The sequence below is a fragment of the Muntiacus reevesi genome, chromosome 3 (genome assembly GCF_963930625.1).
Source record: "Muntiacus reevesi chromosome 3, mMunRee1.1, whole genome shotgun sequence".
Lineage (NCBI taxonomy): Eukaryota > Metazoa > Chordata > Mammalia > Artiodactyla > Cervidae > Muntiacus > Muntiacus reevesi.
This window is the reverse complement of record NC_089251.1, coordinates 146,037,512-146,168,893: the sequence shown is the minus strand read 5'-3', so window position 1 is coordinate 146,168,893 and position 131,382 is coordinate 146,037,512. Positions and strand designations below refer to the sequence as shown.

At 41.6% G+C, this 131,382-nt stretch overlaps 2 protein-coding genes across 8 annotated transcripts; both read left to right on the top strand.

The window, feature by feature from the left end:
• The first annotated feature begins 21,453 nt into the window (after window positions 1–21,453).
• On the top strand, window positions 21,454–71,817 carry CFLAR (CASP8 and FADD like apoptosis regulator). 7 transcript variants are annotated; one of them, XM_065930835.1, is made up of 10 exons: window positions 21,454–21,536; window positions 40,950–41,553; window positions 43,634–43,739; window positions 45,268–45,403; window positions 46,392–46,477; window positions 50,299–50,356; window positions 53,943–53,992; window positions 54,675–54,756; window positions 68,991–69,507; window positions 71,650–71,817. In XM_065930835.1, exons 2-10 carry the CDS (start codon window positions 41,192–41,194, stop codon window positions 71,789–71,791), a joined length of 1,539 nt encoding a protein of 512 aa, XP_065786907.1. In that variant the 5' UTR covers window positions 21,454–21,536; window positions 40,950–41,191; the 3' UTR covers window positions 71,792–71,817. The 7 variants fall into 7 exon arrangements, with proteins under 7 accessions (XP_065786907.1, XP_065786910.1, XP_065786905.1 ...); XM_065930838.1 differs by lacking the exon at window positions 21,454–21,536 and adding an exon at window positions 21,543–21,781 and having other exon boundaries at window positions 71,653–71,817; XM_065930833.1 differs by lacking the exon at window positions 21,454–21,536 and adding an exon at window positions 21,543–21,781.
• A 16,258-nt stretch (window positions 71,818–88,075) lies between these two features.
• On the top strand, window positions 88,076–112,841 carry LOC136164134 (caspase-10-like). The gene is made up of 5 exons (XM_065928933.1): window positions 88,076–88,569; window positions 107,723–108,076; window positions 109,636–109,729; window positions 111,498–111,629; window positions 112,275–112,841. Exons 1-5 carry the CDS (start codon window positions 88,076–88,078, stop codon window positions 112,284–112,286), a joined length of 1,086 nt encoding a protein of 361 aa, XP_065785005.1. The 3' UTR covers window positions 112,287–112,841.
• The last annotated feature ends 18,541 nt before the right edge of the window (window positions 112,842–131,382 follow it).

Sequence of the window (131,382 nt, the reverse complement as noted above, 5' to 3'; positions counted from 1 at the left end):
CTAAGAGTATATAAATCTGATATATTAACTAATGATGGCATGTAGTCAATCATGATTAGGAAAGCAGTTAAAATTATGCTTTACAAAAATTACTAAAATTTACTGTGGTGATGGTACATATATCTGTGAATATAATAAAAATCACTGAATTAAACACTTAAAAATATGTTTAATTTTTGTATTACTCTTAATTTCTATATTCCTAATGCAAATGATATTTACATACTACATATAAAATGTTAAGACAAAGATGGGGGAATTTACTGTACTTTCTCCTCAGAGTATTCAGCTATCACTAGAAAATAGCATTCAGTGGACTCATCAGATTAAGTTTTTTTTTTTTTAATATATAGCTTATTATATAAAAGTTTGGTAGTTTAGCAACAAAAATTAAACATTATTTCATGATGACCTCTCACTCACTTGGTAACATGAGTTTCAAATTTTGATATAATCCTCATGGGTCCTCAGAATTTCTAGAATTTCAAGATATTTAAATTAAACAGCTGTACTACTGAGATTACAATCCTCCATGTGAATCCTGACTTACCTCAATATCAGTTAGCAAGAAGGAAATGGTTTGTTTGTTTGTTTTGCTTCTGTTTTTATTTTTCTTTTGGTCAGAAAATCAGCTTTAGGAATTTAGAAACTAGATCACACAATGGAAATTGCATTACCTGCCAATAGTTCTATTAGAAAGGATCTACTGTAAAGGGTTTTATTTTAACATGCTATGTTACATATAAAATATGTAATATATTTTATTTTTATATAGTATTACATTTATCATATATTACAAATAAAATTATTCAAAATGCTAACTCATTAAATTATTAGTTGTCACTTACTAGATTGAGTTACCTTTGATAGGTATAAACAATTTAAAACATGGCTTTAGCTATTTAAAAAAACAAGCAAAATCTTGTCTCAGGGTCTGTATATTTTTCTGGTGAATATCACATACAGAATTTTTAAAAAGTAACTCCTTTGAAATGTGGCCCCAAAACTAACTAAAAGGGATTTTGGTTGTTGCTAAAGACTTAGGTTTCTGGAAATCCCATTGTGAAATAAGAACATTAAGTACACTTAAGATGTAAATCAGAAGAAAAAAAAAGATGTAAATCTGAAGATTTTGTGTTATTAGAAGAGTCTTATATTTTCAATTTTTGTTTTAAAACTGAAAGAGTAATTCTTAATCATGTTTCACACAGTGCTCTGCAAAGCAAATTATGGCTTGAAAGAAATATTTTGCATTTGGATTCTTACCAATTATAGTATCTGTAATTTATTATTTAATCTCATTATAAATAAAACATTTAATACCCTCTGCAAATCTTTCACCTACTTTAATTACTCAGTTCCCAAACCGAATTTGGAAATAACAGCATTTAACTTGCATTTTCCTGCTGATTTGATAATTAATCAAATATTTTTGTAAATGTACTTATTTTAAATACGTTGGTCAGACTTTTTTATGTTATTGTAGAAGAGCAAAGAGATTTTAAAAAAATCTTTGCATTATATATTTAGATGATGACAATTAAGTGCATGTTTTGTGATTATAGCTTTTCTGGTGTTAAATGTATGATATATTTTATTTCATTTATTCTCTTGCTACAAAATTTCTGTGGGAAATACTAGCTGTTCAGAGACATAGTACTGAAGGCCAACTCTTCAGTACTATGTTTCACAGTAACCATAGCAATAACTGTCCTAAAAATAAAGAATCCCAATATCAGCACAGATGGAATCATCTTACTGAGGAAGAATCAGGTTCACAGGCAGTGGTATCACTTGGACCCAGGAATCCCATGTGATAGTAACACAATCCAAGAGCATGAGGGTTTAATACAGATATAAAAGCTTAAAATTAGATTTTATATTTAGACCAGGCTTTATAGAGAAACATAATTTAAAACTAAAACTGTATCTGTAGATGCTAAAAAAGTTCCAACAAGAAAACATCACAATTCATATTTTTAGCCACACAAGGATTAAACTCAAGGTATTAATTCCTTCATTCATGGCTTGTAAATGTTTCCTTATATTTGGAACTGATTCTGCAGTTTGAGTCGGTGAGATTGATTTCTGACAGTGATCTTTCACTCCTGAAAATTGCACAGAACTTTGTACCCTCCTAGTAAAAATATATCTTGCCTTATCTTGTAACTCAGGTATTTTTATACTTGCTTTATTCTCTAGCAGGTTATAAATCCTTGAAAAACTTGACTTATTTATTCTTTTTTCTCCTACACAGTGCCTTACACATGATAAAAGTTCAGCAAATGTTTGATTTGGACTTAATTTGAGTTTTTTTTTTTAATTGAAGCATAATTAACATATTACATTAGTTTCAGGTGTGTAACACAATGATTTGATATTTGTATTTAATGTGAAATGATCCACAATCTTTAGTTCATACCCATCACCATACATAGACACAGAATTTTTTTTCTTATGATGAGAAAGAATGTTTAAGACTTACTCTCTGGTAAACTTTCAAATATACAATACAGTATTAGCAGCTATAGTCACCATGCTGTACATTATATCCCTATGACTTATCTGTTTTATAACTGGAAGTTTGTCCTTTTGACTCTCATCACCCATTTCAATCCATCCCCCACCCTATACCTTGGCACCCACAGATCTGTTCTCTGTTATCTATGAGGTTGGCTGTCTTTTTTTTTTTTTGGTCTTTTTGAATTGCACATATAATTGGGATTGCACATATGATATTTTTGTTTCTCTGACTTGTTTCACTTAGCATAAAACTCTCTCTCTCAAGGTCCATTTCTGTTGTCACAAATGACAAGATTTTTCTTTTTTGTAACTGAATAATGTTCCATTTTATATATACATACCACACCTTATTCATTAATCTGTCAATCTTTTCATGTACTTGTTGGCCATTTGTATGTCTTCTTTTAAAAAAAAATGTCCATTCATTAATTCTGTTTTTTAACTTTATCAAAATTCTTATAATGAGTATAAATCCTCATTTAAACTATTTATACACAACTACACATGTTCTTTCACAGTACTTTGTGAAAAGGAAACCCTCAATATTTGCTGAATTGAACTGAACATATTTAAAGTAGTTTTACTTAAATTTTTTTTTAAATCAGTTTTTATGAGGACTATAGATTTCTCTTTTTGCCTAACCACCTAAAATATATCCTTTAAAGGGGGAAGAAATAAAAGTAAGTGAGGGGACTTCCCTCATGGTCCAGTGGCTGACTCCATGTTCCCAATGTAGGGGACCCAGGTTTCACCCCTGGTCAGGGAACTAGATCCTATATGCTGCAACTAAGTGTTCGCATGTCACAAGTACAGATCCTGCATGCTGCAAGTAAGACTTGGCACAGGCAAAAAAAAAAAAAAAAAAAAAAGAGTACATGAGGAAATAAAAACATAGCCATCAGATTTTGAGAGTTTCATAATATGTTAGAAATCTTCATCTTGATCAAACTAGAGAATTTCACCCAATTTATATATTGATCTCTTCTCTTTTTTATCTTCATAAAAACATTTACCATACTTACTTCATATATTACATCATTTCTTCCCCCTTTCTGCTATCCTTCAAAGTCAATCGATTATTCTTGCTAAGGTTAATGAATAGCTTAATAAAATTTATGATTCCACAGAGTTACAAAAGCTAAAATCACCTAGTGGCTTACTTTTGCAGCTATATAGTGGGTCTGTGTGGCAGCCTGGGCTGTGTGAGAGAGCTGTGAATGGTAGAGTGGGACTGACCTGGTCTTACAGATTAACAGGAAGTGTTCTTGTTTGTGCTCAGGGTCCTACGGTCTCCATAGGCCACAGGAGACATTGAGACATGATGTTTGCTCAGGAGACATGATCTGTTTGCTCAGCCATGAACCACGTCCATTTGGCTGCAGTGCCATAAGAGTTTCAAAGCTCAACATCTAGCAACTCCTTGAAGCCCCAGGCTGTTTTCTCTGATGTCCCACACTGCTTTTCACTCCGTCTTACTTACTGAAACCTAACCCCTGCCACAAATATAATAAGCCCCATTTCTTCAAGCCCTCAGCACAATGCTTATACTCAACTTACAATTTACCTCATTCCATTTTTGTTGTTGTTGTTCAGTCACTAAGTCATGTCCAACTCTTTGGACCACATGATTGCAGCACACCAAACTCCCCTATCTTCTGGAGTGTGCTCAAATTCATGTCCGTTGAGTGGGTATGCTATCTAATCATTTCATCCTCTCCTGTCCCCTTCTCCTTTTGCCCTCAATCTTTCCCAGCATCAGGAGCTTTTCCAGTGAGCTGGCTCTTTGCATCAGGTGGCCAAAATATTGGAGCTTCAACTTCAGCATCTGTTCTTCCAATGAATATTCAACATTCATTTAGGATTGACTGGTTTGATCTCCTTGCAGTCCAGGGGGCTCTCAAGAGTCTTCTCCAGCACCACAATTTGAAAGCATCGATTCTTCAGCATTCAGCCTTCCTTATGGTTCAACTCTCATATCCGTACATGACTACTGGAAAAACCATAGCTTTGCCTAGACGAACCTTTGTCAGTAAAGCAATGGCTTTCTAATATGTTGTCTAGGTTTGTCATAGCTTTTCTTCCAAGGAGCAAGCATCTTTTAATTTCATGGTCGCAGTCACCACCCACAGTGATTTTGGAGCTCAGGAAAATAAAACCTGTCACTGTTTCCACTTTCCCCCCATCTATTTGCTATGAAGTGATGGGACTGAATGACATGATCTTATTTTATGTATATGTATTGAGTTTTAAGCAAACTTTTTCACTCTCCTTTTTCATCTTCATCAAAAGACTCTTTAGTTACTCTTCACTTTCTGCCATTAGAATGGTATCATCTGCGTATCTGAAGTTGTTGATATTTCTCCTGGCAAACTTGATTCTAGCTTGCAATTCATCCAGCCTGGCATTTTGCATGATGTATTCTGCATATAAGTTAAATAAAGAAGGTGACAATATACAGCTTTATCACACTCCTTTCCCAATTTTGAACTAGTCTGCTGTTCCATGTCTGGTCTAACTATTGCCTCTTGATCTGCATAAAGATTTCTCAGGAGACAGGTAAGGTGGTCTGGTATTCCCAACTCTTTAAGAATTTTCCACAATTTATTGTGATCCACACAGTCAAGGGCTTTTTAGCATAGTCAGTGAGGCAGAAGTAGATGTTTCTCTTCTGGAATTCGCTTGGTTTTCTATGATCCAACAGATGTTGGCAATTTGATCTCTGGTTCCTCTGCCTGTTCTAAACCCAGCGTGTACATCTGAAAGTTCTTGATTCACATACTGCTGAAGCCTAGCTTGAAGGATTTTGAGCATAACCTTACTAGCATGTGAAATGAGCACAGCTGCATGGTAGTTTGAACATTCTTTGGCATTGCCCTTCTTTGAGACTGGAATGAAAGCTGACTTTTTGGCTCAACAGTATAGAATCTGCCTGCAAGGCAGGAGTCACAGGAGATGCAGGTTCGAACCCTGGGTCAGGAGGATCCTCTGGAGGAGGAAATGACAACCCACTCCAGCCTTCTTGCCTGTAAAATCCCATTGACAGAGGAGCCTGGTAGGCTACAGTCCAAAGAGTCACAGAGTCAGACATGACTGAGCATGAGCAACCTCATTCTACTTTGCTTGACTGTTATCTTGCCTCTAGATTGTTAATTCTTTGAGACTAAGACCAGGTATTTTCATCTTTATCTTCTCACTATTCCCTTGTCATCACATTCTGGGTCCAGATGGTTCCAAAGGTTCACCAAAATAAAAATGAAGTTGTGTTTCAAAACTTTTTTGGTTTTAGCCTCCTTTGGGACCAGTGAAGCTGTACCACCCATTCTGATTTATTTTAGGATTGAACACATAAGCCACATGTGACTACAGGTAAGCGTTGTTTATATAGCAAAAGTATGACCAAGTGTTTTTAACAAAGAGCAACATGATTAGAAATTCACTGTCAGAAGGAGAATTTTTAAGTAACAACTATAAAAGCCATCAATTCCAAAAAGTTAGTTTTTTCAGTAATGTAAAAGCTGCCCAAATACTTTCTTCAACTTTATACTAAAGTGCCCTATTGTGGAGTTAGTATTTGTGCCAATAGCATTTATTGCTCAATTATGATTTCAGCAGCAAGAGTACAGGCATTTCTCTTAAGGCATATTTGATGTGAGGACATATTTCAATTCAGTCTCCAAATTTATATAACAAATGCTATTGAAATTCTCAATTTTCAACCTGATGAAATTTTCACAACACCCAGGTGGATCCCAACATTACTTGCTTAGCATTTGGTCACATGGTTAGAAGGCTTAAATTATTTCTGGAAGTCTTTTTATTGAGATATGATGGATCTATGACTCCGTATTTGTTTTAGGCATACATTATAGTGATTTGGTTGTTGTCATTGTTCAGTCACTCAGTCGTGTCTGACTCTTTGTGACCCCATGGACTGCAGCAGGCCAGGCCTCCCTGTCCATCACCAACTCATTGAGTTTACTCAAACCCATGTCCATTGAGTCGGTGATGTCATCCAGCCATCTCATCTTCTGTCATCCCCTTCTCCTGCCTTCAATCTTTCCCAGCATCAGGGTCTTTTCAAATGAGTCAGCTCTTTGCGTCAAGTGGCCAAAGTATTGGAGCTTCAGCTTCAGAATCAGTCCTTCCAGTGAATAGTCAGGGTTGATTTCCTTTAGGATTGATTGTCTTGATTTCCTTGCAGTCCAAGGGACTCTCAGAGTCTTCTTCAACACCACATTTCAAAAACATCAGTTATTTGAAACTAATCCTTCTTTATGGTCCAACTCTCACACCCATACATGACTACTGGAAAATCATAGCTTTGACTATACGGACCCTGGTTGGCAAAGTAATGTCTCTGCTTTTTAATATGCTGTCTAGGCTTGTCATAGCTTTTCTTCCAAGGAGCAAGCGTCTTTTAACTTCATGGCTGCAGTCACCATCCACAGTGATTTTGGAGCCCTAGAAAATAAAGTTTGTCACTGTTTCCATAGATTCCCCATCTATTTGCCATGGAGTGATGGAGTGATGGAACCAGATGCCATGATCTTAGTTTTTTGAATGTTGAGTTTTAAGCCAGCCTTTTCACTCTCTTCTTTCACCTTCATTAAGAGGCTTTTTAGTTCCTCTTCACTTTCTGCCATAATGCTGGTGTTATCTGCATATCTGAGGTTATTGGTATTTCTCCCGGCAATCTTGATTCCAGCTTGTGCTTCATCCAGCCCAGCGTTTCTCATGACGTACTCTGCATATAAGTTAAATAAGCAGGGTAACAATTTACAGCCTTGACGTATTCCTTTCCCAATTTTGAACCAGTCTGTTGTTCCATGTCTGGTTCTAACTGTTGCTTCTTGACTGGCATACAGGTTTCTCAGGAGGCAGGTCAGGTGGTCTGGTATTCCTATCTCTAAGAATTTTCCACAGTTTGTTGTGATCCACATAGTCAAAGGTTTTAGTGTAGTCAATGAAGCAGAAGTAGATGTTTTTCTGGAATTCCCTTGCTTTTTCTATGATCCAACATATGGATCATATCCAGCATATGGATCCATATGATCCATGATCTATGATTCATGGTGGTGAAAGGTTGTTGCTGAACGATAAGATGCCGGGATTCTTGGCCTCTGGAGGAGACGAATTCAATCCGGGGCCAGAGATGAGGCTGGATCGCTCAGAGCTTTTGTGTAATAAAGTTTTATTAAAGTATAAAGGAGATAGAGAAAGCTTCTGACATAGGCATCAGAAGGGGGCAGAAAGAGTGCCCCCCTCCTAGTCTTTAGCTGTAAGTTATATAGTCACTCACAGTCTGTTAATGAAAAGAAAGGAATGTCTTAGAATTTAGAATGGCACCAGATAATTCATCCCTGGCCATAAAACGACTGCCTTGAATCTTGTAGAAGGGCAGATTACCAAACAAATATTTTCGTTTACATAGATTAGGGAGCAATACCTGAGTAAGTAGGTTGGGCCATTTGGCGGAACTTACAGAGTCTGAGGTAAATTAACATATCTTGAGACAAACATTTCCATAAAAAAATGTATTGGTTAACTCAAGGTTTGAGAATAGTTAGCTTCAGGTGAAACCAGGTGTCATGGCAACACAACATTTTAAGAGAAACCTCCTTTTAAATTTTTATAGAGAAGAAAAAAATTTTGCTGATTTGTTTCCTCCTGCCACTTAAGAGAGATAAAAATGTCTGGCAGTTGCAGCCTATTTCCTCTGTTTGGAGACCCCCTGGCCTTCCTGTCTGTTACCCTCTCAGTGGCAATTTGATCTCTGGTTCCTCTGCCTTTTCCAATTCCAGTTTGAGCATCTGGAAGTTTTGGGTTCACATACTTTTGGAGCCAAGGTTGGAGAATTTTGAGCATTACTCTGCTAGCATATGAAATGAGTGCAATTGTGCAGTAGTTTGAACACTCTTTGGCATTGCTCCTCTTTGAGATTGGAATGAAAACTGACCTTTTCTAGTCCTGTGGCCTCAGCTGAGTTTTCCAAATTTGCTGGCATATTGAGTGCATCACTTTAACAGCATTAACTTATGATTTGGTGTATGTATATATTGCAATAAATTTAGTTAATATCCATCATCTCACAGTTACACTTTTTTTTTTCTTTGCTATAAGAACTTTTAAGACCTATTCTCTTAAAAATTTCCTAGAAACTTTTCATAGGAAAACTGGTAAAAATGGTCATGGCCTTTCTGGTTTAGCTCCTGAGGACTGGGATAGGGTACATTTCCAAGTCAGGTCTAACTGAGTGCTGAGAGCCAGAAATAGGAAATTCTTTCCAAATGGATTGTGCAATTACAAAGAACATGTACATAGATTAAAATTCAAGGGGATTGTCAATCCAGGAAGGCAAAGAAAATAAATAGGACAATTCTGGACAGTAAACAACAGACCATCTGAATGAGAGCTGGGGACAGCTGGTATTGCCTGAGGCTGGATCTCATGTTTTAGGGCTGATCTGATTCATTTAAAGAGTCTGGAATGGAACAGACACTAAACTTAATATTTTGTCGAAGTTCCAGGAATACCATGTCTATTGTTCAGTCAGTTCTGGTCCAAAAAGAAAGTTGTGGGTTAGGTTGATCAGTCAGTCATTTCATAGCACTGGTTTAAAGCAACTTTTCATGTTATTTGGTACCATTTTATTCATGTTTCTTGTATTTGTGTTTCATTGAGTTTCTTCGATCTATGGGTTTATAGTTTTTATCTAATTTGAAGTTTTCATTCACTATTTATTCCAGGGTTTTCTTCTGCCCCTCAAATACTTTTTCAGAGACTCCAATTGCGTATATATTAGGTTGCTTAAAGTTTTATTAAATTTCCCTGATAGTTTTTTTTTTCCTTCATGTGTTTCATTTTGGATAGTTCTGTTGTTTTGCCTTCAGATTCACTAATGTTTTCTTTTTGCATATTTCATCTGCTGCTAACCTCATGCAATATATTTTTTGCCTCAGACATTGTAGTTTGCATCTAGGATTTTAATATGGGTCTTTTAAATCTTTCATATCTTGACTGAACATGCTCAATATTTCCTCTATTTTCTTGAACATATAGAATAGTATCTGTTTTAATATCCCTGTCCTCTACTTCTATAATCTGTGGTTTTCCTGATTTTACTGATTGATTGTTGTCTTCATTATGATTTGTATTTTCCCTTTTCCTTGCATTTTCTTGTAATTTTTTAGTTAAGTGCTAGACATCGTGAACTTTACATTTCTAGGTGCTGGATATTCCTGTATTTTTGAGTTTTGGTCTGGAAATGCAGTTAAATTATTTATAAATAGTTAAATCTTTAAAAATATTTCTTTACTTATTTGGCTGACTCAGGTCTTAGTTGCAGCATGTGGGATCTTTTTTGTGGTGTGCAGACTTTTTAGTTGCAGACATTGCATAGTTGCATAGGCTTATTTCCCTGACCAGGGATTGAACCCACATTCCCTAAATGGCAAAGCAGATTCTTAAGCACTGGAATACCAGGGAAGTCCCAAAGAGATAAATCTTTCTGAGGCTTTCTCTTCAGCTTTGTTATATGGAACTGTTAGTCTAGGACTAATTTTTCTCTACTACTTAATGAAACACAAATTAAAAGATTTTCCATTTTGTCTGATATGAATTTGAACTATTTTTGTCCCTGTATGAGTTTTGAGAATTGTTTCCTTTGCTCCTGTCGGGTAGTTGTTCCCCAGACTTGGATGATTTCCTTCCTCATATGCACTAATTAGTATTCAGCTGAAAACTTGAGGGACACGCTCAGCTCTGGGACTTTGCCCTGTGAACTCTAGCCACTGTGGCTCCCCAGACTCTGTCTCCTCAATCTAAAGAGACTACCAGTAGAGGGATATATGACCATTAAAACAAAAGATCATTAAATTCTAGTTGACAAAAAGAAGAGAGTCAAAGGCAGAACCATTATTTAAGGGACAAGCAAAAGAAAGGAAGTCTGTAAAGAGATTGAGAAGGAAAGATCAGAGAGGGGGGAGATATATCTGGAGAGAGTTGGTTGTCAGAAGCGAAGAAAGAAAGGATCGTTTTGGTTTCTTGCCCTGATGGGTGAGGTTGGTCTAGTGGCTTCTGAAGGCCTTGTGCCTGCATCCCGGTGGGAGGTGAGCTTCTCCCTCTGATGGGCGGGGCCGTGCGAGGTGGGGTGTTTCGGGGTGTCTGTGGGTGGCCCTGTCTGCAGGTGGTTGGGTTTGTGTTCCTGTCTGGCTTGTTGTTTAGGTGAGGTGTCCAGTGCTGCAGTGCTGCAGGCGGTTGAGTGGTGCCACGTCTTGGATTTGGGTAGAGGTATTCGTGGGAGTTCTCTTTGAGTAATACTTCCCCGGGGTCAGAAGTTCTTTGGTGATCTAACATCCTGGACTCAGCACTCCCATCCCAGAGACTCAGGTCCAACTTCCGGTCAGGGAACCAAGAGCCCACAAGCTGTCATGGCAATAAAAGGGATTAAAACAAACACACCAAAAAAAAAAAAAAGCAAAATATAAAACCCAGACAAAGGGTTAAAGAAAAATCAGGCAGATAGAAACAAAAACAAAGGAACACACATACCCACACACACCCACATATACACACACGAAATCAAAACAGACCAAGGAAAACAAAATCCAAGAGAGTCCAACAAAGTCAGGTCAGTTCTTTGAACCTGATGAACAAAAGAAACAAAAACTAGATCAATCAGTTAAAAACAAAACCAACTAAAACAGAAAATAAAACCAAAGCAGAGTGCAAACTGAACAATAAAGCAAAGAAAACAAATCAAACAAAAATGGTGGGGGAAAAAAAGAAAAAATAGAAACGCAAAGTCAAACAGAAGTATGTAACAAAGATCCACATATATTAAAGAAAAACAACAACAAAAAAGAACCCCGAGAAAACAAATAAAACAAGCAGAAAAAGCACAGAACAGGAGAAAGCTAAATAGAAATAGAATATATAAAAGAAAAAGTAAGATTTAAAAGAATCTCAAAAACCTAAGTAGAAATAATAATAGTAATAAAAATAACAACCACAACAGAGAAAAAAGAAGAGAGAAAAAACAAAAACAACAAAAAAGGAAAATAATCCCACAACAGAAGGAATCAAAACATAAGAATAATAGCAAATATTTTCTCAGGTCTCAGCCTTCTCCTCACTGAGCCACAGCCCATCTCCACTTCCCTAGGAGGCCCTCCAGGGCTGGGGAAAGCTGGCCTGTGGACCAATGTCTCCAATGTCTGCAGCTGCCAGAGCTAGAGGGTTTTCTTTTTGGCAAACGTTCTTTGTCTTCATATATTCTACAGACACAGAGTCTGCCTAGTTGATTGTATGGATTTAATCTGCCCCTTCCGCGGCTGATGAAAAGGTTCTTGATCTTCTTCCTCAGGCACTCTACCCCTGGAGCTTAGTTGTGGTTTTATCCCCACATCTACCTGCTGGCCATCCATCGGCTGCCCTGGAGGACTTGGGTCGGCCCGAGTGATGACCAGCACTGGAGATGGCATGGCTGCTTGGATCGTGGGGACTCCCACATCACCAGGTGCCCAGGGAAGCCGGTGGCCAAGGGCAGAAAGACTCTATTAAGAGTCTTTTCCAGCTTCTGGCAGCTGGTGTTTGAAGGGATGCCCTTTCTGGGGTCCTTCTCTATTGCTCAGGGGCCAGTGCTGGTACTGGGGAGAAAGAGGCTACGTAGATGGCTCCAGCCCCTGCATGTGACTCAGCAGCAGCGCCCTGCTTCCGGAGCCGCCCTGTTTCCCTTAAAAGGCATTCCCTGGTGCAGATTTCCTCCTTTCCTTCAGGTCGTCTCCCGGCAATCAAAAGCAGTCCTCGCCCTGGGTTTGCTCTCCAGTCTACATGCTCCGGCTTCCAGCTGCCGTGCGCGTCGGTGGACTTGCATCCCAGGACAGGTTATGTAGGGCCGCGACTCGGATTGTCTGTGTGGTTTTCACTCTTGCCCGACTGTCGTGGATCAGCTTCTTCACCCGCCGACAGCTTCAGATGCTTCCCTTTCTGTCCCAAATGATTCCTCTGGATGTGGGATCTCTCCCCTGCTTCAGCTCCCCCAGCGCTTACTCTCCTCTTCCTTCTTTCTTTCTTTTGTCCTACCTAGATATGCGAGTATCCATATAATCCTTTCCAGTGGTCAGGGACTCCTGCTAGTATTCAGGCCGTGTTCTGTGAGAACTGTTGCATCTACAGATGTATTCTTGATACATCCGTGGAGAGAGATGTACTCCATGTCCACCCACTCCTCCACCTTCTTCAGCCCCTTCTATTTCTTCCTTTTTTACTGCTGACTACTGTTCCATTTTATGGACTGCAAGGGGATCCAACCAGTCCATCCTAAAGAAGATCAGTCCTGGGTGTTCATTGGAAGGACTGATGCTGAAGCTGAAACTCCAATACTTTGGCCACCTCATGCAAAGAGTTGACTCATTGGAAAAGACCCTGATGCTGGGAGGGATTGGGGGCAGGAGGAGAAGGGGATGGCAGAGGATGAGATGGTTGGATGGCATCACCGACTCAATGGACATGGGTTTGGGTGAACTCCGGGAGTTGGTGATGGACAGGGAAACCTGGCGTGTGGCAATTCATGGGGTCGCAAGGAGTCGGACATGACTTATTGACTGAACTGAACTGAACTGTTGCATTTTATAGATACACTCACATGGTTTATCCATTTGCCTTTTGATGAGTAAGTTATTCCTAGTTTTGGATTATTATTAGAGGAGCTGCTATAAAAATTCATATGCAAGTCTTTGTATATATATTATTTCGCTTGAGTAAGTGCTTAGGAGGGCTTTTGTTTTATTATATGCTAAGTGTACTTTATAAAAAATAGCCAAATGTTTTCCAAGTTTTCTTATACATTTCTGCCAGTAATGTATGTTATAGTTATTTCACATTCTCACTGATTCTTTGTATTGTCAACTGTTTTGATTTTAGCCATTCCTGTAGACTTTTAATTTTCATTTCCCTGATAACTAATGATATTGAATAGTTTCTCATGCACTTATTGGCCATTGTGTATCCTATTTTATGAGGTGTCTGGGCAAAGTTTTTGCCCATTTAAAAAAATGAGTCATTTGTTTTATTATTCAGAGTAAGAATTCTTCGTATATTCAGGCTTTATGTCCTTTGAAGATATATATTGAAGCCCTAATCTATGGTTTGCCCTTTCATTTCTTTAGATAAAACAAAACAAAACGTTCATTTATTTATTTGGCTGCTCCAAGCCTTAGTAGTGGCGCCCAGGATCTTTAGTTGTAGCATGCAAACTTTTAGTTTTGGTGTTTGGGATCTGGTTCCCGATCAGGGATCCAAATCCACGCTCCTCAGTGGAAGTACAGTCTTAACCACTAGGCTGCCAGGGAAGTCCTATTTTTATTTATTTTTTTTAATGAGGATATTTTGAAGGACAGATTAAAAATTTTTGATTTGTAAATGTTTTCTGCAATGATTTGTGCTTTTTTGTGCTCTAAGAAATCTCTGCCTACCCCAAAGTTTCAAAGATTTTTCTATTCTGTGTTCTTCTAAGAATTTTGTAGTATACAGTGATGAAAATCAATTAACTGTACTGACATACAACACAATAAATCTCAATGAACATAATATTGAGCATAAAAAGAAAGGCACAAATGAATATGGTTTGTTTTCATCCATATAGAGTGCAAAAATAGTAAAAACTAAGCTATATTGTTTAGAGATGTATATGTAAATTGTAAAACTTAAAAAGTCAAGAAAACTCTTATCTCCAAATTTGAGATAGTGGTTACCTCTTAGGGGAGAACGTGGTTTATGATAAAAGATGGGCACCCAGGGGCCTCTGAAATGGTCCTATTTTGTGCCTTTGGGTGGCAGTTACATGGATGTTTTTACCATTCTTTATTAATATATGTATTTATGTTTAGTGCACATTTCTGAATTCTTTTGCATTTCACAATCTTCAAACATTCAAGGAGCCTTAACTACATTATTATTTTTAACTCTGGGATTAAAGAAAAAGAAAAGAAAACCTTAATAGAATGGTTGGAAAATAGAAAAAGTATCCCCCAAAATAGAGATGAAAGACAAAGAAAAAAGGAGAAAATAGGACAAAAAGTACAGAGCAAGTTCAGGAGGGGCAATATAAAAAAGAAGGAAAGAATGAAAGGAAGGAAGGAAAATAAAAGAAGTAGAGAAAAATGAATAGGACAGATCACCAGTTAAATACTTAAAGTCTCCTAGAACTTAAGGATGTATTTCCAGATTGAAGACTCTGAGTGTGAAGCACAGTGAAGTCAAATAGTGAATGTACAGCATGTACTGTGAAATTTCAGAGTACCTAAGAATAACGAAAAGACGCTACATACTTCTTATACTAGTCATAGTCCTCCAGAAAAATAGGACCAGTGGTGTATAAAGAGATTTAAAGTGATTTATTTTGAGGGATCACCTCATTGGTTATGGAAACTACATCCTATGATTTGCAAGCTAAAAACCCAGGAAAGCTGGTGGTGTAAGTCCCAGTCCAAGTCTGAAAGTCCAAGAATTGGGAACACTAACATTTGAGGGCAGTAGAGGATGGGAGAAAATACTTGCAAGTGAAAGTGTTAGTCATTCAGTCATGTCCGGCTTTTTTCGACCCCATAGACCAGCCCATCAGGCTCCTCTGTCCATGGAATTTTCCAGGCAAGAATACTGGAGTGGGTTGCCATTCCCTTCTCTGGGGAATCTTCCTGATTCAGGGATCAAGTCAGGGTCTCCCGCATTGCAGGCAAATTCTTTACCGTTTTCAGTAAGGGACTTGTATCCAGAAAATATAAAAAATTCTGACAACTCAATAATAAAGAGACAAATAATTTTTAAATGGGTAAAAGATCTGAATAGACATTTCTCCAAGAAAAATATAAAAATGACCAATAAGCTCATGAAAAAATGTTCAGCATCATTAGTCATCAAGGAAATGCAAACCAAAACCACAATGAGATATCATTTAATACTCACTAGGATGGCTAGAATCAAAAAGTCAGATAATAACAAGTGTTGGTATGGATGTGGAGAAATTGGGAACTTCATATACTGTTAGTGGGGATGAGAAATGGAGTGGTCACTTTAGAAAATAGCCTGGAACTTCCAAAAATGATTAAAATAGAGTTACTGTATAAACCAGCAATTCTACTTCTAGGTATAAACTCAAAAAAAAAGGAACATATGTCCATAAAAATACTTTACACAAATGTTTATAGCAGTATTCTAGCCAAAAACAACCCAAATGTCCATCTACCAATGAATATCTAAACAAAATGTGTTATATTCATACAAAGAAATATTACACAGCCATAAAAAAGAATAGAGTCACTAATACATGACATAATATGGACGAACCTTGAAAAATCCTGCTAATTTTATGTGTGTGTTAAACCTACCTTGCACTCCTGGGATAAATCCCACTTGGTTGTGGTGGAAACCACACTTATTTTTAAAAGTTACTGGATTCAGTTTTCTAGTATTTTGTTGAGGACTTTTGCATACATATACATAAGATATTGCCTGCAGTTTCCTTTGCCTGTGATGTCTTTGTCTGGTTTGGGTATTGTAGCAATAATGGTCTCATATATTGAGTTGGAGAGTATTCCTTTCTTTTTATTGGTTAAGTTATGTCCTACACCCTTGTCCCGACTCCAGTACATATGTTAAAGCCCTAACTCACATTCTGTAGGTTGTCTTTTCATTTTCCTGATTATATCATTTGAAACATGAAAGGTTTTAATTTTGAGGAAGTCACATTTATCTATTTTTTCTTTTGTTGCTGAGTGTTTGGGGTCATATCTAAGAATCCTTTGCGAAATCCAAGATCATTAAGTTTTACCCCTATGTTTTTCCTAAAAATGTATAGTTTTAACTCTAATGCTTAAATCTTTGATTAATTTCACATTGATTTTTATATATGGTATGAAATAGTGGCCCAACTTTATTCTTTGGCACATGGAAATATATTTGTCCCAGCACTATTTGTGGAAAAGACTATTTCTCCCATTGGATAATCTCAGCACTCTTGCCTAAAATCAGTTGACCATACATATATGGGTTTATTTCTGGGCTCTTAATTTTATTTCATTGATCCATATATCTATCCTTCTGCCAGTACCACACTATTTTATAATTCTTTTTTTCAAACTTATTCCTAAGTTTAGATGCCCTTTATAAAGTTGTGGATTCCCTGGTATCCATAGCCCTAATTCCTAGTACCTCAAAATGTTACTGTAGTCACAGATAAGGTCTTTAAAGAGGTTAAGTTAAAATGAGGCTTTTAGGATGGCCCTAATCCAATATGACTGGTGTCCTTATAAGAAAACATGCAGAAAGACCGGCATACAGAGGAAAGAGCTTGTTGGGACACAGCGAGAAGACTGCTATTAAAGTCTAGGACAGAGGCCTCAGAAGTAACCAAACCAACGTTACTGATGTCTTGGCTTCAAACTTCTAACCTCGACAACAGTAATTTTCTGTTGTTTTGAGTTTCCTAGTCTGTGGGGTTTTGTTATGGAAACTTGTTTTGAGGTGCATCCACTCCATAGGTGAGACTTCAAATTGTGGGGGGGCTCCCATGTATAACCTCAGGCTGCAAATTGATATCATAGTCAGTTTGCATGAAAAAAAATGCAGTTCTGACTTTTCTGTAACTTTTACAATGCTGTTTGTTTCACCTTGTGAGCCACAAGATTTTCCAGACCCCAGAGGCTAGACAGGTCCACAGGGCTCAAGAAATTCCAGGACCCACTCCTTTTCTTATCTAAAGTGCCACTTGGCTTGGTGGTAACAGTTGGTATGCTCGCAGGCAGGTATGTAGTCCAGGAAGGGTCAGAAGTCGGTCAGAGGCCTGCTCTAGTTCTGAAGCCTGAACAAGACTATTCCCATTTTAATTTGTCTAACACAACCCCAGCAAACTAATACATTCCTCTTCTGTTTTTTGGATGAGTTTGTAAAGATTATTCTTTCTTAAGAGTTTGGTAGGGAGGGGGGATCGGGATGGGGAGTACGTGTAACTCTATGGCTGATTCATATCAATGTATGACAAAACCCACTGGAAAAAAAAAAAAAAAGAATACAGCCAAATGTGAAATCTAAAAAAAAAAAACGAGTTTGGTAGAATTTTCAAATGAAACTGAACCTGAATTTTTCTTTGTGGGTAGATTTTTTAATTTCTTCACCTTTTAAAAATTAATAATTATTTTTTTATTTTTGGCAGCACTGGGTCTTCATCACTCCACAAGGGCTTTCTCTAGCTGTGGAGAATGAGGGCTACTCTCTAGTTGCGTAGATCTACAAAGTGACAATCTGAGTGATCCTCTATTTCTTCTTGAGTCAGTTTTGATAGTTTGTGTCTTTCTAGGAATTTGTCCATCTAGGTTATCTAATTTGTTGGAGGACAATTATTCATGGTGTTCCTTTATAATCCTTTTGGTTTCTGTTGCATCAGTAGTAATGTACCCTATTTCATTTCTGACTAATTTGAAATTTCTTTTCCTCTTGGTCAATGGAGTCAAAGATTTGAAATTTTTTTGACTTTTTCAAAAAATTATTTTGGGGGACTTCCCTGGTGGTCCACTGGTTAAGAATCCACCTGCAATGCAGTGGTCATGGGTTTGAGCCCTGGTCTGGGAAGACTCCACGTGCTTCAGGGCAACGAAGCCCAAGAGCAGCAACTACTGAAGCCCAGGCCCTGGAGCGTGTGCTCGGCAACCAGAGAAACCACTGCAGTGAGAAGTCCGCACAGCACAGCTAGAGAGTAGCCTCCACTCGCTCGCTGCAACTGGAGAAAGCCTGAGCACAGCAATGAAGACCCAACACAGTTAAAAAATAAATTAATTAAATTATTAAAAATCAGCTTTTTGCTGGTTTAATTGATTTTCTCTATTGTTTTTCTATTCCATTTTCATCTGTATTATTTTCTTGCTTCTGGCTGCTTTAGGTTTTGTTTGCTCTTCTTTTACCCATATCTTAAAGTCGAAGTTTAGGCTATTGATTTGAGAGCTTTCTTTTTGCTTAATACGGACGTTTAAAGTTATAAACGTCTCTCTCAGCACTGCTTTAGCTCTACTTCACAAGTTTTGAAATGTTACGCTTGATTTTCATTCACCTCAAAGTATTTTCAGATTTTCCTTTTGATTTCCTTTTTGACCCACTGGTTACTTAGGAGTGTGTTATTTATTTTCCACAGACTTCTAAGTTTTACCCATTTTCCCTGTTATTGGCTCCTAATTTCATTTCACTGTAGTCAGAAAACATAGTTTATATTATTTCTGTTCCTTTAAATTTATTGAGGTGTGTTTTAGAGCCTAGCAGATGGTATAGCCTGGATAATATTCCATGTGCACTTGAATGTATATTCCTACATAGTGATAATGTATATTCTATTGTTGGATGGAGTGTTCTATGGCTGTCAGTTAGGTCTCATTGGTTTATAGCATTGCTCAAGCCCTCTACTTTTCTTTTTGACTATCTGTCTAGTTGTTCTGTCCATTATTGAAAGTAGAAAGTCAAAGTTTTCAACTGTCATTGTTGATTCTTCTATTTCTTATTTATTGTTGTAAGAACCACTGGACCTATGGAAGTCTCCATAGATTTTTTATTTTTTTAAATCCAGTCTAGCAAATTTTCCTTTTGATTGGATCATTTAATCTATTTTAATTTAATATTATTATTGCTGCAGCTGGATTTGCATGGCTCATTTTTCCTTTGGTTTTCTATTTGTCATATGTCTTTCTTGTCCCTCTGTTCCTCTTTTGTTGCTTTCTTTTGCATTAAGGAAATATATTCTAATAAAGCATCTTTATTTCTTTAATGATTTTTCACTATATATATTTTTAATTGTTTCAGAGGTTGCTCTAAGGTTTACCATATAGAGCTTAATGTATCAGAAGCAGCTTTGGATTTACACCAGTTAATTCCAGTTTTATATAGAAACGTTACTTTATATAGCTTACTTATATAACGTTACTTATATAGCTCTACTCCCTTCTTCTTGTGCCACTATCACTTTTTAGTATTTTATATATATATGTATATAAAACATCAATTAATGTTATACAACCAACAATACATTGTTATGATACTACTTTACAGTCTGTAATCATTTCTTTATCCCAATGTAGCTTTTCTCCCACCCACTTCTTTTGTGCTGTTATTAGCAAATACATTACACATATTAATTTTATGTTATAGGCACAATCATCCATTATATTTTTTTTAATAAAAATTCATTTATACTGTCTCTTCTAATTATACAATTGCCTTTTCTGATGTTTTATTTTTCTTTTGGTATAAATTTGAATTACCATCTGGGATTATAGCTTTCAACTTATTACTTGTTTTCATCCTTTAGTATTTCTTGTAAGACACATCTACTAGCAAAAATTCTCTCAGTTTTTGTTTGTTTGGGAAACCATTTCACCTTATTTCACCGACTTACTTTCATAAGATTGTTTCTTGGAGCACTTTGAATAGGTTATGATATTGCCTTCTGGTTTCTCTTGTTTTTCCTTAAAAGTCAGTTATTGATCTTACTGGCATTAACTTGTAAGTCATGAGTCATTTTTCTCTTGCCGATTTCAAGATTTCTTCCTTTGACTTTCAGCATTTTTGCTATGTTGTGTTTGTAGATCTCTTGCATTCATCCCATTTGGAATTTATTGAGTTTCCTAGATATGTGAGATAGTTTTTCAAAAAATTTGAAAGTTTTTAGCCATTATTTCTTTGAATATTTTTTCTGTTCCTTCTTCACTCCCCTCTCCTTCTAGTACTCCTACTATGCACGTGTGCTTAATGATGTCCACATTTCTCTGAGGAGCTTTTTATTTTCCTCTGTTCTTGGGAACATAATCTCTGTCTGTCTTCAAGGTAGCTTATTCTTTCTTCTGCCAGTTTGAGTTTCCTGTTAAGCCTCTAATAAAGTTATTTTAGTTATTGCACTTTCCAAATTCAGAAATTTCTGTTTGGTTCATTTCTATAATTACAGAGTCATATCCCAGATCCAGGGGCTGAATATATCTTTATTGATATTTTTATTTGGTATGACATTATTGTCATACTTTAATCATGCTTTTCTTTAGTTTTGTGAACATGCTTATAATAGTTACTTCGAATTATTTTTCTGATAAATTCGACATCCTGTTGCTCTCAAAGGCAGTTTCTATTGCCTATTTTCCCAATGTTTGGGTCATACTTTCCTGTTTCCTTGCATGCCTCATAATTTTTTGTTAGAAACTGGATATTTTATTTTGTATTTAAAATTTTTTAAGTTTATTTTCTATGGGGATATAGCCAATTAACAGTTTTGTGATAGTTTCAGTTGAACAGCAAAGGGACACAGGCGTACATATATACATGTATCCATTCTCCCCCGAACTCCCCTCCCATCCAGACTGCCACATAACTTTGATCCACGGGCTATACAATAAGTCCTTGCTGGTTATACGTTTTAAATATAGAAAGGTGTACAGAAAATGGGACATTTTAGATAATATAGCAACTCTGGGTACTTGTTTCCTCCTCACTCACCAGCCTCACCAGCCTCTTTTATTGTTGCGTGCATGCTTATTTATTTAGTGGCTAACTGGATCACTTTAGTGAAGTTTATCCCCTCCCACCTCCAACCCCCACCCCTTAAATTTTGCTAAACCTCTTTTGAGGTTTATAGAGGTTTATCTGGTATTATAGAAATTCAAGCAGGGCTCTGGGAAATGGAATATTTCCATTTCCAGTTATTTTTGCAACTTTCCTGTACGTTTAAATATATTTCAAGAAAAAGTTCAGAAACTTAAAAAAATCAGAAGAAAGTAGTTGTGAGGAATAATGCATATAGCGCTTTTACATTTGCTATTTATTCTTTTCCAGTACATCAGTAACAAAACTACTAGTGATTGTTGCTAGAGACAGCTAGAACTGCTTGGTAAGCAACCGCCCAGAGTTCATAGCAAACACGAAGGGAAGTAAAAACAGGAAATAGCCGACAGCGGGGCTGCGGCCTGGCACCGGCTCTACTGGAAGGGCGGGTGAGTGGGGTCTCTGGGTCTAACACAGTGCATGTCGGACCATCGGACTCTATAAAGTGAAACGTTTTTATAGGATGAGAGACGCGTCCAGAGAGGGGAAGGCCAGAGCGCTTGCGGGCTGGATAGGAAAGCCACGTTTGCTTTCAGACTTTTGGTTTCTTTTTCTCCATCTTGCCTGCGGAGTTTCAGGCGTCGGAGTTAAGTCTGGGCTGCCGCCAGAGGAGCGCCTCGCCGCATGCCGGACGGTAGGTGCGCCCCCCACCCCACCCCCGACCCTCCCACGCTGCCTCCCGAGCTCCCTCGGACGGGCGCTTCCTGGCCCTGCGCCTGGGCGGGGGCGTGGGGCCGGGGGCAGGGGCGGGGTGGGACTTATAGCGGTGACTCAGTCCTGTAGAGATACATACATATATATATATTATATTCATGAATTTTTAAGTTTTTAATTGGAGGACAATTGCTTTACAATGCTGTGTTGGGTTCTGCGGAAGAGCCGAGAATCAATAGCGCATCCGCTCCCTCTCGAGCCTCCCCCCACCCTCCAGGCCCCCATCCCAGCCCTCTAGGGCCTGGCAGAGCGTGGGGCCGAGCTCCGGTGCCATGCAGCAGACGGCACATCGCAGGGTACAGACGGCAATGCCCCTCTCTCGGTTCCTCCCGCCCTCTCCTTCCCCGCATAGATCTGTTGTCTTCGCTTTGCCCCCTGGGCCCCAGACCGGCGGGAGCGCCCCGCGCCCCCAGATCTCTGGAGCCCAATTCTCTGAGTCTCCCAGGATCCCAGGTACCGTCTGGGCGCGGGATCGCCCAGACCCAGAGACTCGCCCAGCAATGAAGCCGCAGAACCGCAACTTTGGTGGCAGATCCCCAGGGTCTTGTAAACTTTGCTTAAGGACATCCCGAGGGTTTCTCCTTTCCGGGAGTGACCTGATGAAAAGTTTGGCAGCCTTCCTTGGAAAAAGTTGATGAGAACTGGGACATTCTGTGCGGTAGTATGTGACTCCGCGGAAGCGACTGGTAGGACGGGAATTTTTACTCTTTTGAAATAGCCTGGTGAAGTAGGTTAGGGCTGCTGTTTCCTAAAGCAGTGTGTGATGTGTGTTTTGGCAAACTGGAAGAACAGCTTGCCTTAGAGGGAAGTTCGCAATGATTGCTTGATAAGACTTTTTGCAGAGCCTTGAAATAAACTTGTTTCTACCTCCTCTGCTTTTTCCCTTAAAAGGAACTGGGGAATGTCCGGTCAGGGCATATTTTTTTAAATACTAACAGTGGAAGGCGATAGAACAAAGGCCACTGAAATTCAGAACAAGATTTTAGTTGAAGGTTACAGGAAGTAAGTTCAAGGACGCCAAAGTTCTCCAACAGTTTTCGTTTGTTGACATTTGAAATTTGTTTACACATTGAGACCAGAGCCAATAGGGAGCTTGTTGGACACCAACAAAACATGATTTAAAACTAAGGGCTCTGAGGGTTGACCTGCTTCAGGTAAGAGATTTCAGATAAGATAAACTGAGTTCTGGGTAATTTCCCTTCAGTGGTTCCCCTGAATAATCTTTAAAAAGTTTCTTTGGAAAAAAAAAAAAGAAGTTTCTTTGGGAGAGCCAAAAAAAAGAAACTTGGCCTAACTCCAACACTTAACAAAGAAAAAATACTCGGGTTTGTAAGGGAATTTTTGAATGTTTGCCCTACAGAGGTTGCATTTTTAGTGTTAACACTTGTTCTATTTATAGCTTCTGGATTGGACATCCTGATTAAAATGGCTTCTCCTAAGGACTTCATGTTTTATATTTGAAAGTGACATTTGCACTTCATTTAACACTGCTATTTATCATCTGGAACCCACTCTGGAAGGTGAATCCATCTGCAGGCCTGCAGGGGCCCCTTGCCTCTGTCCCCTGGGAATCTTGCACAACTGCGGTGTTGTGGGGCGATAGTCGTGGGTAGTTTTTCTGAGCTATGGCAGTGGACTTGTTCACAACTGAAAAGGAAGTATAGGTTTGGTCCCTGGGGCGACCTCAAGTCCCATTACCAGCAACGGCCATGCCCACTGTTGTCTTGGCTTGGGACAAGTAATCCCCAGCCCCCCCCCAACGCCCCGCCCAATGCCAGGTGGGTTCTTTGCCCACACACGGGAGAGTCTACTGTCTGGAGAGACAGCATGTGATGTGCACCTGTAGAGTTTTTAAGGTGTGGAGGCAAAGAGTTCTGGAGCAGGAAGTTTGGTTTGGGCTGTGGTCTCTGGCAGGCTGCCAGGCAGGAAGCCCGCAGGAGCTTAATGCTTGTCGTGGAAGCCGCCACAAGCGTCAGATGCTGTCCTCCAGTTTCTGTTCTGTCCCGAGTGTAGTAAGTTCCATTCAGAGAGAATGTCGGTAAGTCCAGTTTGTTCCTAAGTCCAATGAAGTTAGCCTAGGTACCCAACTAACACAGTTGGCTGTACAGTGGTGGTGCTGGTTTAGTCGCTAAGTCCTGTCTGACTCTTGCGAACCCTTGGACTGTAGCCTGCCAGGCTCCTCTGTCCTTGGGAATTCTCCAGGCAAGAATACTGGAGTGGGTTGCTATTTCCTTCTCCATTGCTATACAGTACTGTACTGTATTAGGTGTACAATACTTTTCATACAAATAATGCCTAACAAACACAAAACCAAAGCTTTCTCTTTTGTTGTTCCTCTGGGGTAAATGATAGAGTCATTAATCTTTTTTCTTCTTTGGTTTTTCAAAATCATCCATCCCCCAGTTTCCTCTTCTTTTTTTTTTTTTAATTTGTATTTTTTATGATGGGCCAAGAATTCTCTTACTTTTTGTTTTTCTTTTTAATTTTGACCGCACTGAATGGCATTTGGGATCTCGTTCCTCGACCAGGGATCGGGATGATCTCAGGTGGCCTCAGCCTGCGGTGACTTGTAGGGGTGCTTCTGTTCCCCGGCCAGAGACTGAGGCCGGGTCACAGCAATGAGAGCACCACATCTGAGCCGCCTGACCGGTGGTCAGTGACAAGACCCTGCTCCTTTGGTTTTGGGGAAAAGAATTCCCACAAAGACAGAAAGTAATGAAACAAGTTAAATATTTACTAGGAGGAGAAAGAGGACCATATGTGTGAATAGATGCACGGGCAGACTCAGAGTGAGAGTCCCTGAATCTTGCCCTTGTGGCAATTTTAATCACATTTAGGAGGCATTTCTTCTGGTTTTCCTTTGGCCAATTATTTTGATTTGCCTGGTTCAGAGTCTGTATTTGGTATATCTCAAGATCCTCCTCCCATGCGTGTGCATGCATTCTAAGCTAAAATAGATACTACCACAGAAGTGTTTGGGTGGAGTATCTCTTGGTCTTCTTCCCTTTTGACCTCTAAGGAGCCTGTCTGCGCATGTATAGTCTAAGAGGTCTCCTGACTTTGAGAATGAGAAATGTGTGGCCTGCACAGGGCCCAGCCTCCTCGCTGTCCCTTTTTTTAAGGACTAAGTGATATCATTTATACAGTAAACATTATACTAGTCTATTCAGGAGATTTATGTGGGCTGGAATCATTCAGGGAGCCTCAAGGAATAGAGAAACCTGAATTAGAAGTCTGAGTTAGGCTTTGAGAAAAGTTTGTCTGCGTGCTCAGTCATGTCCAGCTCTTTGCGACCCTTTGGACTGTAACCCGCCAGGCTACTCTGCCCATGGAATTTCCCAAGCAGTAATACTGGAGTGGGTTACCATTTCCTTCTCCAGAGGATATTCCTGACCCAAGGATGGAACCCACGTCTCTTGAATCTCCTGCATTGGCAGGTGGATTCTTTATTACTATGCCACCTGGGAAGCCAGAGAAAAGTTTAGATATTAATTTGTAGAGGTGGAGAGTAGAGAGGACATTCCAGATGGAGGTAAACATTCTTGCAAAGTTATAGAGTTTGGACAGAGATTAAAGTATTAGGGAAGGAGTGGGGAACAGTCCAGCTAAATGTAGGGGTTTACCTGCTATGTAAGCGTCCTGTGGCTGCCCTCAGCCTTCCTTTTTTAATTGTCCTGCTCTTCTTGTCTTAGAGTTTCTGTTCACAGGGAATGAATCTCCTATCACTTTACCCATCTCTCTCCTGCTTCAGAACCCAAGCCTCTTGCATTGAAAGCGCAGAGTCGTAAACAGTGGACCTTCAGTGATGTTCCGGGAAAACATTTTAAATCTTACAGTAGAGTACTTTGAAAGTGTAGTAGTACAGTAAATAGCTGGCCTTCAGGGGCTGGCATCCAGTGAATGTCCTACTATATTCGATATAGTGTGTGTCCTCCGTCACTCAGTCGGTCTGACTCTTTGTGACACCATGGGCTATAGCCCCCAGGCTCCACTATCCATGGGATTTTCCAGGCAAGGATACTGGAGCAGGTTGCCATTTCCTACTCCAGGGAAGCTTCTCAAACCAAACAGTTGAACCCGCATCTCCTGCATTGGTTGCCGGATTCTTTACCACTGAGCCAACAGTGAAGCCCCTATGGGGCCTCACCCAGTTCTTAAACAACAGCATTGTTACCTCATAGAATTGCAAAATCTTCCTTTCACAAGCTCTCTCTCCTGGATCTGACAACCAGGTTCTAAGCGTGTTTCTTATTCTACCAGTATCTCCATCCTGCTTCCTTGTAGGTTATGTAAGGCTGGGTAGGCATGACGCAAGTGCAGGCCTGCTGCGGCCCTGTAATCCTGACCAGTCTGTTCAAGGCCGAGGAGGGTAAACTTGGCCGTCCTGGCCAGGACTCCACTACAACTTAATGTAGATGAATAGGAGCACTCCGCATATGACAGTACTCAAGAAGAAAGTAAGTAAGGGAGGGGAGATAATTTTGGGTGCTTGCACTCTCTAGGGGAAGTCTGCCCTACTGAAAATTTGCTTTGGTTCAAGAGGAGTGGGCCACTGCATTAAGTGGTTTTCCCTAGTGACTCTGCTCATGTTTCAGTACAGTTAGATGGTTCATCATCTCCTTTTCGTCTAGATTCTTTCTCCTTCTGGGATTCTTTCATACCCCCATTTTCTGCAGCCCGGATCCGGCTATTGTGAATCAGAGAAGTGACGTGAAGTTATGTTGAAATTTGTAGGAGTTTCCATGAGAGTCATGGGGCTGAGCTTCGTCAAAGAACTTTATAAGATATACCTTCTAATTTTATGTCATTTTATAATTGAGATCAACTATAGTTTGTGGGCAATTTGCTATAACTGAAATGTATGATTGGGAAGCCAAATATAATAATTTTTTAATGCATCATCTTAGCCACTGATGGGCTTCCCTGGTGACTCAGTTGGTAAAGAATCTGCCTGCAATGTGGGAGACCCGGGTTCAGTCCCTGGGTCGGTAAGATTCCCTGGAGAAGGGCATGGCAGCCCACTCCAGTATACTTGCGGGAAGAATCCCCATGGACAGAGGGGCCTGGCGGGCTACAGTCTGCAGGGGTTGCAAAGGGTTGACACGACTGAGCTACTAAGCACAGCACAGCCACTGATACATTATGTATTTTCATATACATAATGTATCAGTGGTTAAAAGTATGCATTAAATATTAAAGTTAAAAAATGAAACATATGAAAAATTAAAAATGCACAATAAATAATTCCAAATTGGAATGCATTTATGCTTCTGCTTCAGTACATGGTCTTCTAGACCGTTTCTGTAGCATTCCAGAAATCAGGACCCACGTGATGATCTGTTACTAAACATGTCATTTTAAATATTGGGCACAAAATGGCATTTGGTGCACTATCTTAGGGTTAACATGTCTATGGATGGAGAAAAGCTGCTTTTGTTATATTGGCTGCTCAAATTGCCACACATGGAGCCCCCATCCACAGGTTCTGTACACGCATGGAGGAGAAGGAGGGTGGGTCCTGTGCTGTTCAGTGTGGATGCTCTGAACTCCTATAACATGGTCAGGATCATGTAACCTTTTCTTCCTTTATCTCTAGAAGCTTCTGGATGACTCTCTCAGGCACTTCATCTTCACATCTCTGGGGATTCCCAGACACCTCCCAGACACATTCCCAGAAAGTTCCAGGTTTGCATGATGCTTTCTGCACCTGGCAAGGCAGGCTTCTCCACATTGCTGCTCAGATGTGTTGTATTGCTGGGAAACTACATATGCTTGCCTGCTGTGGCTCAGTGAACATGACCTTGCTTTCAGGCCATGCCATGAGCAAAGCGATACAAAGAAGGGAATATTAAGTGTATCTGTCCTGAAATAGGTTTAAGTATTCCAGGAACCAGTCATACTGGCAGTTATGCTACTGGGAACGTTACGTGCTTTTGATACCAGATGGTTTGCGGGCAAGGCTGGCATTCTGTGAGAAACATTGAAAAGCCTGATGAAGTGACACTTCACTGTCACCTACTGGGGCTATGCTGGGTACCACAAAGCTTTGTATACATACTATGGTGATGGAACAAAGGAGCTACTGACCAAGTCTGGGTGAGTTCTTCCCAGAAAGGCTTTACACGTAGGAGACGCTTCAGCTGGCCCTGCAAGCTGAGCATGGTTTTGCCAGGTAATCCAGGCAAAGGTGCAAAGGCGTGGGTAAGAACTCCTTGTTGAGGTTGGTTTGAAGCCGAATGTGCGAGGTGTGTGTTAGTGAGAGGTAAAGGCAGGTGCCAGACCAGGAAGGGTCTTGAATGCAAAGGAGATTGGAACCTGCGATGGGAGATGAAGAGTCATTGAAAGGTCTGAATTTAGGAAAGTGCTTTGGTCCAAGCACGAACTTCAGAAAGTTCCTTCTGATAGATCTCTTTGGAGATGGGGAGGCCACAGGCAGGAGAAACAGACAGGCCAGCGTGAGAGATGGCTGCTAGGGCACCTCCTCCTTTAAGAAGCAGGTACAGAAAGAGTGCTGAGGGGTTGGAGAAGGTTAGAGGGAGACAGTGTGAAATGTAGTGGTGTGAAGTCAGCCAAGGGAGAAGAGTTGCGAGGAAGGGTATCAGAATTCTTGGGTAAAAAAAGACTTCCCTGTGACCATGGATTTGGCCACTAGGAGGCCACCACGGCCTCTGGAAGAGCACCATCAGATGAGGACACTAGGGTGAGGCGAGTGAGGCACTCATTTCAGGCCCATCATTTAAGGGGGTGTAAAAAATCAAGATAAATAATATTTTAATGCAAGATTTTGAAAAAATTGACATGAATGCCAAAAATCCACGATAAAGAAATTATCAGAATTCTCAACAAAGACAGTATCCATATTATTGATGTTTCCTTTGTTTCAAGTTCAGTATGGCACTGAGTGTCACTGTGTGAAGGATGTGGGGTGGAGGGGATGCCAGTGGAGGCATCTTGAGTGAATTGAAACACCGTAGGACCTGGGGCACGCCTTGCAGGCTCTCCCTTTCTGAAATCCCAGCTTCACATGAAAGGAAAAAGAGTGAAAGACTGGTTAAGTCTAGGGGATCTCAGGCTGAAGGGGTTTTTTGTTTTCTTTATTTTTTAAGGTGGAAGAGACTGAACATGTTTACAAGCCGAAGGAGGAGGAGTCCCTGAAGGTAGAGAGAGGTTGATGAAAGGGTGGAGACAAGAGGGCAAATGGGGAATGGATGGCCCAGGAAGGTGTGGGACAGCAGAGGAAGGTGGAAGGTTGCAAGAGCTCACTCGATCAACTGCAGGGTCAGTCGATGAGAAGTGGCTCCAGTGTGTGGTGTTTGGACAGAAGAAAGCTGTGAGGGTGGAAGGAGTGAAGGGGCGTTTGAAAGGAACTGACCGCAGTCCTGAAATAGCATGCCAAGCAGCAGTAAGGGGCCAGCTGATGTTGAAAACCACAAGAGTGTGGGATGATTTTCCCCTCCATTCAGCACGGCTTCTACTCTAATAAATCTGTGAGTGGTGGACGCTCGCCATCTGAGGATGGGATGCTGGCATGACCATCCCGGTTCACCGATGAGGGGTTTCGTGGACAATGGAAATTTTAGTGCTCAAACTGGAAAGTTCTGGCATACCAAGGGACGGCAGAGCTGGCAGGGAGGAGGCAAAAGGGCAAGAGAATTGAGGTGCTAGCCAGAAAAGGGTTTGTAGCCCTCGCTTCTAGGTCCTATTTGGGGAGCTAAGAAAGTGAGGCGGTTGCCTTAAAGTGGATTCTGAAACTGTTCACTCATTCAAATACTAATTGAGTGCTTCCTAGGAGTCAGGCACTGGGGTCTGTGCAGAAGCTCTAACCACAAAGAGGGCAACTGTTCTCATGGATATCCTTCTGTCAGTTGGAGTCAGTTGGCGCTCAGGATCCGGTCTCACTTAGGTCTAGAGAGTGGAAAACCACAAACTGCATTTCCTAGACTCCTCTACAACCAGCATGTGAATTAAGGTACATGTGGGCAGGATCTGTAAACAAGTGGAGGAGGGACCAAGTAGCTGGCTGCTTTTGTTGGTTTCCCTGCTGGCAAGCCTGGCGGTTCGAGCAGCACATTGTTAAGTCCAGTCACCAGCTGAGGGGACAGAGGAGGCAGATGGGGGGCTGATTGACCCTCTGATCTTGGGATCACTGACTGTTTCTTTTTTTTAATTTCCTTATTTTATTTTTGGCTGTGCTGGGTCTTCCTTGCTGGATGTGGGCTTTCTCCAGTTGCGGTGAGTGGGGGTTACTCTTTGTCGTGGTGTGCAGGCTCCTCATTGCAGCGGCTTTTCTTGCTACAGAGCAGGGCTCTAGGGCACATAGGCTTTAGTCGTTACAGCACGTGGGATTAGCTGCTCCTCGGCCTGTGGGATCTTCCCGGACCGGGGATCGAACCCGTATTCTCTGCATTGGCAGGAAGATTCTTAACCACTAGGCCGCCAGGGGAGCCCTGAGCTGTTCTTCAGCTCTGTGCTACCGTTGACAGCCTCTTGCATCCCCACTGCCTTGGCCAAGACGAGGTCTTTCTGGGAGCCCTGGGAGTCTTTCTCAGAAGCTGTTAGGAGACCATTCCTTAAGCCCTTACAGCACTTTTGTAAGCACCTGTATCCACCTATATCAATGTTTTTCTACTCAAAACACCTGGATTGGTTTCTTCTTCTAGAAGCTGACAGCCTTTCCCTTTCCGTTAGCCAGTGGAAAGGAACCCTCATGACTTACATCTGCTTTATTTGGTGTATTCAAGTGATCACTCGCAACAGTTGAGAAGTGAAACTGGAACTGCTCTGACTCTGAAGGTGGGGAACAGTCTGTACCATTGTGGAAATTTTGTGTGGGTGAGGAGACGAAGGAGAGACAGTCATTAAATTAAAATTTGCCAGAGAGGGGGTGACAGAAAGGGGAATTCCATAAAAATTCTAGAAACACACACAGAGCTGCCAGTTTTGCCCTGCTGGGAAAGGTGAATTGACTTTAGACAGTCGGCGTGAAAGAACCCTAACAGAAGTCTCGGTCAGTCTGGAGGGCTGGGTGTTTGAAAGGAGGAAAGAGAAAGAACTGGGCTTGGACAGCTCCTTGTCTCTGAGTGAGGTGAAGCCTTTGACTTCAGAGGTGGTGTGTGGTGCTGAACTAGGAAGCTCAGGCAGGACGGGGCTGGTAAGTAATGAGCACCCTCCTTTCACCAAGAACTCATTCTACCTGCCACTCCCCTCCCCATCCCTTCCACCCTATCTTTAAAAAAAATGTGTTTATTTTTGGCTGTGCTGGGTCTTCATTGCTGACTTTCTCCTGTTCCGGAGAGCAGGGACTATTCTCCGATGGCTGTGCATGGGCCTCTCGTTGAGGTGGCTTTTCCTATCGCAGAGCATGGGCTCTCCGGCACTTGGGCTTCAGTATTTGGACATGTGGACTCCGTGGCTGCAGCTCCCGGGCTCTGGAGCGCAGGCTCAATAGTTGTGGCACAGGGGCTTAGCTGCTTCGTGGTATGTGGGATCTTCCCAGATCAGGGATCAAACCCGAGGCTCCTGCACTGGCAGGCAGATTCCTTACCACTGGGAAGCCAGGGAAGCCCCCCTTCTACCCTATCTCTTGAATCACGTTAAATAAAATCAGACTTGTTCTTTTTGATGGTAACTTTGGGATACTTCTAGGATTTCTTGTTCTGAGGATTGTCTATGTATACACCAAAAAAGCTCTGAAGGCATTTTCAATGCTATGAGATAGTTTCTATATGGCATGCTCTGCTTGTTTTTATGCAGTGCTTGTTAACTGAACTGGTAGGTGCTAAATGCAGTAGAGAGAGAGAACTCCTGTTTTTAGCTCAAGAACGCATAGGGTTTCCTTTTGGCTAATTATTGTCTTCTAATTTTATTGCACTGTGGTCAGAGAATGTGGTCAGAGGTGTATGTATTTTACTGTCTGTATATCTATTGCTGAGCTTTTGTAGTAAAATATTACAAATTTAGTCACTTCCCCTCTGTATTTTTATCTAGTGATGTTCTGTTACTCCCACAACAGAAATCACTTTTCTGTGTTAATTATTTATTATTACCATATGTTTTAATATTTTAAATACACATATCCCTATACAATATATGGTATTGTTACTAACATTTAGGGTCTTAATGTAAGTTGAGAGTGCTCAGCTTGTGTGCATGCTCAGCCACTCAGTCATGTCCAGCTCTTTTGCGACCCCATGGACTGTAGCCTACCAGGCTCCTCTGTTCATAGGGTTTCCCAGGCAAGAATACTGGTGTGGGTTCCCATTTCCTTCTCCAGGGTTTCTTCCCGACCCAGGGATTGAACCTGCGCCTCTTGTGGCTCCTGCATTAACAGGTGGATTCTTTACCGCTACACCACCTGGGAAGCCCCAAATTATTACTGACATTTAAGATCTTCAGTTCAGTTCAGTGCAGTCGCTCAGTCGTGTCTGACTCTGCGACCCATGAACCACAGCATGCCAGGCCTCCCTGTCCATCACCAACTCCCGGAGTTTACCCAAACTCATGTCCATTGACTCGGTGATGCCATCTAACCATCTCATCCTCTGTTGTCCCCTTCTCCTCTTGCCCTCAATCTTTCCCATCATCAGGGTCTTTTCAAACGAGTCAGCTGTTTGCATCAGGTGGCCAAAATTTTGGGGTTTCAGCTTCATCAGTCCTTCCAATGAACACCCAGGACTGATCTCCTTTAGGATGGACTGGTTGGATCTCCTTGCAGTCCAAGAGACTCTCAAGAGTCTTCTCCAACAACACAGTTCAAAAGCATCAATTCTTCGGTACTCAGCTTTCTTCACAGTCCAACTCTCACATCCGTACTTGACTACTGGAAAAACCATAGCCTTGACTAGATGGACCTTTGTTGGCAAAGTAATGTCTCTGCTTTTTAATATGCTATCTAGGTTGGTCATAACTTTCCTTCCAAGGAGTAAGCTTCTTTTAATTTCATGGCTGCAGTCACCATCTGCAGTGATTTTGGAGCCCAAGAAAATAAAGTCTGCCACTATTTCCATTGTTTCCCCATCTATTTCCCATGAAGTGATGGGACCAGATGCCATGATCTTAGTTTTCTGAATGTTGAGCTTTAAGCTCAACTTTTCACTCTCCTCTTTCACTTTCATCAAGAGGCTCTTTAGTTCTTCTTCACTTTCTGCCATAAGGGTGGTATCATCTGCATATCTGAGGTTTTTGATATTTCTCCCAGAAATCCTGATTCCAGCTTGTGCTTCATCCATCCTAGTATTTCTCATGATGTACTCTGCATAGAAGTTAAATAAGCAGGGTGACAATATACAGCCTTGACGTACTCCTTTTCCTATTTGGAACCAGTCTGTTGTTCCATGTCCAGTTCTAACTGTTGCTTCCTGACCTGCATACAGGTTTCTCAAGAGGCAGGTCAGGTGGTCTGGTATTACCATCTCTTTCAGAATTTTCCACAGTTTATTGTGATCCATACAGTCGAAGGCTTTGGCATAGTCAATAAAGCAGAAATAGATGTTTTTCTGAGGCTCTCTTGCTTTTTCAATGATCCAGCGAATGTTGGCAATTTGATCTCTGGTTCCTCTGCCTTTTCTAAAACCAATTTAAACATCTGGAAGTTCATGGTTCACGTATTGCTGAAGCCTGGCTTGGAGATTTTTGAGCATTACTTTACTAGCATGTGAGATGAGTGCAGTTGTGTGGTAGTTTGAGCATTCTTTGGCATTGCCTTTCTTTGGGATTGGAATGAAAACTGACCTTTTCCAGTCCTGTGGTCACTGCTGAGTTTTCCAAATTTGCTGACATTTTGAGTGCAGCACTTTGACAGCATCCTCTTTTAGGATTTGAAATAGCTCAACTGGAATTCCATCACTTCCACTAGCTTTGTTTGTAGTGATACTTCCTAAGGCCCACTTGACTTCACATTCCAGGATTTCTGACTCTGGGTGCGTGATCACACGATATGATATGCATGCTTTAACAACTTTTTGCTTTAGCAAAAATATTTGTTTTATTTTTTGTCTGTTTGTGAGATTCATTCGTAGTTTTTCATTTTTCATGGCTATATTGTATTTTACAAAGGACCGGGACATTTTATTCAGTCTCTTTTAATATACTTTTAGGTGGTTACCATTATTTTGCAGTAAGATTTACTGATGGTTGGAACATGTCTTGGTATATCTAAGAATTTTAAAAGTGTATTCATTTAGGAATAAAATTTTCATGTCATAGAGTAATGTATGCTTTCATCTTTACCAAATATTGCCAACTTGTTCTTTAAAGTGACCAAGTCAACTTATAATTCCTCTAGCGATGTGTAAAGTTTCTAATTTCACTATATTTTCTCTGACATGTAGTAACAGATTTGACCAATGTGAAATAATATCTCACTGTAGTTTAAATTTGCATTTCTCTGAATACTATTTTGACTTCAATATCTTTTCATATGGTTTGTGGCTGTTTGGGGTTTCTTCTTCTGGGAATTGCCTATTGCCTATTTTCCCCTTGGGTTGCTTATCATATGCTTACTGATTTGCAGAAATGCTTTCCATATTCTGGCTATGTCTTACAAAATCACTTTTGTATTTGTAGGTTATAATAATGTTCTTGAAGAATCTTTTCTAGACATTTTATGTCCAGGACTTTAGTACTTGTGAAATGGGCTTGTAAATGGTCTGAGCAAAGGATCCCAGTTTATCCTCTTTGTGTGTATGGAGAACTAGTTGTCTCAGCACCATTTCTGGACATAAATGTCCTTTCCCTCCTGATTTACAGGACCACCTTAGTCATCACTGTGTGGATTTATTTCTGAGTTCTCATCTGTGTATTGGTTGTTCTGTTACCTATTCCTGTGTCATTTTACTATATATTTGTAGTAAATCTTAATATCTGGTAAGGCAGCTTCATTCAGCTGGTTGTTCTTAAAGCTTGTACTGGTTATTCTTGGCCCTTCTTCTCCATATAAGCTTAAAAATCAGCTTGCCATGGCCCATGGCAAAATTTTTTCGGTGTTTGATTGGACTTAAATTTATATGAATTCATTTGGGAATTGATATCCTGATGATATTGAATCTTACTGTCCATGATTATGATACATTTCTTTAGTTATCTTTGTCTTAACTGAAGTCTTCCTTAAAGTTTTATAATTTCTTCTTTAATGTCTTGTGTATCTTTTGAAAGATTTTTTCTGTATACCATATAACTTTTGCTGCTTTTGTAGATGGTATCTTTTTTTAAAAATTTACATTTTCTTCCTATTTTTTGCTAATGGATAGAGATATAATTGACTTTCCTTTATTAACCATGTATCTCCAAGCCTTAACCTCTTATGAATTATAGCATTTTGTCTGTTGGTATACTTGGGTTTCCTAAGTAGAAACTCTTATTGCCTGTGAAGATTGATAGTTGGTTCTTTGGTTCCTATGCTTATGCTCTAATTAAAGTTTTTTCTTATTTCAGTGCTAAGTTCTGTCCTTTAGTACAGTGTTGAATAGAAGGGGTGATCATGCTTGTCTTGAGCCTCATTTTTAAGGGAATGTTGCTAACATGTCACCACTAAGTATAATATTTGCTGCTGACTTTTCTTTTTCTCATATTAATAATTACTGTTAAACTATTTATAAATTGCTGCCTCATAAGTCCCTTGCTTTAGATCCATAGATCATTGATTTTAGAGAACTCACATATTTATTATATTCAATCTCCATACTCACAAGCAAGGTAAAACTGTCCCTTTATCTAGGTCTTTATTAATGTCTTTCCAATAATGTTTTTTAATTTTTTTTCTGTTAATGTTTTGCGTATCTTTGTTAGACTCACTCCTACATGTTCTCTGTTTTTATACTGTTGTATATGGCACATCTTAAACAGCTTATCACTGTGGTTTTTGGCTGTTTTTTCCTTTTGCCTTCCTACAAGTGTGCTTTCTTACATGCTCAACTGTATATTTGAGCAAACATTTTTTATGTTTTCTTTAGGATTTCGGTGTGTATTATATTCATTTTTTTCAGATTATCTAGTGCACAGTTTCCCAGTTTTGGCACTGTTTCACTTAGGGCTGAATAATTCTTCATTGAGGGGAATATGCATTGTGTAATATTTAGCAGCATCCCTAGCCTCTGTCTTGTAGATGCCAGTAGCCCCACCTGGTTATGATAATCAAAAATGTCTCAAATTGACCGAAAATTGTCAAATGTCCCTGAAGAGCAAAACTTCCCCTGATTAAGAACCATTGAGTTGGCCTGTCAAATTTCAAAAATTGCCCTTATCTTTGTGAATACTTTGAAGATACTTATTTTTTTGTTTGTTTTTATTTTTTAAATTAATTAATTTATTTTAATTGGAGGCTAATTATTTTACAGTATTGTGGTGGGTTTTGCCATGCATTAACATGAATCAGCCATGGGTGTACATGTGGCCCCCATCCTGAATCCCCCTCCCGCCTCTCTCCCCATCACATCCCTCAGGGTTGTCCCAGTGCACCGGCTTTGAGTGCCTTGTTTCATGCATTGAACTTGGACTGGTCATCTATTTCACATATGATAATATACATGTTTCAATGCTCTTCTCCCAAATCATCCCACCTTCGCCTTCTCCCACAGAGTCCAAAAGTCTGTTCTTTATATCTGTGTCTCTTAGTGTCTCACATATAGGGTCATTGTTACCATCTTTATAAATTCCATCAGTCAATTCAGTTCAGTTTAGTCGCTCAGTCTTGTCTGACTCTTTGCGACCCCATGAATCGCAGCAGCCAGGCCTCCCTGTCCATCACCAACTCCCGGAGTTTACTCAAACCCATGTCCATTGAGTCGTTGATGCCATCCAACCATCTCATCCTCTGTTGTCCCCTTCTCCTCCTGACCCCAACCCCTCCCAGCATCAGGGTCTTTTCCAATGAGGCAACTCTTCACATGAGGTGGCCAAAGTACTGGAGTTTCAGCTTTAGCATCAGTCCTTCCAATGAACACCCAGGACTGGTCTCCTTTAGGATGGACTGGTTGGATCTCCTTGCAGTCCAAGGGACTCTCAAGAGTCTTCTCCAACACTATAGTTTAAAAGAATCAATTTTTCGGTGCTCAGCTTTCTTCACAGTCCAACACTCACATCCATACATGACCACTGGAAAAACCATAGCCTTGACCAGACGGACGTTTGTTGGCAAAGTAATGTCTCTGCTTTTTAATACGCTATCTAGGTTGGTCATAACTTTCCTTCCAAGGAGTAAGCATTTTTTAATTTCATGGCTGCAGTCAGCATCTGCAGTGACTTTGGAGCCCCCCAAAATAAAGTCTGACAGTGTTTCCACTGTTTCCCCATCTATTTGCCATGAAGTGATGGGACCAGATGCCATGATCCTAGTTTTCTGAATGTTGAGCTTTAAGCCAACTTTTTCACTCTCCTCTCACTTTCATCAAGAGGCTTTTTAGTTCCTCTTCACTTTCTGCCATAAGGGTGGTGTCATCTGCATATCTGAGGTTATTGATATTTCTCCCAGCAATCTTGATTCCAGCTTGTGCTTCATCCAGCCCAGCGTTTCTCATGGTGTACTCTGCATATAAATTAAATAAGCAGGGTGACAATATACGACCTTGACGTACTTCTTTTCCTATTGGAACCAGTCTCTTGTTCCATGTCCAGTTCTAACTGTTGCTTCCTGACCTGCATACAGGTTTCTCAAGAGGCAGGTCAGGCGGTCTGGTATTCCCATATATATGTGTTAATATACTGTATTAATGTTTTTCTTTCTGACTTACTTTACTCTGTATAATAGGCTCCAGTTTCATCCACCTCATTAGAACTGATTCAAATGTGTTCTTTTTCTTAGTTGAGTAATATTCCATTGTGTATATGTACCACAACTTTCTTATCCATTCATCTGCCAGTGGACATCTAGGTTGCTTCCATGTCCTGGCTATTGTAAGGAGTGCTGTGATGAACATTAGGGTGCACGTGTCTCTTTCAGATCTGGTTTCCTCGGTGTGTATGCCCAGTGGTAGGATTGCTGGGTCATATGGCAGTTCTATTTCCAGATTTTTAAGGAATCTCCACACTGTTCTCCATAATGGCTGTGCTTGTTTGCATCCCCACCAGCAGTGTAAGAGGGTTCCCTTTTCTCCACACCCTCTCCAGCATTTATTGCTTGTAGACTTTAGATAACAGCCATTCTGACTGGCATGTAATGGTACCTCATTGTGGTTTTGATTTGCATTTCTCTGATAATGATGTTGAGCAGAAGATACTTATTTTTAAACTCTTTCAGATACAGATTCCTGGTTTGTGAGTTTCACTTTGTCTGCTGTCATAGTGCTTTTTGTGTTTATGCAGATGATTTTTAATCATGAACTCACCTTCAGCAGAATGTATGTCTCATATCCTCTGGGTTGGGAAGGTGACCTTATGGGGTTGGCTTGGGCTTTGCCTCTCAAGACCTTATTGAACTTCCTTAGTCTGAAAGTGGTTTTTATGTTAATTTCTTGGCTTGGGATTAAAAGAAACTAACAAAGCAGTGAGTATTTGGACTGTAGCCCTACTTCTCCCTTCTTTGAAGTGCCAATCACTGCTAGCCTCAGTTCACTGTCCCCAACCCAACCCCAACACTGCCTCAACAGTAAGCACTGGTATTTTGCTGCATCTGGTTGGCCTGGGTCAGCACAGGATCGGTAGTTTTCCTTTTGATATTTTCTTTGACTATGCCAGATGCTGCCACTGAGTAATTTGGATTTTGCTGCCAAACTATACTTCCATTAGTACCGAGGGAAGACAGCACGCCAGCTCTCTTGCTGAGTGTGTGTGACTGGCAGAAGGCAGCCTTGGGTGTAATGGCTAGAGGAAACGAACTGAGCCGATAATATTTTAAGAAGCAGTTATCTAATTTTGTTAACTCTTGATGGCATTATTATATCATTGATGGTTATGAATTATAAAAATTACTGTTTTTAAAAAGAGGGAATTGGACATTTCATTTCTAATAGCTCTGTTTGGTTCTTTTTCAGTATGTCTAGTGAATGTACATAACATCTCGTATCTTTTTTTTTTTTAAATAATTTTATTTACTCTTGGCTGTGCTGACTTTTCTCTAGTTGCAGTGTGAGGGAGCTACTCTCTAGATGCTTCTCATCGCAGCGGCTCCTCTTGCTGTGGAGCCCAGGCTCCAGGGCTCAGGCTCCATAGTTGTGGCTTAGCTGCTCCACAGCATGTGGAACCTTCCTATCAGGGATCAAGCCTGTGTCCTGGATTCTTTACCGCTGAGCTACAAGGGAAGCCCCTCATTTCTTCTTCTGTTTACTTATTTTATACTTTCTAGTGTTGTGTAAATATTTTATAGATTAATTTATAATAATAGCAACTGCAGAACTATGACTTTTAATGAATAGAAAAGGAATGTGCCTTCCTTTTTTGGAAACCAGTAGTTAGGTTTAAAGTCCTCCTGTTAACCTGTGAGTAGAGTAAGGATTTAGCCTCTGAAAAACACATAAAATTAGCATTGCGCTTTCAGATTACAAAAATAATGAAGTACTCTGAGTACCAGTTTTTCTACTTTGAGTAAACAATCATTTTAAATTTCATTTCTCCAGTTATTCAGAATGGCTGTCTTTAGGTGAGGCTTGGATGAATGAGCATGGGATTGGCACAGACACATTAATACTTATTAACAAGCCTACATTAACTAAAGTGTCTATTTTATTAAAAACTAACTCTTTTAGACTATTGAGAGGAAGGTTAGTGTAAAAGGTATGCATGGATGGCTTATTTTAAAATAAGATATTTAAAATTTTTTAAAAATAATTTTAAATAAACATAATTTTGTTAATTTCAGACACTAAAGTACTCATTAATATTTCCATTGGTGGGAACTCTGGAACTCTAGGGAAATTGTGCTTCCTCTAAGAATCTTCCAGTTTTTCTTATTTTTGACAGCAGGGCTATTTAACATCCTATATATCCCTTTTTGCTTTGACTGCCAGGAAACTCGGGACACATTCAGGGTCTGCTAAAATCTGTTTAGGCCTTTCTGGCCTGCATATTTGCATTGTATTCTTTATCTCTCCACCTCATTTTGACTTTCTAATCTAATTATTTTCCTCCTTGTTCTCATATAAATTTTTTTTCTACTTATGTGTTTGTTGTAAGATGCCTCAACTTTTATAACCCAAGATTGCATATCAGTAAATAAAATAGAATCAGTGTTCCTTTTAGTAAATCCTGCTAGTTTAATACATGTGTACACAAATATGCAGCAGTAGTTAGCAACTTATAGTTAAGTTATTTTCCAGTTTTTTTTTTTTTTGCTAAGATTAGTTTTTAATCTGAAATGTTCTCTGCTAGAAACCAATAGGGTATTGTACCAGAACGTAAGCTTATTTAAAATAAAGTATAACTATGAAACTTTAAACAGTGATCCCCATTTAGAACTTAAATTTTGAAAGAAAATAGGTTGAGTTCCAATGGAAGAAGTTAAGAATACACCCATGGCATGAACACCCCACCATTCTCACCCAATTCCTGGATCTTTCCACAGATCTGCTCAGCTTCCTTTTTTCCACTGATGCAATCAGCAACGCTAGTGACAATTGCTGTCCCTCAATGTGTTGTGAGTCTGGACTTCTGACCCTCCTAAGGGGCTCAGGGTCCAAAGAGGTGATCAAAACTTGGCAAGGCTTATGTTCAGCCATGGTGACGGGTCCTGTGAGCATTCATGATGACACTGTGTAAAGTGCCTGGGACTTTGGGTGGATGGCAGCAGGTGTGAATGAGGGATTTCCAAGTAGGAGAACCCCTGGGAAAAAAAGGGTGAGGTAGAGACAGAAACTGGTTTTCTCCCATCATTTTTGGCACCTTGCAGAATCCCCTTTGCTAAGATTTGTGTTTGTTCAAGCCTACCAGGAGCTAACCAAAAAGTGGTTAACCCCCGTGACCTCAGTTTCTGTGGTCCAGAGAGCAGCCTAGTCACTGGGCTTTTCCTCTGCCCCTCACCATTCACCTGCCACTTCATCATTAATTCCTTAGTAGTGATTTTCCCCTTACCACACTTCACACTCTGATAAATTCTGATAAAGCATGTGGGATTTTTTTTTTGGAAATAATTTGTCTCTGGTTTCCTTTCCTTTAAAATGTAGGTTGTCTTCTTTGTCTTGATTTTGTGGTCAGTTGCTTTGTCTCCGGAGAGGATCACTTCTGTAGACTTAACAACATGAGTTTAATCTGCTAAATTAGAGAGACCAGCAAGAAAAGAAGAGCCTATACCTGGACTTTGAGGCATACATTATTTTGCTAGGAGGATTAAAAAAAAAGTTCCCTTTTAACCACAGAACCCCTCCATTGGAAAGGATTCTGAAAGAAATGAAGAAAACCACCAGAAATGAAATCAGTAGCTTCATGGCCTTCTGTTGACTGGGCCAGACTTTTCTTCCTGCCATTCCTTGGAATGACACTGTACAGGATGTCTGCTGACGTCATCCATCAGGTAGAAGAAGCACTTGATGAAGATGAGAAGGATGCGCTGCTTTTTTTGTGCCGAGATGTTGCTGCAGATGTGGTTCCACTGAATGTCAGGGATCTTCTGGATATTTTAAGAGAGAAAGGAAAGCTGTCTTCTGTGAGCTTGGCTGAGCTGCTCTACAGAGTGAGGCGGTTTGACTTGCTCAAGAAGGTCTTGAATATGGATGCCCCGACAGTGGAGGCCCTCCTGCGCAGGCACCCACGTCTGATTTCAGACTATAGGTAACGCATCAGCCACTCCCGGGGCCGCCCCAGTGGGAGGGAGGGAGGTCTAGACTTCAGAACCATAGAAATGAGGACATCAAGAAAAGCAGGTTCATCCCTTTATCACCAACCTTATTTCCCTATTGATGTTCATTCTTCTGAAATGCTTGAATCCTTAGTACATGGTTGCTTAAAGTAACTGGGTAGAAGGTCAGAACGAAACTGGAAAGGACAGATGGTACGTGTTTGCCTGATGGGTAGAATGGGAGAGACAAATGACTAAGAGCTAGGACTCTTGCAGGCTTCTAATTATGAGGTCCGCTGTGTTCTTTGCTAGCCTGTGATGTCAGAGCTGGGCAATTTCCTCTTCTGAGAAAGGAAAATAACAAGCCTGACAGTAATCTTCCTGACCTTTGTAGAGCTTTGTGTTCCTTCCTGAGTCCATTCCGGTCTTTCCCCTCCCAAGGAAGTTAGTGGGGGAGCTAGCTTTCTGTGAGTGTCTGTGAGATCCCTGCTCCCGAAGGCTCTGGGGAGCCCAGATTGACGGTTTCTTCAATTAACCACATCTAGCCTCCCTTAAGTTCAGAGGGGAATGGCCACTGGAGTTTCCTTTAGTTCAGACAGCCTTTGAATTGTTCCTTCCTCCTGGTCACAGAGCATTCTCTTGGAGGCTCAGAGGCGCACAGAAACCACAGGAAAGGCTGCATTTCTGGGGAAAGAAAGACAATTTGTAACCTTAAATTAGTGATTCTTTCTTCTCTGGATCACTGGTCTTTAGTTATATCATTAAGGTATATTTGGAGATGATATACATGATTAAGAACTGTATTAAAGAGGGTTGCAAGCAGTGTGGCCCTTGGAACGTGGATGAGACTTGAGATTAAAGTCTGTTTGAAACCTCAGAACCAATTACCAGCCATGTAGGCTGAGCAAGCCGCTGCCATCGGTTGGGTCTTCATTTTCCTGCTTGTGAAGCTAAGAATAATATCTGATTTCACAAGTGTGTCTGTAAGGATTGATTGTGATAATTTAGTTTGTGAAGTACTTTTAAAAATTATTATATTTTAAATTATGTAAGGCACTTTTTAAAACCAGGTAGCACTCTACCAATATAAGGGTTCATTATCGTTGTTGCTGTTTTTCTTAATCATCTTCCCTTTCTCCAACCATTATATGATGTCAGAAATCTTAAAACTTTTCAGGAAGCACTGACTGGGTTTTTGTGAAAAAGTCAGGGGACTCTCTCCATCTTCTGTTTCCTTGCTATACTGAATGGAGACAGTTTGGAGACCTCTTGAGTAGAGAGGCCAGGGAGTGCTAGTTTCATTTATTCAGCTATTGAGTGGGCTTTATTGTGGGTTGACATATGCGAAGTGTTTGGTAAGCCCTAGAGCAAAACGAAGAATCTTCCGTCCTCAAGAATCTGAGAGTCTAATTGGGAAAATGGACTTCTAAGCAGTGATGACAACGACAAGGTACCAATGACAATCATGAGATGTCCTTGGGAGCCCCGACAAAGCATGCTGGTACTCCAGCTGTAACAGAGATGACTAAGTGAGCAGGGGCTTTCTGCACAGCCCCAGTCCCCAGGGTGTAGATGCCTTTTACCCTCTGAGTTCTGGAGTGAGCCAGGACAGCTCAGGCGGTACTTTGCTTCACAGTCTCGTGATTCAAAGTATTGTCCCTGTATTAGCAGCTTCAGCATCACCCGGGAATTTGTTAAACTGAGAGGATGAGATCATTTTGAATTCTATTTACGTCTTTCATCTTAGTCATTTAGGTTCTTCATTTATTTCACTATAATTTCTGGGAGAGCTGGGGTATTCTTTGGGGAAGTTTTTATTCATTGTTCTTTTCATAGCAGATGGAAAAAGAGTTACCACGTTCTACTGAAAACTCAGAAGGGATAAGTTTCCTTTTTGAATTTCCTTAAGATCTCCTGGGGTGATCTATGCTTTCTGTTTTCTGGGGGACACATTCAAAATAGGGGCAAGAATTTGTCTCTTAACCGATCTTTGGCCTAGAGGAGACCTACAGTCTTGGTATTCTCACTAGGACTTGTGTCTGAATTTACTAAAGAACATTGTCTGGTTTTCAGGGTGCTGATAATGGAGATTGGTGAGGATTTGGATAAATCTGACGTGTCCTCGTTAATGTTCCTCATGAGAGATTATATGGGCCGAAGCAAGATGGCCAAGGATAAGGTGAGTTTTCTTTCTTTTTCTTGATTCATGTTCCCAAGAGTCTTATCAGAAGTTGGAAGTTGTTCTCTATGGTATGAAGAGAGGGAATCAGGCACTTAAGCAAGGAGGCCCAGATTGAGGGTGAAGGTGGGAAGGGAGAAGAGTATGAGGGTTTTTTCATAGTAACACTGATGGGAAGAAAATTGGTTCATGAATTGAGAGGCAATAGAGTGATGTTGGCTGGTGTGACCCTGGGTGTGTATTTTATCCTTTATCTGTGCCTGGCTTATCCTTCAGCTACTCTCCCTGGTTTGACAGGTCATCCGGGAGGGTTAGGAAGTCCCATCTGCTCACGCCGAGTGGAGGCAGATGGGAAGGGCTGGCCCACTGCCACCTTGCTCTCTGCTGTCTCTCTGTCCTCAGCCAGTTCAGGGTCAGCGTGGCGTCATCAGGCTGCGGGGGGAATGGGCAGGGGAAGGTCCTTGAGACGGATGAATCCAGAGAGTAGCAGAGGTAGAGATTTACAGTTGAAAATGAGCTAGGGGTGAAATCTCAGGGATGCTGTGGTCACTGAAAAAGTATTCAAATCCCAGCTGGCCTGACATGTACTTCTGACCTGTGGACAGGCCAGGAAAAGCTCGGGTCTCTAGTTATCAAGGACCTGCTTCTGAAGACTTTGGTAAATCATTGCTTAAGAATCTCCTCATGTTTCTTAATGATTGTTGTTTCATTTCTGAGATCTATGAATATATAGGGCAACTGTATGCCCCCATTATCAAATGCAAAATGGAAAGTAAAATTAAAAAAATAGAACTCATTTTTTGGCGTCCCCTAATCTACTTATTTCTCAATCATTTATGTAGATTTAATTATGATTATTAATTGAAAAATAAAGATAGCACATTGGTAACCAAATGTTAAACAGAAAGAAAATAAAACCAAAATTGATGCCTATTTCTGAAATGTAGTTCTTTGCAATCCCTATGTTCCAGGCTGAACAAGTAGCAAAATACCCTCACCTTATAATTTTACCACCTCATGTCTGTCCACTGTATCAGAATGAACTGGAATTTCCAGCACTGATTAAAACATTTTAGGAACTTCAAGATTATATCATTTAGAATTTTTCTAGTAAAACCATTTCCCCAGCTACCTTCTCACTTCCCTTTTTCAGTAAATCCCTTAGAGTTTTTCAGTATGACACCAGCCTGGCTTTTGGGAAGAGAATTAATGCAGGAGGATTTTATTTTCGGCCTGCTTTCTTAATCCTTCATGCAAAAAATGACTCATGCATCTATTCCCAACCTAGGTGCAGTTGGCACCCCCCAAAGACTTACCTCTTTTCTGGGTAAATTCCAGGAGTGTAATTTGCTCATGGCCTTGGAGAGACAATAAAACAAAGCAGTCTGGTTTAGAATCCTTGAAGGTCACTCAGAGGGCTCCTCTGGTCATATTTTCTTGTTGTCATAACTTATGCAGCCTGATGTTTGCATATGAGGCCTGATGGTCAGCCTTACTGACATTTGTTTCTTGTTGACGGTTCTCTTAGAGTTTCTTGGATCTTGTGGTTGAATTGGAGAAGCTAGATCTGGTTGCTCCAGATCAACTGGATTTGTTAGAAGAATGCCTGAGGAACATCAACAGGATAGACTTGAAGACAAAAATCCAGAAATACAGGCAGTCAGGTGAGCAGCATTTTGGCCCTCTCTGTGGCCTAAGGAAGTGCCTATGTATAGTGGGTTAGGTTGGTAGAGATTCATTGTACAGAACCTGAATGTCCATGGCCCTCACCAGCCTGAGGCTAGCCATCAGAATCCTTTATATCCTCTATACCCCATATCTGCTAACTTCACCACCCAGCACCCCTGACCACAGAGTCTTGGCCCTCTGTAAAATGCCGCCAAGCAGCTGTTAACATTCTGGGCTTCAGGGAGGAGTCTGCACCCCAGCTTCCTGCACTGGCCTGTGGCTTTGTGTGCACTCAGGGCTGCTGAGTCTACGCCACACCCTGCTGCCTTGCCTGACCACCATCCAAGCTCTGGAGACATCCTGTCCCTGGGGTCCTGTAACTGCCTTGCATATAACCTCCTCATGGAAAGGGGCATCTTTTCTGCTGAACCCCTTCCACAAAGGGGACCAGCTCACACTGGCCTTCTCTCTCATGGCACCCCTTCCCATGTCTTTTATTTATTTTTTATTTTATTTTTAAATTGGAGGCTAATTACTTTACAGTATTGTGGTGGTTTTTGCCGTACATTGACATGAATCAGCCATGGGTGTACATGTGTTCCCCATCCTGACCCTCCCTCCCACCTCCCTCCCCATCCCGTCCCTCAGTTCCCATGTCTTTTAGACTCACACTCGGTAATGGGCTCTGCTAGCAGTCTACTGCCGCCATAGAGCCTGAGGGCGTGACTGATACCCAGTGACCTGCACACAGCCCTCCCCCATGCCCATGAATGACTCAAGATCAAGAATAGGAGTAGCACTTTTAGTCTGTTCTTAATGACATTGTGAGAAGAGTCATCTGATCTGACATTTTGAGTTCAGTAAGTGGCTGGAAAGTTTTGGGTATTTTGAAAGATCATGACTGACTCTGAACTGAGCCTCTGTTGAAGATTCATTTGATGACAATTTGTCAATCTTAACTCAGTGCCTCTCTTCTGCTTGTAGCTCAAGGACCGGACAAAAATTATGTAAATGCTCTCCAGGCATCTCTGCCAAACTTGAGTATTAAAGATCCTTCATATACCCTAGGGGTGAGTCTGAGGCAAATGTGTGGAATCCTGGCATGAAACAATTTCATAACTTTAATAGACATGTATATATTCTCCTAGCATGTATTTCAAATTTAACATCTGAAAAAATTATGACAGAAATATGCATTTGTTTATAAAATATGTATAAATTCTTGTAATTTCAAAGCTAATGTGTTTATTGAGATAACTTGGAAAATACAGAGAACTATATATAAAGGAAAGAATGTAAATCACCCCCAGGTTAACATTTGTTCCCCGCTAGTCTTTTTTCCCTGTGTGCTTATGTATCCACATATACAGAAATTTTTTCCATTGTGTGTCCCTTTGAAATTTTACGTTTTTATTTTTTAGTATTTATTTTTTATTTATTTGGCTGCACCAGGTCTTAGTTGTAGCATGTGAACTCTTTGTTGTGGCATATGAGATCTAGGTCCCTGACCGGGGATCAAACTTGTGTCCCCTGCACTGCAAGACAGATTCTTAACCGCTGGATCACCAAGGAAGTCTAGAGAATTTAACTTTTTAGATAAAAATAGGTAGGACATGCCCATGGACAAAAAATTCAAAATGTGCTAAAATGATTTTTAAAGTATGTTTCCTCTTACCCAGTCCCATTCCCCAGAGGCAGCTGTTGTTACCCATTTTCTTCTCTGACCATTTGGAGATAATTTATGCACATATTATATTAATTTTTATTTTTTTTCTTCTCTACAAATGGTAGCACACTGTGCCCACTGTCCTGACCTGAGAATTCTTAGAAATTTTTTCATATGAATCATATGGGACTGCCTCTATTTAATCATTGCTTTTAGTGATTGGACATAGTTTCACTTTCTAGATGTATCACAATATGTTGTATATATATGAATTTAGATTTTTTTCTAATCTTTTGTTATAAGACAGTACTTCAAAATAAATATCCTTGTATTTACCTCTTTGTGCATTTGCTTTTCATTGAGCTTATTTTAGTGATTTCAACAAAAGTGTAAAAGTGTTTTTGTCACTGAGTGATTGATTTGTGATCATAAATAACAGATAGTCACTTCTGGTGGTTGTGTTAGTCAGCAGTGCAAGGTCATCATCAGAATAATTGTTTGGTTAATTTTTTATATTGAGAATTTAATCTTACTGTAATCTCATCCTCATCCACATATAAGGATATAGGGAATATATAGTTAGGACCACAGTTTATCATTTGTGATTAAATCATAAGCACTTTCATAAAAGTATGTGATGAAAATATTGACTGTACCTATAATAAAAATAGTTTTGTGGAGAAGATAAGTTGTAAGAGAGCATTAAGCAATAGAATTTCTGTACTCAGATGGATGATGGTAGGCATTAACTGCCCAACCCTCTCATTAAATAAATAAGGACATTTAGGCCTAAGGACCTAAGGGCCAAAGGACCAGAAGGCCTCCGTTGAGGCTGAGCTGGTAAAGAATCCACCTGCAATGTGGGGGACCTGGGTTCAATCCCTGGGTTGGGAAGATACCCTGGAGAAGGGAAAGGCTACCCACTCCAGTATTCTGGCCTGGAGAATTCCATGGACTGTATAGTCCATGGGGTTGCAAAGAGTCAGGCAGGACTGAGCAACTTTCACTCAGGCCTAAGGAACATTGAGTGCCCACTCTACCTACCGCCAGACCTAGGCCCATCCATACTCCTTCTACACCATGGTGTATTTTTTCCAGAATTAAATATGCTTTTCTTTGTCCTTCTGAACCTCTGTGATACCAAATCATGAGAGAAGACTGATCTAGGATTCAGATCCAGATTTTCTGAACTTTCTTTGCTATGGTGTATCTAACAGAAATTATACTGTCATTCTTAGTTAAAAGCCTGCCGTATTTTCATTATTGCCTTTCTATTTTGTTAATGCAAGTAATTGTATTCACTGTCTATGTGGCTTTTTAGGAACCCACATGATCTGTAAATTTTGCCTTAAATTTGCTATATTAATCTATGGCCTTGGTCATTCATTCATTTAGTTAGCAGGCACTATAGTGTATGAATTCAGTGAATTCCTCACAAGATTTAGGAACCTGGATGTTAACTCATACAAGTTTGCAAAGGTGCTTTTAAAATTACAGTAAGCATTGGCCATCCCAAATTCCAAAGATTCCTGGATGCCCTTAGGGAAGTCTTACCCGCTTACCCCACCCTAAATGTCCTATCTCTTTATTCTAAATGCCCCATCTCTTTGTAAAATTTCGTCCAAATTTAGCCCCTGAGTTCAAATACTTCCCTTTATGTGACAGAATATCTTTGGAAATGTTAAAGTTAATTTCCAGAGATATAAACATTTCCTTGTTATTATTGATTTATAATTTAATTCTGTTTTTGTCAAATAATTGCTCTGTATGATTTCTGTCCTTCAGAATGCACTGAGTTTTTTGTTTGCTTTTTATGGCACATTATACAGTCTATTTTGGTGAATGCTATATGCACTTTGTAAAAAAAAAAAAGAATGTTCGCAACTATTGAGTGAAATGTTGGATACATTGCAGTTAGTTCAAGCTGGCTGAATGGTTTTCAAGTACATTCTTTATTATTAAAAAAATTGCAGTGGCATTGTGAGACACATGATACCAACATATGAATTAACAAATTGTGGGACTTTCCTGGCAATCTAGTGGTTAGGGCTCTGTGCTTCCACTGCAGAGGGCCACAGGTTTGATCCCATGTTGGGGAACTAAGATCCTGCAAGCCACGCGGTGCAGCCAAAAAAAAAAAAAGTTGTAACTCTGTATTATAATTTTTTTTATATTTATCTAGAGTAAATCTAGCTTTGATTTGATGTTGTATCTCTTTAATAGTATGTAAGAGTGAATGCACACCCATGTGGGGTTCCAGATTCTAATATCATTATCCTCTGGCTAAGTCATTGGTTATTACTGATAAAAGCAGTTTATGTGTTTTCTTTGATTTAGCTGCACAGACTTAGCTCTAGACACAGCTTAATGAATAGTGTACTTTCTCTTTTGGCTAGGGTAGCTTCAGAGGAGAGCTGTCATTTGAAAGCTGAGCGTATCAGATGGTTGACAGTATGTGCTATGTGTGCCTTACACAGGACCTGTCATCTGGGAAGAGAAAGGGTCTGTTCAATCTTTCATTCTCTGATTCATCCCATTCTGGCCCTCGGAGAGGGTGGTTAATGTTCAAGAGCCATGCCCACATGTGGCTTATGCATAGCTAGGCATCATAGAAAAATAAAAACTGGACATTTATTAAGTACTTCCATATGCTTAAAAGGCACTGTGCTGAGTGCCTTGTATACATGTAATCCTCAAAAATATTTATAAGGTAGGTACTATTATTGTCCTCATTTTGAAGATAAACAGACATATAGTTAAGGAATTTGCTCAAAGTTACATAGCTAATAAGTGGCAGAATTCCACGCCCACTCTTAATCATACCTCTACCTTGCCTCTGTGTTAAAGATCAGGTCATTCACCTTGATCTTTAACACAGAATGTTGACTGTTCCAAGTTCCAACAGCTTGTTCTAACTTGGAGTTATTGTGGCAACTCTCTTGTACCATGACGTCTGACTTCATTGAGCTGTTTTTGAAACATTCTAATATGCTAGTTGAATATATTGACACATTTATTGTATTATTTTGAATTGCTGCTTTGGTCATAGACTATAGTTTTATGGAATTAATGTCTCTTGCTAGTTTTCTTTAGATAATTTAACAGTGGATGTGATATATTTATTTATTCCTAAGTAAGAATCCTATCAAGATATTTAAAGAGGTGTAATATAATATGCCTCTGAAAAATGAACGGGGAGTGTGACCTTGTTTTTTATGTTTGAAGATCCAGAATGGCAGGAGTAAAGAACAAAGGCTTATGATGGGACCACCTGGCATTCAAAGTAAGACCAGCTTTTCTTTATATTCGCCTTTATAAATGCTTGATAATTCAAGTACAAAATGTTACATGTTTAGAGCTGGCCATTCTTTTATCTACATATTTTAATTAAGCTCTCAAAATGAACAGTTAAACTCTTAAAGTATATTCATTGGCATTTCTAGTTATCCATCAAATTAGCTTATTTGAATGTAAATACCTCTGACTTCATCATTTTGGCTACATATTCTAAAAGATGTGACATTTATACCTCAAACAGAACTATAACCAGGCCATGTTAAGCATTAATCTAGCCGTGGTCATAAGCCATGTTAAACCAAATATCTAGGAGCAGGAAGAAAAAGGTTACTAGGATCTTGTTTTATAACCCATTTAATAAATGTAAATACTGTAAGATGACATTCGCCACCTCTACAAATAAAAGAATTAAAAAAAAAAAAAACCTAGTCATCTGGTCCCATCACTTAATGGGAAACAATGGAAACAATGATAGACTATTTTCTTGGGCTCCAAAATCATTGCTGATGTTGACTACAGCCATGAAGTTAAAAGATGCTTGCTCCTTGGAAGAAAAACTCTGACCAACCAGTACAGCATATTAAAAAGCAGAGACATTACTTTGCCGACAAAGGTGCATCTAGTCAAAGCTATGGTTTTTCCAGTAGTCATGTATGGATGTGAGAGTTGGAGTATAAAGAAAGCTGAGGGCTGAAAAATTGATACTTTTGAACTGTGGTGTTGGAGAAAACTCTTCAGAGTTCCTTGGACTGTAAGGAGATCAAACCAGTCCATCCTAAAGGAAATCAGTCCTGAATATTCATTGGAAGGACTGATGCTGAAGCTGAAACTCCAGTACTTTGGCTACCTGATGCAAAGAACTGACTCATTTGAAAAGACCCTGATGCTGGGAAAGATTGAAGGCAGGAGGAGAAGGGGACGACAGAGGATAAGTTGGTTGGATGGGATTACTGACTTGATGGACATGAGTTTGAGCAAGCTCTGGGAGTTGGTGATGGACTGGGAAGCCTGGAGTGCTTCAGTCCGTGGGGTTGCAAAGAGTCGGGACGTGACTGAGCGACTGAACTGAGTCATTTCAACCAAAAGATTTAAGGGATGTAAGATCTCTGTCATCACTCTTAAAACATCAGCTCTTGATGCTATCATTTTCAGGAAGGGTACTTTTTGCTTGTCTTGAGTCCTCCTTGAAGAGAGGGCTGAGTCTTACTGTAGTGGATGTGATTGTACTTAAGAGTCAGGGCTGCTTAGACAGGTAAGGAGGGCTCAGTCTTACCTGAGGAGCTTGGAATTTGTCCTGTGTGCAGTGGCGATCCTGAGTGTACCAAGCAGGGTGGTGGCTGGATGGAAGCCTCCTTTATGTGGCAGGCCCCTTGCCAACATCCCCTGACTCAGCCAATATACTGTCTGTGTGCACCTCCAAACATTCTGCCCACATCAGCCAGATGGAGCAGGTGGAATGTCCATCATTCCATGCATAAAAGTCGGCCCTCCAGCCAGAGCTGTTGAAGAGTGAGTTAGTTTCTGACAGCATGTTTCTTAAAACACCGGTGAGAGTGGTGAGAGTTAGCTGTTTAAATTGGGAGACCTGGTAGATTTGGATAGGAATTTAAAATAATCAGAGCTCTTTCCACTGGGCTCTGTGATGGCCAATTTATCCTTAATGGTAATTATACAGGTGAGGTAGAGGAGCTCTCCATAGCCCTGCAGATCCTTAGGAGAGCTGGTTGCCAGCTCTTGCCTGAATATGGTTCATTTGCTGGTAAAAGAGAAAAGCATCCTGATAACTTGCCCTCAATCTAATAGAAGTTTAAAATAATCAAACCAAGTGTTCATATTATTTCGGACTTTCAAATAGATTTCAACTGGATGATGATTGCAATAACTATAATTTATTAACACTTTTAGTAAGTGCTAAGTACCCTGAAACGCCAGTACTTTGGCCACCTCATGCGAAGAGTTGACTCATTGGAAAAGACCCTGATGCTGGAAGGGATTGGGGGCCGGACGAGAAGGGGACAACAGAGGATGAGATGGCTGGATGGCATCACTGACTTGATGGGCATGAGTCTGAGTAAACTCCGGGAGCTGGTGATGGACAAGGAGGCCTGGCTTGCTGCGATTCATGGGGTCGCAAAGAGTCGGACACGACTGAGCGACTGAACTGAACTAAACTGAACTGAAGTACCCTGAACTGAGATGGACATGTTACATAGATTATTTTGTGTGTTTTCCTTTCATTCTGTCAAACCATGATTGTTAAAATATAAAAAAGTGAAAATTTCCTCTTAATTCTGAGTTTCAGACATAACCACTATTAATGTTTGATCTGTGTACCTCTAATAAGTATATGTAATATACACACCCAAATACATGATTTTAAGTACATTGGCTCAATATTAAACATATTATTCAGTAATCTGTTTTTCTCTTAATATATCCTACGTATGTTTCCATGTCAAGAACATAAAATCTCTGTTATCTGCTTTAACATTGCGTAGTATTCTATTATATGTACCATTATTTATTTAACCAGTTTCTTGTTAGTAGACTTTCAGGCTCTTTCTAGCTTAGGGCCAGTACAGTCCTTCAGTACCTCTCCATGACATTTTTGCACACTTGTTCTGTTATTTCCTTAGGATAAACTTCTAGAAGCAGAACATTGGTTTAAAGGGTATTGCTAACTGTCCCTTAAAAATTCTATTTCGGCTTATACAGCATTACCATTTGAAAGTGCTCATTTCCCCAAACTTGACCAACACTGGCCTTTTCTTTGCTTGTCTTTAGATATTACTCCTCATTTCTGCAGCAATCTTATAAATTAGGTGCTCATCTCAGAGATTAAAAAACAAAACAAGACAAAACAAAACCCCACCAAACCCTGAGACTTCAGGAAGAAACTTGCCCCAGATCACAGAGCTTATCAGTGATGGTGCTAGGGTTTCAGCCAGCCCTTCATGGCTTCAAAATGGGTGGTTTCTCCACTTCCTTGGGACTAGTAAAGTCATTTTTATCTACTTTGCTTTAGGTTCATCTACATTTGCTAAGCTCACTGTCCGATATCTTGCCATTGACATTTTATTTTACAATCTTCCATTGACACTGGATTAAGAAAACATGGCCATCTCTTCCATTAAATGGCAAACTCGTAAAAGCTTTTCCTTCTCTGAGTCTCTAAGGCTGTTCCCTTGAGGCCTTGTGTGCAATTTCAGTACATGCAGTAAAGCTATTGATTTGTTGGGAAGTAAGTTTATCAAATTCTCCCTATCAGGTTAAAAACTCGCCCGTCACTGGGTTCTTACCTGGAAAAGGGCAAGGGAGAACCTTCTTTCACTTCTATTTAGGTGGGTTTCCTACACAACTCCTGTTTAGCATGGGGACTTGTGTTTGTTATCAGTTGGTTAAGTGTTTCAGTGTGAGGTTAGAAGCTTGGGGCTGAGTATAGCTGGGGAAGAAAGAGATAGTGGGGGGAAGAAAATCGGGAAAGAGAACAGGTGTGACATAAAAACCAGCAGGGACTAGGAACAGTCCTAGCTCTCCTTCAGTTTTGTAAATGATTTTTCTCTCATCCCCAGGAGAACCAGTGAAGAGATCCATTCAGGAATCAGGAGCATTTTTGCCTCAGGTACAGAATAAATGATCTGACTTGGTAGTGTAAGCACAGTATCTGTGGAGATCAGTGGTGGCTTTACAAATATCTGTCTATTAATTCTTTGTGACAGAAGGATGCTGAGGATGCTATTCTGAGAACTCTTCTGTTCTAAAGGGGAACCTTGGATGTAGCAAAGAAAAAGATGTTGAAGTGGATTGCCATTAGTGAACTTTGGAATATAGGCAAATTCCAAAGTGGCATTTCTCTTCTCAGTTGAGTGATTGCTGAGTAAATAAGTAAGCAGTGACCCCGAACCTTGACTTGTTATGACTTTTTCTATGCTGGTACGTCTTTTCTATAACAGAAGGCAATAGAAGGCCTGCTTTTGTGTGGGTTTGGAAAAATATCACTTGTACAAACTCAGGTTGCTCTGGAAACTTATGACCCATCTTTTCTCTGTGTTTTACGTTATCTTTATGTCACAAAGCTAATGTGTAAAGGGACTGCGGGCTTCATTAAAACTAATTAGAAACTAAAATAACTGGCTGATGTTGACGGGAAATGTCAGTCATGGTGACTTCAGCCTGTGCCTATTGAGTAACTCATCTGCCAAAAGGAAAGTTAAGGAAATCCAAAAGAAAAGATAGTATGGGTGGGACCTTGAGCTAAGAGAACAATGTTTAGCTTCTTTGACAATCCTTGCTTTCCTTTCCAGCACATGGTGGAAGAGAGATATAAGATGCAGAGTGAGCCCCTGGGAATCTGCCTGATAATTGACTGCATCGGCAATGACACAGGTAGGTGTGGATGCTCCAGATGAATTGATGCCCCATAGTGATATCGAGACACACACAAGCGGTATTCATCAGAGGCATCAACACTAGCTGCTGTTTAACAAACCACTGCCAGAAATGTGGTTTCACACAGGAAGGGTAATTTCTTACTCACGTCTGGTGGGGATGGGGCTGGGGAGCGTCACTGCAGGTGAACGTCAGTGGGGTCATCGTCTGAGGGCTTGGAGGTTTCTTTGGATCCTTTGTATATGACTGGTGGGTGAAGGAAGTGAGTGGAGGAGCTCAGAAGGACTTCAGGGACAGGCTTGAAAGTGATAACGTATCATTTCTACCCACAATCCTTTTGTTGAACTCATGGCCCCTTCCAACCACAATAGACAAGGAACTGAGTCTAGCCGTGTGTCAGGAGGAAAATGAAAGGGAGCTGGAGGAACCCACAGTGCTGTCTCTGGCACAAAGGCAAGTTTTGTGAAAGATGGGGAGGTTCTGTCTTGTCTTTCCTTACTAGATGCTGCGGCAGGAAGGAGTCCTGAAGTCCAAGGAGGGGTTAAAAATGGAAGGTTTTTCTGGGCTTCAGTATTATCAGATGCCCCATCATTTCACCTAGATAGACCTTTAAAGCGTTTCTGGGGAATATTGAAAATAGGATAAATTTGTGCTCATTTAGAGGCAATTTGTCTGCCACCCTGGCCTTTGGTTATTGGCCTGAGTCTATACTACCTGTTTATCCTTGTTTGGATCTGAATGGGATTCTTTTGCTCAGTCGTTGGATGTCTGACTCGAACTGAATCAATCACTGGTGATGCATCAAAAAATAAGAAGAGCTTATATATGTGCAATAAAATTTGGTTTGATTATTTATCTCTTTCCTGAAAGGATTGATCATTTTATTTCCATAGTTTTCCAGCTTCTCAACATTCTCTTAGAATGAGTCAGAACTGTGTTTTTTAGGCTCACGTAAAATGTTACCATGGTGGAACTTGCCTGGTGGTCCAGTGGCTATGACTCTGCTCCCAGTGCCTGCGGCCTGGGTTCAATCCCCGATCAGGAAACCAGATTTACCTGCCTTAACTAAAGATCCTGCATGCCCCCCAAAGATCAAAGATCCTGTATGCCACAACTAAGACATGGTGTGGCCAAACAAGTAAAAATAAATATATATATATTTAAATGTTACCATGGTGAGTTTTATGGGAAGAGAATCCAAGAAAGGTCCAGTTAGCAACTCTTACACCAAATTTCCTGGGATTTCAGATATGATCTCACTCTCTCCTGTCCTGTATTTGGTTAGATGTGAGAAATGCTGTCTCCTGAGCTATAGATGTGTCCCATATTTATTTATTTTTATTTTTCTTAAACAGAGGTGTATTTGATGTACAAGACTTGTTCTTTCTGTTTTAGCCCTTAGTGTTCTCTTAAGAATGAGGAAATACCTTCTCAGAAAGAGATTGTGTGATCGTCCTCCTGTTTCAGTTGTCACCAGTTTTGTTTCACGCATCAACGAGAAGTTCCCAGCTGAACTTGGTGTAGGATGTAGAGCTGTTGCGTGAGGAGAATCACAAAGATAAAGCCATGACTTGTGATTTCCGTGGCTAAATCCCAGTGTCTACGTCCCTTGTTGAGTTATGACCCTCTTGTGGGCCGGGACGGAGTGTGTGTTTGTATTTTTCTGTGTTACAGAGTTACGATCAGAGTTGAGCCCTGGGATTCCATCACGTAGGTGTGAGTCATGGCTTTGCCATGTCCTAGTTTGTTCCATGGGGCACTTTTTCTAGCCTCTCTCTAGCTCCATTTTGCTTCTGTAAACTGAGTTCGTAACAGGACACACCTCACAGGGAGATCGGGAAGAGTGAGTGAGTCGTACTTGTTAAGAACTTAAGGCAGTGCCTCACACACACACACACACACACACATTTATCAGGCACTAAAATATCCATTTTGTGGACATTAGTTAATGTTATTTGTCCATTTTGTTTGTTTAATTTTAGTTGTAGATCGCTGGGCTAGAACTCGCCATGACTTTGAGCTTAGCACACGGACCCTGACCCCAAACCAGTGAGGGACCAGAGAACTGGGATCCAGAGGCCTGTATCAGTATCTGCAAAATAGCTCAAAGATACTGTCTGTTGATGGGTACGCAGGACTTTGCACCAACACTGTCCTTGCCTTTGTTTCTCCCTGGTCTCGCGTTCCCTCCATTCCTTCCATTCCTGATTAATAGCTGCTGGAATCTGCCCGTTGGAACTCAGGGAGGGTCATGGAAGCTGGGTGAAGGCTGTTTTCTATAATCAAAGAAATACAAGGCCCCACAGGGCCCCTGCACAGTATCACTCTTATCCCCATTTCAAGATGAGCAACCAGAGCACAATAAACTCCCTTTCTATCTTTTCTCATTAAGGAATAGAGCTGGGATTTGAAAGCTTGACTACAAAGCCTCTGTTTTTAGCCACTTTGCTGTAAGTTCCATGAGGGTGATGAGCTTCTGCTCTGTGTCTTCAGAACCTGGAACTGGATGGCACATGAGAGTTCAGTAAATATTTGTTGGGTGAATGAACGAAGGAACAAACTCTATTGGTCTTGGTATGTTTCTAAAACCATTCCTTTGTTCCTGTAGAATTTAGCAGACTCCCTTACACCTATCTGTTCCTGTCCTCAAAAAAAAAGAGACTTCTATCCGAAGAGTATGTGATTTCCCCAAAGCTTTATAGATTTATTCTTCCTTTATTCCATAAATGTTTATTGAGCACCTACTATGTGCAAAACACCACGCTTGGCCCTATGTGAAGCAGGTATAGTGGCTCATTCTTTAAAAAAAAATTTTTTTTAAGTTTTTTTTTTTTTTTTTCATTAGTGGCTCATTCTTGAGAAGATCTTTAGAGAAGTCAGTAACCTCTTCTTGGAGCAGACGTAGAGGCTTAAGGATTTGGGGCTAATTGTCTCAGTTCAGTGGCTTTGTGCCTGGCGTCCTCACTGTTGAGTCACTTGTGTCAGAGTTCGCAAAGCTAGGCTTACACGAGGCCCGGCTTCAGGGTGCCCTGACAGAGCATCTAGTTAAGGAGGGGAGAAGTGAAAGCCCCAGATCACAGACACGTGGACTCTGGACCTTGACCTTGGGGCTGGGGTTTTTAGACTGAATGAAAGATGGTGTTTGCAGATTTTAAGAGGCTGTGTTTATTTGTCTTTTCTCCCTCACTGTTTCTGAAAAGCTTGAAGATTTTTGTGTGCTCTTTTACCTAGGCTAAGATGTAGATTTCTCTAACTGATGCTGCACATGTCTCTGGGAAATTTGCGCAAGTAAACTTTCTCTTCTAACAGAGCAGCAGTGGTTCTGAAGGCCGAAAGTTGATCAGAGAGCTTATTTTGCAAGGGTGTTGACTGGAACTTGGCTGCTCCTTGGGGTTACGCACCCCCTTTCCTCAATTTTGCTTAATGGAATGGGTTGACAACCCAAGTCAGCAGCATTTTCCTATGCTGACAGATATAAACAAATCTCAGCAAGGGAAATCAGAGCAGCCTTGGTGGCCTCTGCTCCTGAGCTTTGAAAACACATGGAAGTCTGACCTGAGATGGTGATGGAGGCTTCACTCCCATAGAGCAGCCACTGTTGCCTGCCAGCTTGAGTGCCAAGGAAGATGAAGCCTCCCTCTCTCAACTCCCATGGCCTTAGCAGACTGTTAAAGATAGCTTCCCTGGGAATTGGGCGGGGGGAGGGTCTGTGGAGCCAGGAAGTCTGTGGTGGATGCTTTTTTTCCTGGGCATTCTTGTTCAGTTTGGCTGTGCTGGGCCTTGGTTCCTGCACAGGTTTTTCTCGAGTTGCAGTGCGTGGCCATCTCGTGGCACTGGCTTCTTTTCGTGAGGAACGTGGGCTCTCGGGCATGTGGGCTTCAGCAGTTGTGGCTCCTAGGTCTAGAGCACAGGCTCAGTACTTGTAGCACATGGGCTTAGTTGCTCTGCGGCATGTAGGGTCTTCCCAGATCAGGGATCGATCCTGTGTCTCCTGCATTGGCAGGCAGGTTTTTTACCACTGAGCCACCAGGGAAGCCCTTTCTGAGCATTCTTATCCTCTGAGACTTAAGCAACCATTCAGTTGGAAACCTAGCATCGCTAATGAAATTTCCCTTTAAATCAGTGTGTGTGTGTGTGTGTGTGTGTGTGTGTGTGCCCTCAGCCATGTCCGACTCTTTGCGAACCCCAGTTCTGGGGTTCTGCAGCCCACCAGGCTTCTTTGTCCATGGAATTCTTCAGGCAAGAATACTGAAGTGGGTTGCCATTCCCTTCTCCAAGGGATCTTCCAGACCCAGAGATCGAACCTGCGTCTCCTGAATTGGTAGGCGGGTTCCTTACCATGAGTTACCTGGGAAACCCTTTAAATCAATGCTACATAGCAAACCCTTTTTTCACAGACAGCATAAATCTAGGATATAAAGAAGAATTTTAGGCCCACAAGCCCTTATTGGAGACCCTTGTATTTCAAAATTTAAAAGTTTAAGAGTTCAGAATGATGATGTGGTACATATACTGTAATTTATAGAACATTCCAGTGGGGTCTAGGGTAGTGCCCCATAATCTGTGGTTATTTCTACAGCAAAAGAAATGGATATTTGCACTAAGTGGAATAAAGACTATAAATAGCTTTTCATTAGTTCAGGAAAGATTTTGCTACAAAACAAGTTAGGGAAAAGAACTTAAGTTTTTCAGATTCTGGAGTTTTGGAATTGTGGAAAAGGCGTGGTGGGTATGTGGAAAAGCAGAGGACTTTAAGGCTGCCTGAGGGACCACAGAAGCTTCTCTTGACATGCACTTGACATGTTTATTATTAATATTGTTTTCTCCTAAGAAAAGCTAGTCCCGAAAGAATTACTAGTCATCATGTGTAGCTTAAAAAAAAAAATGACGTTTGTAAAGTAGCTTATAATTTTGTGTGTCCAGTAAATGGACTGTCCAGTAAAACCCCCTGATCGGTGTATCTGAACAAATGGAAAGTCAGGTTTATACAAACCCCGCCCCCCCACTCCCCGCTTCCCTTCTCACGCTTCTGTCTTTATTCACCATTTTCCTTCCACTTGGAGGCCTTTCCTTTGCCCTGGTGTTTTTTTGGGGGGAACCGCAACTGAATTACACCTTTCCCATAATTTTCTCTTCAGGTGTCTCAGACCTCACTGACTTTCCCTACTCTGATCTCCTATTTTACATAAACTCCTACATGTCAGTTATTGTTTTATATGCATTTGTACACATCTCATTGGAAAATACCCTGATGCTGGGAGGGATTGGGGGCAGGAAGAGAAGGGGACAACAGAGGATGAGATGGTTAGATGGCATCACCGACTTGATAGATATGAGTTTGAGTAAACTCTGGGAGTTGGTGATGGACAGGGAGGCCTGGCGTGCTGCAATTCATGGGGTCGCAAAGAGTCAGACACGACTGAGCGACTGAGCTGAACTGAACTGAACTGATACACATCCAAGTACCCCTAGTCCTGCCTCCCAGCACACGGCTCACCACCACCCCCTCTCCTATGTGATCGTTCTGCTCCATGCCCTGAGACACGTGGAGTGGGCACCAACCACGGCCACGAGCGCCTTTGCCCCACACTGTCACCGAGCCACACTGATGCCCAAGGCCCCAGCAGAGCTGTCGAGGAGACCTGCGGTGATGGCAGCACCCGTCGGCCCACAGCGGCTGCTTTTCCACAGGGGATTCCGCCGTCGACCCATGTTGGTGCACTTCATCGGCCGTCCACTTCACCTCCGAAGAAAATAGTCTGTAAACAGACATGACACCCTTTGGTGATAGAGGAGCCCAAGATTGGGCTAGAAGGAGACTGTGGTGTGCGATTACCCCCGTGGAGAATTCTTAGGGGAAGTTGATGACAGGTTGGGGAGAGGGGATGGAGTGTATCCTGGATAGATAGATAGTTTGGAGGGAATGGTAAATGATTGGGTGTCATAACTAGCTGAGGGGTGTGTGGAACAGGGAGCTGTGTGTGTGTGCGTGCCCGCATGCCCACCTTTGGTTAGGAGTGGGGGAGGGAGGTCTTCTGGGTAAATCTGGCCTCGCTGTCGTAGGACTGAGAGCTGTGGTCAGGCAGGGAATACCGTGTTGGTCGGGTGGTCCGCCCTGGAGGCGTCTCTGCCTGGAGCACAGCTGCAGCCTCCCACCTGGTTGGCAAGGCTTTCCCGGCCGGCCCCACTGGTGCCCGCGTGCCCTGTCACTTCACCGCGCGGTCGTGTAGCTGCCAGCATGGGTCCACACTCATCTTCACACTGATGCCTCCCGGGTGCCTTGGCCTGGCTCTCAGAGCCCACTTAAGACCAGGACCCTCTTGGAGCCACCACTGGTGCACGAGAGTCACAGCCAGCCCAGGACCTGGCACAATGACTAAGCCTCCCACAGCTGTTGCTGGCATGAGGCACGTGGGAAGGGAGGTGTGTTTGTGGCCACTGGCCCCACTCGTAGATGTAGATACCCCTCTCGCACCTTCTGCTGCTCACACCCATGGCGACCGCCCCAGCCCACCCGTAACCCCACCCTGTCCAACCCCACCGCCTTACCACCAACAACGGCAGGAGCCCCAGCACAAGCCCAGGAGCATCACTGCAGCCGCCAGGAGCACCAGCCACAGCCCTTCAGGAGGGAGGAAGGCAGGCATTGGGAGGCCCCAGGTGGGTCCTGGTGGACGCGGTGCTGCTGGAGAGTCCAGGCAGTGGTGGGGGCATCTGAGAAGGAAGAAGCTGGTGGTGAACAGCTTGGAGTGGGCAAGGTTGCTACTACGGCCAAAAGGTTTGTCCTGGGGGACAGTGGAGGTGGCCTGACTGCTTGGGCTAGAGCTGCAGGGTCCCAGGGGGCTGGTGTCACAGCGCTAAGGCTGGCAGAGCAAGCATGAGCTAAAATGGTAGTAGGGTTGCGCCAGGGAGATCAGTAGGTGGCAGGGGGAGAGGAAGAAGAAAGGCTTCCTTGACCGGGAATTGACCCTGGGCCGCGGCGAATCCTAACCACTGTACCACCACGGAGCATCAGGGGTTTGCCCCTGGCCTGCTCCTGCTGAACCCAGCACCTCCACGCCACCCGCTCTGTGCCACCTTGGCACCCACACCTGGCCCAGATGAAGCAGGACAAAGGCTAACAGAGTGTTGCCAAAGAACCCACTGGTCATAGCAAACACCCTCTTCCAACAACACAAGAGAAGATTCTACACATGGACATCACCAGATGGTCAATACCGAAATCAGACTGGTTATATTCTTTGCAGCCAAAGATGGAGAAGTTCTATACAGTCAGCAAAAACAAGACTGGGAGCTGACTGTGGCTCAGGTCATGAACTCCTTATTGCAAAATTCAGACTTAAATTGAAGAAAGTAGGGAAAACCACTAGACCATTCAGGTGTGACCTAAATCAAATCCCTTATGACTGTACAGTGAAAGTGACAAATAGATCTGATGGACAGGGTGCCCAAAGAACTCTGGGCAGAGGTTCATGACAATGTACAGGGGACAGGGATCAAGACCATCCCCAAGAAAAAGAAATGCAAAAAGGCAAAATGTTTGCCTGAGGAGACCTTACAAATAGCTGAGAAAAGAAGAGACACCAAAGGCAAAGAAGAAAAGGAAAGATATACCTATTTGAATGCAGAGTTCCAAAGAATAGCAAGGAGAGATAAGAAAGCCTTCCTCAGTGATCAATGCTAAGAAATAGAGGAAAACAATAGAATGGGAAAGACTAGAGATCTCTTCAAGAAAATGAGAGGTACCAAGGGAACATGTCATGCAACGATGGCCTCAATAAAGGACAGAAATGGTATGGACCTAACAGAAGCAGTTGATGTTAAGAAGAGGTGGCAAGAATACACAGAAGAACTATACAAAAAAGATCTTCATGACCCAGATAACCATGATGGTGTGATCACTCACCTAGAGCCAGATACCCTGGAATGCAAAGTCAAGTGGGCCTTAAGCATCACTATGAACAAAGCTAGTGGAAGTTATGGAATTCCAGTTGAGCTGTTTCAAATCCTAAAAGATGATGCTGTGAAAGTGCTGCACTCAGTATGCCAGCAAATTTGGAAAACTCAGCAGTGGCCACAGGACTGGCAAAGGTCCGTTTTCATTCCAATCCCAGAGAAAGGCAATGCCAAAGAATGTTCAAACTACTGAACAATTGCCCTCATCTCACATGCTAGCAAAGTAATGCTCAAAATTCTCCAAGCCAGGCTTCAACAGTAATGTGAACCAAGAACTTCCAGATGTTCAAGCTGGATTTATGAAAGGCAGAGCAACCAGAGATCAAATTGCTGATATCCTTTGACAGTCATAGAAAAAGCAAGAGAATTCCAGAAAAACATCTATTTCTGCTTTATTGACTACGCCAAAGCTTTTGACTGGGTGGATCACAACAAAGTGTAGAAAATTCTTGAAGAGATGGGAATACCAGACAACCTGACCTGCCTCTTGAGAAACCTGTATGCAGGTCAGGAAGCAACAGTTAGAACTGGACATGGAACAACAGACTGGTTCCAAATTGGGAAAGGAGTACGTCAAGGCTGTATATTGTCCCCCTGCTTACTTAACTTATATGCACAGTACACCATGAGAAATGCTGGACTGGATGAAGCACAAACTGTAATCAAGATTGCCAGGAAAAATATCAATAACCTCAGATACACAGATGACACCACCCTTATGGCAGAAAGTGAAGAGGAACTAAAGAGCCTCTTGATGAAAGTGATAGAGGAGAGTGAAAAAGCTGGCTTAAAACTCAACATTCAGAAAACTAAGATTATGGTATCTGGTCTCATCACTTCATGGCAAATAGATGGGGAAACAATGGAAATAGTGACAGACTTTATTTTGGGGGGCTCCAAAATCACTTCAGATGGTGACTGCAGCCATGAAATTAAAAGACACTTGTTCCTTGGAAGAAAAGCAGTGACCAACCTAGACAGAATATTAAAAAGCAGAGACATTACTTTGTCAACAAAGGTCCGTCTAGTCAAGGCTATGGTTTTTCCAGTAGCCTTGTATGGATGTGAAAGTTGGACTATAAAGAAAGCTGAGCGCTGAAGAATTAATGCTTTTTGAATTATGGTGTTGGAGAAGACTCTTGAGAGTCCCTTGGACTGCAAGGAGATCCAACCAGTCCATCCTAAAGGAAATCAGTGCTGAATGTTCATTGGAAGGGCTGATGCTAAAGCTGAAACTCCAATAATTTGACCACCTGATGCAACCCTTGATGCTGGGAAAGATTGAAAGCAGGAGAAGAAGGGGATGATAGAGGATGAGATGGTTGGATAGCATCACTGACTCGATGGACATGAGTTTGAGCAAGCTCCAGGACTTGGTGATGGACAGGGAAGCCTGATGTGCTGCAGTTCATGGAGCTGCAAAGAGTTGGACACAACTGAGCAACTGAAATGACTGATACACTTTGCTTCTCCAACAAGAATATGGGCTTCTTGAAGAATAGGAACTACATGGTTTATTTCATCTGTATCCTGTCACCACAGTGTTTCTCTAACACAGGAAGGGGAACTTTGTAAAGCATGAGTTTTGAGGTCAAGTGTGTTTTAAGAGAAGAGAATAATGTTCCCCTTTAGGAGCTTTGCGATGCATGTTGGCCTTAAAGCTTCTGAGCAGTCTTTACTTCTGAGTAAAGAAACCTGGTTAAGTCTTGTCACTCTTGCATTTGTCCTTCATGTTTGACCTCAGAACTCCCCCTTCCACTGAGAATATTCTGCACACTTGTGTTGCATTCTTGTGCTTTGCAATAACTTGAGCTGGGCTTATTAAAGTTACTCAATAAGTGATTGTAAATAGTCTGGTGAAGCAGCCACCCTTTCTTTTTTATTCTATACATTTATTTAATGAATCCCATTTTGTAGACAATATTAAGATAAATGTGAACTCATTTCAGTCAAAACACATTCTAACTGAATGGAGTCGTGACATTCTACTGTATTTAATTTTTTGGATTTCATCTCAGTAGTCCGCAAGCTGATGGGCGATGCTGCTTCTTGCTTTCCCTAACAGCCCTGTGCTAACTGTCAGACCAGAAGAAACCCCTCTCAGGAGGTTAATAAAGGAACAGCTGAATTTTACAGAGATAGGGTTGGGTCAGGTGTGGAGTTTCTAAGATGCGTAGAAGAAGAAGTGGGACTTCTGCAGTCAGTTGAAGTTTTATTTTCCAAACTCAACACCCACATTTTTCTTCCCCTATTTGCAAAGAAGGACAGGGAAGTTACTGTTGATACATGGGGCTGCAGGATCTGAATCTGGCTACTCTGAGTCCATTTTAGTTAGCTTTCACTCTAAGGGGCTTCCCAGGTGGCACCAGTGGTAAAGAACCTGCCTGCCAATGCAGGAGACATAAGAAACATGGGTTTGATCCCTGAGTTGGGAAGATCTCCTGGAGAAGGAAATAGCAACCCACTCCAGTATTCTTGCTTGTGCAACCCTGTGGACTGTAGTCTGCCAGGTTCCTCTGTCCATGGAGTTGCACAGAGTTGGACGTGACTGAAGTGACTTAGCACACTGGTTTCTAAGGAAGTAGATTCCATGCAAGAGAGGCATCACAGGCAGGCTCTATAATTGTGATGAAGTGGCTGCCTTTATATTCTTTAAAACTAATACCTTTTAAAAATGTTTTATTTACTTATATTTGTTTTTGACTGTGCTGGCTCTTTGTTGCTGCACACGGGCTTTCTCTGCTTGCGGTGAGCAGGGGCTGCCCTGTTGTGGTATGCTGGCTTCCCACTGCAGTGGCTTCTCTTGTTGCGGAGCGCAGGCTCTAGGCACGCAGGGTTTGGTAGTTGCAGCAAGTGGGCTTAGCTGCCCCATGGCATGTGGGATCTTCCTAGAACAGGGATTGAACCCATGTCCCCTGCATTGGCAAGTAACCACAGGACCACAAGGGAAGTCCCCAAACTAATATCTTATGTTTGAATAACCACTTACAGTTTGCAAAGCATCTTGGCAGAAATGTCAGTGAATCCTTATAGCTACCTTCTAGAGGACATGGTATAGTCACTGATCCATTTTATAGATGAGTAAGTTACAGACGTCATTTCTTCAAAGCCACGCTATCATGATCTTGATCCTGTAGAGACTGGCTTATATCCATGTTCTTGCTGGGTCAAGAAAAAACAACAGCTGGCCTCAGTCCTCATCATCTGATAGAGAAAAGGTGTGTTATTAATGGGAAATGCCAGCTGGGATCCCTTCAGACTGTGTCCATTGAGTGGCTGTTGTCTCAGGAATATTTTAAGAGATCTTCTGTCTTCGTCTGAGGCCCATCCAGGTCTGGTGTTCTGATTGGCCTTATACTGGCCTTGAGGACCTGTATGGCTTAAGGATCCACTTCCAGCTTTATTCTTTTTCCTTCTGTTCTTCTAGACTTCAGATTCCCTTCTCCTTCTTAGCTCTTCTGTTAGTGTAAATTAGCCTTCTTTCAGGACCAGACAAGGTTTAGACCCGGATGTGAGTGGAGGAGTCAGGACTGAAACTCAGACCTTGTGGTTCCAGGACTTCCTTTTTTACCCAGTTTCATGCAGTGGCCTGTTGGCTGCCTTGCAACAGCCCAGCCAGAGCCTGCAGGCAGCCCAGATCAAAACAAGAAATTAAGTAAGGCGCAGAACAGCTTGGGTTCCATTCAGACCCCTGCATACGAGGATGGAAAGGGAGGAAGTGGCTTTCTTTCAAGGGCTTTGATAAGGGAGTCAATCTATCAGTGAAAAGAGGCTTTTGAGGGGACTAAGCCAGTCTGGACTTCCATGGTGGCTCAGACAGTAAAGCGTCTGCCTACAATGCGGGAGACCCGGTTTCAATCCCTGGGTTGGGAAGATCCCCTGGAGAAGGAAATGGCAGTCCACTCCAGTACTTTTGCCTGGAAAATCCCATGGACGGAGGAGCCTGGTAGGCTACAGTCCATGGGGTCACAGAGAGTAGAACAGGACTGAGCAACTTCACTTTCGCTTTCAAGTCAGTCTGAGACAAGTAAACAAAGAGCTTTGAGTCCGGTGTTTCTCTGTTTGCTTCTGCCCCCTAGGGGAGAATATGCTCCATGATTGGAGAGTGACGCCTGAAAGGGAGAGTTTGGAATAAAGCAGAGGGGATGGCCCTGGGGTTCCCGCCCAGGTTCTCTCATGGTACAGCCCCACCTGAACCCAAACTGCGCCCTGAAGCCTTGTCTACACCCTCAGGATCCTTGCCTGCACCCTCGGAATCCTTGCCCACACCCTCAGAATCTTTGCCTATTCCCTCGGAAACCTTGCCTACACCCTCAGGATCCTTGCTTGCACTCTCAGAATCCTCGCCCACACCCTCAGAATCCTTGCCTACACCCTCAGAACCCTTGCCTGCACCCTCAGAATCCTTGCCTGCACCCTCGGAATCCTTGCCTACACCCTCACCCTCGGAATCCTTGCCTACATCCTCAGAATCCTTCCCTACACCCTCAGAACCCTTGCCTACACCCTCGGAATCCTTGCCTGCACCCTCACCCTCGGAATCCTTCCGTACACCCTCAGAACCCTTGCCTACACCCTCGGAATCCTTGCCTGCACCCTCACCCTCGGAATCCTTGCCTAGCGGGAGGTGCTGCTGCACCTTGTCTGCCATTCCGAGACCCTGTGTAGACAAGTGAGGTTGCTTGTCATAGGATTTTAGAGAGATTGACACCTTCTTTATACCTGTTCACTATGGCATTTTATATATATATATATATATATATATATACATATATATATACATATATATATATACTATATACATACTATATACATATAATTCATTGTTTTTTTTGCCCTCGCCTCCTGGTCAGGCAGAAGGACAATAGTGAATAGCTTAACCACATTCTTAGGTGATGGTTATCATTGCTCCCTTTTGCTGACTTACCTGGTGAATTGAAAAGTGAAGTGAAAGTGAAGTCACTCAGTTGTGTCCGACTGTTTGTGACCCCATGGACAGTAGCCCGCCAGGCTCCTCTCTCCATGGAATTCTCCAGGCAAGAATACTGGAGTGGGTTGCCATTCTCTTCTCCAGGGGATCCTCCTGACCCAGGGATTGAACTCAAGTCTTCCGTGTTGCAGGCAGATACTTTACCGTCTAAGCCATCAGGGAGGCCCAGAATATAAGGTGGGAGGAAGTTTCAGAGGGAGGAGACATGTGTATACCTATGGCTGATTCATTTTGATGTGTGGCGGAAACCAACACAATATTGTAAAGTAATTATCCTCCAATTAAATAAATTTTTTAAAAAAGGAGAAAAAAGTGTAGTGGGTAGAGGTGAGGGAACTCATGACCTGGGTCAACCTTTCTGTGGCCGTTGGATCTAGATTTAGATCTGCACTCTGCAAATGCACCCATTCCTATGAACTTGTGGGTTATTTTAAGAAGGAGCCCCTTGAACAAAAGTTTTGGTTGAAAAGAAAAAGTGTTTTTCACTCTCATTTAGATGAGAGGTGGGCTCAGTCCATGCCTGAGACCAGATGTGGTGGTGGCCTCAGTCAGGGAAAGAGATGTAACGGGACAGACCATGACTGTGAACCTGGGACATAAGTCTCATAAGTCATGTTTCAGGCTGATTCTATCCTCCTGCCCCATTCTCAGGACCTTTACTGCTACTGCTGCTAAGTCACTTCAGTCGTGGCCAACTCTGTGCGACCCCATAGACGGCAGCCCACCAGGCTCCGCCGTCCCTGGGATTCTCCAGGCAAGAACACTGGAGTGGGTTGCCATTTCCTTCTCCAGTGCATGAAAGTGAAAAGTGAAAGTGAAGCCACTCAGTCGTGTCCGACTCTTAGCGACCCCATGGACTGCAGCCCACCAGGCTCCTCCGTCCATGGGATTTTCCAGGCGAGAGTACTGGAGTGGGGTGCCACTGCCTTCTCTGCTCAGGACCTTTAAAGCCTCAGAAAAGAAAATGTTGGTTGTTCGGTCATGTCCAACTCTTTGCAACTCCATGGACTGTAGCCCTCCAGGCTCCTTGGCCCCTGAAATTCTGCAGGCAAGAATACTGGAGTGGCTAGCCATTTGCTTCTCCAGGAGATCTTCCCGACCCAGGGATAGAACCTTCACTGCAGACAGATTGTTTACCGTCTGAGCCACCAGGTTAAAGCCTCAAACTATGACAAAAAAGCAGAAAAAGACAAGTAATGGAGATGAGACCATGTTGAGGATTGTGACCCAGTGTCTCTTGAGCTTTCCTTACTCCTATGTTGTTTTTCCTGTTTGTTTTTTCCAGACAGTCTTCGGGACACCTTCACTTCCCTGGGCTATGAAGTCAAGCGTTTCTTATATCTCACTATGCAAGATATAACCGACATTCTGTGCCAAGTTGCCCAGATGCCCCAGCACCACAACTCCGACAGCTTCGTGTGTATCCTGGTGAGCCGAGGGGGCTCCCAGAGCGTGTTTGGCGTGGATCAGACTCACTCTGGAGTCCCTTTGGATCATATCAGAAGGATGTTCATGGCAGACATGTGCCCCTCTCTCTCAGGGAAGCCAAAGCTCTTTTTTATTCAGAGCTATGTGAAATCAGAGGGCCAGCTGGAGGACAGCAGCTTCCTGGAGGTGGACGGGCCATCAGTGAAAAGTGCAGAATCCAAGGCCGGGAAGCCTGGGGCCTACCGAGATTTGATTCACCGAGAAGCTGACTTCTTCTGGAGTCTGTGCAAAGCAGATGTGTCCCTGCTGGAGGGGCCCTCCAGCTCACCCTCACTGTACCTGCAGTGCCTCTCCCAGAAACTGTGGCAAGAAAGGTGAGCCACCCAAGCTGTGGTGGATACTGGCCCCAGTTGTTTATTTTCTGTGGCCAAGACGGAAGGGCCTTCCCAAGTGGTGCTAGTGGTAAAAATCCCACCTGCCAACACAGGAGACATAAGAGATGCGGGTTCAACCCCTGGGTTGGGAAGATCCCCTGGAGGAGGGCATGGCAATCCACTCCAGTGTTCTTGCCTGGAGAATCCCATGGACAGAGGAGCCTGGAGGGCTACAGTCTTTAGGGTCGCAAAGAGATGGACACGACTAAAGCGACTTAGCATACGCACATGCACCAAGATGGAAGTGCCACTGTTTGATGCCCTTCTCTTCAGGGGGATTTTTTCATTCCTTGATGGGGTTGCCTTAAGAGTCTGAGATAGATTCTGCACAGTTTATGAATGCTTTGTGCCTTAGAAGGAATTTAGTAGAGCTTGTGGTTTGGATATTTTTCATCAAAATTAAGAAATGTTTGTTTTTTCTTATTATAAAAGCAATGCATGCTCCTTACTGAAAAAACAACAATGACAACAAAACCATGAGATTTAGATGCTGAAAGCAGAACATAGCAAGCAGTTTTAATCCAACTTACCAGAACCAACCTGTTTAACCAATTCTCAATGTATTGCCTTCCAGATCTTTTTTGAATCCCATACAATTATACATAAACATGTTTTTTAAGCCAAAGTGAAATCATAATTTACTGTTACTTTATAACATGCTTTTAGCTTGTGTAACAGCTTATTTTTACATGCCAGGAATCACATTTCTATAGCATTTTACTATCTGCTGAGTAGTCCCTAATATGGATATAGCATAATTTCCTTAGCCAGTCTTTAGTTGTTGGGCAACATTTTGCATTGGGCAATGTTTTTACGTTTCTTCAGGTCAGTATTTGTGCTTATTCATAATTGTTTTATTGAAGGGAAAATTCCCAGAAGTGGAATTACTGTGTCAAATAACCAGCATTAAAAATATGTTTATTTATTTGCAACCTCACTGGGTCTTCCTGGCTGCTCTCAGGCTTTTCTTTAGCGGCAGAGAGTGGTGGCTGCTCTTCCTTGCAGTCTGTGGACTTCTCGTTGCAGTGACTTCTCTTGTTGCAGAGCACAGGCTGTAGAGTGTGGGCTCAGTAATTGTGGCACACAGACCTAGTTACCCTGTGGCGTGTGAAATCTTCCAAGAACAGGGATCAAACGCTTGTTCCCGGCCTTGGCAGGCAGCCTCTTAACCATTGGACCACCAGGGAATTCCCATAAGCATGTTAAAAACCTTTGATACATCTTATCAGATTGTCTTCTAGGACAGTTAGACCAGCTTTTCAAAAATATTTTGGCCATGCCATGTGGCTTGAGGGACTTTAGTTTCTCAATTAGGGATTGAACCCAGAACCCTGGTAGCGAGAGCATTGAGTCCTAACCACTGGACCACCAGGGAATCCCCATAGGCCTACTTTTATGAGACTGTCTACACCCCTGAGTTCTCACTAATGGTGTGTGCTCTTTTATTTCCCCACGTCTTGACAATTTGATGGGTAAAAAATGGTACCAGAGTGTACATACAGGTTTGCAAGTCTTTGTTACTTGGACATTTTTGATGTTTATTGGCAAGAATACTTTTCTAAGGGAACCATTAGTGATCTGGTGTTCCTTTAGGTGGAAGCAAGCCTCACTGTGCCTCAAATGTAAGATTAGTAGTCCCTTTTCAGTTCCCCACTAATTACAATTTAGAGTATCTCCAAGTCACTTGTGAAAGGCATCTTTTGTCACTTGGGGGACCCCAGGAATAAATCTCAGGGTCTGGGACACCTAGCCTCCTCGGAGATGGCTCAACAGTGAGGGGAGGGCTACAGCAGGGATGACTCAGCCTTCCAAGGTGGAAAGCCATGGGCCAGCCACATCGTTGGCCTGGCCTTTTACATTCATTATGCATTTGCACAGAGTTGCCCCTTGGGGGAGTGGACTGTGGTCATCGCACCAGACTGCAGCAAACCTGTTCAGATCATGTGCTAAGCAGCTTGTAGACTATTTAGAAAGGCACAGTTTTACAGCACTTTCATATCTGTGAGTTGATTTCATTCTGATGATAATCTCTCTCCTCATTGATAATCGCATGGGATTAATTTTTGCCTTTTCCGTTCCCAGCAGGAAGCACTCGCTCCTGGAGCTCCACACCGAACTCAACAGCCTGGTGTATGATTGGAACATCAAAGTGTCTGCTAAGGAGCGGTACTACGTCTGGCTGCAGCACACTTTGAGAAAGAAGCTCTTCCTCTCTCACAAATAAAAAGTCAAAGTCACAGCGTGTAAGAACCTGCTTCCTGTTGTGTCTCCATATGTCAGAAAGCACAGAGAGAACAGGCTGTCTTATGTCTCTTCTTATAAGGGCACTGATTTTGTTCATAAGGACTGCACCACCATGACCTAATCCCCTCCCGAAGGCTACCTAATACTATCATATTGGAGGGTGGACACAGACATTCAATTAAAAATTGTGGCTTTCAGATCTGAGGTTGCCTGTCTGTCTAGGATTCACATAGCTTTCTACATCTAATTAGGTATAGTATACCTTTCCTTGGGCTTCCCCGGTGGCTCAGTGGTAGAGAATTCACCTGCAATGCAAGAGTGAGTCACAGGAGAGCAGGTTCAATCCCTGGGTCAAGAAGATCCCCTTTGAGGACTCATGGCAGCCCACTCCAGTATTCATGCATAGAGAATCCCATGGACAGAGGCCACAGTCCATGGGGTCCCAAGAGTTGGACACAACTTAACTAAACCACCACCATCCAAAAACAGTAGAGCATTTTTTGCAAATGTTCATGAAACATTCACCACAACAGACTATATTCTGGGCCATAAAATAATATATTTAAGAGGATTGAAACCACACAAAATTATATTCTCAGACTATAGAGAAATTAGCCTAAAAATAGCATCTGAAAAATCTACAAATGTTTGGAAATCAGACGGCACACTTATAAATACCCTCTGTTCAAAAAAGTCTAGGGAAATTGGAAAATATCTTTAATTGAATAAAATGAAAATACAAATAGCAAAATTTGTGGCATACAACTAGTAAGATCGATCTCTAGTTCAGCAGGCCTGGAAAGAATCAGACACAACTGAGCCACGGAGCACGCATGCAGTAGCTAGAATGATAAAGGAAAAGACAGACACAAATGAGGAGTGTTAGTAAGAAGAGATGAAGGCAATGGCAACCCACTCCAGTACTCTTGCCTGGAGAATCCCAGGGACAGAGGAGCCTGTTGGGCTGCCGTCTATGGGGTCGCACAGAGTCGGACACAACCGACGTGACTTAGCAGCAGCAGCAGCAGTAAGAAGAGACGCTACTGCAGATCCCATAGGGACATTAAAACAGCAATAATATTTATTGGCAGCTTTATGCTGATAAAAACTTTTATGAAATTGACTATGTCCTTGAGAGACAAACTGCCAAAGCTCACTCAAGGTGCAAAGAATCACATGGACAGAGGAGCCTGGCAGGCTGCATGGGATCTCAAAGAGTTGGACGTGACTGAAGTGACTTGGTACATACACATACCTTTCCTCCTTGGATTGGAGAGCATGGCCTGGAAGAGTATTATTGCTTAAAATTATCCTTAAAGTGGGACCTCCCCGGCGGTTCAGAGGTTAAGACTCTGCACTTCCACTGCAGGGGACTTGAGTCTGATCCTTCGTTGGGAAACTGATCCCACGTAGCACTTGGAGGAAAAAAAAAATACAAAGCAAAAAACAAAACAGCAATAAAAAAGCAGTTATTTATTAAATTATATTAAATTGTATTATGTTGTCTGTTTACTTTTGTTAACACCATTTGTCAGCCCACAGATTTCAGGGAGAAGAGTGTTAAGGGTTTGCTTGTGTGTTTTGCTCACTGGCAAGGGTTATAGGGTGGAGCAGAGGGACTTTGATTCCAAGAGCAGGCCTCCAAGATGGGAGGAATAAGGACTTGCCATCCCTTGCCTACTTCACAGAATTGTTCCCAGGATGAAATGAGAGAGCCTTTATGATCATACCCAATGACTGCACTGGTGATGCCATGCGCACATAGCTTTTATTATTAATAGCACACTGTGGAGGAGTTATTTTGAAAACGTTGAATCAAAGCTTGAAAACTGGTAAGGATTTTGGCAGGTTGAGATGGAGAAGAGAATACATTGCAGAAGAAACAGATCAAATGAAGGAGCAGGGGAAATGCAAGGCATGTTTTAAAAACCGTGAGTGTAACTTTTAGCTGGAGTGTAGAGAATGTGAGTGATGGTGACAAGCTAGGAGGTGCCTGGCATGTGATTGGCCTGTGAAGAGCTGAAAAGATCCCCATCTCTGTCTTTTAGTCAGTTCTCATGTAAGTTATTTTTCCTCACTTAATAGTGGAGTCTGAACTACTTTGACACTTGTGTATATAAGCATTTGATTATTAAATGCCTTATTTCATTGAGTATAGTTTTTAAATGAAGTTTTTTAGGCATTCTAAAAGAGAGCTATATTAGGTATCAATACAATGGATACTCATGTACCCACAACCCAGCTTAAATGAAATGTTCTAAAATCTTCAGAGAAGACTCTGAAGATATTGCTTAAGTAATAGGCCTAAGTATAAAAGAGATAAATGTATTAAAATACTTCAAACTTTATAGTAACCCCCCAACTGAAAATTCATCCAATGTTCAGCAATAGGAGTATGATTATGCTGAGAAGCCCAGTGGTTGGAATTCTATATAACTGTTAAAACTATATATACAAATAATAAAGGTTTACAGAAGTTGTTCTTAGCTCATCACATGAATTGTCTCATTCAATCCTCAGAACAGCTCTACAAGGTAGGTATTTTTGTCCCCTTTATTATTTATTCCCACTTCATAGATGAGAAGGGTGAGCACAGTGATGTTAAGTAGATTATCCGTGGTCACCCCGGCTGAGGATAAAAACTCAAGCCATAATCAGAGCATTCAAAAAATGTATTTATTTATGTATTTGGCTGTGCCAGATCTTAGTTGAAGCACATGGAATCCTCAATCTTCACTGTGGCATGTAGGATCTTAGTTGCAGCATGCGGGAATTTTTAGTTGTGACATGTGGGATCTAGCTCCCTGACCAGGGATTGAATCTGGGCCCCTTGCATTAGGAGTGTGGAGTCCTAGCCACTGGACCAGCAGGGAAATCCCAACAGAGCCTTTATTTTTATAGTAAGTATATTTAAAGCAAAAACAAAGAAATGTCTCGGGAAAACAAAAGCCCAGAAATAAATATTCCGAAAGTGGTATACTGATGACAGGACTGTAGCTGATATTTTTTCTGTTTTCCAAATCCTTATCTTTATATATTTGAGAATACTGCTTTCTAAAGTAGAGACTAGGTAATTCTTTCAACTTTTGACTCATTGGTTCTTCAGTTGTTGTAAAGAAACAACTCTTCTCTACTTCTGTCTTCACTTCTGTCTGGTCTTTAGTCCTTTTCAGGAGCAGGATCCCTGTTCTCGGGGCTGCTGGTCCAGGCCACGGGCTAGGAGGACTGACTTACCACCTCAGTTCCATCCCAGCCCCCAGCCCCTTCCATCCTGTTCAACGAATGAGCCATGGTTGGTGTCACTTGACACCTTCTTCTGTCTGCAGTGTTTGAAATGGGGATCTCTTCGCTAAGATTCTAGGAGCAAGTTTGCAGGATTGAGGTCAGCCTTGTCGGTTTGTGTAGCAGACCCTGCTTACTGTCCCAAATACCATTCTCTTTATCCCTAGTAATAGAAGTCTTAATTTGATACTGAGCACAAAGCCTCACAGAATATAGCCTAGTTGTCCAGCTTGTGCTAGTAGTAAAGAGTTCAGTTCAGTCGCTTAGTTGTGTCCGACTCTGTGATCCTGTGAACCATAGCACGCCAGGCCTTCCTGTCCATCACCAACTCCCAGAGTTTACCCAAACTCATGTCCATTGAGTCGGTGATGCCATCTAACCATCTCATCCTCTGTCGTCCCCTTCTCCCACCTTCAATCTTTGCCAACATCAGGGTCTTTTCAATGAGCCAGCTCTTCGCATCAGGTGACCAAAATATTGGAGTTTCAGCTTCAGCATCAGTCCTTCCAATGAACACCCAGGACTGACTGGATCTCCTTGCAGTCCAAGGGACTCTCAAGAGTCTTCTCCAACACCACAGTTCAAAAGCATCAATTCTTCGGCGCTCAGCTTTCTTTATAGTCCAACTCTCACATCCATACATGACTACTGGAAAAACCATAACTTTGACTAGATGGACCTTTGTTGACGAAGTAATGTCTCTGCTTTTAAATATGCTGTCTAGGTTGGTCATAACTTTCCTTCCAAGGAGTAAGCTTCTTTTAATTTCATGGCTGCAATCACCATCTGAAGTGATTTTGGAGCCCCCCAAAATAAAGTCTAACACTGTTTCCACTGTTTCCCCATCTATTTGCCATGAAGTGATGGAAACAGATGCCATGATCTTAGTTTTCTGAATGTTGAGCTTTAAGCCAACTTTTTCACTCTCACTTTCATCAAGAGGGTCTTTAGTTCCTCTTCACTTTCTGCCATAAGGGTGGTGTCATCTGCATATCTGAGGTTATTGATATTTCTCCCAGCAATCTTGATTCCAGTTTGTGCTTCTTCCAGCCCAGCGTTTCTCATGATGTACTCTGCATATAAGTTAAATAAGCAGGGTGACAATATACAGCCTTGATGTTCTCCTTTTCCTATTTGGAACCAGTCTGTTGTTCCATGTCCAGTTCTAACTGTTGCTTCCTGACCTGCATACAGGTTTCTCAAGAGGCAGGTCAGGTGGTCTGGTATTCCCATCTCTTTCAGAATTTTCCTTAGTTTATTGTGATCCACATAGTCAAAGGCCTTGGCATAGTCAATAAAGTAGAAATAGATGTTTTTCTGGAACTCTCTTGCTTTTTCAAGGATCCAGCGAATGTTGGCAATTTGATCTCTGGTTCCTCTGCCTTTTCTAAAACCACCTTGAACATCTGGAAGTTCACAGTTCACATATTGCTGAAGCCTAACCCTCCTACAAATGCTGTAGACCTGAGTTCAATCCCTGGGTCTGGAAGATCCCCTGGAGGCAGGTATAGTGACCCACTCCAGTATTCTTGCCTGGAGCGTCCCCATGGACAGAAGAGCCTGGTGGACTACAGTCCATAGGGTCACAAATAGTAGGACATGACTGAAGTGACTTAGCACACATTCACACAATCTGGCTTATAGCTTGTTATTTGATGAAAATGTTTATGTCTGTTTTAAGTTTAAAATAAAAATTTGCTTAAATCATTTTAATTTTCTAATTATTGTTTTAAAATGTGTGTATGTATGTATGGTTAAAAATGTAATGTTAAAACCTGAGCTGATCAGCCTGATATTCTGTGATGACTTCAAGGGGTGGGATGGTGGGAGGAGATGGAAGCTTAAGAGGGAGGAGTTATATATATACACTATAACTGATTCATGTTGTATCGCAGAAGTCAACATAACATTGTAAAGCAATTATCCTCTAACTGAAAATAAATAAAAATAAAATTTAAAAACCTGAGCTGACCTAAGTTTTTGATATGTCTGGTGGTGTCATTGATTTTCTTTTATATTTTTGTGGTTTCTGTTGGAGAGATGGAGATGCTTTGCTAAGACATTAGTAGGACTTGGACACTGTCCTCATAAGAGAGGTAATCCACAAGGAAGAGTTCTAACTGAATCATTAAGATAGACCAGCTTTTGGACCTGGTTTACAGTGGGTAAGAGTTTGACAAATACATACACAGAACTGGGTATAAAGAAGAAATAGTAAATCTGCACATATGTTTAGGATTACCAAAGATAATGACTCCAAAGGACCCACTGTTTGTAAATTCACAATTTCTTGTTTCCCAGCCAGACCCTTTCTTGTCTACAGCAGCCCCAGAGGTGGAAATGTAGGACTCAATCAAGGCCATTAAATGAAATGTCTGATTTTTCAAGAATTTATTCTCTCCTCTATTTCAAGAAACACTCTAAGCATCTTCTTGTGCCATACCAAAGCTTCCAGACCCATGCATTCAATTTTTTCCACTTTGGCTCTATCAAACACTTGATAAGCAAACATTCAAGAAACACAAATTCTCTTCAGTAAATCCCTCTGCAATATCAGCTGGTATACACCAAGGACCACGGATTAATTGAACTCCCCACTAGATACGTGGAGGGTCACCGGAAAAGTAGATTACAAGTGAACAAATACTTGTGTGTACATGCTTCTAGCAGTAAATTCACAGCAGTTGGAAGCAACTGGAATGTACTTCAGCAGATGAATGGATTAAGCAAACGTGGTATATCCATAAAATAGCTATTTATCCATAAGAAAAAATTAAGTGCTGATCAATGCTACAACATAGATGGACCTTGAAAACATTATGCTAAGTAAAAGAAGTCACACACAAAAGGTCACATATTGTGTGATAGCATTTACGTGAAATACCCAGAAGAGGTAAATCCATAGAGAAAAATAGCAGATTAGCAGTTGCCAGAGACTGGGGTAAAGGGGGCATTGGGGGAAGATTGCTTAAGCAGGGTCAAGGTCTCCTTTGAAGTTCTTAAAATGATTTGGAATTGATAGAGGTAATGGTCGCATTAACACTGTAAATGTACTAAATGTCACTGAATTGTACACTTTAAAATAGTACATTGTATGCAAATTTCACCTCAAATTTTTTTAAAAAGGGGAAAAAGAGAAGATTAAGATAATTTATTTGTTGTTCCACGAACCTTTCTCCCCAACTTTTTTTCCTTTTTAAGACACCCTGTTTTTTAGAATAATTTTAGGATTACAGAAAATTTTTACAGAAAGTACAAAGTTTCCATATACTCTCCCACTCCCCCCAGTTCTCCTCTATTTACACCTTGCATTTTTGTGGTACAGCTGTTACAATTGAGGAACAATATTGATACATTTGTATTAAACTCAAGTCTACTAGCATTTACATTAGGGTTCATTCAGTGTTGTACAGCTCCTGGTTTTGACAAATACATAGTATCAGGTATGTACCATTAATGTATCTTACAGAGCAGTTTCACTGCCCTAAAATACTTTGTGCTCCACTTACTCATCCTTCTCTCCCCCTAAGCCCTTGACTACCACTGATCTTTTCACTTTCTTTATAATTTTGCCATTTCTAGAATGCCATACAGTATAATAGCCTTTTCAGACTGACTTCTTTCACTCAATAAAATGTGTTTAAAATTCCTCCATGTCTTTTTATAACATGATCGGTTCAGTTCAGTCGCTCAGGCATGTCCGACTCTTTGTGACCCCATGAATTGCAGCACGCCAGGCCTCCCTGTCCATCACAAACTGCCCGAGTTTACTCAAACTCACGCCCATCGAGTCGGTGATGCCATCCAGCCATCTCATCCTCTGTCGTCCCCTTCTCCTCCTGCCCCCAATCCCTCCCAGCATCAGGGTCTTTTCCAATGAGTCAACTCTTTGCATGAGGTGGCCAAAGTATTGGAGTTTCAGCTTCAGCATCAGTCCTTCCAATGAACACCCAGGACTTACCTCCTTCAGAATGGACTGGTTGGATCTCTTTGCAGTCCAAGGGACTCTCAAGAGTCTTCTCCAACACCACAGTGCAAAAGCATCAATTTTTCGGCACTCAGCTTTCTTCACAGTCCAACTCTCACATCCATACATGATTACTGGAAAAACCATAGCCTTGACCAGACGGACCTTTGTTGGCAAAGTAATGTCTCTGCTTTAATATGCTATCTAGGTTGGTCATAACTTTCCTTCCAAGAAGTAAGCGTCTTTTAATGTCATGGCTGCAGTCACCATCTGCAGTGATTTTGGAGCCTGAAAAAATAAAGTCTGACACTGTTTCCACTGTCTCCCCATCTATTTCCCATGAGGTGATGGGACCAGATGCCATGATCTTAGTTTTCTGAATGTTGAGCTTTAAGCCAACTTTTTCACTCTCCTCTTTCACTTTCATCAAGAGGCTCTTTAGTTCATCTTCACTTTCTGCCATAAGGGTGGTGTCATCTGCATATCTGAGGTTATTGATATTTTTCCTGGCAATCTTGATTCCAGTTTGTGCTTCTTCCAGTCCAGCGTTTCTCATGATGTACTCTGCATGTAAGTTAAATAAGCAGGGTGACAATATACAGGCTTGATGTACTCCTTTTCCTATTTGGAACCAGTCTGTTGTTTCATGTCCAGTTCTAACTGTTGCTTCCTGACCTGCATACAGGTTTCTCAAGAGGCAGGTCAGGTCAGTTCTTTTTATTTCTGGATAATACTTCATTGTTTAGATACACCAGAGATTGTTGGTTCACTTATGGAAGGGTATCTTGGTTGCTTCTAAGTTTTGGCATCATGAATAAAGCTGTTAGAATCATTCGTGTGCTGACTTTTGTGTGAATGTAGGTGCTCAACTTACTTGAGTGAATATGTAGGAGAGAAATTGCTGTATTGTTTAGTAACCCTATGTTTAACTTCTGAAAAAATGGAAAGACTGTATTCCTAAGTGGCTGTACTATTTGGCAGAGTTCTTTTGCTCCACATCCTTGCCAGCATTTGGTGGTGTTAGTGGCTTGCATTTCAGCTATTTTAGTAGATCTGTAGTGATATTATGTGTGTATATATATATTTTTTAATTGAAGTATAGTTGATTTACACGTTATATTCATATTGTTCTTTTAATTTGCAATTATTTAACGACAAGATGATGAGTACTTTTTTATCCTTATTTGACATTTGTATATCTTCTTCCAACCAGGAATTGAAACTGGGCACTTGGCCCAGTGAAAGTGTGGGGTCCTAACTACTAGATTAACAGGAAATTCCCCATAGATCTTCTTTGTTGAGATATATATTAAAATCTTTTGCCCATTATTTTTATTTTTAATTGGAAGATAATTGCTTTGTGGTGTTGTGTTGATTTCTGCCATATGACAATGTGAATCAGTCATAAGTATACATATAACCCCTCCTTCTTGAGTCTCCCTCACACCCTCCCATCCCACCCCTCCAGGTGGTCATAGAACACCAGGCTGAGCTCCCTGCGTTATACAGTAACTTCCCACTTGCTAGCTATTTCACACATGGTAATACATATATGTATGTATATAACATATATGCATATAATATGGATTCTTTACAGTCTGAGCCACCAGGGAAGCCTATATATGTGTGTGTATATATATATTCACTCACCTCATCCCACCCTTTCCTTCCCCTCTCAGGTCCACAAGTCTGTTCTCTATGTCTGTCTCCATTGCTGCCCTGCAAATAGGTTCATCAGTACCATCTTTCTAGGTTTCATATATATGTGTTAGCATATGATATTTGTTTTTCTGTTTCTGACTTATTTCGCTCTGTATAACAGCCTCTAAGTTCATTCACCTCAGTTCAACTGACTCATACTTGTTCCTTTTAATGGCTGAGTAATATTCCATTGTATAAATGTACTACAGCTTTATCTATCTGTTGATGAATGTCTAGGTTGATTCCATGTCCAAGCTATTGCAAATAGTGCTGCAATAAACACTGGGGTACATGTGTCTTTTAGAATTATGGTTTTCTCAGAGTATATGCCAAGTAGTGAGATTGCTGGGTCATATGGTAGTTTTATTCCTAGTTTTTAAAGGAATCTCCACACTGTTCTCCATAGTAGCCGTATCAATTTACATTCCCACCAAAAGTGCAAGAATTGTCCCTTTTCTCCATGTCCTCTCCAGCATTTATTGCTTGTAGATTTTTGGTGATGGCCATTCTGATGTGTGAGGTGATACCTCATTGTAGTTTTGATTTGCATTTCTTTAATAAGGAGCCATTTGAGCCTCTTTTCATTTGTTGGCCATCAGTAAGTCTTCTTTGGAGAAATGTCTGTTTAGGTCTTCTGCCTATTTTTTAATTAGGTTGTTTGTATTTCTAATATTGAATTCTTTCTATATTTTGGAGATTAATCCTTTGTCAGTTGCTTCATTTGCAATTATTTTCTCCTATTCTGAGTGCTGTCTTCTCATTGTTTATTGCTTCCTTTGCTGCGAAAAAGCTCTTAAGTTTAATCAGCTCCCACTCCTTTGTTTTTGTTTCTATTTCTAGTACCCTAGGAGGGGAGCCAAAGAGGATCCTGCTGCAATTTATGTTAAAAAGCATTCTGCCTATGTTCTCTTCTAAGCATTTTATAGTTTCTGGCCTTACATTTAGGTCTTTAATCCATTTTGAGTTTATTTTTGTATATGGTGCTAGGAATATGCATCAGTTCAGTTCAGTTCATTTCAGTCAGTTGTGTCTGACTCCTTGTGACTCATGAACTGCAGCACTCCAGGCCTCCCTGTCCATCACCAACTCCTGGAGTTCACCCAAACCCATGTCCATTGAGTCAGTCATGCCATCCAACCATCTCATCCTCTGTCATACCCTTCTCCTCCTGCCCTCAATCTTTCGCAGCATCAGGGTCTTTTCAAATGAGTCAGCTCTTCGCATCAGGTGGCCAAAGTATTGGAGTTTCAGCTTCAACATCAATCCTTCAAATGAACACCCAGGACTGATCTCCTTTAGGATGGACTGGTTGGATCTCCTTGCAGTCCAAGGGACTCTCAAGAGTCTTCTCCAACACCACAGTTCAAAAGCATCAATTCTTCGGAGCTCAGCTTTCTTTATAGTCCAACTGTCACATCCATACATGACTACTGGAAAAACCATAGCCTTGACTAGACGGACCTTTGTTGACAAAGTAATGTCTCTGCTTTTTCATATGCTCTCTAGGTTGATCATAACTTTCCTTCCAAGGAGTAAGCATCTTTTAATTTCATGGCTGCAATCACCATCTGCAGTGATTTTGGAGCCCAGAAAAATAAAGTCCAGTTTTCCCAGCACCACTTATTGAAGAGGCTGTCTTTTCTCCATTATGTATTTTTGTCTCCTTTGTCAAAGATTAAGTGCCCATAGGTGCATGGGTTTATCTCTGGGCTTTCTGTCTTGTTCCATTCATCGATATTTCTGTTTCTGTGCTAGTACCATACTGTCTTGGTTACTGTAGCGTTGTAGTATAGCCTGAAGTCAGGAAGGTTGATTCCTCCAGCTCCATTGTTTCTCAAGATTGCTTTAGCTATTGGGGGTCTTTTGTGTTTCCATAGAAACTGTAAAATTTTTTATTCTAGTTCTGTGAAATATGCCACTGGTAATTTGACAGAGATTGAACTGAATCTGTAGATTGCTTTAGGTAGTATAGTCATTTTCACAATATTGATTCTTCCAATCCAAGGACATGATACATCACGCCATCTGTTTGTGTCATTTTTTATTTCTTTCATCAGTGTCTTATGGTTTACTGCATACAGTTCTTTTATTTCATCAGGTAGGTTTATTCCTAGGTATTTTATTCTTTCTGTTGCAGTGGTGAATGGGATTATTTCCTTAATTTTTCTTTCTGAATTTTCATTGTTAGTGTATAGGAATGCGAGGAGCTTCTGTGCATTAATTTTGTATTCTGGGAATTCACTAAATTCATCTGCAAACACTGAGAGTTTTACTTCTTCTTTTCTAATCTGCATTTTTTTTTCTTCTTCTCTGATTACCATGGCTAGAACTAGTGGCAAGAGTGGGCACCCTAGTCTTCTTCCTGATTTTAGAGGAAATACTTTAAGTTTTTTACCATTGAGGATAATGTTTGCTGTGGGTTTGGCTCACATGGCCTTTTTTATGTTGAGGTCAGTTCCTTCTATACCCATTTTCTTGAGAGTTTTTAATCATAAATGGGTGTTGAAATTTGTCAAAAGATTTTTCTGCATCTATTGAGATTATCATATGGTTTTTATCTTTCAGTTTGTTAATATGGTTGTCACATTGATTGATTTGCATATATTGAAGAATTCTTGCATTCCTGGGATAAACCCCACTTGATCATGGTGTATGATTCTCTTAATGTGTTGCTGGAGTCTGTTTGCTAGTATTTTGTTGAGGATTTTTTGCATCTATGTTCATCAGTGACATTGGTCTCTAAATTTCTTTTTTGTGTGTGATGTCTTTGTCTGGCTTTTGTATCAGGGTGATGGTGGCCTTGTAGAATGAGTTTGGGAGTGTTCCTCTCTCTACAATGTTTTTGGAAGAGTTTGAGAAGGATAGGTGTCAGTTATTCTCTAAACATATGATAGAATTCACTTGTGAAGCCATCTGTCCCTGGGCTCTTGTTTGTTGGAAGATTTTTTTAATCACAGTTTCAATTTCAGTGCTTGTGATTGGTCTATTCATAATTTCTATTTCTTCTTGGCTCAGTCTTGGAAGGTTTTACTTTCCTAATAATTTGTTCATTTCTTCCAAAGTGTCTATTTTACTGGCATATACTGCAAGGAGCTCCAACCAGTCCATCCTAAAGGAAATCAGTCCTGAGTGTTCATTGGAAGGATTGATGTTGAAGCTGAAACTCCAATATTTTGGCCACCTGAGGCAAAGAACTGACTTACTGGAAAAGACCCTGATGCTGGGAAAGGTTGAAGGTGGGAGGAGAAGGGGACGACAGAAGATGAGATAATTGGATGGCATCACTGACTCAATAGACATGAGTCTGAGTAAACTCCGGGAGTTGGTGATGGACAGGGCGTGCTGCAGTTCATGGGGTCGCAAAGAGTCAGACACGACTGAGTGACTGAACTGAACTGAACTGATTTGCTCATAGTAGTCTCTCATGATCCTTTGTTTTGATTGATTTGAGCCTTCTCCCTTTCTTTCTTGATAAGTGTGGCTAATGGTTTGTTAATTAATCTTCTCAAAGAACCAGCTTTTAGTTTTTGATCTTTGCTATTGTTTGCTTCTTTTCTTTTTTTATTTATTTCTGCTCTGATCTTTTATGATTTCCTTTCTTCTACTAACTAGGTGGGAGGTTCTTTTGCTGTTGTTCTTTCTTTAGGTATAAGGTTAAGTTGTTTATTTAATGTTTTTCTCATTTCTTGAAGTAGGATTGTATTGCCATAACTGTCCCTCTCAAAACTGCTTTTGCTGCATTCCATAGACTTTGGGTCATAGTGTTTCCATTGTCATTTGTTTCAAGGCATTTTTTTTTTTAACTTCCTCTTTGATTTCTTCAGTGACTTTGGTTATTTAGAAGCATATGGCTTAACATTCGTATTTTTGTAATTTTTGCAGTTTGGTTTCCTGTAATCAATATCTAATTTCATAGCATTGTGGTCAGAAAAGATGCTTGATATGATTTCAGTTTTTTTTAATGTACCAAGGCTTGATTTGTGACCCAAGATGTGATCTACCCTGGAGAATGTTCCATGTGTATTTGAGGAAAAGTGTATTCTGCTGCCTTTGGATAGAATTTCCTGTGGCTATCAATTAGGTTCATATGTGTTATTTAATGTGTCATTTAAGGTTTGTGTTTCCTTATTAATTTTCTGTCTGGATGATCTGTCCATTAGAATAAATGTGGTCTTAAATTCTACTATTATTGTGTTACTATCACTTTCCCCTTCTATAGTTGTGCGTTTGCCTTTAGTATTGAGATGTTTCTATGTTGGGTGCATACATATTTATAATTGTTAAATCTTTTTGGATTGATCCTTTGATCCTTATGGAGAGTCCTTCCTTATCTTTTGCAACAGCTATTTTAAAGTCTATTTTGCCTGATATAAGTATTGCTACTCCAGCTTTCTTTTGATTTCCATTTACATGGAATAGCTTTTTCCATCCCCTTATTTTCAGTCTCTATGTGTCCCTAGGTCTGAAGTGGGTCTCCTGTAGGCAGCATATACACAGTCTTATTTTGTTATCTACTCATCCAGTCTGTGTCTTTTGGTTGGGGCATTTAACCCATTTACATTTAACATAAATATTGATATGTATGTTTCTATGGCCATGTTCTTAATTGTTTTAGGTTTGTTTTGGTAGGGTTTTTTTCTTCTCTTATGTTTTGTGCTTAAAGAAGTTTCTTTAGCATTTGTTGTGAAGCTGATATTGTGGTTCTGAATTCTCTTAGCCTTTGCTTGTCTGTAAAACTTTTGATTTCTTTATCAATTCTAAATAAGATCCTTGCAGGATAGAGTAATCTTGGTTGTAGGTTTCCCCCCTTTCTTCACTTTAAATATATCCTACCACTCCCTTCTGGACTGTAGAGTTTCTGCTGAAAAATCAGCTGATAGCCTTATGGGAATTCCTTTTATGTTATTTTTTTTACTTTTTTACTTTCCCCTTGATGCTTTTAATATTTTTTCTTTGTATTTAGTTTTGTTAGTCTGATTAATAAGTGTCTAGTGTGTTTCTCCTAGGGCTTATCCTGTATGGGACTCTGTGTTTCCTGTCCTTGGGTGACTATTTCCTTTCCCATGTTAGGGATATTTTTGACTACACTTTCTTCAAACATTTTCTCAGACCATTTCCCTTTCTCTTCTTCTGGGACCCCTATAATTTGAATGTTGGTGTGTTAAATCTTGTCCCAGAGGTCTCTGAGACTATCCTCAATTCTCTTCATTCTTTTTTCTTTATTCTGCCCCTTGAGAGTTATCTCCACCATGCTATCTTCCAGCTCACTTATTCATTCTTCTGCCTCAGTTATTTACTGGTTCCTTCTAGAGTATTTTTAATTTCAGCAATTGTGTTATCACTGTGTTTATTCTTTATTTCTTCTTGGTCCTTGTTAAATACATTTAAATAGAATAAATACATTAAATAGAACACATTTAATACATTATGTGTTAGTAGTTTAGTCATGTCTGACTCTTTGCAACCCCATGGAGTGTAGCCTGCCAAGTTCCTCTGTCCATGGAATTCTCTAGGCAAGAATACTGGGGTGAGTTGCCATTTCCTTCTACAGGGGATCTTCCTGACTCAGGGATCGAATCCAGGCCTCCTGCATTGCAGGCAGATTCTTTACCACCTGAGCTACCAGGGAAGCCCATTAATACATTAAATAGAATAAAATCCATTCTACTTTCAAGATTTTGGAACTTCTTTATTATCATTGCTCTAAATTCTTTTTCAGATGAGTTGCCTATTTCCTCTTCATTTATTTGGCCTTGTAGGTATTTACCTTGCTCTTTCATCTGTAACTTACTTTTTTGTCATCTCATTTTTAATTTTTTTTTTTAATGAGTGGGACTGTATTCCTGTCTTACTAATTGTTGGCTTAAGGTTTCCAGCAGTGGAGTTTGTAGGCAGTTGGGTAGAGCTAGGCCTTGGTGTTGAGATGTGGACCTCTTGGATAACTCACTCCAGTTAACATTCCATGGGGCCTGATGTTCTTTGTTAGTCCAGCAGTTTGAACTTGGTGTTCTTACCACAGGAGCTCAGGACTGATCACTGGACTGTGAACCACAATCCCACAAGCTGCAGTTCAGTTTAACTCAGTTCAGTTGCTCAGTAATGTACACCTCTTTGGAACCTCATGGACTGCAGCGTGCCAGTCCTCCCTGTCCATCACCAACTCCTGAAGTTTACTCAAACTCATGTCCATCAAGCCAGTGATCTTATCCAACCATCTCATCCTCTGTCATCCCCTTCTCCTGCCTTCAATCTTTCCCAGCGTCAGGGTCTTTTCCAATGAGTTAGTTCTTTGCATCAGGTGGCCAGAGTATTGGAGCTTCAGTTTCAGCATCAGTCCTTCCAATGAATATTCAAGACTGATTTCCTTGAGGACTGACTGGTTTGATCTCCTCATAGTCCAAAGGACTCTCAAGAGTCTTCTCCAATACCACAGTTCAAAAGCATCAATTCTTTGGTGTTCAGTTTTCTTCATGGTTCAACCTTTACATCCATACACGACTACTGGAAAAACCACAGGCCAAGGCAAAAAAAAAAAAAAAAAAGGAAAGGAAAGGAGCAGAATGATAACAAAGAATACAAAAATAATAAATTCAGAAAACTAACAGATATATTAGAGAAAATATGAATCTATATGAAACAGGTACTGGAAGGTAAAACCAAACTTCAATGGCAAAGAGAACAAAATAATAACAAAAAATAAAAGGAAATAGAAACAGTAGCAAAGAGTTAAAACTAAAATTGATTTGGAAAACCAGCAGATATATTAAAAAAAAATTGAAAATATATGTATGAAATAATCATTGGAGGGTGAAATCAGAGTCTGATAATAAAGAGAGAAGAAAATAGAGAGTAGAACAAAAAAAGAGACAAAAACAAAAAAAAAAGAGAGAGTAGAGCAATAATAAAGAATAAAAAATGTTTCAAAACCCAACAGAAATATAGACAAATAAGAATATATATGAAATAACCACTGGAGGGTAAACTCCGCTGTGTGTGCGTGCTCAGTACTGTCCGACTCTTTGCGACCCCATGGACTGCAGCCCGCCAGGCTCCTGTGTCCATGGGATTCTCCAGGCGAGAATACTGGAGTGGGTTGCCGTGCCCTCCTCCAGAACATATGTATACTTACGGCGGATTCATGTTGGTGTGTGGTAGAAACCAACACAATATTAGAAAGCAAGTATCCTCCAAATAAAAATAAATAAATAATTTAAAAGGCAGAAAAATATCTTGGTTGTGGGGAGCAGGGCTTAGGTAGGGAAAGGCTAAGCTGCGGGGCTTGGTCGGAGGTGGGGTTTAGGTGGGGCTGGAGTCATGCCGGGAGTTTCCCTGCCAAACCCTGAAGCACTCTCCTCAGCGGGCTTTTCCCGGCCATCCCCAGAGAACGTACCCAGGCAGAGAGGGGCCCTCGGAGTGGGCGCCAGAGGGCAGAGGGGGCCCCCGACGGTGGGGGCTTTTGGAAGGTGGAGGGGGGCCCCTGCGGATGTAGGGGGGCCCGGAGGCTCCCTGGGGCTGAGTGTGTGGGGAATGCTCGGCGCTTCCCCCAGAGGATTCTCAGACCGGGGGTCCCTCCCCTACCCTGCTGACCTGCAGGCAAGCGTGCCTCCCCAGGGGCTAAACCACTCTCCTCCCCTCCCCTTTCCCAAGGTCCCCTCGGCCACCGGCCACCACGTTAACCTCCAGCCTGGGCTGCTCCTCCCTGCCTGGCTCCCCCTGGACTGTACCTGTCATTGTTGGGCAGGGAGGGGGCGTCCTCCTGGTCCCCTGGTTGTTGAATGTTCCCTGCCAGCATCTGGGGAGTATCGCAGGTAGGAGGAGACGCGGAGATCCGTGTCTTCTGCCTCAGCCACCTTGGCTCCACTCCTTTGCCCATTTTTAAATGGTAGTTTCTTGCTGGTGTGTTTTAAGAGTTCTTTATATATTTGGATATAAGTCTTTTACCAGATGTATGTTCTACAAATATTTTCTCCCAATCTGGTTTGTCTATTCATTTTCTTAGTAGTGTCTTTCACAGAGAGAAGTTTTATTGAATTTTTTTTCATGGATTGTGCTTTTGGTGTTGTATGTGAGAAATCACCAAATCTAAGGTCACCTAGGTTCTCTGTTAGTTTTATTCTAGATGTTGTAGAGCTCTGCCTTTTACATATAAGTTTATGATCCAGTTTGAGTTAATTTTTGTGAAAAGTGTAAGATCTGTATCTATATTAATTTTTTGCATGTCCAGTTGTACCAGTACAATAACACGTTTCTCCACTGAATTACCTTTGTTTCTTTGTTGAAGATTGGTTGATTGTATTTCTATGGGTCTGTTTCTGGGCTCTTTATTCTGTTCCACTGATCTATTTATCTATTGTTTCTCTAATATGTCTACTGTAGTCTTTTTTAAAAAAACTTTGTATGGAGTATAGTCAATTAAAAATGTTGTAGTAGTTTCATGGCATGGCAGAGCCTCCCAGCCATAAGTATACATGTAGCCATTCTCCCCCAAACGTCCCTCTCACACAGGCTTCCACATAACATTGAGTAGAGCCCTCCCTGCTATACAGTAGGTCCTCGTGGGTTATACATTTTAAATATAGCAGTGTGTAAAACTGTTTCATACTGTTTACTGACTATGCCAAAGCCTTTGACTGTGTGGATCACAACAAACTGTGGAAAGTTCTTAAAGAGATGGGAATACCAGACCACCTGACCTGTCTCTTGAGAAGCCTGTATGCAGGTCAGGAAGCAAGTTAGAACTGGACATGGAACAACAGACTGGTTCCAAATAGGAAAAGGAGCACGTCAAGGCTGTATATTGTCACCCTGCTTATTTAACTTATATGCAGAGTACATCATGAGAAACGCTGGACTGGAAGAAGCACAAGCTGGAATCAAGATTGTTGGGAGAAATATCAATAACTTCAGATATGCAGATGACACCACCCTTAGGGCAGAAAGTGAAAAAGAACTAAAGACCCTCTTGATGAAAGTGAAAGAAGAGAGTGAAAAAGTTGGCTTAAAGCTCAACATTCAGAAAACTAAGATCATGGCATCCAGTCCCATCACTTCATGGCAATTAGATGGGGAAACAGTGGAAACAGTGGCTGGCTTTATTTTGGGGGGCTCCAAAGTCACTGCAGATAGTGACTACAGCCATGAAATTAAAAGAAGCTTACTCTTTGGAAGGAAAGTTATGACCAACCTAGATAGCATATGAAAAAGCAGAGACATTACTTTGTCAACAAAAGTCCATCTAGTCAAGGTTATGGTTTTTCCAGTAGTCATGTATGGATGTGAGAGTTAGACTATAAAGAAAGCTGAGCACAGAAGAATTGATGCTTTTGAACTGTGGTGTTGGAGAAGACTCTTGAGAGTCCCTTGGACTGCAAGGAGATCCAACCAGTCCATCCTAAAGGAAATCAGTCCTGGGTGTTCATTGGTAGGACTGATGTTGACGCTGAAACTCCAATACTTTGGCCACCTGATGCAAAGAGCTGACTCATTTGAAAAGACCCTGATGCTGGGAGGGATTGGGGGCAGGAGGAGTAGGGGATGACAGAGGATGAGATAGTTAGAGGGCATCACTGGCTCGATGGACATGAGTCTGAGTAAACCCTGGGAGGTGGTGATGAACAGGGAGGCCTGGTGTGCTGCAGTCCACGGGGTTGCAAAGAGTTGGACACGACTGAGCGACTGAACTGAACTGACATGTCCACCCCAAACTCCCTTACTATCCCTTTCCTGCCTCTCATTACCATAAGTTCATTCTTTAAGTCTCTGAGTCTGTTTCTATTTTGTAAATCACTTCCTTTGTATAATTTTTTTTTTTTCAGATTTCCCATATGAGGCTGTCATATTGTATTTCCTTTTCTGTCTGACTTCACTCAGTATGACAGTCTCTAGGTCCATCCATGTTGCCACAGATGACATTTTTTCACTTTTTTCAATGGCTGAGTAATATTTCATTGCATAGGTATACACCACATCTTGCTTATCCATTCCTCTGCTGATGGACATTTAGGTTGCTTCCAGGTCCTGGCTATTGTAAACAGTGCTGCAATGAACTTTAGGATGCATGTATACTTTTGAACCATGCTTTTCTCTGGATATACCTGAGGAGTGGGATTTCAGGGTCACATTGTAGCTCAATTTTTAGTTTTTAAAAGAACTTGTATACTGTTCTCCATAATGACTGTACCAATTTACATTCCCACTAACAGTGCAGGAGGGTTCCCCTTCTCTCCACACCCTCTCCAGCATTTATTTTTTGTGGATCTTTTGATGATAGCCATTTTGACTTGTATGAAGTGACATCTCACGGTAGCTTTGATTTGCATGTCTCTAATAATTAGTGATGTTGCACATCTTTTCATATGCTTCTCTTGGCCATCTGTATGTCTTCTTTGGAGAACTGCTATTTATGTCTTCTGCTCCTTTTTTGATTGGATTTTTTTTTGGACATTGAGCCTCATGAACCGTTTGTAAATTTTGGAGACTAAGCCCTTGTAAATCACATCACTTGCAAGTATTTTCTCCCAGTCTGTAGACTGTCTTTTCATTTTGTTTATGATTTCCTTTTGTTATTCAAAACTTTCTTGAGTTTGGATTTCCCTGGTAGTCCAGTGGTTAAGAATTCACCTGCCAATGCAGGGGACATGGGTTCTGTCCCTGATCCAGGAAAATTCCATGTGCCAAGGGGCAACTAAACCAGCACTCTAGAGCCCTTGCAGTGCAACTGCTGAGCCTGTGTGCCCTAGAGTCCATACTCTGCAACAAGGGAAGCCACCACAAGGAGAAGCCCACACATGCCAGCTGGGGAGTAGCCCTTACTTGCCACAACTAGAGAAAGCCCACACACAGCAATGAAGACTCTACACAGGCAAAAATAAATAAAAAAGTTTTTTAAAAAGCTTGATTTTGACTAGGTCCCATTTGCTTTTGTTTGTTTTATTTCCATCATTCTGGGAGACAGATCTAAAAAGATACTGCTGCAATTTATGTCAGAGACTGTTCTATCTGTATTTTCCTCTAGGAGGAAAATAGTATCTGGCTTACATTTAGGTCTTTAATCCATTTTGAGCTTACTTATGTACATTAGTGTTAAAGAATGATCTAATTTCTTTCTTTCTTTCTTTCTTTTACATGTAGCTGTCCAGTTTTCCCAGCACCGTTTGTTGAAGAGACTGTCTTTCCACCTTTGTGTAGTCATGCCTGTTTGTCAGACTAATTGACCTTATGTGCATGGGTTTACTTCTATGATTTCTATCCTGTTCCATTGATTTCTGTTTTTATTTTTGTGCAAGTACCATGCCATATTTTGTTGACTATAACTTTGTAGTGTTGTCTGACTCTGATCCTGATTCCTCCAACTCTGATTTTCTTTCTAAAGAATGCTTTGGCCTATATTAAGCTTGATGTCCCTGATGGGTAAGTTGGGAATTTTGAATAAACACATCTGTATTTTTTGTCTCATTTTATACAGAGCACATATTATTGTAACGTCAAAATATAAAATAATTGCTTATTGTTAAAAACATCTCTTTTAATATGTATAAACACAATATATTCACTTTAAACATAAATGACATAATATTTTAACACTGTTCACTTTTTATTTATGTAGTCAAGCCTATACCTATATGTCTCACTATGATATTTGAGTCATTTCCAGTTTTTCACTGTTTGTATGAGGATACAAGAAATATCTTTTCCTCCTGAGTTGGTAAGGATTTCCTGCCCCAGACCTAGGATTCTTACTCCCTCTGCTGGCATAGGTAAGTCCTCTTTCAAGACTGAGCATTATTATAAGTCTGTTATATCTTCAATCTCTTACTTTCTTCTTTGATCCTTCAGTCTGAAAACAAACTTTGCTTTCCCCTTGAAATAAACTCCCTTTCTTTCAAGCCACTGCCTTCTATGAAGTTTGGTGGTGGTGGTTTAGTTGCTAAGTCGTGTCTGACTCTTGCAACCCTATGGACTGTAGTCTGCCAGGCTCCTCTGTCCATGGGATTTTCCAGGTAAGAATACCGGAGTGGATTGCCATTTCCTTCTCCATCTATGAAGTTTAGGTTAAACTGTATTCTCCATTTCACCTTTCCCATTTATTCCATACTCCCCTGCAATCAGGATTTCACATTATTCATTTAAACAAACGTACAAGATCCATGAGTCACACTAACCATACTTACGAAACCAGTGGTCCTTAGACTCTATGGAGTACTTAAATGTGTATATCCCCAAAGATCACTCTCTTGTTTTCTCTCTATTTTTCTTTTGACAATGTTGTAGCTTCAATGACTACTCCTTTGCCAATAACAAGATGGATGTTTAAGCCCACTCTTCAAGTTCAAATCTCACCCTTTAACTTCCTGGTAGATTTTTCCGCTTGATTTTCCCTCTGGCACCCCAAACTCAGGCTTCCCAGGTGGCTCAGTAGGTAAAGTATCCACCTGTAATGCAGGAGATGCAGGTAGACGCGAGTTCAGTCCCTGGGTCAGGAAGATCCCCTGGAGGAGGGCATGGCAACCCACTCCAGTATTCTTGCTTGGAGAATCCCATGGACAGAGGAGCCTGGTGGGCTACAGTCCATGGGGTCACAAAGAGTCACACAGGACCGAAGCGGCTGAGCAGGCACGCATGGACCTCAAACTCAGTATACTCCAAACGTAAAAAACCTCCATTCCAAAACTTCTCTTCTAACTGCACCTCCAGTTTTAGGTAACAGCATCACCCCAACATCATTTTCATCCTAGTGTACCCTCTCCTGTGTTTCTATATCTGGCTAGGAACTAAATCAGGTTAGCTTTGCATCTATGATGTCTTTTCCATCTATCCTTATTATTACACTTCCTCTGACTTCACTACTCCACTGAACTAGGACAATAGCTTTCTCACTGATGTTGCCCCCAGTTTCTCAATCCTATGATCACATGCTAGGGAAATTAAAATGGAGATAGTCTTATCCAGGCATCAGAAGTAGAGGAGAAGGCCTCTGACGAACTTCTAAATTGCCTGGAACCTACCGCCCGCATGCAAGCATAATAATTGTTACCGGCAAGTCAAGTGGCACTTTAGATAATAAAGGGAACAGGTCTAAGAATTTCTTCAGCCCTGGGGATCTAGCCAACATCATCCCCCAACACCACCACCACCACCAGGGTCTAAGGAAACTTCTGACTCACAAGGTGAATCAAATAGCACTGTAAAAGTTAAAGGAAAACCAGAGTTGCACTTTTGTGCGCCGACAGATGATCATATCAATTTTCGGACCAGAAATATAAATAAGAACTCCCAAAGCCACGATGCAAACTCTCACCCGTGGGTTGGACGCTCTGTCTGAGACCCTTCTCAGTTCAGACTCCAGATTGCTGTTGCTTCGGACTTTTCCAGCGCTGTTCACGTCTAGATGTAAGTTTCTGCATAATTTGGCAATGTATATGCTGTTACTTCTCTCTATTGTTTCTATTTCTTTTCTTCTAGTGACTGTGTATTGAAATTTAGTTAAGCTTCTACTAAAAATTGAAATTATTTATTTGTTTGTAACTAGAGGTTTCTTTTTATAATGAATTCTTCCAACCTAAAATGAAAGTAAAACTTTTGGCAAAACATCACAGCAATCGCAAAAATCTTTCTCGACATGTCTTTGTCATTTTTCCTCCTTAAAAGCCTTCGAGATTCTCTAGTGCATACACAATAAGACTATGGCCAGAGGTTGGGATGAGGGACAGGATGGGAGAGTAGGGTGCTGCTGGTTTTAAATCTTGGAGTCTAAAGGTCCAGAGAACTCCAGTGTCCAAGAGGAGAAGAGAGAATCCCGGCTCAAGAAGAAAGAGAGAGAATTCACTCTTTCTTCTCCTTTTTTGTTCTGTTTGGACCCACAATGGCTTGGATGATGCCCACCTACTTTGGTGAGGGCACAATTTTTTTTTTTTTTTTTTACTTAGTCTATTGATTCAAATGTCAATCTCTTCTGAAAAACATCCTTATAGACACACTCCAAAATAAGGGTCACTTGATCTCTGGGCATCAAGTGCAATCTAGTTGACACATAAAATCAACCATAACAAGGCTGTCTGTGACTTGGGATTTTGACATATCTTAGATCTTCCTTTTTTTTTTTTTTTTTTTCTATTGAGCTGTAATTCACATTTTATAAACTTCATCTTTTTAAAGCATACAATTCTGTGGGTTTTAGTATATTCACGGCTATGCACTCATCACCAGGACCTAATTTCAGAACACTTTCATCTACCTAAAAAGAACCCGTACCTGTTAGCTACCACTCCTTACTCCTCCCTGCCTCCTAGTCCCTGGATTACCACTTTCTTTTTCTACACATTTTCTTATTCTGAATATTTCATATAAACAGATCATTCAATATGTGGCCATCTGACTTCTTTCAATTAGCATGTTTTCAAGGTTCATTTTTTTGTAGAATATATAAAAGGACTTCATTTACTTTTATGCCTGAATAGTATTTCAATGTATGGATATACCACATTTTGTGTATCTATTCATCAATTGATGAGCATTTAGATAGTTTCCAATTTTTGGCTGTTATGAACAATGCTGCTATGAGTATTCATGTGTAAGTTTTTGTGTTGATATATGTTTGTAATTCTCTTGGGTATAGACATAAAAGTGGAATTGTTGGGCGATAAGGTCAGAGTTGAATTTCTAGTAACTCTTATGTTTACCTTTCTGAGGACTGCCAAACTATTTTTCTTTTTTTTAAGTCAAATTTCTAGTGTTAGTTCTTAGTTTTTATTCTGTTATTTCACACGCTTACAGTACACATAAATGGCAGACTTGTGAGAATAACTAAATGGCTTAACTGTTCAATGGAAGAACAGTATTCATCATACAAAGTAATTCTTTAATTTCTTTCCTATAGTCACACATTTGGTTTGCTCTCAGATTTTTGCTATTGTACATTTATTCTGCATATTGCACATGTATTCTCAATTTTTTACATTTTTGATACTTTATATTGACATAAATATTTAATATAAAATAAATATTTTACAATATACCCTGATATGTCTAAGGATTTAAGTTGAAGTGTAATTGCATTCAGGCCCAACTTTCTACATAACTAGACTATCAATTTCTGTGGGTTGTTTGGGAAATACAGGAACTATACATCTCCAGGAATCCAGCCATATTGCTTCTAGTATCAGAGAGTTACGACAGGGGAAGACCCTATGGATGATCACGTTAAAAATGCCTCTTTTTTTGTTTGTTTTTGTTTTGAACAATAAAAGTAATATATACTCACTGCATAAAATTTGAGAAACTCAATCAAGAACCAAGAAGAACATTTATTTTATCTCTAATTATACTACATTTTGTTATTGATTTTTTTCCCTATGTTCTTCTTTTAGAAAGCCGTTTCTTATTTTGAAATACTGTTGCATAGTGAATATATACCTCAAGTTCTTAAAGAATGAATAAATAAAGAATGGAAAGTTTTGTCAATTCACTATTCCTCTGATTAGAATGACATTTACTGTAGAAAATACAGCTGATGCACTAGCCAGGTGGAAATACTGACTTCCATAATTTGTCATTTCCTCATACATGCATTTCCCATACATAGAAGAGTGCCCAATCCATTAATACGAGATAACTGGTTATCCTTAATACACAGTAAACTTTTAATATTCAGATTACCTGTCCCTTGATGCAAACCTCTGATGAGCCTTGCTCCCTCTCTCCCATCACCCTCCCCTGCTTCCTCGGAAGTTTGCACATGGTCACCTGAGATGCTGTCTTCCAGGCTTGAAATCCTAGTAATTCCCACCAAATAAATCTAACTCTCAACTTTTAGGTCGTGTGTGGTTTTTTTTCAGTTGACAGTTTTTTTTTTGGCTGACTGATGAAGGGACCAGAGCAGATTCCTCTCCTTTGCCTGAACTCTATGAGGGCCTGGAACCTTGGGACCATCAGGAGCCCCTTGTACCCCCAGCCTCCTCAGGAGTCCAGGCAACTCTGAGTCTCTCCTGGTTCTAGGCTCTCCCATCTTTGGTCTCTGATCCTAAGTTGTATTCGTTGGGGGAAGATGTTACCCTGAAACTTGGTTTCAAGAAGAGGTGCCTGGGTCACTCAGGTTTACCATTGAGCAGGAACACCCTCGGTTGGAGGTTTGGGAAGATTTTGCTGGACCAGGGAGCCCTCAGTGCTGAGGCACTGGGAAGGTTCAGCTTGGATGCTGAGTGGTGGATAATCTCAGTTTAGAAACTGGGGAGACAGCTCAGTTAAACACTGAATAAAGTAGGACTGGGATATTGGGAGGAAGACTGGACTGTCATTTTTCCTTGAAATGGCTACCTTACTAGAGTTTGTCAAAATAAAACCAAAGTTTATGAGAGCTTTTGAGCTCCAAAGAAAGGACTCTGTCCTCCTGGCTGGCCTTTCTCAGGCAACTGAGAAACTTGCAGGAGTGGTGGAGGCAAGTTGGCCCTATAGGGAAATGCACTCACATAATTAACAATCTGTCAACCAGCGACTGAATAACCCGAGATCTGAGCACCCATGGAAGTCTTATACTGCACTGGGACACCCGAGGCATGAAAGAGGGGACAGAAAAACTCTGGGGCCAAACCAGAGGAGCAAGCCCCTAAGCAGCACACTGGGCCTACCACACAATTGTCAACAGCAATTTTATGTCAACAAACCGATTTCAGAATGGGTAACGAGGTTTTCAAAACAAAAAAGAATGAACAATCACCAGCCTCCAACTAATAGCCCAGCCAGGTTCCTGTACAATACATATGGAGATTATACTTGCAAGTATAATCTAATTGTCTGGGGAAATTATACTAAAGGAGACATCAACTTAAAATGGCCAAATTAGGGTTCTTTTCACATTCCAAAACTGATTTTTTGCATACGCAGTCAGAAAAAGCCGGCTATAAGATCAAACAGACTGAATGGAATACTTATTTTGATTGGTATTTAGAAGCTTCTAAAAGAGGAAATGATACAGTAACTTCTTTGGAGGAAACCAAAGAAAGATTGTTTGAAAATATATCAGAATTTTTAAAAGTTTCTAGGGTTCATCCTGTCTCTGGCTCTGCTCCTCCTGTGGCTACTGTTGCTCAGTCACTCAATCTTGTCTGACTCTTTGAGACCCCATGAACTGCACCATGCCAGTCTCCCCTGTCCTTCACTATCTCCCAGAGTTTGCTCAAGCTCATGTCCTTTGAGTCGGTGATGCCATCCAACCATCTCATCCACTGTCGTCCCCTTCTCCTCCTGTCCTCAATCTTTCCCAGCATTAGGGTCTTTTCCAGTGAGTTGGTCCTTCTCATCAAGTGGCCAAAGTATTGGAGCTTCAACTTCAGCATCAGACCTTCCCATGAATATTCAGGGTTGATTTCCTTTAGGACTGACTGGTTTGATCTTGCTGTCCAAGCAACTCTAAAGCGTCTTCTCCAGCTCCACAATTCAAAAGCATCAATTCTTTTTGTGCTCTGCCTTCTTTACGGTCCAACTCTCACATCTGTCTATGACTACTGGAAAGTTATAGCTTTGATTATACTGAGTTTTGTGAGAAAAGTGAAATCTCTGCTCTTCCTTTATCTGAACTGCCTAACCCAGAAGTTTTGTCTCTCTCTCTCTTGCCTGTTAACTCCACCTCCTATCATTTCCCCTTCCCCAGTAAAGGAAGGCAGAACATCAGAAGTAATCCTAGCTCCCTGCAGGGAGAAACCTATTACTGGAAGGGGCGAGCCATTCTCAGTGTTTACTTGTACATCCTGGACCCAAACAAAACTTAGAGCTCTAGCTAAAGAATTTTCTAAACCTAGTCAAGATCCAGCAGGACTTGCTAAGGAACTTGAGCTAACCATTCGAATCTATAAGCTGGTGTATTTAGAGCTGTATCAGTGAATATATCTATTGGTTTCTGAAAGTAAAGCAAAGGAATGGATAGAGAGAAGAGGGTGGAAAGACTGTTTAGCAGATTTTGATTTATATACCTCATAGGATTGAGATAACTGCAAAAGGAATTAGTTCATTAAAAATTCAAGCATATTCCAGAGCCAGAGCAGGATTGATCAAAGATTCAACAATGTAAACAAATACCAGATGAATTAATTCCAGATTACTAAGAGAGGTTTGAGAAAACTTTTAAGCAATATTCAGGCATGACACCTGAGTCATTCTCTAACCGCCAAAATGATCCTTTATTCCACTCTGCCTTTCTAGGTTTCACTGAGAAAGTGGTTACTTGAATTGAGACATAATTTAGATTGGTCTGCTTTATAGACAAACACCCTTGCCATGCTGGCAGACAAACTTTTCAAAACCATTAAAAGAAAAAGACACCTTTATAAAAATTATGAAACTTCAATTGTGCCAATTAAGTAAACCAGGACAGTTGGTGGTTAACAAATCTCTGATCCACAACTGACAAAGAAAACTTTTACTGCAACTGGTCTGGTCACCTAAAAAGGGACTGCAGAAAATTTAAAAGAAAATTTGAGGACAGACTAAATTGGGCTACTCTGAGAAGAGGACAAGGGGAGTCTTTCCCCTCCTCCCTTCTAATACCCTTGGGGAAGTGGAAATGAATATTCAAGGTAAATCGACTAAAGCCCCAGTAGATTCCGGAGCCATCTCTTCAGTTTTGTGTGTGCCTAGTTGCTCAGTGGTGTCCAACTCTTTGCAACGCCGAGGATTGTAACCAGCCAGGATCCTCTGTCCATAGGGATTCTCCAGGTAAGAATACCGGAGTGAGTTGCCACGCCTTCCTCCAGGTTAATCTTCCCAACCCAGGGGTCAAACCCAGGTCTCCCGCGTTGCAGGTGGATTCTTTACTGTCTGAGTCACCAGGGTAGCCGTACCCAAATCAAAGGCTCCCTTCCTTGGAGTAATACTTCAGTGCAAGTGGTGGGGGTTTCCAATGCTTCCAGCAAGGCTTTTAAATCACTTCCTTTAGAATTTTACTTAGGAGAACTTAAATAGAAAACATTCTTTTCTTCCCAGTAGAAATTTCCTCTATTTACCTGATAGTTTATTAGAAACTTATGAAGCCCAGATTTTGTTTACTGCTAAGGGAGAAATGTTTTTAGACCTAAAAGATCATCAGATTTCTCTCATCACTTAATGTTCATGGTCCATGACAAAGGTGTTGCAGAAAAAGAAAAATTGCTAGGCTTGGTCCCTCACCAATTATGGGCATGCAGTCAGGATGGCTGCTATCCAAGTCTACAAGCAATAAATGCTGGAGAGTGTGTGGAGAAAAGGGAACCCTCTTACACTGTTGGTGGGAATGCAAACTAGTACAGCCGCTATGGAGAACAGTGTGGAGGTTTCTTAAAAAAACTGGAAATAGAACTGCCATATGACTCAGCAATCCCACTTCTGGGCATACACACCAAGGAAACCAGATCTGAAAGAGACACATGCACTCCAATGTTCAACGCAGCACTGTTTATAATAGCCAGGACATGGAAGCAACCTAGATGCCCATCAGCAGACGAATGGATAAGGAAGCTGTGGTACATATACACCATGGGATATTACTCAGCCATTAAAAATAATTCATTTAAATCAGTTCTAATGAGATGGATGAAACTGGAGCCCATTATACAGAGTGAAGTAAGCCAGAAAGATAAAGAACATTACAGCATACTAACACATATATATGGAATTTAGAAAGATGGTAACGATAACCCTATATGCAAAACAGAAAAAGAGACACAGATGTACAGAACAGACTTTTGGACTCTGTGGGAGAAGGTGAGGGTGGGATGTTCTGAGAGAACAGCATCGAAACATGTATATTATCAATTGTGAAACAGATCACCAGCCCAGGTTGGATGCATGAGACAAGTGCTCGGGCCTGGTGCACTGGGAAGACCCAGAGGGATCGGGTAGAGAAGGAGGTGGGAGGGGGGATCGGGATGGGGAATACATGTAAATCCATGGCTGATTCATGTCAATGTATGACAAAAACCACTACAATATTGTAAAGTAATTAGCCTCCAACTAATAAAAATAAATGGAAAAAAAAAAGAATTATGGGCATGTAATTCCACTAACATAGGGAGAATACATTCTACATCACCTGTTAAAACTATCGTGGACCAAAATAAACCCCTGCCCAATATTCGCTAATATCCATTGAGGCAGAAAGTTACAGAGAGAATGAGACCCTTGATATCAGCTTACATTAATAAAGGACTTATCGTGCCATGCACTTGTCCTTGTAATACTCCCATTCTGCCAGTTAAACCTAAGGGTTGGGGATTTGTACAAGATCCAAGATCTATCAATGCTATTGTTATTCCTTGACACTCTGTGGTTGGTACCTAACCCCCACACCTTACTATCCTGTATCCCTAAAAATAGTGACTTCTTTTCAGTGACAGATCTCTGCGGTGCATTTTTTAGCCCTGTGCATCCTGATGATCAGTATCTTTTTGCCTTCACTTGGAATGAACAGCAACATACGTGGACTGTGATGTCACAGGGCTACACTTACAGTCCCTCTTACTTTTCTCAGATATTAAAAGCAGATTTAGAAGATCTAGTTTTTCCTTATAAATCGGTCTTAATACAATACGTAGGTGGCTCTCTGTTGTGTTTAAATTCCTTAATAGTCAGTAAGACAGCCTGTACTTGCTCTAGAAGGTAGCTTCAAGAGGACATAAAGTGTCTATAGAGAAATTATAGTTTTGTAAAGCTAATGTAAAGTACCGAGGGCATGTGATATCTAAAGATGGGCTTTTAGCTGATCTAGACAGAGTAATGAGCATTTTGGCCTTGCCTGCTCTGAGAACAAAAAGACGACTAAAGAGGATTTTTAGGTTTTGCAGGCTACTGCAGGACTTGGATTCCAAATTTAATAGCTCAACCATTATATGATTTACTTAAACAAGATCAAACTGAACCTGTTTACTGGAACAGGACACTCTAAGGCCATGGAGACCCTTAAGAGCTTCCTGGCAAAGGCCCCAGCCTTAGGTCATCCAAATTATGATTTACCCTTTTTTCCTCTTTGTCCATGAAAACAAGGGAAATTCTCTAGGAGTATTAACCCAACAGCACAGCAGCCACTATCGACCAATAGGATGCACAGCCCACAGCTAAATGCAGCAGCCAAGGGCCTTTCTCCTTCCCTCTGAGCTATCACTGCAGCAGCTCTGATGTGTCGAACCACAGAGGAGATAGTTATGAATCACCCTCTCACTGTCTTTGTTCCACACGCTGTGGAAGCCTGACTAAACTCTCATCACACACAGCATTATTCAGCAAGTCGATTAACCTCTCATGAGATTGTCCTGCTTTCATCAAAGATAACTCTCCACGGGTGTATCAAACAATGCAGCTACCTTGCTCCCAGAAAAATTGGATGATGCAAACAAAGCATGATTGTATTGCCTTAACTGACAATCTTTTATCTCCTGAGACTGACTTTCAAGAGAGTCCAGTGGATAACCCTGATTTTATATTATTCACTGACAGTTTATATTTACAAGGACCTCATGGAAAATACCAGGCTTATGCTGCTGTTTCCCCAATGTCTATCCTTGAAAATGGTCATTTGCCTAATGTCTCTTCCGCTCGACAGGCTGAGTTAATAGCACTAACCAGAGCCTGTCAGTTGGCAAAAGGAAAATCTGTCAATATCTACAAAGGACAGCCACTATGCTTTTGGAGTGGCGTATGATTTTGGTATACTTCGGATACAAAGAGGGTTTCTAACATCCTCAGGACAGCCTATCAAAAATAGGAAACCAGTAGTGGAGTTTGAGATGCAATTCCGCTACCAAGTGTGCTGGATATTACTAAGGTATCAGGCCATTCAAGGACCGACACTGCCGAGGCAAAAAGAAACTTTAGACTAATCACACCGGCAAAGCAGCAGCCTCTCAAATTATTCACAACCAACTAACTACTGCCTTTCCCTTTCAGTCTCCCAGTAACCTCTCTAACATGTTATTAAGATTTCAGAGAACAGCACCAGACAAGGAAAAATACACCTAGATACAGAAAGGAGGAGGATTCAACTCTAAAATAGAGCTGTGGATAGGTCCAAACAGGAAGCCTGTCCTTCTGTTTGGAGCTCAGTATCCTGTTTTACAACATATTCATGAGGTAACTCATTGGAACACAGATAAGATGGTGTTATGGGGCAAACAATATTTTTGGAAACCTTCCTCTACTACAGTTTGGGAAGATCTATTCAGGATGCAGTGCATGTCCAAAATATAATCCAGGAAAGCCATTGCATAAATTCTCAGGGGAGTTTTCCATTACCTACAGGCCCTTTGGAAATGTGGCAGGATAGGTTTTATACAGATGCTTCCCCTGCAAGGTTACCAACCAGTTCTTCTTATGATCTGTGTGTTTTCACACCGAGTTGAGACATTCCCAAGCAGAAGGGCCACGGCACAATCGGGAGAAAAGCTGCTTTTAGAAAGAGTTTTTCCCATCTGGGGAATCCCCTCAGAACTACATAGTGACAGAGGAACTCATTTTACTGGACAAATTGTTAAGGAAGCTTGTAAAATGTGGCCAATTATGCAATACTTCCATTGTACCTATTACCCTCAGTCTTCTGGGTTAATAGAAACGACAAATGGAACAATTAAAACTCAGTTGGCTAAAATTACGGATGCTTATTCTTTATGCTCACCTAAGGCTCTTCCATTGGTCCTCCTCAACCTCAGATCCACTCATTTTGGCAAACACCATTTCTCTCCCTTTGAGATCATTAAGGGAGACAAATGAGATTGGATGAGGATCATATGATCCTACATTACTAAAGGGAGATATATTACATTATTGCAAGTGTTTAATCAAATTATTGGCAAATCCTTCTAAACTTGTTTCCAAAGTTTATCACGGTAATCTATCTTCAAATGAAGATCAGATGTCCTGTGACTTACAACCAGGGGATTATGTATATTGGAAAAGATGTCATTTAAAGGACTCTGTCCAACCTGGATGGAAGGGCCCTTATCAGGTTCTTTTAACAAGCTCATGTGCAGCAAAACTGAAGTAAATTGACTCCTGGATTCATCTTTCTCCCCTAAAAAGGGCTTCTGCACCAGGCTGGACTGTAGAGAGAATTGTTGACCTCAAACTCATCTTAAAGCAGTGCTCTGATAATAATAAAGTACCAATGCCAGAATGATCAGAAGACAATATCAGAAGCAGACAACTGTCCCAAAATACTAGACCTGACCAGTATGATTGTTCATTACGTTTTCTTCTTGATTTCTTGGACTTGCACATGAATCAAATCTTTTTGTATCGTGGGCCCTCTCTTATGCATATTTTAGAAATCAATTAAATTGTTGGGTTTGCGGTCAATTACCTGCATCCAGTACCTCTGGTTTATCTTGGTGGGTTTCTCCCCCAAAGGTTCTGACTAGATGGCTCTTAGAAAGTTTATTTTAGAAAAAAAGAATTATAGTTTGGTCTGGGCTACTACTGATATCACTCAGTGGGACCCACTCACTTGGCGAAACTAACATGCATATTCTGACCCTGGCCATAAATATGAATTTTCCCTTACGGTTCAGTTCAGTTCAGTTCAGTCACTCAGTTGTGTCTGACTCTTTGTGACCCCATGGATCGCAGCACACCAGGCCTCCCTGTCCGTCACCAACTCCTGGTGCTTACCCAAACTCAAGTCCATCGAGTTGGTGATGCCATCCAGCCACCTCATCTTCGGTTGTCCCCTTCTCCTCCTGCCCCCAATCCCTCCCAGCATCAGGGTCTTTTCAAATGAGTCAAGTCTTCACATGAGGTGGCCAAAGTATTGGAGTTTCAGCTTCAACATCAGTCCTTCCAATGAACACCCAGGACTGATCTCCTTTAGGATGGACTGGTTGGATCTCCTTGCAGTCCAAGGGACTCTCAAGAATCTTCTCCAACACCACAGTGCAAAAGCATCAATTCTTCGGCACTCAGCTTTCTTCACAGTCCAACTCTCACATCCATACATGACCACTGGAAAAACCATAGCCTTGACTAGACGGACCTTTGTTGGCAAAGTAATGTCTCTGGTTTTTAATATGCTATCTAGGTTGGTCATAACTTTCCTTCCAAGGAGTAAGCTTCTTTTAATGTCATGGCTGCAGTCACCATCTGCAGTGATTTTGGAGCCTAAAGAAATAAAGTCTGACACTGTTTCCACTGTTTCCCCATCTATTTGCCATGAAGTGATGGGACTGGATGCCATGATCTTAGTTTTCTGAATGTTGAGCTTGAAGCCAACTTTTTCACTCTCCTCTTTCATTTTCATCAAGAGGCTCTTTAGTTCCTCTTCACTTTCTGCCGTAAGGGTGGTGTCATCTGCATATCTGAAGTTATTGATATTTCTCCCAACAATCTTGATTCCAGCTTGTGCTTCTTCCAGTCCAGCGTTTCTCATGATGAACTCTGCATATAAGTTAAATAAGCAGGGTGACAATATACAGCCTTAACCTACTCCTTGTCCTATTTGGAACCAGTCTGTTGTTCCATGTCCAGTTCTGACTGTTGCTTCCTGACCTGCATACAGGTTTCTCAAGAGGCAGGTCAGGTGGTCTGGTATTCCCATCTCTTTCAGAATTTTCCACAGTTTATTGTGATTCTTGCCTTTATGAACCCCATAAATAGTATGAAAAGGCAAAATGATAGGATACTGAAAGAGGAACTCCCCAGGTCAGTAGGTGCCCAATATGCTACTAGAGATCAGGGGAGAAATAACTCCAGAGAGAATAAAGGGATGGAACCAAAGCAAAAACAATATCCCTTAAGGTTACTCAAGCTCAACAGGAACAAGAAGCTACATTGCGGTCAAAAAATGTAAACTCTAGACTGTTAGGAAGGACACTTCCTCAGTTATGGGTTGGATTTATCTGGCTAATACCAGGCTCTGGTCATCTAAGCCTAAAGACCCCCCAATCTGGGAACAATTAAATCATACTAAAGATACTAAAGATATCAGCATTATACTAAAGATAATCAGCATTATAACACTAAAAAATTAGGCTGGATGCCTTATGAAAATTGCCAGTATATCATATATCGTTTCCCTTAAAGATAGTGATTGGTACGGAACAGATTGGGTCAGACGACCAGAAATATACTGGGAGGTAGCTAACGGGGCTTAATGGCTTTGTGGGACCAATCTCTGGCCCTGGCTTCCAACAGGATGGTTAGAAGGGTGTACTTTAGGATTCCCTTGGGCTCAAGTCCACTTACGTACAAATTTAGATGTTACTCTAGCAAATTTACCATCAGTATGAGCCTGATGGACCAAGAGATCTGTGTTTCACTGGTATGATCACTTAGCAGCTATTTTTGTGCTCTCAGTAGGACTGGAAAAAGTTATTTCTCACACTAAAGCCTTAACAGAATTCACTCAAAAGGCCTTAAATGCTAGCAACCAGGTTATTAGCTTTCTAAATTTTGAGGTCTCTATGATAAGTAAAGCTGTCTTACAAAATTGTGTGGCCCTTGCTAAACTTAACAGCATCTCAAGGGAGCACTTGTGCCATCATTCAAACTGAAGGCTGTGTTTGCACACCAGGTGAATCTTCTAAGGTAACACATTTAATGAGTCACATGGAAAATCAGATTACTGCATTAGATGATCTACTTCCTAATCTTGATAATCTTTTGGGAAGATGGTTTGGTTCTGGAAGCTCATGGTTTAAATCCCTACTTGTAACTTAAATAACTTTATTAGCTGTATTACTTGTAATCTGTCTACTTTATAAAGGTCTTCTTGCATTATACACTGTGTAACCAGGCCCTAGCCCAAATTAATGATAGCTAAACATCTTAAAGAAACAGATCACATTTATAACATAGAATAATTGTAATAGTGTGATTCTTGGTATGGGAAGAAGCAACTAGGGAAATATCTCCTGGATCCTAATAGGTTAGAAGATAGAGGATCCAGAGAATCTTTTATTATCTATCAATGGGCCTAATCCAGAAATTAACACCTGGAGTGACATATCAATAAGAATTTTCACCTGATCTTGGATGAGCCTCCCAGCACAGTGGGGAAAAAAAGATGGTCGTGAAATGTCTCCTAATATGGTTGAATTTCCCACTATGGAAAGGGACTGTGAAATGAAATATTAATATTTCCTCCTATACCAGGAAACAATATCACAATCATCAGGGATTTCAACCTTCCAAATGTAAATTTCTGAGCCCAAATAGAACAATACCTTTATTTGGCAGCCATCAGCCACTTCCCCAGTAAGCGCTGAGAAGCTGGATGTGTGGGTGTGTGTCGGGGGATGTGTGGGAGAAAGTTTGCCACCCCTTATGGTGAATGAAGAATTAAGGATGTGAACAGTTAAGAAGCAGGATTTGGCCCCAGATAGCTGAGATGCATATGAAAGGAATGAATTCAGTGAACCCAGACGCTTGCATCTTCCTATACATAGAAAGGCACTAAATCCCTTAATGAGAAATAACTGGTTTTCCTTAATTAATAATAATCTTTTAATATTCAGATTACTTGTCCCTTGCTGCAAACTTCTATTATATAATATATAATATATATAGCCTATATGTATATAATATATATATAGTAATATATAACCTGGCTCCTTCCCCACTCAACACCCCCCCCCCAACCCCCACCTACCTCCTCAAACAGTTCTCTCAGGGTCACCTGAGATGCCGTCTCCTGGGCTTGAAGTCCTAATAATTCTCACCAAATAGACCTAACTCTCCCAGTGGGGACATTTTGATTTGGGAGAACTCAGGGTCAACTGAGTTCCAATGAAAGCTCTCTCCAGACCTCCTAAAGGGTTAACTGTTTGAATCAAGTTTTCTGGGGCTATAGGTTTTTGAAGTGACCTCCCAGTGAATTTCATCTTTCAGCACTTCTGGAGAAGTCTAATGCCTGGAACAGAGAAGGTTTAAACTGAGGGAGGGCCCGGGAAGTTGGGCTGCTGTGTTGTCCTCATTCTCTAACCTGCGAGCCCCCCACCTCCTTCTCTCTTTCAGAAAGGTCATGGCATCGCCAAGCCAACGATTCAATTCCACCTTAGGTGACAACCGGCAAGTGAACTTTCGCAAGAAGCTTCTGATCATTAACTTGGCCCTGAGGGATCGAGACGTGGAGTGCTTGAAGTTTCTCTGCCAAGACTACATCACCCCGAGAAAACTGGAAAAGTGCAGCAGAGCCTTGGATATTTTCGAGTACCTGCTGCAGCAGGAGCTGCTGAGTGCAGAAGACCCCTTCTTCCTAGCGGAGCTCCTCTACACCATTCAGCAGGAGGTCCTGCTGCAGCACATCGGCTACACCAAGGAGCAGGTGCAGAGCTGGCTGCACGCCCGCCGCAGGGTCTCCCACTTCAGGTGATCAACATCAATCTGGCAGGGCCATCGGGCTGGGAGAGGCCGGGGTTAAGATCTTTAATCTTAAGATGAAAAATGAATTCGATTTTAAGCTTTTTTTCCCTGCTTATCTGCCTCCTTGGATGGTATGGTGATTCTAAACCAGGAGATTTCTCAACTTCAGGTGCTAATGAGAAGGGAGGCTGGGAGGTCGACAAAGCTTTGAAAGCCAGCCCGGGGCTGAGAGGGGCCTCCTTTTGTTTTGCTTCTCACTGAGGAAGGCGGCCCAGCTCCAGGCAGCAGGCCCCACCTCCAGCCTTCCTCTTTGTCAACCTCGGTGCTCTCAGCCTCCTCCCTCCTGGGAGTCACTGGTGTGTCTGCCTTTCGAAAAGAGAGTAATGCATGTGCTTAGTCGCTCAGTCATGTCCGCCTCTTTTTGTCCCCGTGGACCGTAGCCCGCCAGGCTCCTTTGTCCATGGGGATTCCCCATGCAAGAATACAAGAGCAGGTGGCCATGCCCTCTTCCGGGGATCTTCCCAACTCAGGGACTGAACCCAGGTCTCCCATATTGCAGGCAGATTCTTTACCGGCTGAGTTACCAGGGAAGCACACTTGGAGTCAAATTGACAAAATGAAAAAGGAGATGTGTCTCTAGGGTAGGGAGGTCGTCATTTATGCCTTGTCCAATTTCCCCAATTTGGGGCGAAACCCAGACAAGTAAAATATAGGCATTTTGCCCAAAGAGGTAAAACAAAGGCAACAGACCTGAGGCAACACTATTATAAACTGTCCACTGACATAGTGTCTACATCAAGCAACCTCACAAGGAGGAACCTCTGTGATATTATTTTATAGCTTGGACGATTACAATGCCTCAGGTCTGAATACTTGAACTGACTCCTAGAACCTGAGTGACCCTTGGGTCAGTGAGAGAATTCTGGAAATTATTAACTCCATTCTGTTGGTTAAAAAGCTGAGGAATGGTCTTGGGCATGCAGAGCTGTTAATGTGTGAATGAAGTATTCAATTTCTATTTTTTTTTTTTTGGCCACATGGCCCAGTATGTAGGCTCTTAGTTCCTCCACCAGGGATTATACCTATATGCAACACTGGGCTGCCAGGGAAGTTCCTAAATTCAGTTTTTCCAATTGTTGAGTGTATGGCTTTCCAGAAGCTGGATAGTTTCCTTTCTATAAGTGAACTTCATATTCACTGGCATTGGGTGCTCCCTGATGAGGGCCTATAAAGTAAGCCTGATTTCTGGAATAGGCTCTGGAGAAGGGTGGGCATGCCACAGTGGTGTTTTACACCTTCTTAGTGGGATTTGAAATAGCACTGGACCTGGAATCAGAAGACCTGGGATCAACAAGGCTCACCGTTATTAACAAGGCTCATAGTGGAATAGGTCAAATTGAAATACTACAAGCTTTTGTTTTTAAATCTATAAAATGAGATTAACAGTTGTCTACTCACAGGGCTGTGGTTATTCAAATGAGAGATAACGTTTGATAAAAGCTCTCCATTTTCTGCCTGTCCTGCAAGTGTGAGGCTTTAATTTGTCTCTTTGCTCTATGTCTTAGAAACCTGCTCTACGAACTGTCAGAAGGCATCACCTCAGAGGACCTAAAGAGCATGATCTTCCTTCTGAGGGGGTCACTTCCAAATGTCCAGATGGTGAGTGAGCCATACCTGATGGGATCTTTGTGAACACCACCTTAAGCAGTACTTGGAAGGATATTGGAAAGGGAGTCAGTATCAAACAAGGGTTAGAAACATGGATTGTGATGTGCCTGGAGTCTAGGTCCAGACTAACTCCTGAATGTGGGGCAAGTGACTGAACGTTTCTGAGTCTCCCTCCATTTTCTAATACAGCCTGTTATAGACAATTATACTACTTCCTTCCAGGACAGTGAAGAGGAGTAGATGAAATAAGGTACATAAACTGTTAGCCATGCATCCCCTGTCCAACTCAGAAATGAGCACATCACCCATGTGAAAAGGCTGAGTGTAGCCCTCCCATATCACATTCTTTCCAGACTAACTGTAAGGTATAGTTCCGGCGAGGCAGAAAAGGAAAGACGACCTCAACAGAAGTAGGTTACCTTTATTCAGGCAAGGAGGGGCGACAGTCGGCCTAACGACCAGGCTGAGCGCCGAAAGAGATCAGGGAGGCTTCATACTTATAGGGAGGTTTGTGGAAGCGATAAGGGAAACGTCAATCAAGTGGGATATTTTGAGTATTCTTTTGTTGAGATGACACTCTATAGTTGGGCAGGGGGTGATAAGTCTTCTGGGCAGGTGTAGGGGGTGGTAGGTTTCCGGACAGAGGGTAATAAGTCCCAAATAGATGTAACTGGCCTGGAGCATCAGGATGGAACTAAAGTTATGCTTTGTTTTCTCCGAAGTTAGATGATTCAGCAAGAGGCCTTTGAGACTGTAGTTCTCTTTTCTAGGCCCAAAAGACTCCTTCACTAACTGGTATTATTGACAAATATTTTCTTCTGTCTCTCTTTTTAAACTTTTTGGCTGTGCTGTGTAGCATGTGGGATCTTAGTTCCCCTGACCAGAGATCAAATCCTTGCTCCCTGCCTTGGGAGCAAAAAGTCTTAACCACTCTTCCCTGGGACTGCCAGGGACATCCCAATAACTTCTTTTTTTAAAGAAAAATCACTGAGGAGTGGAAAGCTGTTTTACATGTGTTAGCTATAACAAAGACCATGTTTCATAATCCATTAAACATGTTTCCTGGTGTCAGACCTGTAGGTTAACTAATCTGCAGTTTAATTCTCTGTGTTGGCTAGCTATACTCTTTGAGTCCTTCCCCCACCCCCACCCCCTGAGCCCACCACCTTTTCAGGGCCCTCAGGGATTTTAGCCTCTTGTGACTTTCCACTGTTTCTCTCTTCAGTCTTTATCCCAAAGATGGGTTGTGGGATCCTCGAGAATGGGGACTGACTCTTACTCATTATTAGAGCCACAAAACATTGCATAATTAGTGCTCTGCCACTTACTGGCTCTGTGACCTTGGACAAGTTACTGAACTTCTCTGTGCCTCAGTTATATCATCTTTAAAATGGGGATAATAATAGTATCTACTCATCAAATTGTTTCTGAGTAGTTAGTGAGCTGTGTCTATTTGGTATGTGGTGTCCCTGGGTCAGGAGAGGGGAGGAAATGGCACCCCACTCCAGTATTCTTGCCTGGGAAGTGCCATGGGCAGGAGCCTGGCAGGTTACAGTCCATGGGGTCCCGAAGAGTTGGACATGCCTGAGTGACTAACACACATACACACACTGATATAGATTGTATAGAGATTTACAATTTCTATACTGTCTCTTTCCCCATACTATTTAGGTCCTCCTGGATATATACTCTGCCTTATTTATTAATGCAATGGATAATCAGTGGGCAAGTAAAAGTGACTTCATTGATTCTCTTGCAGACCTCTCGAAGTTTCTTGACATATCTGGAGAAACAAGCTAAAATAGGTGAAGATAATGTGACATTACTGGAGAATCTCTGCCAACATATCGTGCCAAAGCTTATGGAAAAGTTAGATAAATACAAAAGAGAGGTAATTAGCTTATGCTTGCTTGCTTGTTTGCACCAGACCATGGGAATTCTTAAATCAATTGGCCATGTATGATGTTTACTCATGACTCTGATAATATTCTCTTGAAATCTGTTTGCTCATTCAACACATGTTTATTGAATGCATACTTTGTACTAGGCACAGTTTTAGAAGTTGGAGCTACAGCAAGGTATAGAGCAAAGCTCCTACCCTCTTGGCACTTATATTCTAGTGGGAGAAAGTGGTTTTAGACAAATGTCTTCTTCTGATTCTGAAATAGAAATGAGAATAACAGAAATGGTTTTGAATGAAATGACATAAAATAGGAGGCAGAATGGCACAGGAAATAAAAGTAGAATGCATGGAGTCAGATTGCCAGAATTCCACTTATTAATGGTTCAGAGGCCCTTTCCTCAACTCCTCTATGTCTCACTTTTCCCATCTGTAAAGTGAAGACAATAATTGTACCTGCTTTGTGACTTTATTTTGAGAATTAAATGATGTAATTCCTTAAAAATGCATGTCTGGCACAGAGTAAGCATTCAATACACATTGCTAGGAATATGTTTGTTAGAAAGTCATAAAAATTTTCATATTCTCAAAAATTACTATCAGAGAAGAATTTTATTTATTTTTTTTCTTTTCCAGAAACGAAATTAAAAAACGATGCTTCAGGCTGCTCTCCCACTATGTAAAAAAGCAGTGTTCCTTGCACCACAGGAAAAACAGTGACCATGGAAGAGAGTTTTGATTGGTTCTTAGACTTGAAAGACCCTTTGGCCATCGCTTCCAACCTCCCAGGCATCATAGAATTCAGTGGCAGTTCATTATAGTAATAAAACGTGCCCTGTTTTCTAACACAGATTCTGTCTTTTTTTCTTTCTGATAAGCCTAAATAGTAAAAGCTTTCTTTATTGAAGCCTTGGATTGTAGTCTTGAATTTAATTGTGCACCCTGAGAAATTGGCCTCAATTTGGGCATCTGTGAAATAAAAGGTGGGACCGGGTTTATTTTAAGATTCCTCTTAGCTCAGAACCACTGTCCATGGCTTTGACTGAGCTTCAGTTTCCCTTGTATATGCCCACCTATTGTTATAATTCTGTGTCTTTGCACAGTCTTGTTTTGGATGTTGGTTGATGATGAGAAGGTGGTTCACTGCCCCTCTCTCTGTCCTCCCCTAAAATTTGGTCCATGCCACACTCATTTCTTGCTTTAGCGTGAGGAAGGTGTTTGTGCAGGAGCTGCTTCTCTTGGGCTGTGAACGGGATTGGCTCTTGGGAAATGACAGCCCAGTATGAAGACAAACACATTCAGGTGCTCTGGGAGCAGAAAACTTACAATCTTGTATTAAATTCCATGTTGGGGTCAGGACATTTCAGATGCAGAGCACCCACCTCAAACCAACTAAAGCAAAGGAGAAAGTTGGTTGCTTCTTTCACCTGAAAACACATAAATAGGAAGACTGCCTCCAGATGTGGCCTGAATTAGGCTGAAATCTGCACACAGCATCTCTCTCGGCCAGGGCCCTCAGGGTTGGTCCCTGACTATAGATTAGGGTCCATGGCTCGGAATTCTCAGGTTTATTGTCAGGGCCAGTGGTTAATCTGTATGAAACCTGCTCCAATGCATCCTCTCACTTGATACCTCTAGTGAGATGTTGTATGTAATAAGTTGTTTTTCTTTTAACTTTTTTTCTGGCAGGATCTGAGTCTTGTCCAAAGTCTGATGTTTGCTCTTAAAGATGTGGTAAAAGTGACACATTTATATCTTTAAGCAGAAACTAAATTGCTGAAAGTAGAACCCTTTTTAAAAAACACTAAAGGAATTTCCTATTTAAAAAAAGACCCATTTGACAATATAAACATTGTATTTAACACAATTTTTGCATATACAAAATTTTAAAAGAAAAATTTTCTATTAACAATTTTAGATTTATTAAAATTTACTGTTTAAATGTATTTTTGAACAGGTGCTATCTTTACATTGTTCAAAGATAAGAAAACATGAAAAAGTGTTCAAGAAGAGTCTTGCTTCCATTTCTGCCCACTGAATGTTCCATTCTCCCTCCTTTTTATCCCATAGATGATTTCAGGGTTTCTTACTGCAAATGCAAATACAACAAATACAAATATAGGTGCATTTTGCAATAGGCATTTCTTAAAATAAAGTATACACTCAACACTGTGAAACTCACATCTCTCATTTGGTCTCATTTAAAATGTTTATTTATGCCTGGAAATATTGGTACAATTCTTGACTGGGAATAACTGTGAACTTTGTGAACCAACCACTTGTAAATAGTAGTAATTGCCTTACCAATAAATAAAGAAAAAATTTCCCTGTTTACTTCCAAGTAGTATCTTTGATTTTACTTAATAACTTTTTTCCACGTATATAGTGACATATGTTCATTGTGGAATATTTGGGAATACAAGAACACACAAAAAGGGAGAGTTCATTCACTTATAGTTTCATTTTGGCATGCACTTTCCCTTTAACTCACACTGCATTTGTCCTTGATCTTCCCTATCTCCTCTAAGTGAGCCTCACCTCCATGCCCTCTCAATCACAAATCCACAACATTTTGTCATTACCAATATCTACACTTCCACCCAAGTCTCGATGTCAAGTGTGCTGTTCTCTGACAACCACATTCAGTCGCTTGGTCTCACTTCCTCTGGGACCCTCCCTCCAGCTGTCTTCAATGCTACCAGGACCTCCAGTCAATCCACTGGCCCTGCCTGCCATCTTTCCAATGTCAGCATTGCCCCTCACACCCTCTCTCCCTCTTTTTCCGTGTGTCATCATTAAACTCACTCTCTTGCACCAACCCTCAACACCCTTGCCTTCAGAAACTAAACTCTAGAATCCAAACTCTGGTTGATCCCATACGTCTGTTCACTCCATGTTTGTCCTACAATTCTTGGCTGTGGCTGGTGTAAAAAGACAACACTGCAGACCCCGTCTCCTTTAAAGCCAATGACTACAAACCTCAAATAGATGCTCGGTGTCTCCTGGAAATCCTGTGACACGTCCCTAGTTCCGACAGGCTTTTGTTTTCTCAGATTATATTACTCCTTCTTTGGTCTGCTCAGACCTCTGTCATCCTCACATCCCTCACGCTCATGTGATGGTCTCATTAATTTAAGGAAAGTGATCAGAAGAGACTTCTACCTTCTACCACCAATTCTCCCTGCCCTCCTGCACATTAAGCCTCCTTTGCTGATTTCTCTCCAGTCAAGAAAGGGTGAGCTGCCTTTGTTACTCCCAAGAGTTAATGACTTGTATAGGGACTGTGCCTTCCTGCTTACTCAAAGCTGTCGCCTCCACAGCCTTCCCTCCTATCTCCATTACCCCCAGCTCTTCCCAGATCATCCCCCTCAGGATACAAAACATGCTGTAATTTCTCCTTCCTTCAAAACAAAAACAAAACTGACCCCCACCCCCTACCCCTGCCACCACCAAAGCCTATCTTTGTAGGAGGCTCAGAAGTAAACTCCGAGTGGAGAATTCTTGTGCCAGAGGTTTGCTCAGGAAGTGCTCTCTGAGACACCAGCGGGAAGTGGGGAGCAGGATAGGGAAGAGGAGGAGGCAGGTAAAACAGACCATGCCTCTGTTATCTCAGCCTGGTCTGGATGGAGAACTCTCCACTGGAAATCATCCGTAGAGTCCCACTCTACCAGGGGCCAGGGAGCCAGGCTTTCATCTTCTCTCAGCCCCCATCCTTGGCTAAGAGCTGCCCCAGGTGGGGGAACTTAAAACTTCCAAGTAGAGGGCAGTCCCTAACATAGCCCCTCGAATAAAGGTGTGAACTTTTAGAAGCATCCCCTCTCAGCTGGCAAGCTCACAGGAGTAGGGGAAGGTAGGGGGCAAGGTGGGGAGCCCAGGGGGATTAAAAAGGGTGAGAGGAGACCTGTGAAGAGCACTGCCAGCCGCCCCTGCATCCCTCTTGACCCCACATCATATCTGTCTTCCCATCCTCAGATCTGTCCAATGTTTGCATTGGGCCATAGTAAAATCTGGGGCTGTAAATCATATGTATGAGTATAAACTATTCTCTTCTCCTGCTGCTTCCTTGGAATGACTTGAAAGGCCAGGTTAGGATTTATTATTTTTGTGGTGTTTAGCATGTCTGCCCCTGGTCCCCAGTCCGCCCCTTTTCTGCCTACCCTCAGCTCCTTCCAGATGCCCCAAAGCCCTAATATATGCACAGGAAAATGAGAAATGTCACAGAGTTAGCTCAATGTTCCCTTAAGCCCAGAATTTTGTGGAAGAATTTTCTATGCTCTCAAACTGAAAGGTCAGAGTTATTTCTTAAAAAGTCTTACCTTTTCTTTACTAACCCACTCTAGATCTATCATTTGTGAATTTATCTAAGCAGAAACACTCTCTTCTCCAGACTATTTTAAACACATCAAAACAATGTTGAAAAACTAAAGAATGAACCACAAACTGGGACATGGTATGTGCCATATATCTCTCCATCTCTCTCTCTATATATAGATATATCTAAAAAGGAATACAGAAATACATGGAACCAGTACCTGCTACAGTTTCGGTGATAGTTGCTTCTGGGGTGCTGATATAATTAGCTTTGCCAAGGCAGAGATAATTTTGTTGGCTCACTTTTTATTGTCCCGAGCCATCCTGTGGCAAAGTAACCACTCTGATATATAGCCTGGAACAGGATGTCTGCAGATGTGAAACTCCCTTGGGATGCCTCTGATTGCCCCAAGCCTGTTCTGATAAATTAGCATAAGACAAGGGGTTCAAATGCAGACCTAATTTTCTATGTCTGTGACTCCCCACTCCCACCCATGGCTGCTGATATTTCTCCAGCCCCCAAATGCACAAGCAGAAGCTCAGTACTATTTCTGATCACCCTGCATTGCTGCCTATTCCATCATTTGAAAGAATCCTCACCATGCCCCACCCCATCTTCACTCATGCCTTCCTAGCACTCCAGATCCAGCCACCCTGCCAGGAGACAGTGAGTTTGTTTTGGCTAGGGGCTTCTTGCTGCTGTCAAATTAGCAACTCCAGGCCTTGGGTTACTGAGGTTAAAATGAGGACTCTGTAACAGTGATAGAGAGGTGTTACTGTTCCCATTTTATAGATCAGAAAATCAAGGCTCAGAGATGCTAAGCAATAAACAAGGTCACACTGCTAGAAAGTAGGAAGAACCAGATTTCAACTCTATTCAGTTGAGCTCCAAGTCTATGATCCTGACCTTCCTGAGTGCAACACACTGCTCTTGTTAAAATATTTCCTGAAGGACAGAAGCCTGCATTGGACAATTTACATCCTATCTTGTTTCTTGGGAGCTTCCCTGGTAGCTCAGTGGTAAAGAATCCACTAGCCAATGCCTGACAATGCAGGAGACTCAGATCTGACACCTGAGTCGGAAAGATCCTCTGGAGATGGACATGGCAACCCACTCCAGTATCTTGCCTCGGAAATCCCGTGGACAGAAGAGCCTGGTGGGCTACAGTTGCAAAGAGTCGGTATGACTTAGCAACTAAACAACAATAACAACAACTCTGTTCTTGGAAATGGAAGTCTGGCCTTTCCACTTGCATTATCACCCTGAAATGGTCTAAGACAAGACAGTTTAATCCACAGTTTTAAGCCTGTGAGAAATGACTTCACCCAGGTTAAAGATAGAATATGAAAACGGATTGTTCCGATATTTATAGGAAACGTGATTCATCCTGCCAGTAACTGGAAGCACAGCCGTCTGCAGAAGAGTGAAGTGGATTCAATCTTCTCAGGCTCTAGCACTGGCTCCTTAGGTCTAACATCCCTGTGGGTGACAAAGCCACCCCCACTGCTTGCTCTTTGTGTTCAATAGGAAGTTTCTGATGACAATAATTCAGCGGCTGGACGAGAACACATATGGGAGCACTGAACAGGCTCTCAGATCTCAACAACTGCCCCTTCCAGGTCCCTCTGCACCTTGTTGCCAGAATCTTGGCTGCCTGCCCAGCGATGCCAAACAGAAATGCAGAGACAGTTGGGAGGAAACAGAAGAGTAGCCTTATTATTTTCACCAGGCAAAAGGGAAACACAGTAGACTTAACGCCTCAAGAGGTATGCCCCTCCTCTCTACGGAAAAGGGAGAGGTTTCATAGCCCCATGAAGGTCTTGTATTTTTTCTTTCTTTCTTTTTCAAATTTTCAAAATGGCCATAGCTGGCCTCAGGCAACTCAGCAATGGGATCTGGTGTCCCTGAAGTTATCCACCCATGACCTTCTTTCTGAAACGTAGAATGGTACAAGAGTATGGGGGGAAGAATGCCAGGTTCAGAGTACAACTCATATGAAGTCAGAGAGTAATTAGCTTTGATTAGCTTTGATTAGCTTTGTGAAGGACGAGTCTAGCTACAAGTGTTTGTTAGTAGCAACAGCTAAAGAATAACCAAGATTGTTTAACTCTTATAGGCCTGTTTGGCTGGGGTATACCAAAGGCCGTTTATTCATTTCTGTTTTTTGCTGCAGCACTCTGATGCCTGGCCTCCCAGGGTACAGGCAGGGCAGTATTTAATAGTCCTGCCCAAAGACCAAGGTACTTGAGAGCTAGCATGTCCTAAAGCAAGATGTCATCCTGGCCCCTTGCCAGGGAAACCCCATGGACTTGCTGCGACTCCCTTGCAGCAAGTAGCGCTTTTCCATTTTGAAGCCATAGAGTTTAGAATTCTCAACTCATCTCTCTTCTATTCTCTCTTATTGTTCCTACTTTTGTTACACATGTGTATGTGTTTATCTCTTTTCTTTCATCATAAACATCCTTTTAAAAGTCCTATTTCTTTTTTTTAAATTTTTAGTACATAAGTAACTAAGGATGAAAATCTCTAACAAAATTTGCAAAGCTAAACGTACTTTAGGGACACATTGAGGAGGAATTTTAACCTGTTAGGAAGAATAACTTCACCACATCTTTCAAAAATTGCTTAATTCTAGGACAGAGTGATTCATTACTCTTCCAAGAATTTTCCTCAGAAACAGTCATGTTCACCAAAAAAACATGTTCATTACTGCATTGTGTATAATAGCCCAAATTGGAAACTACCCATAAACTCAAGTTGGAAATTATTCCTTACAGACAGGAATGGCTAAGTAAATTTTACAAGTATGCGATGACGTGCCAGGTATGAATTAAAAGAATGAATTGCGATTCTACGTACAGATCTGGAATGATGCCCATTATATCTTGGTAAGTAAAGAGAAAGCAAGCTGTAATGTGCATGATTATAGCCCCCAACTGAATACTGTTGTTTGGTCTGACTCTTTGTGACCCCATGGACTGTAGCCCTGTCAAGCCCCTCTGTCCATGGGATTTCCCAGCAAGAATACTGGAGTGGGTTGCCATTTCCTTTCCCTGGGAAGCCCCAACTAAATATTAATATATGTTAATACATATACAAATATATATGGGCTTCCTCGGCGGCACAGTGGTAAAGAACTCGCCTGCCTGCCAATGCAGGAGATGCGGGTTTAATCCCCCATTAAAGTGAGTCAGGAAGATCCACTGGAGGAGGAAATGGCAACCTACTGCAGTTTTCTTGCCTGGAGATTCCCACGGACAGAGGAGCCTGGAGGGCTACAGTCCATGGGGTTGCAAAGAGTCGGACATGACTGAGCTCGCATGCATATACACATATATGTTATACACATATCATACAAATATACATATAATATATACATTATATATTACAGTCCAGTCAGAAATGGAAACCACATCTGTAATTTAATTTGAAAGGGAAAGTGTAATAGGAAGAAGGATTAACTAGTTGAAAAGGTTAGCTGCTCAAGGTAAAATATCTCCAGGGCTGAGGGTGAGTACCCAAGGAGGGAAGAAATTGGGGAGACTCCTCCCCATGACCCCAAGGTTGGGAATCAGAACTGGTTGAAGAAGATGTGCTGTGTCCATGGATGATAGAGAATTTCCCTGGAGTGGACAGAGGGGTGGAGGGGGTGTGTGTGTCATGAGCCAGAGCTTGTCTACAGTTGGCAAGCAGGGCTGGCAAGCAGGGGGCTGCCCATGGGTTGCCCACCCAGGTCTCAAGTCCCGCAGGTCCTCTGCAAGCCTCCAGCAGCCGTGCCTGACGGGGGAAGAGGAGCTGCCCCACCAGGAAGAGAAGTTTCTCCCTCTCTGCTTTCGCTTGCCCTGTCCCTCCAGCGCCCTCTACCTACAAAGTCTAAGAGTGTGCCGGCTGGCAAAGGTATTTTACATGACGTAGCTACAGAATTATCAAGCCAGGCTAATAAGAATGGATTTGAACTGAGAGGCAAAAAGACTGTTTGCTTCTGGCATGATATACTGATCCTGCTTCTGTAAACAAAATGGTATATGTGACATATTATGCACATAGATGCTAATAATAATTATTATTCACAAGTATTTTGTGTTTACTCTGAGTGCCAGGAGCCGTTCTAGACATTTTGCAAGTATTTGTATATGCTTAGTTATTCAGTCGTGTCCAACTCTTTGTGACCCATGAACTGTAGTCTGCCAGGCTCCTCCATCCAAGGGTATTCTCCAGGCAAGAATAGTGGAGTGGGATGTCATGCCCTCCTCCAGGGGATCTTCCCAACCCAGGGATGGAACCCAGGTCTCCTGCATTGCAGGTGGATTCTTTACTGTCTGAGCCAACAAAGGTTGTTAATATCTCTATTCTATGAATCAGGAAACTGAAGCATCAAGTTGTTCAGTCATTGCCCAAGGTCACACAGCTAGCAAGTAGCATAACAAGAATCATGATGACTTTACAAGCAAAGAAAAAAACGACTAAAAGAATCAAGATGTTATCAGTGGTGACCTCTCAAGGTGGCATCGAAAAGGCCACAGGAGAGGTTTTCACTTTTTCATTAGTGCTTTAAATAACTAAATACAGTGATAAAATCACTGCTTTTTTATTTTGTTTTTGTATCTTGCTGAGGGGTCAGGGTTATATTTGTCCAAGCAGTAACTAAAATAATTAGTAAATAACAACTCCCCGTGCCAGGAAGTAAGAAGCGAACAGTCTAGGAGAAGGGCAGGCAGTGTGTGAGGGAGGGAGTGGCGGTGTCCCGAGGGACAGAGGGGAAGGGTTTGAGTCACTGTGAACCCCGGCAGCTGGCTCACACTGTGTGCGGTGTGATCTGTGCCTGGCTTCCTGCCTCCCCTCCCCGGCCCTACAGCCGCAGAGAGTAGGTTGCCTGAGGGAACGTGCATTTATGGAGCACTTGTAAGGTAATATCCATGAGCACCACTCTGCAGGCAACCTTATCAGATGTCATTTTTATCTCTATTTCCCACATGAAAAGACCCAGCCTGGGAAGCAAAGAAAGGTGTCCAGGTCCTCAGCGACAGGCCAAGTTGACTGCTGATCCATCTGATTCCAAAGTTCAAGCTCACCCAGCCGCTTTCTACGTAGTGAAAGGCTGGGCTGCCTGCCTCCGGGAGGCTGACCCTGGTGGCTGACCCAGCAGATTTAGATCCTTCCCTGGGGAGTGAGGGCTGCAGGCTAAGGTGTCAGTAGAGGGAGGTCAGGCCAGAGGTGCTGACATTGGCTTTCAATGAACCATCATTTGTCCTTCCTTCTAGGCACTGCCCCGAGCTATGTCCACGTTCAGACTGTGTGGGGTTGGACCTACGCAGACTGTGCACAGCTGGCCACTTGAACTTCGGGAATGTGGATGCGAGCCTGAAATTTCCAGACAAAGTTTCAGGGGAAGAGAAGTGGCGGCCGCCACTGCAGGGCTCATTCCTGACACACATGCCCTGTCTAGAGTTGGTGCTAATTGGGACCCACTCACGCCCTCTTTGCCGACAAAGGTCTGTATAATCAAAACTGATTTTTCCAGTAGTCATGTACAGATGTGAGAGCTGGACAATAAAATAGACTGAGTGCTGAAGAACTGATGCCTTTGAACTGTGGTGTTGGAGAAGACTCTTGAGAATCTCTTGGTCAGCAAGGAGATCAAAGCAGTCAATCCTAAAGGAAATCAACCTGAATATTCATTGGAAGGACTGATGCTCAAGCTGAAGCTCCAATATTTTTGCCACCTGATGCAAACAGTCGACATGTTGGAAAAGACCCTGATGCTGAGAAAGATTGAAGGCAGAAGGAGAAGGGGACAACAGAGGACGAGATGGTTGGATGGCATCAGCGACTCATTGGACATGAGTTTGAGCAAACTGTGGGAAATAGTGAAGGACAGGGATGTTGCAGTCCATGGGGTCGCAAAGAATGAAACATGACAGAGCAACTGAACACCACCACCTTGTCTTTGGTTATTAGTCCACTCTAGTTACCAGCAGGCTGGGTATGCATGGAGAAGGGCAGTGCTTAGCCAACTTCTTGTAGGAAATAGTCACCTACGTGAGGGCCCCAACCTCAGAGGAGGGACCACTATGGATGGAGCATAGGCATGCATTAAACACCAGGGGACCCCAAAGTGGAAAGTTATTCTCTTTACAGTTCTCTTACATCTTTAGAGGAAAAAATCCATTATTGGGACTTCCCAGGTGGTCCAGTGGTTAAGAATCTGCCTTCCAATGGAGGGGACAAGGGTTCAATCCCTGCTGGGCAAACTAAGGTTCCTCATGCTTCAGGGCAACTAAGCCTGTGCACAGAGCTCTGCAATGAAGACCCACAGCAGTCAAAAATTAAAAAACAAAACCAAAAACAAAAACCCACTGTCACTGCCAATCTATCTATTTTGTCTCAAAATTTGCTTTTTTTTTTCTGCCCCTTTTTGTGGCATACACTGCATGCAGAACTTCCCTGACCAGATATCGAAACTGTGCTCCCTTCTCTGGAAGCATGGACCTCCAGGGAAGTCTCTAATTTCTCTTTTTCATCAAGGAAAAAAACTAGGCAATGGTATCTAACTAGAGGTTAGTAAACAGTGTCACATTTTAATTTTATTTGTTTTTACAGCTCCTTTTCTGTAGCAAATGCAAAGCTTCTACATTTATAGTAGTGACATAAAATTTCCTTTTAATGTTCATTTGGGTCAAATTTTATTTAAGTAAAGAAAGGCAATCAGTTAAAATTAGATAAATAAAAGAACAAGTAAATGGGGAATAGGAAAGAAATTGTTGAAGTCATTTATGAATGGCTGAAGTGGGCAACATGGTGCCACTCATGAGGAAGCCAGGCTACTCTGAGAGACAGCACCTCAACGGCCTAGCTGATGCTTTAGCTATGGAAGCCCAGACTCTTTAGGGAAAGTTCTGGAATGAGGCTAGGTTAGAGATCAGTGATTTTAGTGTAATATCAAGGACTTCTTTTGTATCTGAGTTTCACTGCACATGTTCATTTTCAGTCTGGGAAACTGTGATGTGTGGGAACAGACAGACTACCAACAGTTGACAGGAAGCCTGACTTTTCTATTTGGATGCAAGGAAGTGGCTGGTAGCCAAGGAGACATTTGTTTACCAGTGGGAGATCCCAAAGCCCCCCATTTCTTGGTTCTTCTCCCTACGGTACCGCTTGGGACATTTAAAGCTGTTTCTCCTGGTATTTAACCCCACATTTATATCCAGCATACTTACAGTCTGTCTCTTAACTAACCAATTTTATCCTGTAGGTCAAGATCATTAATTGTGTTATTTGAATCTCCTGTAGCTGTACCGTTTTTCTCTCTGCCCTGTCAGTTACTGAGACAGGTATACAAATATCTAATACTTTAACTGTGGACTTTCTACTTCTTATTTTAGTTCTGATCACTTTTGCTTTATGTTTACGTTGATGTTATATAATGATACCAGTTTTACATCCTGATATTTTTAGTGTTTCAGTGTCTTTACATTTGACCTCTGTCTGTTATAAGCAGTATATTGTCAGTTTTTTTTTGTTTGTTTGTTTTTATTTGTTTAAACAAAATCCAGTCCTATAAGTATTTTCTTAAAATTAGAATTTTTAGTCCATCTCTGTTTATTGTACTTACTTAAATAATTATTTATATAATATGCATAGCTTTTATAATTTATGTGTAGTTTTGTGTTTTCCTTGTGTCTGATCTGTAAAGTTTTGCTTTTATCCATGTTCAAGAGCTATAAACCTAATGCATCTGTATGTAGCTTTATGTTTATATATAAATACTTAGATAATATTATAATAAATGAAGTAAAAATTGAAAAAAAATACAAAATCAATACTAAACAAACACCGAAGAACAATGTGACATGATTTTTCTATGAAAGAATAAATTGAGCTAAAAAAAAAATCTGTTATTGCTACACTTCACTTAAATCTTCATAGTCTTTGACTTTCTTCATCAGATTCTTCACCATTTGGAGTCTTTTCAATAGGTCTGTCTCTTTTCTCTTATAGGATCTTTTTCTCTATCTTTATGGAAACATCTAGCAAGGTCTAGGAAGAAAAACAGAAAATCAGGAGACAAGAAATGTCATTTTTTTAAAACGTAAACTTTTTTTCAACATAATTAAGATTTATACAATTTTCACACAATTTCTATACAAGTTCCCACAGACTGTAAACTAGAAAACACTGGAACATAGCCGAGGACATAAAACAAGTTGCAAACATTTCATGTTCTAAAGCTATTGAAATTGTAGAGAGTATGTTCTCTTCTCACTGTGTAATTGTGTTAGAAATCAGTATCAAAAGATATTGTTGGTAAAGAATCCGCCTGCAATGTGGGAGACCTGGGTTCGATCCCTGGGTTGGGAAGACCTTCTGGAGGAGGGCATGGCAGCACACTTCAGTATTCTGGCCTGGAGAATTCCATGGACTGTACAGCCCATGGGGTCACAAAGAGTCAGACACGACTGAGTGACTTTATTATTCTTCATTAAATAGAGTAGGGAAGCCAGAAGTGGGGTGCTCTCATGCCCTGAGATGGTCAGTTCAGTTCAGTTCAGTCGCTCAGATGTGTCCGACTCTTTGCGACCCCATGGACTGCAGCTTACTTAACTTTATGTCCACCGAGTCGGTGATGCCATCCAGCCACCTCATCCTCTGTTGTCCCCTTCTTCTACTGCCCCCAATCCCTCCCAGCATCAGGGTCTTTTCAACTGAGTCAGCTCTTCACATCAGGTGACCAAAGTATTGGAGTTTCACCTTCAACATCAGTCCTTCCAATGAACACCCAGGACTGATCTCCTTTAGGATGGACTGGTTGGATCTCCTTGCAGTTCAAGGGACTCTCAAGAGTCTTCTCCAACACCACAGTTCAAAAGCATCAATTCTTGGGTGCTCAGCTTTCTTTATAGTCCACCTCTCACATCCATACATGACTACTGGAAAAACCAAAGTCTTGACTTGATGGACCTTTGTTGGCAAAGTAATGTCTCTGCTATTGAATATGCTGTCTAGATTGGTCATAACTTTTCTTCCAAGGGGTAAGTGTCTTTCAAATTCAGGGCTGCAGTCATCATCTGCAGTGATTTTGGAGCCCCCCAAAATAAAGTCTGTCACTGTTTCCACTGTTTCCCCATCTATTTGCCATGAAGTGATGGGGACTGGATGCCATGATCTTAATTTTCTGAATGTTGAGCTTTAAGCCAACTTTTTCACTCTCCTCTTTCACTTTCAACAAGAGGCTCTTTAGTTTTTCTTCACTTTCTGCCATAAGGGTGGTGTCATCTGCATATTAGGTTACTGATATTTCTCCTGGCAATCTTGATTCCAGCTTGTGCTTCATCCAGTTTGGTATTTTGCATGATGTACTCTGAATAGAAGTTAAACAAGTGGGGTGACAATATACAGCCTTGACGTGCTCCTTTTCCTATTTGGAACCAGTCTGTTGTTCCATGTCCAGTTCTAACTGTTTCTTCTTGACCTGCATACAGATTTCTCAGGAGGCAGGTCAGGTGGTCTGGTATTCCCATCTCTTGAAGAATTTTCCACAGTTTATTGTGATCCACACAATCAAAGGCTTTGGCATAGTCAATAAAGCAGAAATAGATGTTTTTCTGGAATTCTCTTGCTTTTTCTATGACCCAAAGGATGTTGGCAATTTGATCTCTGATTCCTCTGCCTTTTCTAAATCGAACTTGAACATCTAGAAGTTCGTGGTTCATGTACGGCTGAAGCCTGGCTTGGAGAATTTTGAACCTAACTTTGCTAGTCTGTGAGATGAGTGCAGTTGTGTGGTAGTTTGAGCATTCTCTGGCATTGCCTTTCTTTGGGATTGGAATGAAAACTGACCTTTTCCAGCTCTGTGGTCACTGCTGAGTTTTCCAGATTTTCTGGCATATTGAGTGCAGCACTTTCTTTTAGGATTTGAAATAGCTCAACTGGAATTCCATCACTTCAACTAGCTTTGTTCATAGTGATGCTTCCTAAGGCCCACTTGACTTTGAATTCCAGGATGTCTGGCTCTAGGTGAGTGATCATACTATCATGATTTTCTGGGTCATGAAATTTTTTGTAAAGATCTTCTGTGTATTCTTGCCATCTCTTCTTAATATCTTCTGCCTCTGTTAGGTCCACACCATTCTCTTAATTTTCTCTAATTTTCTTAAAGAGATCTTTAGTCTTTCCCATTCTATTGTTTTCCTCTATTTCTTTTTTTTTTCCCCCAGGGGGAAGGAAAAGAGCGCAAGGGCTCCCGCGAGCACCCACGTGCCGTCATCTTCCCTCTCCCTGCCGCCAGCGCCAGAGGGAAGGGACGCGTGCGCGCACGGAGGTGACAGCCGCGCGCCACCAGCCCCCCGGCCCCGCTCGCCCCCCTGTTTTCCTCTATTTCTTTGCACTGATCACTGAGGAAGACTTTCTTATCTCTCCTTGCCATTCTTTGGAACTCTGATCAAATTTGTATATCTTTCTTTATCTCCTTTGCTTTTCACTTCACTTCTTTTCTCAGCTATTTGTAAGGCCTCCCCAGACAACTGTTTTGCTTTTTTGCTTTTCTTTTTCTTGGGGATGGTCTTGATCCCTGTCTCCTGTACAATATCACGAACCTCTGTCCATAAGAAAGGGTAACAGGCAGGAAAGCCAGGGGTCTCCAAATGGAGGAAATAGGCTGCAAGTGTCAGATATTTTTGCCTTTCTTAAGCGGCAGGAGGAAACAAACTAGTGATATTTTTTTCCCTTCTCTATACAAACTTAAAAGCAGGTTTCTCTTAAAATACTGTGTTGCCATAATGACACCAGGTTTCACCTGAAGTTAACTATTCTCAAACCTTGAGTTAACCAATGCAATTTTCTTACGGAAATGTTTGTCTTAAGCTATGTTAATGTACTATGCATTTACCCCAGACTCTGTCTTCAAGTCAGTTATGTCTAATGGCTCAGAACCTACTTGACAAACTATTGTGTTATACTCAGACATTGTTCCCCTAATCTATGTAAAGGAAACTATTTGTATGGTAATATGCCCTTCTACAAGATTCAAGCCAATCGTTTTATGTCCTGGGATGACTCGTCTGTGCCAAGATTATCCCAAAATACATCTTATGGATGAGGGACCTGGTGCCATTCTGAGTTTTAAGACATTCCTTTCTTTCATTAACAGACTGCTAGTGACTGTATAACATCCAGCTGAGGACTAGCAGGGGGTACTCTTTCTGCCCCCTTGATGCCTATGTCAGAAGCGTTCTCTATCTCCTTTAAACCTTAATAAAATTTATTACCCAAAAGCTCTGAGTGATCAAGCCTTGTCTCTGACCCCGGATTGAATTCTTCTCCTCCGGAGGCTAAGAATCCCAGTGTCTTTTCGTGGTTCAGCAACAACCTTTTATCTTGCGGGCTTGTCCGGGATCCTTCAGGACAAGGTAAGGATGCTCGGAGCTCTAGTTCTTTGTTCTCCTAGAGAACACGTTTTCTGCTGTACTTTACTAACTCTACAGTGTGCTTGTGTGAATAAATGAAACACCCTGCTGGAAGCAAGTGAGGAGCCCTGCTCTGCGGTTCCACAGTGATCTTATACGGCTTGTGGCAGAAACCTGTCGGGGGTTTATACTGACCTGCAATGACAGGAGGCACCCAACATCTCCTTCGGGGACCGACCATAAATGGGCAAAGTGTTTAGACCGAACTCTCCTTTCTCGGTCAAACTTTTCGGTCTCTTTGACCATTTCATATATCCTTGGGAATTAGAAGTACTAACCTAATCTGTCAGATCATAGACTTTCGAGGGACTTGTGATCTATGCTGTTACTGTGTACTGTGGCCTAGCTCCCAAACTTGGATTGGTAGTCAGGAAGCACCTAGCTTCGCTAGGAATCGAAAGTTCGGCAGCCTGATGGAGCTCTAGCTCCAAGAGCATCTCTGAGGTTAAAGGTTACTCAGATTGGACTACAATGGGTTTTTTCCTTTGGTAACACTGGCTCTTAGTGGACCAGAGGAGGCTCTTACACTGGTGTGGTGACACTTGGAAGGAACATCTCAGTTTTATGTTTGTATCAGTCTTATTGTGGTTAGGAATATACTCAGGGTCCTGCACAGGCACTCAGGTGATGAATGCTTCCCCCAGCGGTCTTAGTTTGGGAGGCATTATGGAAGGTTACTCTGCACCCCAGGTGGCATCAGAGAGAAGCAAGTTTTTAATGGTGAGGAGCTGGACGTCAGTCAGGGATGCCATCAGGTCTACCCGTGATGCATCCCCACCCCGTCTCAGTGGCAGAACTGGGAGGGACGAGTATGACGCCTGCGTCAGTAAGGGGCAGACTAAGTCCGACCAGGAAAGAAAATCTTTTGGTGTGAAGTCTGTCTACACCCCCATCTAGAGTAGGGAGGGACGCCTCTGGTAGAAAGATGCCGCTGGTCGCTTTTTTTTCTCTGTTACAGATGGATGCTAACAATTCCAGCCTCACTCCTTTGAACTGTATCCTGAAAAACTGGGATAGAATTGACCCCCAGAGCTTAAAGAAGACACACCTGGTCTTCTTATGTGATGCTGCATGGCCGCAGTACCAACTGGAAGACGGTGAATGGTGGCCAGTTGGAGGGTCTCTTAAGTATAATACTGTTTTACAATCAGACCGGTTCTGTAGAAAACAAGGGAAATGGGTGGAAGTAGCACATTTTTTGCCCTTTTTCTCTCTGCGAAATATGCCAGACTTGTGTCCTAAGGGTATAGATTTGGGTGTGACACCTTCAGCTCCTCCTGTCCTCTTACTTTGCCCCTGTACCCCGGGTTCCAAACTGACCAAAGTGAAAGCCAGAGAACTCCCCCAAGAAGGATTGCCTTGGTCTCAGTGGAAACCCAGACTGAGATTCAAACTGCCCACGTAGAGGTCCAAACAACTCCTGTCTCAGTACAACCTCAGACACTCTGGTTTCAATAGAGACTCAGACCATCAAAGTAAGAGATGAGATGGAGGACAGGAGTCAAAGAGATCAAGAAAAGTAGGCTTGTCCAATCTACCCCTGGGATCATATGTGCAGAGTAGCCAGAGAGGCTGAGGAACAGCCACACAAGCTGTTGCCTCTTCATGAAGCACCCACTGGGGAGAAATAGTCAGTCTATGAGAGTTAATAAGCCTTTTTCTTATCAAGAAATACAAAGAATCAAGGAGGATCTGGGAGACTATTTAGAGGACCCAGAAAAATATATTAGAGCTTTCAAAGGTGTTACTCTGCTTTATGACCTTACTTGGAAGGATGTGATATATATCTTGGGACAAACGCTGACTCCCAACTCAAAAAGTTGAGTTTTGGGGAAAGCGGTTGCTTATGGAGATGAATGGCTTGGTAATGAATCAGTAGGGAAGAGGGAGGACGAGACAACTGCCCTCCCCACTGGGAATCAGGCTGTCCTAATTACAGAACCAGATTAAGACTACAACATAGCTAAAGGAAGATGGGATCAGAGTCATTTTGTCAGATGTATTCTTGAAGGACTCAGGCAGGCATGTTCTAAGCCTTTAAACTATGGCAAATTGGCAAACAAAGAACAGGAGGAGAAGGAAGCTCCTGGTAAATTCCTAGATAGACCGAGAGAAGTCCTTCGCACATTTGTTGAGATTGATCCCAAAATTGAAGACGGAAAAGTGATCTTAAAGGACAGATTTCTCACTCACTTGACTTCAGATATCTGCCGTAAGCTATTAAAACAGGCGTATGGACCAAATCAGCCTTCAGATAATCTGTTACAACTGGCTCAGACAGTCTATTATGGTGAGGAATATGAGGAAAAGCAAGAAAAGCAGAAAAAGACAAAGGAACAGGCAGAAGCCTTCGCAATGGCTATGAGAATCGCTCTTAAACAGCCTGAGAAAAATGCCCAGTGGGACCCAGGTGAAAAGGGATGGGCTTGCTACTACTGTGGAGAGGATGGGCACCTCAAGCGGGATTGCCCTCAGAATCCAAGCCGCCCCCGGCTCCATGTCTGGTCTGCAAAGGACCACACTGGAAGAGAGACTGCCCCCAGAGGTGTAGGTTTCAGGGGTCGGACTCTCAAGACAACCAGGACTGAAGGTGCCCGGGGGTCCCCACACAAGCTCCCGTCCTAATTACACCTGAGGAACCCTGGGTATTAATAACCGTGGGGGGGTCAAACCATCAATTTCCTTTTAGATACTTGGGCAACTTATTCTGTGTTTACTGAAGTCTCTGGTCCACTTTCTTCCCTATCTGCTTCCATAATGGGACTGTCTGGATGAGCCAAAAGGTATTATTTCAGTTATTCCTTAAGTTGTAACTGGGATTCTGTGCTATTTTCACACGAGTTTCTGATCGTGCCATAGTCTCCCTCACCCCTTTTGGGGAGGGATATACTGAGCAAGGTCCATGCCTCTGTTTTCATGAATATGGAGCCCTGCCTTTCTCTCCCTTTAATGGAACAAAATGTATATCTTAGAGTATGGGCTGATGGAAAATCTGTGGGTCGAACACAAAATGCTATTCCTGTAGTTGTCAAGCTCAAAGACCCGCACTTATTTCCACATAAGAAGCAGTATCCACTGAAACCTGAGGTTAAGGAAGGGTTAAAATCCATCATCAAAAATTTAAAGGAGCAGGGACTATTAGTTCCCTGTAACAGTCCATGCAGCACTCCTATTTTGGGTATAAAGGAATCAAATGGTAAATGGAGACTAGTTAAAGATTTATGAATAATAAATGAGGCTGTGGTTCCTTTACACCCTGTGGTGCCTAATCCTTATACTCTATTGTCTGAAATTCCTGAACGAGCCAAATATTTCTCAGTAATTGATTTAAAAGATGCCTTCTATTCAGTGCCTTTGGCGGAGGAAAGTCAATCTCTATTTGCCTTTGAAGACCCTACACAGCCAGCTTCTCAGTTAACCTGGAGAGTTTTGCCCCACGGATTCCGTGACAGTCCTCACTTATTTAGACAAAGTTTGTCACGGGATCTACAAAACTTTAATAGCTCTGAAGCAGTGGTGTTATAATATATAAATGATATTCTGCTCTGTGCTGAGACGGAGGAAGCTTGTTCACGAGCCTCAGAAGATTTCTTAAACTTTCTGGCAGGCTGCGGTTACAAGGCATCAAGAGAAAAAGCTCAACTTTGTCAACAATCTGTTAGATATCTGGGCCTAATCATATCAGAAGGGACTAGGGCCATAGGCTCTGAGAGAATTAAACCTATACGAAATCATCCCCTACCTATGACTTTAAGACAATTGAGAGGATTTTTGGGAATCACAGGCTACTGTCTGTTTGGATTCCAGGTTATGGGAAACTTGCCCGGCCTTTATATAAACTTATAGCTGAAACTCAGCAGGCCCAAACCGACAAAGTGGTTTGGTCTCCAGATACTCAAGAGGCTTTAAGGTTCTTCAAACTGCTCTCCTGCAAGCTCCCGCTTTGAGTTTGCCCACAGGGTCTGAATTT

What these genes read in the sequence shown, in the direction of transcription:
- LOC136164134 (XM_065928933.1), top strand. Translation starts at nt 88,076, where the DNA reads ATGCCGGGAGTTTCCCTGCCAAACCCTGAAGCACTCTCCTCAGCGGGC. An exon ending in GCATCTGGGGAGTATCGCAG is followed by an intron (nt 88,570 to 107,722) that starts GTAGGAGGAGAC and finishes TCTCTCTTTCAG; the next exon opens with AAAGGTCATGGCATCGCCAA. An exon ending in CGCAGGGTCTCCCACTTCAG is followed by an intron (nt 108,077 to 109,635) that starts GTGATCAACATC and finishes TCTATGTCTTAG; the next exon opens with AAACCTGCTCTACGAACTGT.
- CFLAR (XM_065930835.1), top strand. Translation starts at nt 41,192, where the DNA reads ATGAAATCAGTAGCTTCATGGCCTTCTGTTGACTGGGCCAGACTTTTC. An exon ending in ATCCTTCATATACCCTAGGG is followed by an intron (nt 46,478 to 50,298) that starts GTGAGTCTGAGG and finishes TTATGTTTGAAG; the next exon opens with ATCCAGAATGGCAGGAGTAA. An exon ending in CAGAAACTGTGGCAAGAAAG is followed by an intron (nt 69,508 to 71,649) that starts GTGAGCCACCCA and finishes TTCCGTTCCCAG; the next exon opens with CAGGAAGCACTCGCTCCTGG.